This window comes from Lissotriton vulgaris, chromosome 2_1 (assembly GCF_964263255.1).
Source record: "Lissotriton vulgaris chromosome 2_1, aLisVul1.2, whole genome shotgun sequence".
Classification (NCBI taxonomy): domain Eukaryota; kingdom Metazoa; phylum Chordata; class Amphibia; order Caudata; family Salamandridae; genus Lissotriton; species Lissotriton vulgaris.
The window spans coordinates 160,812,713-160,956,891 of record NC_141687.1 but is presented as its reverse complement, the minus strand read 5'-3'; the positions used below and the strand labels follow the sequence as shown (position 1 = coordinate 160,956,891).

The following is a 144,179-nucleotide window of genomic DNA, read 5'->3' as shown; positions in this document are numbered from 1 at the left end:
CTTTCTCTCCTCCCTCTCTTTCTATCCCACATGTCCCTATCCCTTGTCTCTTCATCTCTCACCTTTGTCTTTCTCACCTTACACATCCTCTTGTCTTTTCATCCCTCGCTCTCTTGCTCCGTCTTTCTTCTTTACCTGTTGACCCATCTGTCTCTCCGTCCACCTCTCACCTTACTCAGTCACCTCTTCTCTCACCTATCTTAATTTGTCTCCCCTTTATCTCTTGCTCTCTATGTACCCATCCACCCATGTTGCCCCATCGCGCTCTGTCCTTAACATCTTTTGTTTCTTTAAACCTGTATCACGATTTCTCCCGTCTGTCTTACATATTGCTCTCCTCCATCTCACACACTCATCTCTATTGTTATCTCCATCTATCAGCTGCCCCGTCAAAGCACTTCAAATGCTTACATTTTCAAAAAATGTAGAATAAATATTTAATTCAAGACACCTCACAGGGGTGAGACAAGAAACACAAGTGTTTGCGTGTGTGCATGCATTCCTGCGTGCATGTGTTCCTGCATGCATGTGTATCGGAGTGCACATATGCGTAGGTAAATATGAGAGCCTATGTATGTGTGCTTGTATATATTTGCATGCATGTTTTTAAATCTATCTCCTCTTGTTAATGCTGTATATGTATGTGCATGCTTGGTTATGTGCTTGTCTATGCGAGTGTGTGTCTGTGCTTCTATGTGCTTGTGCCTGTATGTGTATGTTTGTGCGTTAGTGTGTGTATGCTTGTGTGGCTGTATCTATCTGTGTATGTGGCTGCAGCTGGCTATTTCCAAATGTGTGCATTTCTATGCATGCGTTTGTGTATAGAAGTTTTTCTATCCGTGCTTGCACGTTTTTTTGTGTCTCTGTGCATCTGTTTATTTTGAAAGGTTTTTTTATTGCACATAAAAGATTTTACTAAAAACAATATCTGTAAAAATAACTACTGGATGGGAAAAGATTAACATTACTACCAGTTTAGCACTTAAATTCAACAATCAGCAACTCTGCGGGTCCAAATTAAACTTCAGAGAGAACATGCCAGTGCCCATCACCACGTATCATGCTTTTTTTTGTTTGAGCTACGATGTGTTGTAATCTAAAAATATACAGAAGGTTGTGTATTGTGTAATGTTTGTGAATTACATAGTCCAGTTTAAAATCTTGAGGCTTCAAGAGCATATAATACCATAGTTACTTATTTTCCACAGCCAGCATATTACTCTTGTCCCTCCCCCCGCCCCTTATATCCTATTTCCCATTTTCTGGTTCTCCAGCTCCGCAAGGTCATATGAATAGAAATAGCAGTATGCAAATATCACTCCACTATATATAGAAAATAAAATTAGAAACCATTGTAATTTCTAACACCAAGAGCTCCGAGTTAAAAAAATTGTGAGACCTATTGCATTGCAAAGGCTTGTTATTTTTACAGCTCGACGCACCTCCACTGAAATGGATAAGCCGCCCCTGTCATACCCACAGTCGACCAACAACCCAAATTTCTTACAATGTTCTAAAACGATTAAAACAGATCAAAAATGACTGCCCCCTTTACTAATAGAGGTTTGTATGTTAGTCTATTTTTGGTGGTCTCTGTAAGAATGTCTATGGGTACACATATGACTGGGTGGATAGCCTGGTGCTCTTTAAGGTCATCTTATTTACTGTGCTTTGAAAGTTGATATAATGTAACAAAAAGTGTGTTTTAAAATGCACCATTTTGGTCTGTCTTTTTTCAAGATTTTCGTGGGAGAACACCCCCAAACCCTCCTAGTAGTGGTCGGGCGAGCTCGCTGTGCATGCACGCGACACGCGGGACAGGAGCTGGCCTGGGGAAATTTGCCAGGGCTGCTGTCAGTTCCCATGTATAGACATACCTTATGCACACACTGAGTAAAATTATAGACGTAGGTCAATGTATACATTTCTGAAAGGTTACAGCTACAACTTATTGTTTGCAGAGGAATATATTAGAGCACAAAAGAAATCAATTAAATGGTGAAAAACAAGTAAAATATGATGACAAAGGAGTCTTGGTGTCCTTGTTTAATAATCAAAGCTTGACAACAACCAGCTTGTCATTTGAGATGTCATCAGTGATGTCACTGACCATGTCATGAATGATGTAATATGTGACATGATAGGCAGTGGATTGCGGGTGCGCGATATATAGTTAGTGAAACTAACTATATATGCGAATTTCAATGGTTTTGTAAATGCTAATTCCTAACTATATGTGGTCTATAACCTATGGTTTTTTTCAGTGAATTTTCAAGGTTTTGTAAATGCTAATTCTTCACTATATATGGTCTATAACCTATGGTTTTTTCAGTGAATTTCAATGTGTTTTTTTAATAGCAAATTTCAAAAGCTGTAAAATGTATTAGTCTTTTAAAGGAAAAATATATTTTATATGTATTTAATATAATTTGTTTATGTATATAAATTTTGAGGGAACGAATTTATCAACTATCATGCTGAAGAAGAGTGTGGGAAAAAAAACAAAGAGGAGGACTAAGAGGAAAGAACAATCAGTTCAAAAATACAATTGCTGGGGGGAGGAGCCAAGATGGCGACCGGAGCGGACGTGTAAGCTCCCGACTCCGCCAGCCCTTGAGCCCCGCATTACTATCCTGCCTGATATCCTGCTCAATTCATCGGCTGTTCGATCGGGGACGGTGCGCTGATATCGCCCATGTCCCTCCGGAATCTCAGATCGTCCGGAATGTGGAGATAGCCTGGTACCCGTCCCGACGCCATGGCCCCGATGTTAATCGCCGCTGGATGCCAGACCTCGGCGGAGCGGAGACGGCCGGCCTGCCTGCAGGGCGCTCATAACCTGTGAGGAGCTGCTTTCCCTGGATCGCGGACCACAGCGCATTGGATGCCGTGGAGTGTTGTATATCGCGACTACCTCGCGATTGAAGGGTGGATCGCACTGCACGTCCGGCTCCTTTGTTACGTGCTGGGAGAGGGCTGCTTCGACTCCATTACGGGACTTGCCCGGACTCGGTTGATCGCCCGTTCGCCCTGACTGCCTGTTCTGGCCGGCGGGGGCTCCTCGCTGGCGACGCTGGGCTACAGCTAGTGGCGATGAGAGACGGGGCAACTGCTGGTTCGTGTCGCACCCCCCCATGTTTCTGCGACCGGCTTGTGGGCGCTATGGACGTACCCGCTGACTCGCGGGATGGAGATAGTCACCCACCCTTGCCCTGGGCCTGCGACACCATGGCCGGGCCGGGGACTAACTTGCCTATACCCACCTGTGTCACGGGCACGGGGGGCCCGCAGCCTACCCTGTCCTACGGTGATGTCCTGTCTGCCCTTGGTGAACTGCGAGTGACGTTGTTTCATGGCTCCCAAAGGCTGAGCGAGAAACTCGACGACATAGCCCTCGATTTGGCGCAGATACGGAGGGACTGTTCTCAGCAACAATTGTTCACTCCCCTGTCGGTGCCTGCGATTGCTACTATGTTGCCGAGTGCTTCCAGTGGTGCTGAGATTCGTGACGACTGGACTGGCGCTTGCAGATGACCGATTACCGACTCTGCCTGTGATACATTGTTCCCACATTCGGTGACTGTTTCATTGTATTCACTACCACTATCGGCGATGGGACGGCCGGCTAGGCGACTTCTGGCCCCCTTGAAGACTCTCTCATTGAAGCCTTTGTTTTTTCCCCTGTTGAATCTGTGTTATCAGGACAATTTCGAGACTCTTTTGGCTGTGATCAATGCACTGTCGGGTATGTGGCGCCGACCATTTTGTATTTATGAGTCTCCCCCTTCTTCTTTGCTTCCATCTTGTTTCTTTGTTGTAGAGGGGGTCGGCATTCGTCGAGGGATGGGTTTGGAGGGGCGTCCGAGATCGGGCCAGGGTTAGGCAGTTTCTCTGCTGTATTGCTTTCTTGCCTGGCGGGGGTTGGGTTGAGAATGCTATTTAGAGTGACTGTACGGATCACACGCGGAATGAAGCTTGATTTTCCCCATCTGGATTTGTTGCTAGTTATTGCTTAGCTCTCACATTCAAGGCATCCTTTGTGGCATTGCAATCTTGTTTACGGCACAGTTGGCGCTATAACTGGCTATCCTGGTAAATTGTCAGCCGTTGGCTCTACTGCATTCTCTTAGGTGCCTGACTTGACAACGATGTTCATTGGGACAGGGGGACTGTTTGTGAAGGGTGGCGTCCATTTTGCTCTTCTTTGTCTCTGCACTGCCTGGGGCGGCCATCTTGTTCTTTTGTTCCAGCTGGGGCCGGCTCCGGTTGGGTATCAAGGTGTAGTGGTCGCTTGCGACCTGATTAGAGCTAGGGGTTTCCGGGTGCTAACTTTTGCTGGCCTGTCAGATGTGGTCTCGAATTGTGGCGCCTTTTTGGCGCGTGTTGAAGCTGTGGCTCCTCACATTTATTTTGATGTTCTTGTTTATCCTGGCACTTTAGAACGGGGGGTGGAGCTGCTCGTATCCTGTTGTCTACTTTATGGATGGGGTGGTGACTCATGTGCTGATTCCGTGACCTGGGTGTACCTGATTCTGTTCCCCCTTTGATATTATGGCCTTTGACTTTATCGCTTCACATGGCGTAGGAATTGCAAATGGTTGGGTGCCCGGGAGACCTGTTATTGTGTGGGCTCCTCCCCGTCTTCTTCTTTTTGGGAGTGGTAGATTAGCTTAGTCTTTTCTTCCTCCCTATATTTCAAGTGTGGTATTTTTATTTTTCTTACCATCTTCCTTTTCCTTCTTCTTTTCTTGGTCTATATTTCGGGCTCTTTAATGGGCGACCTGCACATTGCCGGGGGGGGGGGTAGGCCGTAGCCTCCGCATTGGTGTAGGGTGGGGGGATAGATTTAGTTTTCTTTATTTAGTTTCTATGGGCCTTATTTTTCTAAACTCTCTGCGCTTTCTTGTCTTGTGCTCTGTTCTGGGTCTGCAATAGGGGTTGGTAGGGAGAGGGTGGCGCTGTGGGTGGTGCGTAAGTGATGACTGATGCTCTTGTTGTTTTACACTGTACTGCCGTGATGTTCATTCTATTATTGCTTCAATAATGATGCTGCCTCCTCATGTCGTGAAGCTAATGTACGGACTCAGTTCTCCTTTGTTCCTATTCTTCACTGATTTATATTAGATTGGAAAAAATTTCAAAATTAACCTTCACTGTTCCTTCTCCTCGGCGACATGATTCCACTCAGTGTAAAGACTATCGATTGCTGCTATGTCGCCTGATGCCGCTGGGGAATCGCATTGCTTACACTTGTGCTTCAAAGTATCCTGGCCGGCCTGACGGTTGTAGGCCCGTATTTGTTCTTTTATTCATGCACAATAAAGGTTTTCAAAAAATAAAAAAAATACAATTGCTTTAAAGCATGAAGTGCTTTTCCACACATTTGCATTTAAATAACCCATATTAGAACATACAAAATATTTACAGAGGAGACGGCGTACATTGAATTTTAGACTCTTCATTGGTACCTACAAGTTGGTACTTACATCACCCACACAACACAACAGCTCTGTTCAGAGCTACCCTACCTCAAAGCACTCTAAAATATTATTTTACTATTTCCCTTGGTTTTCCCCTTGTTACGCTTTCCGGAACGCTACCCGGTGCGCGGACCGGGCGCTAACCGTGCGAAAATGTGAAACAAAATTTTTTTTTTTTTTTTTTACATGTATGGGCCTCCTCAGCCACCCTCAGAAAACCTAGGGGGTCAGGATATGTCTCCCGTGCCCCCTTATACCCATTCCCAACATTGTTTATCCTCCATCTTGTGACTAAATTCGTCAAACACAAGATGGCGGACTCCCGTTACACTACCGGTGAGCTACCCAGTTCGCGTACTGGGTAGCGCTTCCACCGCGAAAAATCGAAAAACAAATTAATTTATTTTTTGCCCCGTGGGGCCTTTTAATAACCCCCACATCAATCCTAGGGGGTCAGGAGGGGTCTACCTTGCCCCCTTTCATTTATTTCCCCCTTCGTTTATTTCCACCTCTTGTCTCTCGATCCTACCGAGAGACAAGATGGCGGCCGCTCCGGACTGTTTAGAATGTTGAGTCACCGGAGAGCCAATCCGCTTCTCCTCGCGAAGTTCCGTTACGCGTCTGGTACGCAAACCGGGGCGCTAACCGGGACGCTGTCACAGATATACATATTTTTTTGAACGTTAATTTCTCAAAATCCACTGGAGCACATATCTTGAGACCTAGGAAAGGCACATTGGGCAAACAGTCTCTACAATTTTGCCAAGTTTCATAGAAATCCATTCAGCCTTTCGAGCTAAAAGTGAGTCCAACCGCCCTATGGAAAACTCAATATTAAAAACACGTTTTGGGACCCCCCTTTTTTCTCGGCCTCCGCTTGACGAAACCCCCCAAACTTTCAGGGGATGCTCAGAAACAAAATGTGCCATTTTCCTGAAAATTTCAGCCAATTCCGTCCATCAACGCCAAAGTTATTCAACATAGAATTTTCAGAAATCCCTATTCAAAACAATCCTAACTATATATACACCTACTGGCGACCGCCAGTAGGTAATATATATATGAATCGAACTCGTCATGTAGCCCCCAGCTCCAGCGCAATCCTGCCGGGCTGGAAAGAAACGAAAAGAGAAACCCAGGTAATGGTGCCAAGTCAAGTGCGTTTATTCAAATCAATGAAAGCTCAGCATGTCCGCCATTACGCATTTCGACTGCGTCTGCAGTCTTGATCACATGATGTGATCGCAAGGCCACACAGGGTATAAGTAGTAAACACAAAGGGCGGACTCAAATCATAACGCCCACATTACCATGAAGTACACAAGGAAACAAAAGAAAGACTACATATATCACATGTAGTTCAATCGTCTCAAGCAATAAAACTTGTAGTGAGTTTAAATACATCAAAAATGTAAAACACATTGAATGTTAAAAATGTGCAACATTACACAATTTGTAGAATAAAATAATAAATATATAAATATATTAATATATACATATCATCACAAATATAACTGATGTCATTGTTTTGCGAGACACCTGTTCCTAACGACTTCATGTGCAAGAAATATGCAAGTGGGGCACAATTTCATTTAGTTCAAAGTGCAATGTGCTAATGTAAACATTTTCTTCAATACCCCAAAAGGTATGGCAAGGAGCAGCTATACCAGCATAGTGCAAAGTTTATAAGTGAAAAGTGCAAAAGTGCAAAAACAATTGATTTATACTATAAAAAACATTTTGATAATAGGCGGGAGGAGCCCCTCCCTACCCTATAGTATCTGACAGATGTTAATAACCAGAAAGCAATATACACAAGTAACTGCAAAATCATTTCTTAGATCGTAACTCTTAAAACAAAACCTGACAAAAGATAATGGACATCAGAAACAAACCACTGTGTCTAATAAGATCCCTACCCTCAAGATGTTATAACGCAGATATTGGGGAGATCTATAGACATGTATATAAATCCTCGCTAGCGTTCAGTCCCCCAGGGGTACGACTGTCTAGCTCTAATATATAGCGAGTTTCAAGGACCCCGAGTGCTGCATCCCTGTCACCACCTCTTTTAAGAGGCGGCACACAATCGATGACATAATATAGGAGATGTTTGGGGTCACTGTCATGGGTGCTCTGGAAGTGGCGAGCCACCGGGTAGGACTCATCCTTGGTTGTGATAGCCCTTATGTGCTGCAGTATCTGCTTATGGGCCGGCAAGCGAGTGCTCCCCACGTACCTAAGCTCACAAGGGCACTGCAGCACATAGACCGCGAAATCAGTCCTACAAGTCAGCTGTTTCGTGATTGTGACAGGTTTGTCCTTAAATGAGGTAGAGTATTGTATTTTGTTGCAGCCATTTTTACACGCCTTGCAAACAAAGCATTTCTTAAATCCCTTACGCAGAGCCATGAAGGTCTCGGGGACTGGCTGCTCCAAATGATTTTTTTACTAATTTGTCAGACATGGAGATCGATTTTCTAAAGGAAAACTCTGGTCTTCTGCCCACTGTATTGCTGATAACAGGATCCCCCCGTTACCAGATTCCAGTTGCGGCTGAATTTTTCGGATTTCCTTATGTTGCTGATTGAATGTTAAAATTATTCTAGACACCTCTATATCAGATGGATTACCGGCTACCTTGGTCTTGTTCTTAGGTTTGGATGTTAATACCTCTGCTCTGGTTATGTTAGTAGAGCGCCTCATAGCCCTTTGTATTATCCCCTCTGGCCAGAAAGCGGATTTTACTCGCCTCCTGCGCCCTAGAACACTCATCATCTGTACTACAAATCCTCCTTATACGTAACATTTCCCCAAAGGGAATGCTCTGTATGAGGTGATAGGGGTGTTGGCTGGCCGCATGCAGGACGGTATTTCCCGCAGTTGGCTTCCTATAGAGCCTTGTTAATAGGGTGTCAGATTCAATGTAAACCTCCTTGTCTAAAAAATAAACAGAAGAACTGCTCATGGTGGATGTAAAACTCAGGTTCAAATCATTTTTGTTAAGTTGTTCTATAAAATCCTGTGCCTCTTGTATCGTCCCACTCCAAACCATAAAAAGGTCATCAATATAGCGTAAGTATAATGGGACCTTACTGAGCATGGTAGCCTTGTGTTGTACCATCAGGACCTGTTCCTCCCACCAGCCCATATGCAAGCATGCTAGGCTGGGAGAGAAACAGGCCCCCATTGCCACCCCTCTTATTTGATGGTACACCTGGTTGTTAAAAAGGAAAAAGTTTTGTTCCAAACAAATTCTCATCATGGCTATCAACATCATATTCTGGGCCGAAAAATTCATTGCACGTTTGTTTAAATGAGTGACAGCCCTGATGCCATCGCTATGGCGAATTGACGTATACAAGGATGCTACGTCCAGAGTTATTAAAACACAACCAGAGTTTCATGCAGTGTTGCTCAGTTTCCTGACAAAATCCGATGAATCCTGGACATAGGAGCCCAAATTTTTCACACTGTCCTGTAAGAAGTAATCGATATAAGTGGACATATTTTCAGTTGAGCTGTTAATAGCTGAAATTATGGGGCGACCAGGGGGTTTGTCTAACTGTTTATGAACTTTGGGGAGAAGATAAAACGATGGAATAACGGGAAACTCCTTTTTCAAAAAAACAAATTCCTCCTCTGTTATCAGGTTGCCACTGCTCCATGCCACAAGTTTCCCATTTTGATCTTGCCAAGCTGACCTAATTGCTCCCAAATTGCTTTTTCTGTAGCATGATTGATCTTTTAATTGGGATTCAGCCTCCTGTATATATTGCTCCCTAGGCCACAGAACAACATTACCACCCTTGTCAGCCTGGCGAACGACAATTTTGTTGTTCAATTCCAATTTCTTTATTAGGGTGTTGTAGTTTGGTTCAATTTGTTGGTGACAATTTTTCTTTTATTGGTCATGGTATACAGCTTCTTTAAGTCTTTTGTAACAAGATCCTGATAAACATCTATATTGTCATGAGTCATAGTGGGGAGAAATGTTGATTTTGCTTTGAAAGGCGTGGTGCAGGTTATTTGATCCACCCTTGATCTCACCAAGGGCACTGGCGTAGTGGGTTCTATTTCCTCCTGCAATGACCAGATTTCATCAAAACCTGCACGATCCCCTACCTCCAATAAGGTCAGATATTAGGAGTCTCCAGTGTTTTCTCTTTTTGAAGGATTGAATCTTGAAAAACTTCCTGAGTTTTAATTTTCTTACGAAACGAAAGGCATCCATCCTAACGTCAGCATAATTAAAATTACAGGGAGGGCAATAAGAGGCCGAGGCCTAGAATCTTTTTATCATTTTCAGAAAGAGGTAAGGTGGTGAGATTGATTACTGAACAAGTGCTGTTGTTGAGGACTTCGCTGACTTCTTGTTGTTCCAGCGGCCTTTTTGCGTTCTGTTGTTGCTGTTGCCTTTGTCGGCATTTGTTTTTCCAAGCGCGGCATTTGCGTCTTTCTCCGCGCTTTTTGTTGGCCCTTTGGCGTTTGCCCCGCCAGTATGTATTCTTGGTCGCAATGTATCGCGACTATCCTGGCACATAACGCTGACTTCCTGGGCCAGGGACAGCGCTGTAAACCCCAAAGGCAAGCTTCTAGCCCCTTCATTCTCGGACTCACTTCCCATGGAGCTAGCATCAGATGAGGATGGAACTGCTGTGCTAGTTTGTTGTGCATTGGTCCGCGTTTTCCTGGTCCTTGTTTAAATATTCTCATACCGTTTCGCATAGGTAAAGATCTGGCCGTTCAAATAGTCCAAGCGATCCCGCTCGAATTTAAAAGCCTTCCGTTTTTTTATAATCTCTTTCTCCTTGTTCAGTCTGAAAACCATTTCTGCCCTCATTTTGTCAATTGCCTCACTTGCACCAAGTCCTGAAATCTCCGTTTCCAAAACTTCTATTTGAGCTTGTAGCTTACAGCGGTCAGATTCAGCGTATTTCACTAGAATAGTCATTAGTTTTGCTGATGATTCTAGGTTCGCCTCCGCCCATTCTGTTAGCATTTCAGGGTCCGGTGTTTCATAACTCGGGGTAAGACTGATCCGTAGCCCTCGAGGGAAACAAGGCACGAAGCAAGGATCGCTATCTATTGAGCACAAAGGAATCCATAAATGTCCGTGTAGTGAAGCGGGAATCCTCTGTGAGGGAAAAAAGCATGGCCCTCAGGAAACCGGTCCCCAATGGTGGACATGTGAAATTTGGATAATGTGCGTTGCACCACGGTTTCCCCAGTGATAGCAAGCCAGGAGGGATTGGGCAGTGGGAGGGCAGGAGAGTACAAGCGTCAGGCGGCACAGTCTGCCCCAAGCCCAGCAGGTTGACGAGACAGTCTGGATGTCACGTGGGTCCCTAGGGAAGCCCGAAGGCAGAGTGGTAGCCAGTGTTCCCGGTAGAACCAGGTCGGCTTCAGGCTTCAAGTAAACGATCCGGGCTTCAGGGTGGTACCAGGGGAACGCATAAGAACACTGCGCCACAAGAAAGTAAAGGAAAAATCAGGAACGCCCAGCCCGCCACGCTCATAGGGGAGTGTCAGTACGCGCCAGGACACGCAAGGGTTTTTGTCTCCCCACACAAGGCGTAGTAGTAGGGCACGCAATTGTGTGAAGAAGATTTGTGTTAGGGGAACAGGAATATTATTGAACGGGTACAAAAAACGTGGCAGCACCATCATTTTAATGATGGCAATACGCCCAGCCATGGACAGCAGGAGACGATTCCATCGTTCAATCCGACCCTCCAGGGCAGTTAAGGCAGTGCCATAGTTTAGTCTAATAATGGAGTCAGTATCCAGGTGGACTTGTATCCCCAGATATGTTACCGAATCTCGGCTCCAAGTAAGGGGGAAGGGGCAGGGCCATTCGGTAGTGCTCGGCGTGAGTGGAAAAATAACAGACTTGTGCCAATTTATGCGCAGACCCGAGAACACGCCAAATCTGGTTATTTCCGCTATCAGCGGTTCAAGGTTATCCTGCGGATGCCGGACGTAAAGGATGGTATCGTCCGCATAAAGCGAGACTAAGAGCGGTCCAGTGCGGAACTGGAGACCCCGATGCATATGTGACAGACCAACGGATCCATCGCCTAGATGTATACACGACAGGGGAAATTGTGCAGTGATAGTGCCATTGAGGGGCAATCGCGCCACCGGCCGCGTGTAGAGCAACTCCACCGTGTTCACCAAGCACTCCGGAATACCCATCCGGCGCATCACCGACATAAGAAATGGCCATTCTAAGGAGTCGAATGCTTTTTCAGCGTCTAAAAGAATTGCCGAAGCTGGGACGGCAGGATCCACCCGGTGCAGGATGGAGAAAAGGGTGCGGAGATTGAGAGATGTGGAGCGGTGTGGTACGAAGCCAGACTGAGCTTGGGAGATAATGGACTCCATCAGCAAAGACATGCGGATGGCAATGGCCTTTGCTAGGATCTTGTAATCCAGGTTTAACAAAGAGAGAGGGCGATAAGAGCCACACAGTGTGGGATCTTTACCCGGTTTGGGCAAAAGCACTATGACCGCTTCCCTAAGCGTGGGGGGCAAACAGCCCGTCTCAAGGGCCTCGGCATACACCGCCACCAAGCGAGAGACATGCAGTTCTTTATAGGCCTTGTAAAAATCCGCAGAGAAGCCATCCAGCCCAGGGGCCGAAGAGCCTTTCATGGAGTCGATAGCTTCAATGATAATATCAGATGTGATGGGGTCGGCCAAAAAATCTATCATCCATTTCTCTAAATACACCATTGCTATTTCATTAAGATAGTCGCCACGGTCCATGGTGTCATCGGCCAGCGTGTAAGTGTACAGAGATGTGTAATAGTGTAAAAACGTGTCACAAATTGCCGGTGTAGAGTGTCTCCTTCAGGGCCTATGAGGTCAGTGATGTAAGCAGATTTACGCGGGGGCCGCTGTAGCTGAGCCAGCATTTTGCCCGGGCGGTCGCCCTCCCCATATTGCCTAGCCGTGTGCGCCCTGGTCAGAAAACAGAGTTCCCTGTCCGCTTCCTCACGGAACCGTAGCATCAGTTGTAAGCGTTTTGTTTCCCTCTCAGCCGTGTGTGTTGAGAGTTGTTCCGCATCCAATGCCGCTATATCGCGCTCAATCTGAAGCAGGGTAGAACGAATATCGCGCAACGCACTTTTATGTTTAGCGATGCACACTCCCCTAATGATAGCTTTAAAGCCCTCCCACAGGACCGCCCAGGTGTCCACCGTGCCAGTATTCAGCTCAAAGTATTCCTCTATGGCTTCCCTGTCTCCCTCAGTAAACACGGGGTCTGATAGGGCCCTCCCGGGGAAGCGCGACTGCCTTTCATAGCCACCCGCCCTCGGGACCGGCAGCTGCAGCACAATGGGGGAATGATCGGAACGGGTACGGGGGAGCGTAAGGAGATCGCCAACCCAGCCAGCCACTCCCGGGGAGATCAACCAGTAATCAATCCTGGTCCAGGTGTCATGAAACCCTGAGTAGTGTGTGTACGTAGGAGTGTGGGCATGTAAGGACGCCTCGATGTCAATGAGGGAAAAATGGGAGCACAAATCAATCAATCAATCAATCATAACACTTGTATAGCGCGCTACTCACCCGGAAGGGTCTCAAGGCGCTTGGGGAAGGGGGCCGCTACTGCTCGAACAGCCAGGTCTTGAGTTGTCTCCTGAAGACGAGGTGGTCCTGGGTCAGCCGAAGGTGGATGGGGAGGGAGTTCCATGTCTTGGCCGTCAGGTAGGAGAAGGATCTGCCTCCGGCGGTGGCTCTTCGGATGCGTGGTACGGCGGCGAGGGCGAGGCTAGCGGACCGTAGCTGGCGGGTGGGCGTGTGGAAGGTCAGGCGGTCGTTGAGGTACTTGGGGCCCAGGTTGTGGAGAGACTTGTGTGCGTGGGTGAGGAGCCTGAACGTGATCCTCTTGTTGACGGGGAGCCAGTGCAGGTTCCTCAGGTGGCCGGAGATGTGGCTGCGTCGAGGGATGTCCAGGATGAGTCGGGCGGAGGCGTTCTGGATGCGTTATAGTCTTTTCTGTAGCTTGGCTGTGGTTCTGGCGTAGAGGGTGTTTCCGTAGTCCAGCCGGCTGGTGACGAATGCCTGGGTGACCGTCTTCCTGGTTTCGATCCGGATCCATCGGAAGATCTTGCAGAGCATGCGGAGGGTGTGAAAGCATGAAGAGGGGACTGTGTTGACTTATCTGGTCATCGAGAGGGAGGAGTCCAGGATGAAGCCCAGGTTGCGTCGTGGTCTGTCGGCTTGGGGGCGGTGCCCAGGGCTGGGGGCCACCAGGAGTCGTCCCAGGCGGAGGGTGATGGTCCAAGGATGAGGACTTCCATCTTGTCTGAGTTCAGTTTCAAGCGGCTGTTCTTCATACACTCTGCGACGTCTTTCATCCCTTCGTGGAAGCTGGTTCTGGCGGTGTCGGGGTCTCTGGTGAGGGAGAGGATCAGCTGGGTGTCGTCGGCTTAGGAGATGATGTTGAGGTTGTATTGGCGTGCGATGGCTGTGAGAGGTCTCATGTAGATGTTGAAGAGGGTGGGGCTGAGTGATGATCCTTGCGGGACGCCGCAGATGACTTTGGTGGCCTCGGAACGAAAAGGGGGGAGGTGGACTCTGTGTTCTTCCAGCGAGGAACGAGATGATCCACTTCAATGCCTTCTCTTGGATGCCGGTGTTGCTGAGGCGTTGGACTAGGGTGCGGTGGCAGACAGTGTCGAACGCGGCGGAGAGGTCCAGGAGGATGAGTGCTGCTGTTTCCCCGTTGTCGAGAAGGGCTCGGATGTCATCGGTGGCTGCGATGAGGGCGGTCTCGGTGCTGTGGTTGGCTCTGAAGCCGTACTGCGAGGGGTCGAGGGATCCATTCGTCTCGAGGAAGGCGGCAAGCTGTCTGTTGGCCGTGAGTGTGGCTTCGAGTCGGGAGCCGAAGACGTACTGTCCCTGGCCGGGTTGAATAGCAAACTAAAATCGCCACCAAGTATCAAGGGCCCTGGGTCCAAGTAAAGCAGATTTACCTGCAGCTCAGTGAAAAAAGCGGGTGTGTCTATATTAGGGCCATAAACCCCTACTAGCGTAAGTCTGTGGTCTAATAACGTACCTGAAACAATGACATATCTACCCTCGCTATCAGTTACCACGTGCGATAACTTAAATGGTACACGATTATGTATGCAGATAGCAACCCCCCTGGAGTATCTGCTGTAGTGGGAAAAGAAGTGATGGGGGCCCCAACTTTTGGCAACCTGGGAGGTAGCTTCGGGCGACAAGTGAGTTTCCTGCAGGAAAACCACGTCTATCTTGTGTTGGGCAATATAGTTGAAAACCTGTCTACATTTCCGAGCGTTATTCAATCCCCTGACATTCCACGACATCAGTGAAAGACTAGAGGTAGAGGGGCCGCTCTGAAAACCTAACTTGGCCATGAGTACAATAATATGGAGGAGGACATACGATAGAAGCAGCTCAACGCACAATAGACAATATCGACAATGATGCAACACAATTTAAAAAACCAAAACCAAACAAAACCCCATTCCCGCCCTCCACCCAACCCCTCACAGAATCTGAAGAGGAAAACCCATCCCAACAAAGCGGTATAGCAGAATGCCATGCATTGAAAATTAACAAGATGGATTGGGTGTACCGCAAAAAGTGAAACAAAAAACCCCAAATGACACAAGGCAACCGCCATTAGGGGTGGCAACGCCACGACGGCCGGCCAGACCAATCCAAGTAGGTACGCAACATACCAGACCACAGTTATGCAAATGGATTAGGAAAGGCCGTGGCAGGAGGGAAGTAGCAAAAGGCAAAGTGTCAGCCATGACCGGAGCCAGAAAACGGGTCTACACTGCGCTGCGAGTCTTCCTGAGCTGGAGAAGGCGCTCTGGAAGTGTCAGATGTCTGTGGGTCCCTTGATTTATAAGTGCGGCAAAATTCTTGGACCTCCGAAGGGGTATCGAAAATGCGTGGCCTACCAGCCACGTCCACTCTGAGGCGTGCGGGGTAGAGCATCCCATACTTAAGGCCTAAATTACGAAGCGTGGCTTTCACCCCTGTGTATTTGCGGCGAGCCTCCTGAACCATGAGAGTTAAGTCTGGATAGAGAGAAAAGGAGTCGCCTTGCCAACGTATCTCTCCCTTTTCACGAGCTGCTCGAAGCGCCGCATCACGGTCCCTGAAGTTCATAATCCTGGCTATGATGGGGCATGGTGGGAGACCCGGTTGTGGCCGGGGACCCAGAGGTCTGCATGCCCTCTCCACCACAAATCCCGCCTTCCAGCTGCTCCTCCCTCCCACTGATACTGTAGGCTCCGCTCTCCCGTTGTAGCTCTGTGACCGTCCTGATCTCATCAGAAGCGGTCGCTCCTCACGCTGCTCCCTGCTCTACTTGCTGCTTGGTATCGTAGCGCCAGACTGCCAGATTGATATTTGCTAGCTTGCATTGCTCCCAAAATTAGTAGTGCCTGATTGCTCATAATATTTGTATCATAGCGCTATACTGCGAAAGTGCGCTTTCACGATCATTCTACTGTGCTGCCTTTGCCTGATTATATCTTTTGTGCCTGATTGTGCCGGTGCCATTGCCAATTTGATCGAGTTTTTAAGTTTGTGCCCCAATCCTCTTTCGCTTTTGGCTCGCTGCTATTTTGTTGTTTGTTGTTGTGCCTCCCTGCCCGGCTCTCCACCCCGCTCCCGCCTCCCAGCTGCTCCTCCCTCGCTCCGCCCCCCTCCACTAGCCACTTATGACAGATGCTTTTTCGCACAGCGTTCACGCGTAGCGGTCGCGCCCCATGTGCGCCGAAGGTGCGCCAAAGGTAAGCCCGTCTACGCCCGTCCGTGCCTGGACCGCGCCCAGCGCCAGACCCCCTGGCCCCCGCAAAAACCATTCCGCCGCATAACATACGACGCCGCAACCCTCTCAGCCCTTAACCCCGGTCGCCCACCAAAATGCTTCCAAGCTGCCCCAGGACACACCCATGGACCCTTCGCCTGCCACTCCTGCAAGTTTGACTGCACCAGGACCCATACCAAATCCACAATCTCCAAACAGAGCTCCGACACTAACCACCTAAAGTGCATCCTGCTCAACACCCGCTCGGTCCACAGACACTCCATCGAACTCTGGAACCTACTCGACACTACATCGCCGGACATCGCCTTCCTTACAGAAACCTGGATGAACGCCTCATCAGCTCCCGACATCGTTAAGCGGACGGCTACAAAATCATCCGAAAGGACTGCACCAACCAAACAGGAGGAGGAATCGCCATTGTCCATAAGAATACCATCCGCATCACGACTAGTCCCGACGATAACCTCGCTACCGCCGAACACCTTCACTTCCAGATCCACACCGACCCCAAGACCACAGTCAGAGGCACGCTCATCTACAGACTGTAGGAAGGTGGATACCTGACTACGGTTACCCCCAACTTTTTGCCTGGCGTTTTGCTGGTTTTTCGACTTAGTTGACCTGGGACCCTGCTATTCAGGGCCCCAGGCCTACTGCTCTCTCTGTAAAATGGATTCCATGTACCTTAGGTACATATCTAATTGGATACTGAGTCACCCTATCAGTCCCTGTACAGTGTACCTTAGGTACTCAGGGCACAGGTGTACCCAGGGCCTACCAGGGGCTGCAGCATGTATTATGCCACCCCTGGCTGGCCATCCAAATCTGACACAACTGGCTGCACGACAGCTGGGGCAAGGTGGTGTAATCACCCTTTGCTTTAGATATAGTATTCCTATATCTAACCCTAAAATGGACACATGTATTCCTATCAGTCACTCCTATGGCAGGCCTTAACAATCCTGAAGGCAGAGTGCTTGGAATTATGTGAGATGGTGCTCTGGCATGAGCTGAGCCCGTCTGCAGCTTGCGGAACCAAGTCCTAATAGCTTTTCTATGATAACGCGTACCATATACTCTTAAGTGCATTAAAATCCTCGCGGTTATTTGCTATCTTTGGTATCGCTTTATCAAAACATGTCGAGTAAGGTGTCATACGAATTGGAATACTAACCCCTCGCCAATTCTGGCGACGGGGTTAGCATTCCACCCTTCTAGAGGGACACGACATGTATGTAACTGTGAACCCCGGTTAAAGTTAACTCGAGCCTCAGCATCACAAAATGGATGCTGCCACCACAGACACAAGTCTGACCTCCTGCTGCTGGGAGTCCTTCCAGCGAGGAGAGCTTGGACAAAGGGTTTCCTGTCAGGGGCGGTGCTAGTACCGACCCAGACAGGGTTTTGTGTATCCTAGGTAGGCAGGGCTGAATAGGAAGGTGACTGCAAGTGGCACCCCGGTGCTCACTATGCATCTGCCAGTCTAAACCGGTTCCAGGGGCACACCAGCCCTTGAGCTGGGGAAAGTCCGGCATGGGAGAGGGGTGTAACCACCCCCTTCCTGGTCCCACCCATGGGCAGGACCTAGTCCCGTACCAGCCCCTTTCTTTAGTATAAAGGGGGGAGCGGGGACCCCTTCCAAATTAGATAATTCGGAATCTTGATGACTTTCCACGAAAGAACTCTTGAACCTTTCAGAAGACTCTCCCTTGTGGCTAAGGAGTAGCCACCCTGCACCCGCAGGCACCATCCAAGCATCGCGGTTTGCTGTAAGTCTCTCCTCCGGATCAAGACTGCCCAGCTCGACGAGAACCAGCTTCCCTGGCACCTCTGACCTCTACCTGCATCATCAGCCCAGCTGGGTGTGACGAGACCTCGAGGGACCGGCCATCTTCAGGACTGCACGACGCTTGCCCAGCACGACCGTAGAGGGATCCTCGAGTGAGTGCTTTGGGGTGTGAGAAGCCCCAACCCTGAGCAGCTCCAGCACCGAAGTTCAACCTCCCAGCATCCACGAGATCTGCGTGGGGCCCTTCCGCTCTTTGCTGCTCACCACGTTGTCCGGCTACTTGCCTGCTGGCTTGTAGCCCTCTTGACGATGCACCACGACGACAACACCGCTGGTCTGGTTGCTCCAGAATGGCCCTTGCTCCCCTCCAACAGAGGAGCACCCCGGACCCTCCTGGTCCACTCCAGACGCCATTTTAAGTCCACCGCGTGGGCTTGTATTTGCCAAGACTTGTTGCCCCAATCCTGGGTCCAGCGACGTCGACAGCAGATACCATCGTGGGACAGCTCGCACCTCCATCCTGGTCGCCGACAACGCCTCCTGGTCCGTGAGACTGCAGAGCCCAGCGTCGCCCACTCACCTGGTCGAGGTGACTTCGTCCGGTGCCATCCTGGTGCCCATCTAATCACTGGCTAGTGATTCAGAACTTGGTCCCCTCTGCTTACAGGTGTCTTCGATCCAGGCTTGGATCACTTCGAACTTCATCACTGGTCGCCTGCCAGCAACTTCTTCTTTCAGGCTCCATAGACTGCAACGAGGATTCCCGACGTCTTTCCAGACCTATGCATCCGCAGCCCCTGGGCTAGGTAACCTGAGCATTTCGGTGCTCCAGCATAGCTTAACTATCCAAGGGTCCAGATCCTTTTTCTTTTCAGCTCTATCTAGTCTGATTCGTCCGATAACACTAACTTTACGAAATCTAGCATCCATAGACTTTGTCCCGCATCCCGCGTGAGAGTGCACACTCTGCACCCGATCTCCCTAGGCCTCCTGCTAGTAATCTGAAGGTTCAGTAGTCAAGTCCTAGCGATCCTAAAGCCTATTAGAGTAGTACTTACCTGCTAGTAATTTTGCATTCCACTTTTAGAGTATATGGTTTTTCGTGCCCCTCGGGCATTTGTGTAAATTGTGCGACTTTCAGTATTTTCTTAAGAGCTTTGTATTGTGCTTAGCGCCCTGTCCTCATAAAGAGTCCAGGGCTGTTGTGTTCTAAATAAATATACTTTATTTTCATAACCACTTGTGTGGTGTCCTTTCACTTGGTGTTCAAGGGGTATATGTGATGGTATAACAGCTGGCTTAACACGCCCTCTAGAGTTTAGCCTAAAGACTGCTCTTGTCCAGGCTACTAGGATAGCTGGTCTAACGGTTGACTTACAACCAATCATCAAAAGGGTAGTTTGGAATGATACACAGTGATCACTAGAATGGTGAGCACTACATATCAGGCCAACTTCTCACATTGGTGAGCAGCGGTTGGGATTTGAGCTTGCTGTTGTTTTACCACACGTATCCTAAGAATATCATTTGAAAGATCACATTAGTACCAAGGTACATATAACTTAGCTTAGAATACTCTGAGTTCTACTGAACCAGCTGTTGTAGTTCAACAGGGCCTAGTACACCCTGACTACAACTCTTAGCAAGGGATCAGTAGGCAAACAAATAGTGTAGGTAAGTGCACCACTTACACCTCACTAGAAAAGCATGTCAGACAAAGGAGGGAACTCAGAGGCCCCCCTTGTGTCAGTTGACCCTCCACAGGTCGTCTCAAGATATGCAGCTCTTAGCTTCCAAGAGATGAGACAGATATGTACCTCCAGGAAGCTAAAACAGGGTTCTAACCCTACACTTCCCTTTCTGATTGGTCTCTTAGAGACGTATGATGCCAGAAGGACTGCTAACACAGACCCTTCTAATCCAGATGGGAACATGCCCCCCTTAGCGGGAACCTTTGGGGACCCTGACCTCCATCTCAATGGAACAGTTAGTGAAGGAGAGGAGCAGGATCAGGAAGTGTCAGGCGATGAGGCAGACAAGGGTCAGGTAGAAGTCAGTAGACTCACCAGGACCAACTTAAGTAGGCATGAGAATGGATTTGGGGGACCCCCAGGGCCACTCTCAGGCAGACTTAACATTGGGAATGGACGAGTTAGGTCTCTATCCAGAGGCTCTAACAGATCCATTCGAACCAATGGCTCTCAGACCTCTTCTCACAGAGGGATGCCTTCCCCTCAGAGAAGAGAGCATGAAGCTAAAATGAGGGAAGTCAATCTGAGGATTGAAAGGGAAGAACTTGCCCTGGCCAAAGAGAGACTTGCCTTTGCTAGAGAGCAGAAATTGAGTGGGGCAGACCCCACTGGTGGCAGCATTTTACCTAGAGAAAAGGACAGGAGTTTAGACACTAGACACCTGAGTAAGATAGTGCCCCCCTTTAAGCAAGGGGATGATATCCACAAATGTATAACTGCTTTGGAGAGGGCCTGCACTGCAACGAGGATTCCCGACGTCTTTCCAGACCTATGCATCCGCAGCCCCTGGGCTAGGTAACCTGAGCATTTCGGTGCTCCAGCATAGCTTAACTATCCAAGGGTCCAGATCCTTTTTCGTTTCAGCTCTATTTAGTCGGATTCGTCCGATAACACTAACTGTATGAAATCTAGCATCCATAGACTTTGTCCCGCATCCCGCGTGAGAGTGCACACTCTGCACCCGATCCCCCTAGGCCTCCTGCTAGTAATCTGAAGGTTCAGTAGTCAAGTCCTAGCGATCCTAAAGCCTATTAGAGTAGTACTTACCTGCTAGTAATTTCGCATTCCACTTTTAGAGTATATGGCTTTTCGTGCCCCTCGGGTATTTGTGTAAATTGTGCGACTTTCAGTATTTTCTTAAGAGCTTTGTATTGTGCTTAGCGCCCTGTCCTCATAAAGAGTCCAGGGCTGTTGTGTTCTAAATAAATATACTTTATTTTCATAACAACTTGTGTGGTGTCCTTTCACTTGGTTTTCAAGGGGTATATGTGATGGTATAGCAGCTGGCTTAACACGCCCTCTAGAGTTTAGCCTAAAGACTGCTCTTGTCCATGCTACTAGGATAGCTGGTATAACGGTTGACTTACAACCAATCATCAATAAGGGTCGTTTGGAATGATACACAGTGATCACTAGAATAGTGAGCACTACATATCAGGCCAACTTCTCACAATCCCTATCTGCCCTTTATTTGCACAGGTTCTTAAAGTGGGTGCCTTGTACCAGTCCACACAACCCTTATGATGTATGAGGTCAAAGATAACCTTTATTGAAAGCTATCCTAGTGGTATCTATGGAAAACAGCCTTCAGGCTTAATCTTGAAGGAATGAAAGCAGATTTTTTTTACCAGAATCTCACCTCCTAAATTACTAAATGAAAGGAGAACTACACAATGTTTATATAAAAAAATGTATTTATTAATATACCACTCTCTTCTAATCTCTACACGAGACTAGGGCACAAAGCACACAATACTGAATCAATAGAACATTTGTAATTAGCTCAATACAGAGCGGGCTCAAGGGGAGACCGAACCATGTACTAAAAGAAATAGTATAACAACAACGGCTTAACCAGACACAGTACCTAGAGCACATAGAATTGCTGGGACCCAAAGGAACCACCCAGAGGATTGACACAGGGAGCCCCTGGAGGACGGTTGCAGTGAGGAAACAGGGACACGTGCTCCGTACAACTCTACGGGAAATTCGAGGTTGGAAAATTACAAGTTAAGGACACTTCTAAGAGGACTTCAAACAAACCCTTTGGAACATAGGAGGTTCTAAGACCAACCCACCAGTGAGTTCTGAGGTACCCGTGTTACCTATCCCAGAAGAGCCAGGTGCATAGGTGTGAAGTGGTGTCGGAAACCTTGGTCATTTTCAATGGAGAGCTGCAAAGAAGTACTGCTGCCAGGATGGCGAAGAGTGTACGGTGGAATCCAAGCCTGGATCCAAGGTGAGAGGAACCTGAAAGCAGAGGGGACAGAGTCTGGATCACTTCTGGTGACCAGGGGCTCTGTAGTCAAATGCCCACCGATGTCATATGCTACAGGTGCAAAGAAGGGTTGCTTGACTCTGCAGCCACGAGGACCAGGAGACGTCTAGGATAACCAGAATCCGGAGGTGAGTTGTCCCATGAAGAATGTCGAGAGCTGAGGAGTCGATGTCTGGCTGGAGCTCCAACAAGCTTTTGCAACTGCAACCCTTGCGGTTAGAGGAAACCGGTTACGGTGTGGACCAGCAAGGTCCAGGGGACTCTCCAAGCAATGGATAGTCAGGGCCCATCTGGAGCAACCAGGCAGGCCCAAGAATTCACAAGGTGACCCTTGATAGGACCCACTTTCCAATGGATCAGGGATCGCGAGGAGACCTCAAGCATGTATACAAAGGACCAGCCCACAGGACACTCGGAGAGTTGAGGCCAGAAATCTTTGGTGCAAATACTACCTGGGGTCGGGACTACACAGAGTCTAAAGCACAGACTCAGGAATCATTACTATGCATATGCAACTGCAAAAATATGCTGTGCACAGGGGTTTGGGTTGCACGGTTCCCACGAGGGATACTGGTCTCAGAATCACTGAGAGGGTAGATTGACCTCAGTGACATTCGGGAACCCACCTTCTGTGTTGCTGAAATCTTTGGAGTCCACAGGAGCTCCGGAGGGCAGTAACTCCTTTACTCCAAGGGAGATTCTTCAGTCATGCAGCGTCATGCAGGCAGTCAAAGTACTTGGTCTCTTCTTAGCAGAATCGTGTCCAGGTAAAATCTAAAGTCCTGTGAGCAGGTAACTAACTTTTTACCCATGGGAAGGGGTTAGATAGATTCTGTGGACCCACCTGTGGGAGGGGCAGGACAGAGGGGTGGTTACATCCATGTCCTTTATTCAGTTTTGCACCACAGCAGAAACAAATGGCTCGTAGAACTGGTTTGAGGCAGACTATGCACTGGGACACCAAATGTGCCCCCAGTGCAGACTTTCTGGCACTCAGAGAGTGCACCCACCCAGCCCCAAAACAGTAAATCATGTCTGGGAAATGGTTACACTTCCCTGTGACAGGGTGACAATTGTTATGCCTTCCTCTGCGCGAGCTTGGCTCAGCAGCAGGAGGGCAGACCCGTGTCTGGGGCTGGCAGCATCCATTTTGTGCTGCCCTGGTCGATAATGCTGGTACCGGGTATACTGGTGACCCACATATATCCCTCCAGAAGGTTGGAATCATACCTCCCACACCAGTTACTGGTGTGGAGGTATGATTCCAAGGTGTTTGACACCAAACACAACATGTTTCTAACCAGCCGTTTTAAAGTTAGCATTTACCGTGAGGTTATACTGCACTTAAACAAATATGTCTGGCTGCATCACAGACAACCCTGGAGAATGGTCTCCGAAGGCTGCAGAGGGGCTCTGCTCATGTAGGGGCACCCCCTCATGAAAACCCAGCACCCTGCCTTCAGGATTGTTAAGGTCTGCCATAGGGGTGACGGATAGGTATTTAAGTGCAGTGATTTAGAGAGATATAGTGCACCTATATCTCAGTAGCAGTCTACATGAGCCCCCTCGCAGCCATCGCACGCCAACACAACCTGAACATCATCTCCTACGCTGACGACACCCAGCTGATCCTCTCCCTGACCTACGACCCCGCCGCCAGAGCCAACCTTCATGAAGGAATGAAAGACGTGGATGACGACCAGCCGCCTGAAACTGAACTCAGACAAGACGGAGGTCCTCATCCTGGGCTCTTCACCCTCCGCCTGGGACGACTCCTGGTGGCCCCCCGCCCTGGGCAGCGCACCCAAACCGACAGACCATGCACGCAACCTGGGCTTCATCTTGGACTCCTCCCTCACCTTGACCAGACAAGTCAACGCCGTCTCCTCGTCATGCTTCAACATCCTGCGCATGCTACGGAAGATCTTCCGGTGGATCCCGACCGAGACCAGGAAGACGGTCACCCAGGCCCTCGTCACCAGCCGACTGGACTACGGCAACGCCCTCTACGCCGGAACCACCGCCAATCTCCAGAAGAGACTCCAGCGGATCCAGAACGCCTCAGCCAGACTCATCCTCGACATCCCACGACACAGCCACATCTCCGGACATCTGAGAGACCTGCATTGGCTTCCCGTCAACAAAAGAATCACCTTCCGCCTCCTCACCCACGCACACAAAGCCCTACACGATCAAGGCCCCAGCTACCTCAACAACCGCATCAACTTCTACGCTCCCAAACGACATCTCCGATCAGCCAGCCACGCCCTCGCCGCCGTCCCCCGCATCCGAAGAATGACAACGGGAGGAAGATCCTGGCCGCCAAGACCTGGAACTCCCTACCGACCGACCTGCGCCTGACCCAAGACCACCTCTCCTTCAGGAAGAAGCTCAAGACCTGGCTATTCGAGCAGTAGCAGCACTCCCCCCCCCCCCCTCTAGCGCCTTGAGACCCTCCGGGTAAGTAGTGCGCTATATAAATGCCTATGATTGATTGATTGAGTAGGTGGTGCAAGCATCATCTTACACAGTCTGCAGTAGCAGGCCTGTCGTGTCAATGTTGATGGCCTCTCATGGGTGCCATAATACATGCTGGAGCCCATGGTAGGTCTCTGGGGTACCTATGCCCTGGGTACATGGTACTTTTCTGGCCGATAATGCAAAAGGTCAACATCTGGATGTAGCCGTCTCAGAGGATGACTGGGTTATGCATTTCTCTAAAATCTTCGGTCCATCCTCACAAAGTGCCACAGAAAAAGGAATAGAACCAAGTGAATCCTGCATTCCGAAGAACAACATCTATCCGATAAATATTCATTTCCATCACAGTGAAGTTGTTAAAGCAATTAAGGCATCAAAATCAGGCAAGGCTCCGGGTCCTGATGGAGTTCCAATGGACTTTTTTCTCCACAACATAGATCTTTGGTCTCCGATAATTACTCAGGTCTTGGCAGCAGTAACATCGGATGGACTCTTTCGGTCTTGGTCTACGTCAATTCTACTGCCCATCTTTAAAAAAGGCGACCGCAACGACCCAGCATGTTATAGGCCAATTTCCCTTCTGGATTCCATGGGCAAAATTGCAGGCCGAGTGCTCCTGGACCGCTTACAATCTTGGGCCCGGGAAAATAACATCATGACCGACCTGCAATATGGTTTCCAGAAGGGGCTCGGGACAGTGGAGCAGGCCCTGAACCTTGCCCTCCTGACAGGGAAATATGTTTGCGCCAAAGGAGGTAACATCTTCCTCGTCTACGTCGACCTCAGTGCGGCATTCGACTGCGTCCAACACGGAAAACTCTGGAAAATACTCAGTGATCTCAGAGTGGATCCTCCTTTAATAGCTTTCCTTCGTGAACTATATTCCAACGCTTCTGGGCGAGTCAGATTCGGTACTAACGGTGAGCTGTCCCGCTCATTTCCAATAACAAAAGTAGTAAGACACCAATGGACTAGAGCAGGCTATGCTGGAAGGGAGCCAGGATCTACCCCAGATAAACCACCGACCAATACCGACACTGCTATACGCAGATGATTCAGTCATCCTGGCCCGCACATTAAATCCACTCCAGAAACAAATCAACAAATATAGCAGTTTTATGGACTCACTTGGCCTGAAAATTAACATAAAAAAGACTTTTACTATGCATATCGGCCCCAGGGTTAAAAATCCAAAACCAATAGTGGTGGACAATACAAAGCTGGAAAAAACCTCTGTTTACCCCTATTTGGGAATTCTTGTGGATGACGCTCTGAACTGGCGTCAAGCTACGGTTACCAGAAATCTTCTTTTTCGGCGCGCAACATCGGCCCTGATGTCATTCTCGAGAAAGCTGGGGAAACCTGCTCCATCAGAACTCCTGAAAATTTACTACGCTAAATGCCACAGTGTGGCTACCTATGGAGCAGGTGTGTGGGGGCATGCCATATTGATCATCTGCAAATAACTGAGAATACCTTCATCAAATATGTGCTGGCCCTCCCGCAAAGCGCCCCGAACTTTGCCTCCCATAGCGAGCTAGGCATGGAATACATAGCAGACACTATCCGTTGCCAACCTATTTTATTGTGGCAACGTATATGGTCCAAACCCGAGTGCCACTTAACACGATCCTTGATCACAGACTGTTTAGCCCTAACAAACTGGCAAAAGATCTCATGGTTGGTCTACGTACGGAACTTTTTTAATGACCTTGGCCACAAGTCTTACTTTGACGACCCCCCTACTATTGAAGACATCTCCAGGAAACAGCTAAAATTGATGTGTTTGGCGCACCTGAGAGAGTTGCGAAATCAGGCGGAGATTATAAAACCTTCTAACACCCAGATCTGTGCAACACAACCCCTTAAAGGTATGCAACCCTATTTGTCGTTTTTTCTATCAAATCAGGAAAAAAATTTGTTAACAAGATTTCGCTTCAATACCTTTTTTCGTTTGGTCTCTTTTCCTGAAACTCACAACTGGTCCCGTTCGCTCATGAACTGCCCATGTGATGGAATGTCTCCACAAACAACAATTCATATTATTTTTTTCTGTAAGTATTACAAAATCGCTCGTAAATCTTGGATACTCCCACTTCTTCGATCTGCTGGTCTCAGACAGTGCCACTCTGCAATCTTGTTTTTGCAATGTCTGCACTCACCGCATGTAGCTAAATTCGTAGCAAAGTTTTTAAAGGCCTCCATCACAATTCGTCAAAAACTCACAAACTGAACAGAAGTACCCAAGCAACAAGTTCTCTCTCATGCACTCCTCAAAAGTTCTTTCTTTTTTAAACCTATGTATATGATGAAATGTTTGGCTCTGCTTTTTTTAACTATGTACTTTTTATGATTATACAAACTGTAATCGAATAAAAGTTATTGAAACCTCGAAAGAAACATGGTGTACCATATACTAGGGACTGATAAGGGCACCCCAGAATAAAATCTGGAGTGTACCTAAAGTACATGGATTGCAATTTAAGGGAGAAAGCAGATAGCCTGGATTCAAGTGAGACTAAGCCAAAAACAGTGTGACAAAAGCAAAAAGTGGGGGTAACTATAAGAAGCCGATACTACTTTCCTACAGGGGTTACTTGGTAATCCACTCGGAGGGCAATGGTACCCGTGGGCCCAGAACTACTGTGGGAAACAACGGGGCAGAGGAGGGATACTGCTCAGGAACCAAGCGCTCCCTCGGACCCAGAGAAGATACCTCCGAGAAACAGATTTCCAATGTAAACTCATTGGAAGGGGGTGGAAACGGTATCGTTTTGCAGTTTCCTTCTTTGCTGCCTCAACTCGATGTATTAATTATTTGCGACATTTCTACAGCACGATCCTGAGAGTTCGGAACCTGCCACATAGCGCTGAGGCTTCAATGAGTTACAAATGCGTCATGGGCACTCGTGCAAGCAGGGAAATGCCACTCGAGCCCAAAGCGGATAGTAACAGACAGTCATAGTGGGTTCAATGGGCCCCTCACACTGGGCTCCTGTGCCACTGCACCTGCTGCACTAATGATACCGCCACTCCTGAGGAGAATATGCCGTGTGATTGGCCCACCTCGTCAGCGCGGGTGTGTTCACGTCAGCTTCTGTAGTGTGTATTCACACGCGTGTCGTGATCGTGCCACTAAGTCTGGTCAGTGCGTTCCTCTTTCTCCGGTCGTCGGTTTCAGGTGAAGGGGGAATGCGGGCGGGGGGCCTCATCATTATGCAAGACCCCGGAGACACGGGAAAGGGGAAGGGGTGTGACCCCGGGGGTCTCTTGCCTGAGTCACGAGACACTGGGTCTATAAAAACGAGGAGAATCGCTGTCTCTGCACGGCGCCAGTCAGAGAGCACAGCAGCGGAGAGGCCACACACCGTATAGTCAACCTACCAGCAGGTAAGAGATTCGCCCTGTCTGTACCCTCCCTGTGTGAGCGAGAGCAACGGGGGTAGACTCCCCCTGTCCGTACCTTGTCCGAGGGAGGACATAGACACGAGAGATGTAGCGCTCGTGGACCTCCACTATTGTATATTATGGTATAGACATATTTCTGTACAGCGCTGTATGCAACTCCAGCGCCGGTTCAAGGCGCCTTGGCCCTGTGCCAGGGCTGCACCAGACTGGCACAGCATCTCTGCGGTTGGGGTGACGCGGTGCCCGCACATGCCCTGTGACTGGCACTGAATCCCGTTTTCTTCTGTGACACCGGGTGCAGCATGCCAGCCCCTGTGTGTGTACCCCCAGGGGTCAGGCTTCCCCTCAGCTGATGGAACCAGGCCCTGTTCATCATCAGTAACGCCCATCACAGGCCACAAGGGACGGCAGGTAGGCTGCGTCACAGGAGGTCACGACCCTTCTTGGAAAGCAGCCGTGCCCCCCGCAGCGCGAGCCTTGCCAGGCACTGGGATCAGGTGGAGATGGTGGAGGCGGGGATGCTTGGGGTGCTGGGGACCGAGCGCCCCGCTCTTCCAGAGCCCTCCCTGGCATGGTGATGCTGGGGGCTGCCGGGGTAGGTAGGGGTCGGGCAGGCCGTCTCTAACTCTGTCCCATTTTGTCTTTCAGCCATGGGTCCCGTGAGAGCTGCCCTCCGGTTGCTGCTGGCACTGGGCTTCTTGCAAACAGCAGCGTCTTCTTTCTACGGTAAGGCCTTGTCCTGCAGCCTCTGTCCCTCTTCCCTACTCGCCCCTGAGCGCTCATTCCTAAAACATGCTGGTAAGACTGGGCAGAATGCAAGGTGGAGTCGTAATGAAAGGTGGAGTCGGCTCTGCCATGCTTTTAGCCTATAGTCTACAGGTTGTTAGTGCAACGGCATTGGAGTGTGTGTGTGTGTGTGTGTGGGGGGGGGGGGTGGGGGGGGGGGGGGGGAGGCCGCTGCCGGGGACACTCTGGGCTCTCGACTGCTGGACGCGGGTGAGATCTGTGCGGACTGAGAGCCCCTGAGCGGAAAGGTGAGAGTGTGAGGGTAGAGGCCAGAGGCCGCCGTGACTTCGGGCAGGAGGGGACCCACTGACTGTCAGTTACGATGAATGTTACAATTAATGTTTATTTATTTATGCGTTTATAGCGCGGACTTTACCCGACGGTGTCAGTGCGCTAATGTCTCACTCCACGAGGCCGGCAGTGACACGGTGAGACATGTCGGGTCTAGTAGTGGGTGACGCATGGGTACTAAAGGGATTGATAGTGCAGAGACAGACGTGTCAGGGTGAGATGTGGCTGCTATGAGTGGGTGGGATAGCCTGCTATGATTGGGTGGGATACGCCTGCTATGAGTGGGTGAGATACGCCTATGAGTGGGTGAGCTGTGCCTACTATGAGTGGGTGAGCTGTGCCTGCTATGAGTGGGTGGGATACGCCTGCTATGAGTGGGTGAGCTGTGCCTACTATGAGTGGGTGAGCTGTGCCTGCTATGAGTGGGTGGGATGTGTCTGCTATGAGTGGGTGAGCTTTGCCTGCTATGAGTGGGTGGGATACGCCTGCTATGAGTGGGTGAGCTGTGCCTGCTAAGAGTGGATGAGATATGCCTGCTATGAGTGGGTGGGATGTGCTATGAGTGGGTGAGCTGTGCCTGCTATGAGTGGGTGGGATGTCTCTGCTATGAGTGGGTGAGCAGTGCCTGCTATGAGTGGGTGGGATACGCCTGCTATGAGTGGGTGAGCTGTGCCTGCTATGAGTGGGTGAGCTGTGCCTGCTATGAGTGGGTGGGATACGCCTGCTATGAGTGGGTGAGCTGTGCCTGCCATGAGTGGGTGGGATACGCCTGCTTTGAGTGGGTGGGATACGCCTGCTATGAGTGTGTGAGCTGTGCCTGCTATGAGTGGATGAGATATGCCTGCTATGAGTGGGTGGGATACCCCTGCTATGAGTGGGTGAGCTGTGCCTGCTATGAGTGGGTGGGATACGCCTGCTATGAGTGGGTGAGCGGTCCCTGCTATGAGTGGGTGAGTTGTGCCTGCTGTGAGTGGGTGGGATATGCCTGCTATGAGTAGGTGAGATGTGCCTGCTATGAGTGGGTGAGCTGTGCCTTCTATGAGTGGGTGAGCTGTGCCTTCTATGAGTGGGTGAGCTGTGCCTGCTATGAGTTGGTGGCTTAGGCCTGTTATGAGTGGGTGGGATACGCCTGCTATGAGTGGGTGAGCTGCGCCTGCTATGAGTGGGTGGGATATGCCTGCTGTGAGTGGGTTAGATGTGTCTGCTATGGTGTGCGTGGGTGAGAGGTGCCTGCTATGAGTTGGTGGCTTAAGCCTAGTATGAGTGGGTGAGCTGTGCCTGCTATGAGTGGGTGGGATATGCTTGCTATGAGTGGGAGAGATGTGTCTGCTATGCTGTGGGTGGGTGAAATGTGGCTGCTATGAGTGGGTGAGATATGCCTTCTATGAGTGGGTGAGCTGTGCCTGCTATGAGTGGGTGGGATATGCTTGCTATGAGTGGGAGAGATGTGTCTGCTATGCTGTGGGTGGTATGAGATGTGCCTGCTATGAATGAGTGAGATATGCCTTCTATGTGCCTGCCATGAGTGAGGGAGGTGTCTGTTATTAATGGGTGATATATGGCTGCCCTGATGTACAATAAGGGCTGATTACAACGTCTTTAATGGGACTCGCTCGACTGAGATCAAGTGGAATGGACGCGCTGCTCTTTGCATGGCATTAAGTCGGGCAGTTCCCAGATGCGCCTCTGAATAACGGCGCCCTGAGCTCAGCTCGCCCATGCCCAAGGCCGGCCCTGGCTGGGGCATCGACTCATGAGTGCCCCGAGTCACGCCGAAGCTTGTACAGTGACCACCGTTGACTGGTTCTCAGGTATTGCAGTCTACTCCAGAAAAGGGGGACTCTGGGAACCTCTAGGTCAACATCTGAGGTACTGCAAACTGCTACAGAAAACTATTTGTGATGGATTCCAGAACCTATAGTAATAACAGAAAATACTCCACCTGCCCCTGAAATAATTTGTTTCTGAGTCCAGGACCTCGGTTACTAACCCATGCTCCTGTAGCTGATATTTTGTAAACACCTATCGTACTGCAGCCTGCTGTAGAAAAGTTCTGTTTTTTACTACAAATGACCAAAGGTACTCCAGTCTGAAACAGAAACAGGATTTGTTTTTGAATCCATGAAGACTACTGCAGTAAGAATGTATCTCTGACTCAAGTGACCACTAGTAACTACCTAAGATACTGCAGGATTCTACAGACAGGTCTTACCTCTGACTGGAGACATCGCTAGTAACAAGCATTAGCAAAGCTTATTTTCAGTTACAACCATATGTATTGGCTTTTCCAATTCTTGTTTAAAAAAACTGAGATCGGTGGGCTTTGTCAACACTTGTTACATATCTGCTGTCTGTGTCTCCTTTTCCCCTGGTTGTTTTCTTTACTCTTTCCCATCGTCTCCATGTACCTTTGCCTACTTCTCACCTAAGTATTCTTTTTACCTTTCACTGTCTCCACACCGCCTTTTTCCTTCCAACTTCTTTTTGCTTTTTCTCCTGGCTTTGCTCTTTGCTTTGTTTCTTTAATTCTCTCTTTCTTGACCTGTCCTTTTTGATTTCAAGGAACTATGGATACATGTATTAATAAACGGGAAAGGTTTACCCCCTCGAACTCTTCCCACGCTTTTGTGTATAGAATTCCACGGCAACTGTGAGAAAGCCTGTTGAAAATTGTATTTTCTCCTGAAAATAGCATGATACACTGGCGAATTAAAAGGCTGTACTTTGTTTTTTCATTACACAGGCTGAATTCGGGTAGGTACTGTTCGTTTCACAGCAGCACTTGCAGATAAGTGTCAGACTGTAGGCTCTTCTTATAAATGGCACCACTCTGTGTTTTAATCTGAATTTCCTCTTTGCAGATGGGCTGGAAGAGGTGGAGACTTCCTTCGTTCTCAGGTGTGCTGAAGAAGCCAAGCACCTGGTGGATGCCGCCTACAAGCACACGCGCCAAACGTGAGTCACGAAGGTTTGGGTATTACCGGTCATATCTATAGGAACATTTCTCAAGTGTAGGAGTAACAGGGAGGTATCAAATCCCGCCATCAGGCGCAGAATGCCTGGCGGATTCCGACGTCTGACATGCCTCTTTAGGATTCTTTATTCAACTTCTGAACCTCCATCTTTCACCATCAAAGCTGACATCACTTCCTGTCTTCTGGTCTCTGACCTTCTCGGACCTGCACATTCAGCGCTGCCACTACTACCCAAGATGCTCTTTCAGAGCTGCCACCATAACATGTTTTAGAACCTGCCCCTTCAAAATAGGCAATTACCGTTGTCTGGCCTTTAATCTCTCAACTCGCCCCTCTACAGCTGCCATCACTGTTGGAGTGAAGAGAGAATTCACCATAGATCACCACCAGGCATCCTATCATTGTTAAATCTCTGAACTCTGACCTGCCCTTTCAGAGCAATCATAACTGCCCGAATTCTAACTCAGCCCTTTGGAGCTTCCATCCTGGCTGAATCTATCATTCCTCCATCGGAATTCCCATAAATCCACGAGATTCGCTCTATATGCACCCGATTGAGATCCGCCACCTCTTATCGAGCTCCACTTCCTCTTCGGCTCTCTGGTATCTGCTGGTGAAGCGTGCACCACCACTGTGTGTATGTGGAGAGGGTTTGTCTACCCTGTATGTGTGTCACACCTCCCTCTCTCCGATGGTGAAGACCTCATTGCAGCTTGTGATACTACATCTGTTCTGTGTATGTGGGGTGGTTTATGCTCCTCTGTTTGTGTGTCACACTCTCCTCTCTCTGATGAAGCATTCATAGTGCCCACACCGCCATCGCTCGCTCCACTTGTACCCTGTACCCAATACATTCACAACCAAGAAGACTCATGAGACATAATTGTGGGAAAACGGTGGTGCAGGTTTATTTGCATACAAATAGCAGATAGGTGGGTCATCTTACAGGCGATCCAAGACGGCAGCCCCTCGCTGACCCGCCTGCCTAATTAGCCAATTTGCACGGTAAGTCGATGCTCTTGACGGTGCAATACTTTTAATCGTTATCTCGTTTACTCCCGCCCCCCCTGTCGGGGCGGAGCGATGAGGCACACCCCCGGTCGGTTTAGGCCCCCCGACCGCCCGAAGGACTAACGGGGCGCCGACGTTGTTTCCTGGAACCCCCTCGGCTCCAGGTTCTTGGCTCGGGCACCCCTACTGTGCCAGGCAGAGGTATTGCTGTCTCCTTCTGCCGCAGAGGTACCCTTACTGTCCATCTGCTTCCAGATCGCCCTGTGACTCCGCCTGCAACACAAAACAGACCATTAATTGTTCACACCAACCTGCTGCTCTGCCGCTGGGTCTGGGCCAGGGCGGGAACAGCGCAGAGTAGTCCAGACGACACGCGGCGGAAAAGAGGAAGTAGTAAACCAGGCTGGCCTAGATAAAGGCCCTAGGACCGCCCACCACCAACATGCTCGCCCTGCATTGGCCACCCCCTAAAGGGGGCGGCACCCTGCTGTCGTGCTGCTGCGTTTTGTTCGCGAGGCATGTGTCACTAAGACGCTGTCTCGCGTTATCTCCCCTTCGCGTCGCGCGGCCAGCGGCATAGTGCCCACACCGCCATCGCTCGCTCCACTTGTACCCTGTACCCAATACATTCACAACCAAGAAGACTCATGAGACATAATTGTGGGAAAACGGTGGTGCAGGTTTATTTGCATACAAATAGCAGATAGGTGGGTCATCTTACAGGCGATCCAAGACGGCAGCCCCTCGCTGACCCGCCTGCCTAATTAGCCAATTTGCACGGTAAGTCGATGCTCTTGACGGTGCAATACTTTTAATCGTTATCTCGTTTACTCCCGCCCCCCCTGTCGGGGCGGAGCGATGAGGCACACCCCCGGTCGGTTTAGGCCCCCCGACCGCCCGAAGGACTAACGGGGCGCCGACGTTGTTTCCTGGAACCCCCTCGGCTCCAGGTTCTTGGCTCGGGCACCCCTACTGTGCCAGGCAGAGGTATTGCTGTCTCCTTCTGCCGCAGAGGTACCCTTACTGTCCATCTGCTTCCAGATCGCCCTGTACTCCGCCACAGCTCTGGAGGAGGCCCCCGTCGATGACAGAGCCCCCCACCCACTTAGCTACTTCATTTCGCTCTCTTTCGCTCCACTTATACTTCCGAGAGGGACATGTTCACCCCAACCCCGACAAGTATACCCAACCTAAGGGCATTCTTACAACGCGGGAAAGCCTCTCTTAATTCCCTGTGGAACCTTTGCCACGGTATTTCGCCTCCAATTGTCCTTTGTTACTCTTGTAGCCTGCCCCTTGTCACTCCCTTCTGAATGCACTGTTAGCTACCTCATGTATTTGTTCACCCAATGGCGTTGCTTATCCCCGCACATCACATTCAGGATCTTCTTCCAGGGCACCCGTCACCTTGGACCCACCCTTGCCGTTGTAACCCTTAATTACCCCTTATGCAGCTGCTAGAGCCTGACAGTGACCATTGCATTTGGGTGATTGAATTAGTCTCTCCTCCCTACTAAGCCTTTGGGTACACCTCTCTCATAGTTCCCATTCACCACACCGCTATGGAGATCTTGTACGGTTCTTAGGACACGCCCCTAGTTGTAACGCCGCACCTCTGATGGGGATTGCTAAGGTACGGTTCTCAGGCCACACCCTTAGCTACAAAACCACACCTCTTAATGAGATTCCTCGGCGGTCAGTTGTTTCGTCTGATATTTGTCCCAACAAGTAGGGCTTGTGAAGACCTGTCCAGTGCTGCAATATTCATGAGCGTGCATGTCCTATCAACTCACTGCAAGGTTTTACCTCATGTGACTTAACGTCTGCTTGTTAGCAAAAGTTGACCTCGCGCAAGAAAGACTGCCTCATACAGGATGACGTGCTTGTTAACCCTGCATTGCATAATGATTTATATCGTGGGCCAGGACGGGGGGCTGTGCCGCCTGCACAAGCACTAGGTGTTCAGAATCTTTACTATCATCTTTGAATATATGTGCATAAAACCAGAAGGTGGCGATGGTGAGCCATTGCAGTTGTTCATCATCCTTGTCGGAAATGTATTGCTTCCTTGATGAAACATGCTCATGGGCGGGTTTGACTGGCGTCCTAATGACAGTTCTAATTTGCCATAATTACAGCTCTGCCTGAGCCTGACCTGCTACCTAACGTACCCCTCACTGTGCCTCGATGTCACCTGCTGCACACTCTGCCATGTATGTCCCACCAGCTTGCTCCTAATGGATGCATTCTCAATGTATACATAAACTCGTGCTTTCAGAGGCATAGGACCCGGACTAAAATCAGGGCAAAATATACTTTAAGGGGAGTGCTATCTCGGACTGCTGCCCGTATGGTTGAATGACATTGCATTAACATGTCAAAACGTCCGGGGTGTACACCTGAGTGTAGTGGGTTACTGCCTAATCCAGCCGTGCCTTTTAGGATACATGTACTAGTTTAGACACATTCTGATTTGTGCTTGCATTTAACCTCGTGCCCAAGCCTTGAGGTGATTGCAAGATAAGTGCTTTTATCTAATTAATTGGTTCCAGACATCCCCCACTCCTTCGTCCCTGCTGCCCTCGCTCTGGACTGAATCGAGAGCACCGCTGTGCCTATCTAGTAGGATCAATGACCCCCATTAGTGGTAATTTAAACCAAGTTATACGTACGTATTTTTGACCACTGATTAGTACAAAACGATACTGGAGTTTCCTTTCAGGATACCTGCGTTTGTCAGTTGCAAGAGAAAACTCTCAAACCGTGGCGCTTTGCAAACTGCCTGAAGATTCCTAGAAGACGGCAAGGCAACAAATGACCCTAACATAATTCTCTCGAGTGCATTTGTATAGGACTGAAGGAACGCCAAAAAAAACGTCTCCAATGGGTAAGTCAACTTTACACATTACCTTTAAGTTTACCAAGCTGCCACTGGGTGAGCACAGGTTAATTGAGGGTTCGCGTTTGGAAGGACCCAACGAAAATGGTCACACTGGGCACCACCAATTCTAAGCTGGTCCTGATGTGTTTCCTCACACATTATCTACGGCAATCTCTGAGACCACCAAGACAGCACAATTCTCGAGCTGCGGTGGTTAGTTAAGGTAATAATTAAATTGAAACCACCCCTTCATGGATAATCATGTCTGGTCCCCCAAGCTGTGCGGTCCAATGGTTTCCCAAATTAGAGGCTGCAATTGCCGGTGAATTTCCTCTCTGGACACACGTTTAGTGCATACTTACGCAGGAGCGGCTACACATACAAGCATTATACCAGAGAATAGAGCTACACTTTAATTTGACAGGGAAGGGGTTGTTAGAAAATTTAAATCTGGTAAGAAGGGTACCATAGCCCATAACTTACAATGTTTACCCCACCTGATCTGAAGTGCCTTCCATTGAAAAAGGTGTCCTGTCATGTGCTTGGAGTGTATCGCACCGTAACATGGCATGTACATATTGGGTAAAATATTCATTCACCGACAGATCGCAACCTTTGCTATCACTATGCCATAGCAGTGACCTCATTGTAATGAATAATTACTTACCTCTGCAAGTGTCCTGCAGAGTATTCGTGCACTACGCGTGCACCCGGTATAAGTTAGCGGCAACGCTGTGCCGGTAAGCATCTCGTACTGAGCAACCGTGGGTCACCTAGGAATTGTTATCAGAGCATACACCTTGTATAGCGCCCGTTCACTTCACCTAATCCTAGCCCCCCGATCTCAGTTCGCCCTTTCACCTCCTGTTCACGCCCGGCGCAGTCACGTGATTCCCCGCGTTCTCTAAAGGCGCTCACGTATTTATTTATAGCTTGGCATCTGAGTCCATTCTACTGTCAGTGGAATCAGTGCCTCGTACATATGGCGATCGCATTGTGTATAAGCTTTATATGGGGTGAGCGACGTTGTACATAGCATTATAATTGAGGACAGTGACAGCTCCATCCTTTGGACAAAGCGAAGGCCGGAACATCGAAGCATTCGGACTTCACCCCTTAAATTGCTACCATCCATTGCTCGGGAAGCTAAAACCCACTCCATCGAGATTTCCATTTCTTACGCAAGTCCCAGCAACAGAATTTAAACACGCACGCAAACATCGAGACAGACGCATGTAGCCAAGCACGTGCACTAATATTTTCGGGGAACGATAGGATATTTCATCTTCTGGCCCTTTCCTGCCGTTGTCGGCGCGGTGGCATACCAGCACAGAGCTTTGGGTACCGTGCATGCTCACAGATAGCGCCGTATCTGAACCTTTCACACACCGCTTTTGGCCGCGCGGCAGAGAAGCGTGCCTGTTAAAAGTCATTTACCTACTGCACAGGCTGCCATGGTCATGTTTCATCCAATGGGCAGCATTGCAACAAACTGAAATTTACCATGCATTACTGAATCGCCATGTACATTGCTTATGGCAACTTGGCACTACGATGCTAGGCTGTGTGCGTTGTTGGGGAATGCCTAAAAGCCAGAGATCAACACTTGGCCTGCTCCCTGCTCTCATACGAGGTGAAGCAGCTGATAGTTACTTGAACCAGACACATTGTGTGTTTATAAGGGAATTAAACGTTATACTCCGCGGGCACTAGTAACGGCCTTTTGCTGGGCACAAAACCTATTTTGTGAGCCATCAAACGGTGGATCTGTTAGTCCGACAGCGCACCTACTAAGGGCCTTGTGCACAACATACCCTACGTTGCAAAAGAAAGGAAATGCTTAGGACCCGTATCGATATGTTTGTTTGGAGTCGGTGGGTGTCTTTCATGGTATTCACAAAGAAGCACCGGCTGGAAATCTAGGACAGCCATATTCTTCCAGGAGCATTCTCATTCACATTTACTCATGTAGAGTTTCAATTAGGTGGAACATTTTGCTGCGGAATAAATGTTCACTCTCACTTTTCCCTCCCCAGAAAGCACTTTATTTCCACAGAAAATTATTTTTTCCTGTGGCCAAAACTCATGACCTTGCGCGCTAGCGATTGGCAGCTGGGCTCCTGTCACGGAATCTGTCGGCTGGAAGGAAGCTGAGTCATCTGCGTCTGCAGCTTCAAATCCCCGCGAGCTAGCTCACCTGGTTATGTGCCTGCTGCAGCGATCTGTGTGTGAACGCGGGGGGCGGGGGGGGGGTGATCCCTGAAAGTGCGGGCGCCCCTTACTGCGTGAGCCTCGGAACCCGATTCCCCAGAAAAGTACAAAGCGCCTGCAGAGGACCCCGAACACCCGCGCTCCTAACATAATAGAACTATTGAACGGGCGGGGGGGGGTGATCCCTGAAAGTGCGGGCGCCCCTTACTGCGTGAGCCTCGGAACCCGATTCCCCAGAAAAGTACAAAGCGCCTGCAGAGGACCCCGAACACCCGCGCTCCTAACATAATAGAACTATTGAACGGTAGTCAAGCCCATCTGGCTACAATACCGTAACCGTGCAACTGGCTATAGTTCAGCGGGATTATTGCAGATCATCACAGGAATTTACCAATCAAGACCATTGTATAAAAGTAAAACAAGTTACGGGTCTGCTATGCATTGCCTCGCTGCACCCAGTGGTCCGAAGAGACAGACTGGCTCCAATCATTGGCAGGGTCTCCCTCAACTTCCAAAGATTCATATTAAACGTGAACGCGCAAACAGCACTACAGTCATGCAAAGCCACAAGGATATATTTCGTATGGCAGTTTTAACGTTTAGCCCTCTGGAGTAATGAAGCTCCTTATGCTCTGTGCACAGGAACAATGTCCAGTTTAAAAGCGCCGCGTGCAAAGACCTGAATTCCCGTAGCCAAACTTTAACTGCTAAAGGATCACGGCTTTGCCGCACGCAATGTGACATTAATAAAACCAAGCCGTACGGAGTGTAGATGAACGTGTGTAGTCTGCGCGATCACCCACACGCCCGATCCTAAAGATTAAACTGCCATATGAGGGTAAACAGCTATGAATAAACGGAAATGAAGTGGGTCGGGTGCCACTAACGTGTTCCTTAACTTTCCCGGAACGCCAGTTTAGCAAAGAGCTAAAGCTGGACCTCATGACCCTGCGCTATCGTGACAACTACTGATAAGGGTCTTGTGAAAGAAACCACTCAAGATTTTTACCCATACAACTCGGTTCCACCGCGCATTTCACACAGTGCTTGTTGATTTGAGATGTCTCTGCAGTGGTCATACACAATAGGGTTGAGATGCCTCACTATGCTGTTATAAAGTGTTTCTCATGCACAGTGCTTGTTGATCTGAGATGCCTCTGCAGTGCTCATACAGGCAGCATTTGAGTCCCCTGGGTTGTGCTGATTACTAAGGGCGTTTGAGATGCTTCCACCATTGCTAACAGAAACGGTATGAGACGCCGGGCCCTCGCTGATATAGACAGGGTTTAAGATGCCGGGGATTTGCTGACAAAAAAGGTTTTTTTGACTGGATGCCCTTTCATGCAGCAGAGAAGGGTTGAAAGAGGGTGGCACCGTGGAACAAAGATCCCAGGGGCCACCCAGCTTTATTCTTGCCATGTTTGCCTCAACAGATTTAAGCAAAAATAATGGCGACCCAGACAGACAAAGGGGAGAATGCGGCTTTTTTTCCAGCAATGTAAAGAAGGCTTTTCGTGCAGCCATTCAGGCCAGCCTGTGCGTCCTCCCTTCTGCGGGATAACTCATCATTCGGGGATTGTATGTACTGTGGAACGGTGCAGTAGGTTAAGTTTATGTAAATGCTGTGGTGAGAACGGACACATTTATATCCAGGCCTTTAGAACTCGCCTATTTTTTAATCGTCAATATTTTCATTAGCGACGAGTTTATACAGCTTCTGAGAAGACACCATACCTGTACTGCATTGCCTTTCTGGCGCACACACCCTCAAACATGCACACAAGCTCATGATGTATGGCATTTAAAGACCTCACCACTTTGACATACAGACATACTGTCACGCTCGTTACTCTGACAATCCCCAATCTCCCGCGACTAACAATAAGTGTGTCCTTGTCCTACTACAGCGCATTTAGACCTACGCGCTCTATAAATCTCAAAGAACATGGCGCTGTCATCGCCACCATTAATGCATCTAATGTTGGTAATAAAATATAAAATTTCTCAATGGCCGCCAAAGGAGAACGCCCAACACTGCTAGGCTGCAAATCAGTGAAGGGGACACGGATGCCTACGGACTACAAAACACTATGCGGGCCAGCCAAGGGCATGAATGCTGGTTGTCCGAGGGCCAGCATGCCGATACCATCGTGCAAGTGGTGGAATAAGAGAATGCCTCCTCGCTGCCAAGAAGTTATACTGTAGAAATAACGAGTTAAAGTGGCTTGCCGATTTGCGGTCGCATAACCCTACATCAATGCCTTTCTGAAATACATCCTAACAAGTCGAGGCTCATAAATGCAGAGCAGGAAATCTTTCTTGTTGGCAGGGTTTTTCATTTTCCCCGCGCGCATCCCCGAGCGACTGGCTGCCCAGCACACCGCCGCGGCAGCAGAAAAGAGGGAACACGGATTCAGCAGGACGAGCACACATTATCAGCCAATAAACCAATAATCCATTAGTGACCAAGGCTGCTGAATAATACAGGCCTCTCATATTGCTGTAATTTATGCGGCCGGCTCGAGAATAGACAAGATTATTAGAGTGAAGGTTACTGGATGGCACATGATGCATGACCGAGCAGCATTGATCTTCACACAACAGGAAGGTGTCTAGACTCGCGAGATGTATGGCCCTAGCATTCGGAGCAAGGCATATTTCACTGGAAGAACCCTGAAGTATAGTAACACCGAGGTTACTAGACGATAACCGGTCACTGAAGAACCAAGCCCCGGGCATCCGAAGTATCGTGAACAAAGGACTGCCGATGGCTGCGGCCCTGAATTTGGCGCCATTCGAACTGCGGCTACCTCAGTGGTCATTTCCTAGCCTCTAATTCTGCGCACCGGACTAAATGCACCGAGGTTACTAGACGATAACCGGTTACTGAAGAACCGAGCCCCGGGCATCCGAAGGGCCGTGAACAAAGGACTGCTGATGGCGGCGGCCCTGAATTTGGCGCCACTCGAACTGCGGCTACTGCGCACCGGACTAAGTGCTGCGCGCTTGAATGCCCTCCTCTAATGTGCCGGACGGCGAAATAGCTAATAGGCTGATACCGAACCCGACAACAGTAGCCTTACTTTAACCAGCATTCTGCAGTGTGCCACGGAGTTTTTCCATCTGCTCTCTCCCCGCGTGTGCTCATGGCGAGTGCACAGAGTGCCCGCGCAGCTCGACGGGTACCACGCACAATACCCACGGCTCATCCGCCCGCCTGCCCATGCGGTCAGCCCGCAATTTGGCCACGTCTCTCTCCCCCGTGGTATCGCAACCACAGGCCCCTGTGCAACCTGGGCTTGACCCAGGGACGGGGCGGGGGGGAGTAAAGCGCATGGCACTCACCTACAGACGACGAGACCGAACCGAACGAAGACGTGCAGCAAGCAGGCAAACAGCGCAGAGTAGTCCAGACGACACGCGGCGGAAAAGAGGAAGTACTAAACCAGGCTGGCCTAGATAAAGGCCCTAGGACCGCCCACCACCAACATGCTCGCCCTGCATTGGCCACCCCCTAAAGGGGGCGGCACCCTGCTGTCGCGCTGCTGCGTTTTGTTCGCGAGGCATGTGTCACTAAGACGCTGTCTCGCGTTATCTCCCCTTCGCGTCGCGCGGCCAGCGGCATTGCTGCTGGTGATACTATGCCTGTGGGGTGTCTTAGTCTACCCTGCCCTTGTGTGTCACACCTCCCTCTCTCCGATGGTGAAGCCCTCATTGCTGCTGGTGATACTATGTCTGTTCTGTGTATGTGGGGTGGCTAAGGCTACCCTGCCCTTGTGTGTCACACCTCTCCGCTCTCCGATGGTGAAGCATTTATTGCTGCTGGTGATACTATGTCTGTTCTGTGTATGCGTGGTGGTTTAGTCTACCCTGCACTTGTGTCAAACTCTCCTCTCTCTGATGAAGCATTCATTGCTGCTGGTGATGCTATGTCTGTTCTGTGTATGTTGGGTGGCTTAGTCTACCCTGCCCTTGTGTGTCACACCTCTCCTCTCTCCGATTGTGAAGCATTCATTTCTGCAGGTGATACTATGTCTGTGGGGTGTCTTAGTCTACCCTGCCCTTGTGTGTCACACCTCTCCGCTCTCCGATTGTGAAGCATTCATTGCTACTGGTGATACTATGCCTGTGGTGTGTCTTAGTCTACCCTGCCCTTGTGTGTCACACCTCTCCTCTCTCCGATTGTGAAGCATTCATTGCTACTGGTGATACTATGCCTGTGGTGTGTCTTAGTCTACCCTGCCCTTGTGTGTCACACCTCTCCTCTCTCCGATGGTGAAGCATTCATTGCTACTGGTGATACTATGTCTGTTCTGCATATGTGAGGTGGCTTAGACTACCCTGCCCTTGTGTGTCACACCTCCCTCTCTCCGATGGTGAAGCATTTATTGCTGCAGGTGATACTATGTCTGTGGGGTGTCTTAGTCTACCCTGCCCTTGTCTGTGCCACCTCTCCGCTCTCCGATGGTGAAGCCCTCATTGCTGCTGGTGATACTATGCCTCTGGGGTGTCTTAGTCTACCCTGCCCTTGTGTTTGCCACCTCTCCTCTCTCAGCTGGTGAAGCATTCATTGCTGCTGGTGATACTATGTCTGTTCTGTGTATGTGGGGTGGCTTATACTACCCTGCCCTTGTGTGTCACACCTCTCCTCTCTCCGATTGTGAAGCATTCATTGCTACTGGTGATACCGTGGGCCTAATCTAGTTTAGAGGACAGATTACTGTATCACAAAGATGATTGCTATCACGTCCGCCTTATGACAAGTGTATATCCTAAGGCACTTGTAATAAGGTGGATGGGATATCCATCACATTTTTGATGACGTACCCGCCTCCAACTCTACATCAGGACCTATGTTTGCTCTGTGTACGGGGGTGGCCATGTGTGTTGTGCCTCGGTTCTCTCTGCCGGTGAAGTATGCCACCCCTACTTTACTTCAGTTCTTGATACCCTGACGACTAACTCCACTCCTCATTCCTCACACCTAAAGAGATCATGCAGGAATTATGTAGGGACGTCTTTTTTCTGAGGCCAGCTGTCCAAATTTGTAGGATTTAGTAACAGTGCACCCATTTATGACAAGACCTGCTTGCCCTCATCACGAGTGGGCACTTTGAACCAAATTTGTATCTTGAGTTTTACTGTGATTCACCACATTATTGTTACCATGTCAAATCTGATGGAATTAGTGCCAGCAAAGACACTGCACATGCAGAGTTTACAAACCACAGAGAAGGCAAAAATATGAAGTAGTACCAAATTAGCCCTCATTCCGAAGTGCGGAAATCAGAATAGTGCAAGAACATAACCCCATGGTATTGATATTTTCTGGCACGACATTAGGATATGCAACACAAAAAGATGGTTGACCGAATGCTGAACATTGCCAAACATTCACCCCTAGTCTCAGATATGAGTATAATCCATCATTATTTTGCTCACCACGCCATTCCAGTCTAGACCCAGCCATATGCAAATCAGCATTGACCCTGCTCCTCATAGGAACAGACCAGCCCGGATGTATGACGTTACAACGCAGGCTATTACAACGCCTGCCTTTACAACGCGGTTTTTACATCTCAATCCATTGCAACGCATAGCGCTTTGGGGTGCAGGAGAGTGAAAAGTTTAATTTACTATTCCAACACCAGTCCCCGTGGTATACAACGTTTAGCACGCATTTTTACCACGCACTACCATTACAACGCAGGCATTACCACGCGTACCATTATAACGCATTGCGCTGGGGGGCACTCTAGGATAGGGAATAAGTTTAATTTTATATCCAACACCTTCCCTAGTGTCCACGGGGACTGGAGTTGGAATATAAAATTATACTTACCACTATCCAGCACCTCAAAGCGCTATGCGTTGTAACGGTATTCGTTGTAAATACCGCGTTGTAAAGGTATGCGTGGTAATAGTATGCGTGCTAACATCATACATCCGTCCCCGTGGACACTAGGGAAGGTGTTGGATAGTAAATTAAACTTATTCCCTATCCTAGAGCGCCCCCCAGCGCAATGCGTTGTAAATTGTTTGCGTTGTAATGACCGCGTTGTAATGGTAGTGTGTTGTAAAAGTTTCGTTGTAAAGGTTGTTTACCGTCCAGCCCGAACTGCCAGGCTAGCTCCTCCCTGGACCGGAAAACAAGCATCCTGGAACCGGTTTTGGGGTATCACCCCTCATCAGCCAGGCTAGCTTGAAAGTCAGCGCTTCGGCCTTCTTTTTCTGGGGCTGCAAATTTGGAGTTTGATGGTATTACCCCCATAAATTCCACTGCGGTATAAGCTGCAAAAAATGTGTGGGCAAAAATAAGTCGGTGTTGTAATTATTGCAAAAGTTGGCATCTTAATTCAGGCATGAACTCCTATGTGTGCACAAATCTGCATTTACAGGCCACATTACGTGGACCTTAGCATTGACTATTTCAATTTACTAAACAGGTATTGAGACGAATGGTGGTCTGTAGAAAACCAAGTAGACAAGTTATTTAGTGATACAGTCCTGTTACTACAATACACAGATGCTCTGCTCCTAATATTCATTGTATTGGAGGATTACTGGAGGACTGTTGAAGGACTCTCAATGACATTCATCTTAAACTGGTTAAGAATGTGTAGACTCTCTGCACATCAGAAATTCAAATTGTCAAGACTAGTCTAGACCACGTTACTCTTAGGCTAAAACTTTGTCTTTCTGTTTTGCCTGCAAGAACCCCCTGTCCAAGCTCACAATTTGATAATCTTTCCTAATGGGGAGCTATAGCATGCGAGGAACACATTGTTCTAGAGAAGTTAGTTTAATAAAACAAGAAAAAAGGGGTACACTCAGATTCAGATCTAGCAATGAAAAAAGTAACTGCACTACAGAGCTCACTTCTTTGATGAACATAAATGTGAATCTGAACTTTAAGACATGTAGGTCCATTCCTCAGACGCAAGGTTTTCACTGATGCAGTGCGGATTATGATCTGTGTGTAGAACAATGTCTTCATTTGCAGCACTGGCAATTGACACATTTAACAAAAAATTGAAGACACACCGAATTGACCAGACCCAAATTATATTTTCCCTTCCCAGTTTAAAGAACAAACTGAAGCAGGGGAACCTCTCGCCCTCGGACATCATGGCTTTCTTCAAGCAGCCGGTGGCAGGAAGCAGGACCGCCATCCGGGCAGCGGATTATATGGAGACCACCTTCCAGTTGTTGAAGGAGAGAGTGGAGAACTCCTACCAGAGGCCCTTCAACATCACAGGTAAGAGACTGATGAATAACCATGGGAAGTGACTGTTCACTAACTAGCAACTAGTAAACTGCTGCTCAGTCAAACCAACCAGAGAGGGCCCAGTGCAGCCACCGTCCGGCTGTTTAGTGTAAGCACTAAAAGACTGTTTAGTATTAATTATCAGATATTATATATTATAGCTGGCAAGAGGGTGCCCTTTGCAACCAGTGAGAGACTCATCAGCGGGTTATCCAACTGCAGGACATCAGATACAACCACTGATAATCAATGAATCAAGGGTTTGTTAGGTGCGACTACTCACCCGTAAGGGTCTCAAGGCGCTGGGGGTAGGGAGGGGGCAGGATCCATTGCATCAAGGAGAGGGTCGGTCGAAATGCCAGGTTTGAGGTTTCTTGCGAATATGTGGAACGATGTTGTCTGTCTGAGGTGGAGCGGCAGGGTGTTCCAGGTCTTGGCCACGAGTAAGGAGAAGGGGTCTGTTCAATCTAACACAACACTGACAGACTGCTTAGTACAACCAGTAGTAGATTGTTAAGTATTGCCAACTAGATAATGTTCAGTAACGCTACCACAAGACAGTCTATTGCAACCAAAGAGAGACCGTTCAGACATTAACCAACCAAAGGAGGCGCCACACATCCACTGAGAGAATGTTCAGAGAGTCTCCAACCAGAGGACCCCGAGTACTACAACAATAGACTGTACTGCATATGAAAGAAGTACAACAATCAGCAGCCTGCTCAGTGGAACCAGTAAGAGATTAGAATATGTTGAGTATAAATAAGAATGTAGGTAAGCGGAAAGAAATTCCTATTACAAGCTATTCCTGAAAGATCAGTGGCCATTTTGGAATAGGTTAGAAGACCTGACATTCACTCCAACCACTGTCTAGCAGTAATGGAGACTCTGACTCACTTGAACCTGTACCAGCAATCATTGTCCGAAACCAGCCCTAGCAAACAGCTCGACGGCACCCACCTTTCCCCTAGGGGGCCGGGCGAGCAGTTTGCCAGTGCCGGTTTCGGTTCCAAGTCTGGCCTTGATGGGCAAAGAGAGACTCAAGTCCTCTAAGTACGACCAAAGCCTATGACCAACAGAGCATGTCTCCTGAAAGCCAAATTCCCTTAATTCTCCATTCCCAGAGTTTAGGAAGGGGTGGTTGAGAGGCTTTGTTGGTGGGTGGATGACACTCTCTCTGAAAAAGACTTTACTTTTGGGAAGGGATCTGGGTCGCAGCCTTTATAGTCTAGTTTGGAGCACTTGAGGTATAACAACACCAGTAAGGGCATATATTGTGTTGAGAAACCACTATTTCGATAGACAAAAGCTTTAAAATGAAGCATGTTCTGATGTTGTACTGTATTTTTAAAAATTCTTTGTCAGTTGAAATCCTCACAATCTCCTCAGTAATTGTTTCTTGAAATGCACTAAAAAACACATTTCTTTGGGTAGACTTTTGCAGGCTTGTTATCGTCCCGTGACCTCTTTCTTGAAATATCTATTCTACTGAAAATTCGTAATTTCCATTGTGGTTGTATTTGTAATTTTCGGCATTTTTAAATTTGTAATAGATTTAAAATGTTCCCAAAGTTATTTATCCTGTTGTTTATCAGACATATATCCTTCCAATCTTATTTGGATTTTTTTTGTACAGTGCTATATTTCTCTTACATTTTCCAGAATGCACTTTGTACTTTTTAAACTTAAAGAAGACAAGACTATGCGCAGATAAAGGAACAATTTGAGATGACCAGTAGAACAGCTCCCAATCTAACCAATTAAGGATTCTTTGGGAAAAATAATTTTGATTAAAGTGCCTGAATTAGGCAAGCATGGTAAAAAAAAAAATGAAACAAAACAGGGATTGGAATGGTTTGGCAAATGTAGGGGGAGTTAAAAAGTATATATTCAGTAATACAGGGGTTGGGAGGATTAGTAACAATTCAATAATACTTTTGCTGTAACCGTTTGCAGATATACTCACTGCTGAACAGCTTCACTCCGTCTCCAAGGTCACTGGGTGTGCCTATCAATCAATGCCCACAGCCTGTCCGAACAGTCGATTCAGAACCATCACTGGCGAATGCAACAACAGGTAACTGAGCTCACCTTGGCTTCCTTTGACATATAATGCCTGTGGGTCACTCTGAGCTATAAGGGGCCCACTGGAGTTGTGTAACTGTGCGGCTATGGTGTTTTTCCGCATAATTATGGATCTGCCCCATTTGTTACATAATCCATCATCTGTTGCATAGTCCCCAGATTTTAACAAAAAAAAAATTCTTAGCTCAGACAGTTCATTCATTTGTGAAAATGCTGTGCCGTGTTTTTGCCGCGCAGTGTAAGGACCCTTTGCCAAAGTACACTGGTCAGCATTCTGTTGCTAATAGCTACGTTTAGATGTACTAATGCGATGCACCCCATGCCCAGACAGTGTTAGGAAGTGTTAATATTACAAAATAATGAAGTAATACTATCCCAAAATGTACCCCATTACGCCACATAATTTGGTGTTTCTTGCCGCATAATTTCCTAAACCCAGCCATATAATTACGCCATCTCTGCCGCATAATTCCAGCGACTCTAGATATGAGCACCTGGTCCTCAGTTGGAGACTGTCATACATTCATTCAAGTTGTGTTTAATATGCTGTAAATGGTTTGCCGTACATCTAACTCTCCCCTCCAATGTAAATTAATATGACAAGAAATGAGGAGGTCACTACAAAGAATGGATTATCTGACTACTTAATTTAAAAAAAGGTGACTTTCTCAGAAATGGGAGGGTTCATGTAATGTTCAGCACGATAAATTCCATAGGACACCGAGAGCCTCCCCAAACAGGGAAGTTGCTATCAGTCCTTTCATGCAGTATAGTATAGTTAATATGTGCTCCAGGCAGGATGCTCTTAGTGGAACATGCACAGAACCAAATGTAGGCTGGAGGAATTGAGTACAGCCTGCGATAAGGTGGCACCTGTCTTCCTGAATGTCACTTGCCATTTCAGAGGAGGAGGTGTATCACCTGTTGAGCAGATTCTTAATGCTGTAAGGACATTGTTTCATATCACAAAGGCATCATCTGAATGAATAGAAGAATGACTACACGAATGAATGAATCATTTACTGCATAGTATTTTAAACCATTGCAACTCAAGCGGGGCTAAATATGTTTTCATCAACAGGACACTTCATATTATAAAATATAGTTTAAACATTGTTTTTAGTAGAACATACACACAAAAGCTGGTGTCATGAAAATCATATTATATTATACATCGAAGCATCTGCTACTTCTCACAAAATAGGCACCACAAGGACGGAAGCTCCACTACAAGCTCCTGTAGCCTGGGATACATTAGGTGCACATTCTTCTCAGGGCATCCCATCCAGGAATGCAGCTGCAAGTTATGAGACCTGAATGAGAATCCAAAGAGGTTTTCAGTCCCACCGGCTCTCTGGTCACTTGTAATTGCATGAAAAGCCAATGGCTCCTTCGCCCCCATGGCCAAGCTGGATGTGAGATGAAATGCTACTGCCTTAAAGAGCCTGTGGTTCAAGGAGGAAGGCTGAGGTGAGTGCTGGCACAGCCTCATGCTAAAGGAGCCGGTAGCAGGGAACAGAGCCAGTAGTGACTGGGAGAGGAGGCCTCTACTGCTCCTGCACTCACCCTGCTCCACCTACATCACTGGTGCAGCCCATCAAGAGTCAATAAATGCCCACCTACTGCGTCTGTAATGCCGAGTTCTTAAACCTGAGCTCAAGCTTGACTGTCTCTACGACTGTCCCAAGCCGGTCACCCTCTGCCTCCCTTTAAGGGCGTGAGGCTGGACTTGATACGATTGACCTGTCTCTCTTAAACCCACCATCTTGTTTTAAGTACTTCCCTCTGCTCGTCTCCCTCTGCAAGTTTTAAAGCCATGAACCCATGAATCTCCCTCTGATGCTGGAAAAGAGTACCTCCACCAACCATATGAAAATAATCTGCCCAGAAAAAAGACTACTTGTGACCTTTCCTCAAAAGAACCCAGTACTTACCCACTCCAAATCTTGCAGTAAAACAGTATTTACTTAAACTGCCACACAGTGCCCTTCACTGCAATAGGGAACTATGAAATTAGATAGAATATAGACCATGCTTTTGGACCTCATTTATTTCTAGCAGCAATAGTAAGCCCAACTGTACTCACCTTCAGCTTTATGGACATGAACAAATTCCATCTCTTTCGCCTGGAATCTGTGTTAGTATAAACCCTATAGTAAATTCCTCCCTCTGCCTACAACCTTACGGCCCCTCCAACGTTCTCTCTTCCCAAACCCCGTCTGATTATCTCCCAAATTCCTCCAATGCATCCTAACTTTCATGGTCCCCAAAATCATTCTCCTCTGCTTATTCCTTAGGTAACACTCAGCCAACATTCATTTCTAGTGCACCAGTTTAATCCTGTAACCCATAAGGCCAGTCAAAGCCCCATCTCCCAGACTCAGCCCCCAGCCTGATAGGGCAATCCAAGTTTTATCTCCAAGAACTACACTTTTTCTCCCCTCCAGATCTACAATATCCTTTGAATTGAAGATTTATCTCGGGGCCCACCTCATCTACCAACCCAACCAATGGCCCAGATAAATAATCCGGAAAGATAAACTATCAGTGAACCTTGCCTCTGGAGAAAACAATCCTCTCTCAATGATAGAGACAATTGAAAAGTTGTTGAAGTTTATATAGATTCTGTGAACTAGTTGAAAGCCAGATAATCATATGCACCAATGCTAAACAGGTAAGTGACCAAACCAATTAAACTCCATCATCCCAGTTATTATAAACAATAGACCTCCCCACACCTACCCGTAACTTATGAGGAAGGAACCTGATTTCAATACTTAACAGTCAGCTGCACAACCCTGTGTTCATTACAAGACACTCTTTTCTTTAATGCATGCTGCATATCTGTTTAGTAGTAAAGTACTGCATGTAGATTTCTAACACCATCTTGAATTTCAACCTTGAAAACCTAGTCATAACTGGAATAGGCCTCTCCGAGTCCTTCAACATCCTTCTACCCTAGCAGTATTTCCCTAAATGGTGTAACTGAGAGGACAGGCATGGTGGTGGAGTAGTTCTTATTCATAAGATCACATTAGGCTTCTGAAAACATCCCACTGTTTTGTATGACATCTTCCAATGCCCATCAAAGGAGATCTTCACTCATAAGGCATTTACTCTCAGACAAAATGTCATCTGCCACCCCCTAGTAAAGATAACACATTTATTGAAGAGTGCATGGACTTCATTATGTTTCAACTGTTGTTCCCTGAGGCCAGCATTTTCCTCTGTTATTTTATCTGTATTAGAGTGACATCCAAGACCAATCTGTCAATCTATTGCCTTGTTTCCTTGTTGACAGTATTTTCATACAAAATTTTTAAAACTCCTCAGAGTTTAAGGCCTACCTTGTTGATCTACTCATCTCAAAGGATATACCTTTGTCCGCCAAAGACCTCATACTAGTGGACTGGTCTGACCATTTTCGGATTAAATTCACTCTGGCCTTTGGCCACCAGAAAAGCTAATGACAACAGAAACAGGAGACAATGTGGTTTCCTGACACCAAAACCATAAACATTACAGCTCTTGTCAAAAGCGCTATATGGAATATTTCCTCATGTGGTTCTCAGAAAGACATTAACAACATTACAGAGGAATACTGTAGCAACAATTGATGGACAGAATGCTGGCATGGTGAGCAAAAGAACAATGAATTTACTCCAGATCTGTGATTGGGGGAGAGTGTCTGAAAAGTTTCAGCACCCCATCCATCATCTCCTTGTGTTTGTTTTGTTCACCCTCACCGTGTTGGGTATGCCCAGACATGGTTCCCGGGCTCACTGTGCCACTGGATTCAAGCTAGCCTGGTTGATTAAGAGTGATTTCCCTGTTAGAAATAGGGGTATATAGTTGGCAGAGGAAGATACCTTGGTCCAAGTAGGGACCTTTCTTCCTAGTCAGGGTAAAGGGGATACACTCCTAACATAACCCCTGCTCACCCCGTGGTAGCTTGGCCAGAGCAGACCGGCTTATCTCAGAGGCAGTGGATAAGGCATTTTTAATACATTGAAGAATACAGTGAAAACACTACAAATGGACAATACAAGTTTATAAAAATAAGTAATCTTTATCTCAATCACAAGATCAAACAACAAAAATCCACCATACAATACTCTTAAAATTATTTACTGTGCAAAATAACCTTCAAAAGGCAGGAAAAACATGAAAAAACAGTTCCTCCGACTTAGTAGCTCTTTGCGGGCTACCACGATACTAAATACAGCAGAGTCTAACAATTCCAGCCAACCACGACGATACTGGTTAGCAAAAGCGTCAACAGACTCGGAGATAGTACCTTTTGTTGTTGCGGCAGACACAATGGTACAAGCCATTCCGAAGCAACCATCGTAGTTGCGATGTGAGATGGAAGCGTTGCACCGTGTGATGTCCTCACGACTCGGTGCAGGCAATGGCTCGTTGATAGAGTCGGTGAGACCAAGGCTTACGTTGCAGGGTGAGGTGGTGTAGATGCAGTGCTGGCAGGTCATGATGCGGCGACGGAGCCGGTCAATGTTCGAGTCAGGCAGCGACTGAGTCAAAGATGTCAGTGCAGCATGTAGCGAAGTGTTGCAGAGTGTGCTGCCCACAAGATGCGGTGCAAGCAGCGGCTCGTTGACAGAGTTGGTGAGACCAGAGTTACACCGCGAAACGAGGCAGTGTTCTCTGCGGTGCCTTCAGGACACGGCTCCTGCGACGGACTCAGTGACATAGTCGGTTACCCTTTTCTTTTCCAGGGAACTGAAACCAGCGGTTCCAGAAATGGTGCCCAGAAGTTTGGTGAGGTCTTTGATGTTCCTGAGACCTCGTGAAAAAGAGGGCAAGCTCGTCAAGCCCTTGGAGATCTTCCTCAAGCATGGGACACAGCTAACAGCAAAGTCCTTTCTCATTTCCTTAGTAGCAAGCAGCAACTGCAGGCCAACCCCAGACAGCAAACAGCACAGGGGCAATATTCCTCCTCAGCTTCTCCGGCTCTTCTCCTTTGCAAAGATTCCTCTTGATTTCCAGAAGTAATCTCAAGTTTTGGGGTCTGGACCCCAATATTTATACTACAAAATTATTTGTTCTCAGTTGCAGAAAAGCCCTGTGCTTAGTCAAAACCGGTTCTGTCCTCTTTGGTGCAACTTCCTGGCAGGAGGTGTATACAGCATTGTCCTTGGCAGACCAGGCCTATTCAGATGAAAGGAAATCTACTCCCCTTTCTCTAAATGCAGCCTAGCCCTGACTCATCAGGCTCTCCGGAGCCACTACTCACCTCCAGCCCCTGTCATCCAAAAGTCAGACATGCAATACACAAACCTAGCAGAGACACACTGGATGGCTAAGCAAGAAAATGCCTACTTTCTAAAAGTGGTATTTTCAAACACAGAATGTAAAAATCACCCTAACTAAAAGATGCATTTTAACATTTCGAGTTCAGGCGTATCAAACTTTATATTCCCTCCTTGTTCCCAGGGGTAGTTATGTTTATTAGATGTTATAAACAAACTCCCCATTCTATCCTATGGAAACAGGTAGCCTTGCAACAGAGAAAAACAAAACTGACAGTAATTCACTAACAGGACAGGCCAAACACACCAGGGCATGTCCTACATTTTCCATACAGTGCACCCTAACAACAGGGGTACCTTGGGCCTACCTTGTGATTGACTAACATGTAGGAAAAGGGAAGGTTAGGGCCTGACAAGTGGGAACACTTTCCAAGTAGACAGGGCAGTACTAGACTGTACACAGGCTCTACAATGGCTGGCCAGAGTTACATTTACAGGCTGCTTATGTGGGTGGCACAATCAGTGCTGCAGCCCACTACCAGCATTTGATTTACATGCCCCAGGTACACACAGTGCACTGTACTAGGGACTGACTAGTAAACCAAATCAGCCAATCATGGAAACACCAATCAATAACAACAATTTACAAAGGGAGCACTGGCACTTTGGCACTGAAAAGCAGTTGCAAAGTGCCCTAAGCATCCAGACAAGCAAAAACAAAGTCCAACATACTGCAAAAACACAGGAGGCAAAGGGAACAATTCAGGGGGTCCCACCCCAATGGTGCCAGGTCTAACACTCCCAAACAGGTCCTAGGGTGCTTGTCTGTGGTCCAGCGAGGACCTGACTTGACAGTTTGAGCTGGACTGTTCCCATGAAAAGCAGGGTCAAGACTGATTTGCACATGGCTGGGTCTAAACTGGGGTGGCATGGTGAGCAAAAGAACAGAGAATATATGCCATATATCTTGACTGGGGGTGAATGTTTAATTTGTTCTACATTCCATCATTTGTGTGTCTTTTAGGGCTGGCACAAAAAGATGTGCATCTTTCATTTTCAGTTATAAGTCCCCTCTCATTAATTTTGTTTCTTAATGCTGTTATGTTCTTTAAGCAGAGATGCACAGAGGACATGGACCCAAGTATTTGGACTGATCTATACTTTATAGGAGATACCACCTTTACTCCTGTGCAAGCTCGTGTGCTCTTGTTCTCACCAAGCAAAGTCCCAGTCTGAAATGCCCTGTTTTCCACACTTTCAACCCTTCTCCAATCCTCATGAAGGAAGTGGTGCCCATTGTCCATTTGGCAACCCCATGTGTCCTTCCAATATAACCGATGACTCCAAGAATCACTCAATGCTTCCCTTCCAAGTGATATAACAGTCAAAAACCCACCCTCCATCCCCACTGCCCATGCTTCGAAAGACAAGTGTGAAGACTGTTTTCTTCTTTGCAAATAAAAAAAATTCTATTGAGGTCTCTCTTTCACCCGGTCTGTTGACCATGATGACCAAAAGCTCACCTGTAAGGCACATTCTTGCTGGTCTGATGTTGATGCAATAGCGATCTCGGAGCAACTCACAACTAAACTACCAAGTCACTTCAATGCTCTGTGCAAGGATCCATTAGTAATGAGTTTGTCAAAGAGCTGCAACCCTTCTGGACGACTTTAGTGAATTTTTCAGCTATGCGAGATACCTTCCCAGATTGTCTGAAAGTGGGATATACTCTTGCCTTCTGAAAAAAGCCTGTGCAGACTCCAGGAACTTGAACAACTACTGGCCTGCCATAAATGTTTCCTTTCTAGGCCATATGAGACAAAGCTGGGTATTCTCACAACTTTCTTTTGATATCCAGACAAACAACCTCCTGGACTACTTCCAATCAGGCAGGGCTGCATCCCATAGACATTAATACAACAAGTACTTGACAACGCACTCTGTTTCCTCAAATAGAGCAGCCCCTGCCATTATCTTCTTCTATACCTTTCAGATGCCTTTGATACAGGTAATATCCTGAAAGAATAAATGGGCACTAAGGCAACAATTCTAAATTGGATTACCTTTTATTCCTCCAACCCCTTCCAAGCAATTAAAAATGTGAGTTCCATATCATGTGAAGTTAACCTCAGGAATTAATATTGTCTCATACTTTGTTTATCTAGAGACTCTTCGAGAAATCCTCAGTAATGTTCGTATACTTTAGCATCAATATTCTGATGATAATTAGAGCCTTATCAAAATTTCCTCCTCAACCAACACCTAGTTGCTTACCAACACCCTGCCCAGCATTCAAAAGCAGCTGTCTATCCACAACCTAAAACTCACCCAACTAAAACAGAACTTTTTTAAATCTTACCGCAAAAATTCCTGTGTACCTGTCCAAGATCGGATTAAATCTTGTCCTTCCTAGGTTGCATACTAGTGATTGTCGACAGTGTGAAATGAATAGGATTCATATTTGACAATCGGCTTAATATACAATCTCATATCTGTACGATGGCTACAGACTCACGCTACCACCTTAGATTACTTTGGGGTATCAGACAGGGCATCCCTAACTAAGACTTTAAGTCCCTAGTCAGGACACTAGTTCTCTCCAGATTGGACTTTGGGAACATCCTTCTAACTGATTTTCACTAAAGTTCACCTGGTCTCCCTCAGACCTATTCTTAACAGTGCCTCTTCGATTAGTTTAGGTTACAAGAACGGTGATCACATCTCTCTTATCCTTCTCACTTGTGACTGGTTCCACATTGGAGAAAGGGCACAATTTAAGACTGTCTGCCTTACTCAGAGAGTCCTGCACAACTCCAAAGCCTCCTATCAGGCTAAGAAACTAAAAATCTCTAGTGTACAACTGTGGTCAAGGAATGTTGAATCTCTCCTACTCAAACCCCTGACAAATAAGAGTATTGCATGAGGAAGTCCTTCTTCAGTATTTCTACTATCACTGCAACTCTCTCATCCAACTCAACAGATAGCCCCCATGGAGGGTTACATTAAAAGAGGAACTTAAAACCCTTCTCCTCTTCCAAAGACACTTTGGTCACTGACTGCTCTTAACACCACCACCCAATGTCCATTGCCTCTTCTTGACTGTATTGTTCTCCGGTGTATAGTTTCTATTGTTTGACCACATTAGTTAGAATTCTCTTGTACAGCGCTCTAATTTCCTTGGGCCACGTTTACGCTATAGGATATTGCAAAATAAATAAAAAAATAATGTATAATCCATATATTTAACAAAAGAACTTAACAGCCGTGCATCCCTCTCTTTCAAACAATTATCCAAGGCCTCCTTAGAGCAATGGGTCTCGATCCCTAATAATAGTGGTTATAAATATTTTCTTCTGGAGTTCTAAAAAAGACTTACTTTTTTAGTGTTTGTCTGTCCAGTTTCTTTTTTCTTCTTTCTTTCTAACTTAGGATCCCATTTTGTGGTTACTAAGCGCTCAGTAATGGAATTTCAGTTGGTGTTCCCTGACATTCTTTTGCATTCTGTTTAATTCATTTCAACATAACACCATTTATTGCTATGTCTCAAAACTTTTAGTTCAAAAACTGTTCTTCAAAGCAGCATTTGATCGGTGGGTACCTCAATATGGTTGACTATGCAATGTTTAACACCAAGATTATTAGCCAAGCCTAATCCCAGCATTCATTGCATTTGTCTTACATTCTCGTTGTAGGAGGAATCCGCTTCTCGGTGCTTCAAACAGGGGGTTTGCTCGTTGGCTTCCTGCGGAATATGAAGATGGACGTTCCCTCCCCAAAGGATGGACAGAGAACAGAAGAATAAATGGATTCACACTCCCTCTGGTAGAGTATGAGAGGCTGAGCCTATGGTGAAGTAGGAGGGCTTCTGCTCTGTGATATGACTGATAGTAGAACCCGTGGCTAAGAGGGGAGTTGTCTATCTACCATAAGATAGAAGGGCAATACAAACCACATTGTGTAGTAGGCACACAGTAGGGTTCACCAATTCAGACAGATTACTTCTTGAATATATCAGGTGCCACATATGCTCCAAGGGAAAGTAGTCAGTAAAATGTAGATAGGACACCCAACTTGGAGCAAAGATTGTTTGTTCAACCTCCAGATCCTACTGACTCTCACGGCGTACATTCCACGCACAACACTCACATCATTCCACGTATGCATCATCACTTAAGCAGTGTACCTCGATGACAACGCACACACAAATCAAAAATATCAAGTGTCATTACTTTGCTGGTGGTTATTGCTACATTTATATCCTGATTCATTACATGATTCATTACATTGGGTACATCTTTGTTCCCCATATCAGTACAGGTAAGTATAAATAAATAATGAAAACATAGTAAAAGGTTAAGGGAATAAATAGTATTAATATTAAATGATTTAAACTTGATTAAATGGCAATTTAAGTGAATACATAAAATATTAAGTTGAAATAAAATGTTTTAAGATTCCAGCACACTTCCTGAAAACAAGGGAATGTTTTTAAAGGAGAGGATGGGTGTCCACACACCCAGTAGCGAAGGCAGTGTTCTCACTTTGAGAGCGTGACAGGTCTAGCCATGCTAGAAATGGGAAGGCGGTCTCACTTCCAGAGAATGTGAAAGTGGTCTTTTTCTCAGAAATAGAATGTTAAGTCTTATTGGTTGTGGAAGAATATAAGTCTCACTTCAAAAACATGTGTGTGGAGGCATCTCATTAGAGAAGGTGGCTCACTCTTCCAGAAGAAGAGATGATAATCAATTTTTCAGGAGAGGAGTTTGTGGTCTCACTTTCACAGAAAGTGTGGGGTCTCCAGTCTAAAGGAAGAAAGGAGAACGTCATTGGGAGAGGAAATGACAATGACCTCTTTTCTGGATTAGGAAGGAGTGGCCTTCTAACTGTAGACAGACGGCTGATCTCATTTTTAGAGGAAGATGGGATAGTCTGAAGAATAAAGAATGTGTTTAAGCAAGTTGTGTTTATATAAGGAAGACCATCATCTTTCTCTGTTCTTTATTGCAGGCACGTGCAGTTTCAAACCAGATTGTCCAGTTTCCAAACAATGAAATCACACTGGATAATGAGCGGTCACTCACCTTCATGCAGTTTGGTCAGTGGACAGACCATGACCTGAGCCTTTCTCCAGAGACTCCAGCCAGAACCACCTTTGTTGAGGGCCTCGACTGTGACCACACCTGTATCAAGGCACCACCTTGCTTCCCACTGATGGTATTATGCAGACCCTTGTTTACTGTACCATATCTGTTCACATGATAGGAATCGGCTTCCTCTAGTGCATGGGTACTCACAAAGTTTCTGTCGGGGTCACAATTACAGTGTGGTTTCTGGCCGAGGGCCGCACCGGTAGGGGTTGGGTCAGTGGGGGCATGGTCAGTTGGGGTGGAGGGGGGGCTAGAGTAAAAAAATCAAACCTGTTTCAAAACGTTAGACAATGAGACAATGCTGTATTTCAAAAACAGATGTAACTACAAAGAACACATTTTGATAATAAATTTTTATTAGCAGACAATAGCAATCTTAAGAGCCACTGCATAGCTTCATATACACTTTGACCCCAATTCCATCACAGCCTCTCTCCCTGTCAGTCAGTCTACCTCTCTCTCTGTCAGTCAGTCTCTCTGTCTCTGTCAGTCAGTCTCTCCTTCAGTCAGTCTCTCTCTCTGTCAGTCTGTCTATCTCAGTCCGTTAGTCTCTCTCAGTCAGTCAGTCTCTCTCTCTCTCTCTCTCTCTCTCTCTCTCTCTCTCTCTCTCTCTCTCTCTCTCTCTCTCTCTCAGTCAGTCTCTCTCTGTCAGTCTCTTTCAGTCAGTCTCTCTTTCAGTCAGTCAGTCTCTCTCTCTCTCTCCCTCTCTCTCTCTCTGTTAGTCTCTCTCTGTCAGTCAGTCTCTCTCTCTGTTAGTCTCTCTCTGTCAGTCTCGCTCTCTCAGTCAGGCTCTCTCTATCTCTCTCAGTCAGTCAGTCAGTCTCTCTCTCAGTCACTCTCAGTCAGTCAGTCTCTCTCTCAGTCACTCTCAGTCAGCCAGTCTCTCTCTCTCTCCCTGTCAGTCTCTCTCTCTCCCAGTCAGTCTCTCTCTCTCCCCCTCAGTCTCTCTCTCTCTCCCTATCAGTCTCTCTCTCTCCCCGTCAGTCTCTCTCTCTCCCCGTCAGTCTCTCTCTCTCTTCCTGTCAGTCTCGCTGTCTCTCTCTCTCTCTGTCAGTCTCTCTCTCTCTGCCAGTCTCACTCTCGCGCTAACTCAACCAGTCTTTCTCTCTCTTAGTCAGTCTCTCTCTGGAAGTAAGTCAGTCAGTCTTTCTCAGTCAGTCTCTCTCTGTCAGTCTCTCTCTCCTTCAGTCAGTCTTTCTCTCCCTTAGTCAGTCTGTCTCTCCCTAAGTCAGTCAGTCTCTCTCCCTCAGTCGGTCTCTCTCTCTCTCTTTCAGTCTGTCAGTCTCTCTCCCAGTCAGTTTCTCTCCCAGTCAGTCTCTCTTTCAGTCAGTCTCTCTCTTAGGCAGTCTCTCTGTCAGTCAGTCAGTGTCTCTATCTCTCTGTCAACCAGTTTCTCTCTGTCAGTCAGTATCTCTCTCAGTAAGTCTCCCTCTCAGCCAGTCTGTCTCTAAGTCTCCCTCTCAGCCAGTCTCTCTCACTGTTAGTCTCTCTCTCTCAACCAGACAGTCTCTTAGTCAGTCAGTCAGTCTCAGGCAGTCAGTCTCTCTCTCTACTCTCTCCACTCTCTCTCCACTCTCTCTCTCCAATCCCACACTCTATCTCTCCACTTTCTCTCTCTCTCCACTCTCTCTCGCCCTCGCTCTCTCTCCACTTTCTCTCTCTCTCTGGGGGGCCATGGGTACCGCGGGCCGTACAGTGAGTACCAGGTCTCTAGCTGCTCTCCTTCTATGCTTGATGCAATCAATTAACAATTGAATTAGTAAAGTAAATTATTCTATAAGCTAGCCAATTGTGCAACGGTTGAATGAAACATTAAGGCTGTCATCTACAAGACAGCTGTAATAGAACAACCCCCAAACAAAATAGTTTTCAATCTGAAGAGGGTCAGGTACTTGCACCTCATTCTCTCTCCAAATGGCTAAAATGATGCCAAACAATTTCTCAGGCTTTCTCAGAACCAGGTCAAAAGTTCTGTAGCGCTACTCGAAAAGTTCTGGATCTCCTTCACTCTAAATCGGTTGAGAGAATATGCAAACTTTCTTCTTCTTAAAACATCTTTAAGCTTATGACATACTAGGGTTCTAATGAATTGGTAATACATAATCTGGCTGCATAATCTTCACAGTTTTAATATGAACCCAATTGTTACATTGTTCTTTAAAGCACTCCGATATCATTGCTGTAGATTGCTTACATTTACAAAGTGTGTGTAGTAAATACAAAATATTTATTAAGAGAGTCTAGATTTCATTTTGACGTAAGAAAATGAATATTCCCAGCCTTCAAATCGCAACCTGGCATGATAAAACATGAGTGGCCAACCTATATTCCGGGGGTGTGATTGTTGGTAGGAATTCACAAATATACATATAGTGACTGTAAACAGAACGAATTTACTTACTTTATAGATATCCTGAAAATGTGCACTGATCCAGCCATTCTGGATTTATTTCCGACAGTCCAGCTATAGTTTATCTGTCAGATACTTCCCTCTTGTAATTATAAGGGCCATCTGACCGTTTTTTCCAATGAGCAACAACAGTAACCACCACTATCTCTTCACCACCAGTAACATTCCAATGGTGCTCCATCAAAGGAACTTTGAGATGTGACTTTCCAATTGTCTATCAAAGACCTTCCAAACATTCAATGCCAATAACCGATCAATACAACCATCAGTATATTGCCACCTGGGACAACCTATCAGTAGACCCTGAAATGTCTCATATCAAAATCAAAATCAAAGGTTCCTCGAATCGCCCATTTAACAAAACAACATTTAAATGTAGCCTACGATGCTAATAAAGATTTTTTTAAAGATTGAATAAATAAATACATAAATAAATAAATGCTATCTAGGATGTCAAGGTCTTCTTCTTTATTACTCAATCCATAGAACTACCTCAGAGCTTTCGGAGCTCTGCTTTTAATGTTTCTTACAAAAATTCCCATATGAGTTGTACATCAACTTTCTCTTCTGATGCCCCTATATCTCCTGTAGCCTAATCAAAAAACACCAGCCTACTATATCTCTGCCTTTTAAAATCCATCCATGGAGGTTTATGATCACCACATTCAGAGCTGTATCTATAGAACCCAGACAAGATCTCTACCTCTTCTTTCCCATAGAGGCATGTTTAAATAGTCCCCTGGATTAATATATACAAAGAACCATCACCCACACCTACGTATAAAAAGTATCCTCTGAGGTTCAGAGCCTTCTTATTCAATCCACGCAACCCACAAAATACCTCTACCTTGTAAGACGTTTCTATATCTCCACTGCCAATAACCACACTCCTCAATCATTACCCTATCTCTACCTCCAACAACTCATCAGGTAAGCTCTATCCTAGATAAACCATTCAAGTACCTACCAAATATCGGGTTCCTTCAAAGTGGCATTTATACTCAGATCGCAACTGACTTTGTGCATTTACCTTAAAATGTCATCTAGTCCTATAACAAATTGCCATCATATCATATATCAGAATAACAGACTATCTTCTCCTGTGATGTTTTTAATGCAGATTCCACCCAATGATCCAAGAATTGCAAACAGAAGTGACTGCATTCCTTTATTCCGCTCGGCTCCAGCTTGCAACGAAGGATCACCTGTACGTGAACAGATTAACATTTTGACATCATTTATTGATGGAAGCCAAGTGTATGGAAGCGACATGGCATTGGCAACCAGACTTAGGGATCAGACAAACCAGTTTGGTCTGTTGGCTATTAACCAGAGATTTACTGATAACGCCCGAGAGCATCTTCCCTTTAACACCATGGGAGAAGACTTCTGCGTCCAAACCAACAGATCTTCGGGCATTCCATGTTTCTTGAGTGGTGAGTAGCATCTTTTCTGCGTATAGTGGATTTGTATACTCAATTTTACGTCCAAGATTTCTGAAAGCTTTAAAGTGTATCTTTATGTACTTGAAAATAGTGTACTGAATTTCAGAGAGCAACAAAGCACGATTGCCTGTTCTGACAATTGAACGTGTGTTGTTTTAATATTATTGAGCACCAGAAATGCAAGGTCTCCTTACCAACTCTAATTCCCATTAGTCAGAGGCATAAACTGTTCTGCCAGCTGCCATAGGCTTACCATATCTTGGGGCCTCCATGGGGTGTTCAATGTTATTTCATTCTTCAAGGCTATTTGTCTTTATTTATTTATATACTATTTTTAGATTGTCCAAAATTTCAACTGATGTTAGAGTGAGAGAAAAATAGAGGAGGTATAAAAGTGAAAGGAAGAAAATAAACAGGAGTGATGTGTGAGAATGCAAAAACAAAATGAGCTTTGGGAAACAGCCAACGTTTAGGGAAACCTTTGACTGTGGTAACAAGAGCTAACAGTTTCATGGCTGACAATTCAAGAAGGAATCACTTTCTTTGCAATGTATTATCTACTGATATGAGAACAAACGGATGAATGAATACACTTACAAATCATAAAGTACAAAAGTAAAAAAAAAATATTTTGAGTGTGGAGCCAACCATGTTGTTGCCAATAGTCAAATTTTTTGTTGGCCAATTTGGTTTCCTGTTGTACTGTGGTTTCTTTATGAACTGCCCATGATAGACGTGTGGGCCCTGGAGAGGAGTTTAACCTGCACTCTTTGGTGACTGTCGGCGACTGCGGAAATTTTATAATCTGTCTCATGTGTTTCTTTCTATCCAAACCTTGTAAAACTGGATAGACAGAAATAACTGGATCTTTCTGTTGGTGTTAACTGCCATAACTGGGATGCCATGAAACTAGCACCTATAGTAATGATGACCTGCTCAACAATTACACAAAATCAGTAAATCAGTACTGACCTACAGTGACCTAGTCAATCTGATCAGTTAATGACAGCAATTAATCTTACTACCCACCAAGAAGTCTGAGGCTCTCAAACAAGACAGGTGGTGTCCACATGGAAAACTAAGGAACAGGTACTGTGATGCAGAGCTCTTTGGCAACAATAAGGACGTTCACTTTCGCATGTTAGGCGATAACAACTTGCTTTCCAAACAAAGCCATACTAGCTCAGACATAAACCATACCCAGTGGGTCTAATATATCTTTAATCTCCCAGAGGGCGATTTAATAAGTAATAGTTAGTTATGCAATGGCAAGCATATCCTATCTGTCAATACTGTCAAGATACCGCTTTAGGAGCTGAATGTGTGCTCCTTTAATATATGCTTGAACTGTATGCAATCTCGGCATCAGATTAAAATGCCAACTTTATAAGAAATTGGGGTATTAGTTGAGGCCTGTGAGTACCCACCTCGAATAATTACCACAATCCTTGTCAAGGTGAACCCTTAAAGTCAATAAACTAACCTGAGCTCAACCCCCAGGTAGCTATAGCACAGAGCAGACAGGCTTAACTTAGAGGCAATGTGTAAATTATGTGGGCAGTATTCAAACAGTAATTAAGTCAAAAACAACACTACAAAAATCCCAAACTAATTTAGAAAAAGAGCGAATTTAATAAATAAAATGACACAGAATTGACAAAACCCAATAAATAGAACCAAGGTTATTATTTTTTTCATTCAGATCTTTAAATTCGTGCTAAAAACAGTTATATACCAACTGCAGTCATCTGGTTGCACATGACCGGGTCAAGGGTAAGCTTTAAGGTTGAAAGTGATGGAGCACGGATGAGATACAAGGACCGAGTTTGTCCCAGTCAAAAAGTTACCTTTGCACTTAAAAACTTTTATGGAGCAAAACGGCTTCAGCAGGGCAAGTCAGCAGGCTGTGGCCGAAGCTGTGCTCAACATCTACGGAAAGCCGAAGTCCATAGTTTTTGTGAAAACTTTGACTAAGAAGGGAAAGTGAAGAGTGGGAAAAGTTCAGGTTTTGCATTCAAATAGCTCTTGAGGTCGATCGAATACTGGTGGCAGCTTGGATCAGTGACTCTTTTTACCTTTGAACATACAAACATTTCTAGAGTTGGGATTTCCTTAGTGGGAAAAAGCTGCAGGCTGTAGTTGTAGAGGATTGGACATCGGACAATGCTGGTCGACGGCGGTACCACTGAATCGCTGCTGTGGAGGAGAACACATCAGGACTACAGCAAACTTACCCCAGCGGCGATGCACCCACGGTGGACCAGCTTGGCAGGTTGTTTCCAGTCCCACGCTGGTTCTCAGGGCAAAAAGATAGCAAAACGTTTCTTAGTCCCAGGTTTCAGCAAACCTTAGAAGGAGTACTCTTTGACACCAGCCAAGTGCCCAGGACCACAAGGATAGCCCTTGCTGATCAATACTCACTTTAGCAGAAGGGTCCAGGGTATGGTAATTTGGAACTGGTGAGCTGGATATGCAGGAAAATATTTAACAACAAGGGGTGGTGAAGGACAGAGTTTCTGAATTAAGCAGAATACTCTCACCCAGTCAAGAGATCAGGGCTAGATCCAACACCGTTTTTTAGCTCACTGCACCATCCCAGCTCAGAACCTGGCTATATGCAAATTAGTCCGTTCCTGTCCCAGTGCATGATTGGAACAGGGCAGACCAAACTACCAAGCCAATTCTTACACTGGGAAGGAAACAAGCTTCCGGGTACACTCAGACATGAGTCCCTTGCTCACTGCACCATCAGGATTCAAGCAAGCAGGGCCGACGACGGCTGAAATGCCAGAAACCGGTCCCCGGAAGCTTGTCTCCTTTCCAGTGAAGAATTGGCTTGGTAGTCTGGTCTGCCCTGTTCCCATGATGCACTGGGCCAGGGACAGACTAATTTGCATGTAGCCAGGTTCTGAGCTGGGAAGGTGCAGTGAGCTAAAAAACGGTGATGGATCAAGCCCTGATCTTTGGACTGGGTAAGAGTGGTCTGCTTAATTCAGACACTCTGTTTATCACCACCCCCTTTTCTGAATCGTTTTTGGCCACTATAGGTGTGGCAGGGTATACTCAGACATGAGTCCCTTGCTCACTGCACCATCAGATTCAAGCAAGCCGGGCCGACGACGGCTGAAATGCCAGAAACCGGTCCCCGGAAGCTTGTCTCCTTTCCAGTGAAGAATTGGCTTGGTAGTCTGGTCTGCCCTGTTCCCAGGATGCACTGGGCCAGGGACAGACTAATTTGCATGTAGCCAGGTTCTGAGCTGGGATGGTGCAGTGAGCTAAAAAACGGTGATGGATCAAGCCCTGATCTTTGGACTGGGTAAGAGTGGTCTGCTTAATTCAGACACTCTGTTCATCACCACCCCCTTTTCTGAATCGTTTTTGGCCACTATAGGCGTGGCAGGGTATACTCAGACATGAGTCCCTTGCTCACTGCACCATCAGGATTCAAGCAAGCCGGGCAGACGACGGCTGAAATGCCAGAAACCGGTCCCCGGAAGCTTGTCTCCTTTCCAGTGAAGAATTGGCTTGGAAGTCTGGTCTGCCCTGTTCCCATGATGCACTGGGCCAGGGACAGACTAATTTGCATGTAGCCAGGTTCTGAGCTGGGATGGTGCAGTGAGCTAAAAAACGGTGATGGATCAAGCCCTGATCTTTGGACTGGGTAAGAGTGGTCTGCTTAATTCAGACACTCTGTTCATCACCACCCCCTTTTCTGAATCGTTTTTGGCCACTATAGGTGTGGCAGGGTATACTCAGACATGAGTCCCTTGCTCACTGCACCATCAGGATTCAAGCAAGCCGGGCCGACGACGGCTGAAATGCCAGAAACCGGTCCCAGGAAGCTTGTCTCCTTTCCAGTGAAGAATTGGCTTGGTAGTCTGGTCTGCCCTGTTCCCATGATGCACTGGGCCAGGGACAGACTAATTTGCATGTAGCCAGGTTCTGAGCTGGGATGGTGCAGTGAGCTAAAAAACGGTGATGGATCAAGCCCTGATCTTTGGACTGGGTAAGAGTGGTCTGCTTAATTCAGACACTCTGTTCATCACCACCCCCTTTTCTGAATCGTTTTTGGCCTCTATAGGTGTGGCAGGGTATACTCAGACATGAGTCCCTTGCTCACTGCACCATCAGGATTAAAGCAAGCCGGGCCGACGACGGCTGAAATGCCAGAAACCGGTCCCTGGAAGCTTGTCTCCTTTCCAGTGAAGAATTTATTTATTTTTTATTTATTTAGAGAATTTGTAAAGCGCGAACTGACACCTTGCAGGCTTCCTGGCGCTGGAAAAATACTCTGTTAACGGTAGACCGGAGAACAGTCAGGCTGGCAGTTTATTTGGGGAAGAGCCATGTCTTAATGCGTCTCCTGAAAGGAAGAAGCTGTGGAATCTGACGTATGTCAGTGGGCAGGGTGTTCCATAGCTTGGCCGCGGCTACACTGAACGATCTGCCCCCTGTTCTAGTTCTGTTAAATCTGGGTACCTTTACCAAACAAGCAGAAGAAGAACGTAGGTTTCTCGCAGGTATGTACCACTGGAACAGGGCTTGTAGAGGTTTGGGTCCAAGTCCGTGCAGAGCCTTAAAGACAATGCAGAGGGACTTGAATGCCACTCTTTGTTTTAGGGGTAGCCAGTGAAGCTCAGCCAGAGCAGCTGTGGCTGAGGCCCTTCTCGTCCAGCCAAGAGCCAGCTTGGCGGCGGCAGATTGAATTCGCTGAAGTCGGTCCAGCATCGTGACTGGAGACTCCAGGAGCAGGGCGTTGCAATAATCAAGGCGACTGAGTATTGTACACCTGACTATCGACGCCCTGGCTTGTGCCGGGAGAAGAGGCATGATTTTCCGCAGTGATCGGAGCAGGGCAGTGCAGATCCCCACTGTTTTTGTCACCTGGGTTTCCATACTTAATTTGTTATTCAGCATGGCTCCCAGGTTGCGCACGGAAGGAACTGGTAGAGGTTTGACACTGAACTCCGGGGGCCAGAATTCATGTGGGAACTGACGGGGTATCTTAGTGCCGGAGCAGAACAGGACCTCTGTTTTCGCGGCGTTGAACTGGAGGGAGTTACTGTGTAGCCATCCGGCCGTCTCTCTTAAGCAGTCGTGGAAAGTTGAGAACGGAATGGCATCTTCACCTTCCCACGAGAGAATAAGCTGTGTGTCATCCGCGTAGTTAACTGTTTTGACCCCAAATGATTGGATCAATTTAATTAGCGGTATAAGATACACATTGAAGAGGATGGGGCTGATGGAGGAGCCCTGGGGGACTCCCTGGGGAACTGCTGCAAAGGCGGACCGAAATGGGGGGAGAGAGACAGCCTGTCTTCTGTCCCGAAGATAGGAGTGAAACCAAAGCAGTGCAGTGCCTTCCACTCCCACTTCCATAAGTCTCTGCAGCAGCCTAGCATGGTTGACCGTGTCGAATGCGGCAGACAGGTCCAGCAGTATCAGTGCCACTGGCTGGTTCCTGTCTGCACGCATTCGAAGATCTTCCATGGCAGTTAAAACTGCTGTTTCTGTGCCGTGGGCAGGACGGAAACCAAACTGGTAATCGTCAAGAAGGTTATTTTGTTCCAGGTGGGTGGACAGACATGAACTGACCCAACGCTCGGCGACCTTCGCTGGAAAAGGCAGCAGGGAGATGGGTCGGTAATTGGAGAGACAGTCTGGGCTCAGGGAGGGTTTCTTTAAAAGAGGAGTGATTAGTGCCTGTTTCCAAGGGGTGGGAACAAAGCCACTCTGCAGGGACTGATTGCAAATTAGGCGCATGGTGTCGAAAAGTTCCATACCAAAGTTTTTCCATATTTTTGGAGGTAGGGGGTCAAGTGGGGAGCCCGATGTAATACCAAGCACAAGTCTTTCAAACTCGACAGCCGGGATCGGAGGGAATTCCTCCATTCTAGCCAGAGGGACAGAGCCAGGGAGCGACAAGTTCCGCTGGCTGGTGTCTGGTCTCGGCAATTCAGCAGTTTCAGATGAGGGGGGTGTTTCCAGGTTCTGAATAATGGAGTTTATTTTATTGATAAAGAACACTGCAAGATTGTCGCAGAGGGCTTGGGTGGGAGGTTGTGTGGAGGTAACACAGTCCGGGTTGGTCAGATTTTTGAGTATTTGAAAAATACTCTTTGAGCTGTTTGTGGCATTGGATATGATGGAGCAGTAGTGTTTAGCCTTGTTTAGGGCAATGGCAGTTTTATACTCCCGGAGGTGTGTTTTCCAGATGGTTTTATGAGTGTCAGAGTAACCCTGCCTCCATTTTCTCTCAGCATGCCTACAAGCTAGTTTGAGAACTCTTAGGGAGTCATCAAACCAGGGGGCCGGTGCTCGTCTCTGGGGTTTACCCTTTTTCAAAGGGGCGAGGCGTTCCGCAGTGCTGGAAATCCTTGAACACAGGGATAGATAGTTAGCCTCCACCGATTGTGTAGTAGAGAAACTGTCCTCTACTTCAAACACTGGGCCATTCAGTCTGAGTTTGTCTAGGGCCTTCCAGTCTCTGTACGGAGGTATATGACCGTGGAAAGCCGGTTTGCCATATCTGCTACCTACTATGTGAAATTTGATCAGAGCATGATCAGTCCAGCACATTGGTAGAATGTCGCTCAGAATAGCCAACTGTGGGGAGGAAAAGATTAAATCTAGCTGGTGCCCTGCTCTGTGTGTGGGTTTGTCCACTAGCTGGGAGAGTTTCATTCCTTCGCAAGACACTAGGAGATTGTTGAGGGCGGAGTCGAGGCTGCCGTTGGGCCAGAGGTTAAAGTCGCCCAGGACAATCAGGTTGTTGTGGGAGGTAGCCATATTGGTGAGGGTGGTGAGAAGCGACTGCTGCTGAGTAGCGTTAAACGTTCCCGGCGGACGGTAACAGATCACCGCTGTAAAAGTAGCACCAAGATGGCAATCCATGGAAAGGCCGAGTATTTCGGTCCCGACCACTGGGTCCATGTCAATGGTTTTGACTGACCATGATGCTCTGTAGATTGCACCAACACCACCGCCCCGCCCCTTAGGTCGAGGGAGATGCAGGATCTTGAAGTCTTGTGGGCAGGCCCAGTCCAGATCTATGTTGCAGTCGGAGTGGGTCCATGTTTCCGTGAGGAATAGAACATCAAGATGATGATTATCTATGAGCAGGGCGATTTCGTGGGCGTGTTTGGGCAGGGACCTTACGTTCAGCAAGCCAGCTGTGATTAAGCCTTTGCGCACAAAATCGTGCAGAGGATAGGCGGTGTCGGAATTGGCTTGGTAGTCTGGTCTGCCCTGTTCCCATGATGCACTGGGCCAGGGACAGACTAATTTGCATGTAGCCAGGTTCTGAGCTGGGATGGTGCAGTGAGCTAAAAAACGTTGATGGATCAAGCCCTGATCTTTGGACTGGGTAAGAGTGGTCTGCTTAATTCAGACACTCTGTTCATCACCACCCCCTTTTCTGAATCGGATATGCAGGAAAAGGCATCTAGAAGCTTGTGTATCCCTGTAGCCCAAACAGGAGGTCAGCTTTATGAACCTTGGAATCCGCTTCCTTGTTCTGGGTACATGAAATAGAGCAAGTTCAGCCTACAATGCTGCTCTATGGTCCCAGACGCAAGACCCAGTCCTCTTCTGTTCTTCCACAGGCTCAGAGGTGATCTGGGGAGGGTACTGTGGATGTCATATTTATGACTGGAACCAACCTGTGATTGGGGCAACTCCTAGGCACTTCCTAAACAAAGGAGTAGTAGTTCCCTGGGGTGGCCCTACCCAGTTTTGTCATAAGAACAAAGGTCCCTAAACAGAAATAGAAAAATGTACCACATAGGGAATATATATATAATACCTAGGAGCTGTCCAATCAACTTGTCATTTTATGAATTCATGAAATAAAAAATAATCTGTACGGTTAGTTACCCCCACGGGGGGCACTTATACAGTTATAAAAAAACACACACACAGGCAAAAAAAAGTTACTGACAAAAAATATGCAACTCTGTAAAACAGATCACTTCTTCTCTGTGTAGTGAGCAGATACAGTAAAGCCAAGGTGGGTCTTGAATTATGATATGTCCAGGGATGAATTTATTTATTGGGTATTGATCACGCTTATTGGTTCCAGTTATTCGTACAGTTTTTTTCACATTCACATCAAATTACTTTCATGTAGATTTCCCGATATCAACCGTGTGGGCACTTGATTGGTGAAGAGGAGTACACTCTACTGGAATATCCCTGCAAGTCTGTATTGGCCGATGTGACGCCTTAGCATACTGCCAATGTATGATACATAAGATCTTTCCTACGGTTCTCAGATTGATTTATTTTCTTGTCATATTGGTTTATATATCCAGGCAAACAATGTATTGTCCTGGGGCTGATCCCTAGATTTGAGTGGTATGAAACGTTGTCGACCTAATCACTCTAACCAGGCTGATTATGAAGAATTAATTAATGGGTGCAGCAGCATTGTGTTTTATGGAGTTCTGTCTTTAATTCTTTTGTCTGCATGTGTGTTTTTGATACCTTTGAAAGTTCCCCCCATAAGGGTAACTACCGCTCCAGATTATTTTTTATTTTATGTATTATTAAGATGATGTTTTAAAAGTTGATTGGATGGTTCCTTGGCATTATTTATATTTTCCTTGCATTATATTTTTGTATTTCTGTTTATGGACCCTTGTTCACTATAGCATAATACTACTCTTGGTCCTTACACTTGGTCCTTACACATCCTTCGGTTTTCCTTTCTCTTCAAAACAACCTACCCACGACCTACCTATTTTTGTAGCACTTCCTTTCTGGTCTACTACAAAGAATCCCACAGCCCTTACTCCCTAAATCCAACATGGCAGAACATTTCTTCCCCTGCTGAGAGCTACCTGTGCCCTCCTAGAGGTGTGGCTATGGAAATGGCCAACCCTTCCCCTGTGGTTCTGAGGCAGCTCCCTCTCCTGTAGGGATTGGGACCAGCCTTACTAGAGGACCAATCCAGGGTGGTCTGGCCTAGAGGTGATCTACATCTACCTTAGATAGGGTGGGTCGACCTTTAAGTCCACCAAGTGCCTGGGCACATTTTCCAAGCTATCCTGTCAAGGAGAGGAGAACGCCTACCCACACCCAAGCCACCGGTCTTTGTATTGGGATCAATTCACGGCTCACTGCCAGGGAGCCATCAGCAGCCAGGTGACAGTGGAATACTTACAGAGAGGCCTTAGATGCTTTAGTACAACTATTTAACTCCTTGGACGCTCATGACGAGCTCAGCTCGTCATGGTGTACACCTCCATACACTCATGACGAGCTGAGCTCGTCATGAACAATGGGGAAACCAAAAGCTCAGCACAGGAGGAAAATAACACTAGCATCGATGTGGTTAAAAGAGTCTATGGAATTGTTTTTTGCTGTTAGGAAACCATTATTTATATTTTCCTTGCATTATATTTTTGTATTTCTGTTTATGGACCCTTGTTCACTATAGCATAATACTACTCTTGGTCCTTACACTTGGTCCTTACACATCCTTCGGTTTTCCTTTCTCTTCAAAACAACCTACCCACGACCTACCTATTTTTGTAGCACTTCCTTTCTGGTCTACTACAAAGAATCCCACAGCCCTTACTCCCTAAATCCAACATGGCAGAACATTTCTTCCCCTGCTGAGAGCTACCTGTGCCCTCCTAGAGGTGTGGCTATGGAAATGGCCAACCCTTCCCCTGTGGTTCTGAGGCAGCTCCCTCTCCTGTAGGGATTGGGCCCAGCCTTACTAGAGGACCAATCCAGGGTGGTCTGGCCTAGAGGTGATCTACATCTACCTTAGATAGGGTGGGTCGACCTTTAAGTCCACCAAGTGCCTGGGCACATTTTCCAAGCTATCCTGTCAAGGAGAGGAGAACGCCTACCCACACCCAAGCCACCGGTCTTTGTATTGGGATCAATTCACGGCTCACTGCCAGGGAGCCATCAGCAGCCAGGTGACAGTGGAATACTTACAGAGAGGCCTTAGATGCTTTAGTACAACTATTTAACTCCTTGGACTGAAGGACTGGGTTTTTTTGGACCCAGCGGTGCCAGGGCACAACACCTGAAACCTTCGTGGGTAACCTGCTCCGGCGTACAAGTCACAGAGACACGGGACACTTCCTTCGGCGTCAAAGATTCAAGGTTTATTTGCTGCAGGGAACACAGAAGTCACAGGAAGTACATCGAGTGTAGTTCGGGGAGACTGCTTCAAATTGGTTCTGTGGATCGCTCCTTTTATACAGTTTTTACCCATAGGATAACATGTTACACAAAAGTTTACAACCCGGTTCCCACAATTAGCCCCCAGAGGGGTCGCTTTGGTCACTTTGAAACACACAAGGTCCGGAACATAAGTACGGAAACATTTGGCGGTTCCCTACTGTAAAAACCCATCTTCCCACCATTAGCGAATTCCAATCAGCAGTAAAGTAGATCGAAAATAGGAACAAAGACAGGTGCAGAGGAAGACGGAGACAGTGGGGAGATCGGAAAGGGTGTAAAAGGGGAGGTATCGAGAAACACGAGATACAGGCATCAAAGGGATGTGCCTAATGAGATGCACGGCTGAGACAATAAGCCCGTGCGGCAAGATGAGCCTCGAGCGGCGCCATCTGCCTTACAGCAGCATCCCCCTCGTCATAAAGACACTTACAAAGAACATGTGTCTTCCGCCAATATCTTGGGAGTCCCAGGGTCGCGAAGCGGACAGCGTCCGTTCGCTGGCTACTTGAGGGCAAGAGACAAAATGGATGCCGTATCTAAGATGGAACCCGTGGGTACAGATGAAAAACCCACATAACAAACGAACGGTTTAAGTTAGCACAGCGAAACTGCGCACACTTACTAAACTCGTCATTTGCGGTTCATAGATACCAGACTCGACCATATTCGTGCGAGTCGAAAACACCACTTACAATTGTCACGGAACCTCAGACGCTCCTTTTGCCCTCATGTAGGCAAGCACTAGTCGGAATCATATTCGATATTCATCAGACCATCAAGATGTTGTTGTAGCATAGCTCTGTCCAACCGAGTCCCCTTGGTAACAGATGGTTGTCTCATACACGTTGTAGCACAGAGGCCACATAAGGCAGGACCACACTGCACGCAAAGGCAACACGTGAACAGGAACACTACCACAACCCCGATGATCATCAGAATCTTCCAACCCCAAGTCGACATCAGGCCCCAAAACCATCCAAGTAGCGTCCAATCCCCTACATCCACGTGTATGGATTCGGAGATCTTATGCAACTTCGAGATGGCTTGATAGACAGTAGGAGCATTATCCGGAATGAAAATGCAGCAGCTCGAATGGATCACTTTACATACCCCACCGCGATCTGCTAAGACGACATCTAAAACCATACGGTTTTGTAACGTCATAAGCCTCTCCGCCTGAAGTTCTGTGGTGATATTACCAAGGGCACTGGCAGTAATATTAGCTGTCGATTCTACCACTCGAGTCAACTGTCTCAGGTTCCTACTATTAACCATAGGTCCCCAAAACGGGAGGAAACCCTTGAAAAAGTCTCCTGCCTCTTGACCGGCAGTATCCTCTTCGCTAATTACGCCTCGTACAACTCTAGTCTTATGATAATCGGCATCTACAGTGAACGTCGGAGGCAACAGATTTGCAATGAAACATGAGCCCATGAAGTCTGCGGGCAACCATGTGTATGCACGATCATAACAGATAAAGTAGGTACCCTTGGCAGCCAGAAACACAGGGGACGAGAACATTGGCAGAACGTAACTTTCAGTGCAAGCACTTGCTCCAAGTGGGGCTTGCGAACCACGACCCATAAGACAAAGATTACCAGTGTGGGGTACGACCCATATTGGAGGCGAGCTTTTAAGCTGCTTTTCACTAGTGAACATACTATATTCCCCTCTACTTAGGACCCTATAGGCTTGTACCTCTTCTTCAGGAATAAGAAAAGGATCATGGATCTCATCTTCCATATCCTCTATTGCCATCGATAGCAGCCTCTGATACGAGGTAGGACCAGAGTAGGGGGAACGTTGTTCTTGAGTGGGGTGGAAACCCAGTGCGCTTCGAAACATTGTTTGGAATGCTCGAGCTGACCCTTGGGAACTATACGGTAATACCAGATATGGAATTCCCTTACCCGTAGTATGTGGCATCAACCCACACACCCAACAATTAGTAGTGTTAACCACTAACTGATGCTGATGGAGGAGCTGAATAAAGGAATTGTTGCGGAATTCTACACGTCTAGCCTGCTCGTGTTCCGGTAACATATGAAAGGAATGAGGAGAAGCAGTCGAAGTAAGGTTAGGGTAAGGAGTAGGAGTAGGGGTAGCAAGTAAGAAGTAAGACATAGTGTAATACACCCCACCCGTCAAAAATGCAGAAGCAGTCAGAAACAACACAAACAATTGAAATATAAAACATTTGGTACGACTGAGTTGCTGCAGCTTGAATCTGTACGCCTGAGCTCCTTCCAAATCATTCAGCTTCGAAAATGCCATTCCCTACGACCGTCCGCAACGTTTCTTGACGCACTTCGTTCTGTGCAGCAATAGTCAATCCCCAGGAGTTCCTAGGAACCGACGGCCTTTAACCTAGCGTCAAGACCTACTGTCCAGAAGGAAGTACGCGCGCGGCCCTACGGCCTTCAATACACAATATGTATATATTAGCACAATGTCTCTCAGCTGTGGAAGGAAAAAGATACAAGGAAGAAGCTTGATATATGTACAAAAAATTTTCAATGATACGAATGTTCAAAGTTGATCATGGGAAACGAGGATATTGCAGTTGTCAATTTCAGCAAAGCAAGAAAATTTTATTTGTCCTTAGTGTGAGATCGCAAAGAATATCGATGTTTCCCGGGACGTGTCTGCTCGTCGAACAAAGGATCCGTTGAAGAGACAGCGTCCTGCTGATCAGTTGGTTGATCTGGTCTTGAGTCTTTTGCTGACAAGTGTTCAACAGTGGCTTTCTGCTGCGCTGAGGGTTCTCCAACAAGCTGTGCGTCGCTAAAAGGTACAAACGCCGGCAATGTTTCTGTTTCTGTTGACGCAATGCCTTTCCTTACCCACGGGTCTGCCGGCAAAGGAATAGGGACTCGCTTACAATGGGTAGCATGTACCCAATTTTTCCGCCCCTCAAGACGAACGGCAGTCCTCGTGGCCAGGAGTACCTGGTAAGGTCCGGTAAATCGGGGGTCCAGATTGTTCTTGCGTGAGAAGTTACGAGTAACCACCCAGTCCCCGGGCTGGAGCTGGTGGCCTGGACCCTCCGTCTGCGTCGGCAAGGCGTCGTAAACCTGTTGGTGAATTAACCTCAGTTTAGCAGTCAAGTCATGTAAGTAGTCAATCAACATCGGATACTCAAGATCAGAGAATATTCCTGGCCTAGGAACCCCCCACACATTCGCAGGACGGCCGAACACTATCTCATAGGGACTAAGCCCTATTCGGGAGTGTACAGTCGCCCTAGTTGACAGTAATGCTAGAGGCAAAGCATCAGGCCACGAAAGTCCAGTCGTAGCCTGAATCTTCGCTAGTTTTAGTTTAAGGGTGCCATTGTACCCCTCAACCAATCCAGCTGACTGGGGATGATTGGCGCTATGGAATTTTTGATTAATTCCAAGGCCCTTACACACACTCTTCATCACACTTCCAACAAACTCACTTCCGTTATCTGACCACACGACTCTAGGCATTCCATACCGAGGAAAGTATTCCTTCAGTAGAATTTTCGCAGTAGACAAAGCAGTATTGTCTTTGAGGGGATAGGCCTCGATCCATCGGGAGAATGCGCAAACCACAACCAAAACGTATTTCAGGTTATTGCATCGCTCCATATGGATGAAGTCCAATTGGATCACCTCAAAGGGATACGAAGGAGGAGCAAAACTGCCAGGGGGAGTTGGGGTTCCTTTGCCAGGATTGTACATTATACACACCATACAATTCTTCACCAGACGTTCAGCACACTTTGTAATGCCATCATTCTTCCACACATCAGCCAGCAACTTGCAAATGCCTTTCGCGCTAATATGTGCTAACCCATGTGCCATTGTCACAACGGCCAGCACATACGCATCAGGCAACATCCATCTTTTCTGATCCGACAAATCAATCCAGCAACCATTCACATCCAACTTTCCCGTACTTTCTTTCCACTTCGTCTTTTCAGTGTCGGTGGCCTCATTCTGAATTGCTTTCACGCTCTCTATGGTATCTTCACACATACTCGATTCTGCAGGCCACCTACCCGAACTCGTCACATACATTCGAGTGCTAAGGTTCCGGGCAGTCTCCTTAGCAATCTCATCTGCAAACGCATTACCACGACCAACATCATCCGTCACTTTACGATGCGCACTACACTTAACAATTGCAACTTGCACAGGCAAAGTCAATGCATCCAAAAGATCGTTCACAAGCTGGCCATGCTGGATCTTCGTGCCATGCGACGTCAAGAAACCACGCTCTCGCCACAATCGTCCGAAACTATGCACTACACCGAAAGCGTACTGGCTATCGGTGTACACATTCACACGCTTACCTTTTGCTAGCACACATGCTCTAGTGAGAGCAATCAGCTCTGCAGCTTGGGCAGAATTCTGATTCAATCTCGCAGTCTCAACAACAGTATTCAATGTTACAACAGCATAAGCAGTAGTCACATCGCCATTCGGCAACTTAAAACATGACCCATCCACATACAGAGTGCCATCCGGGTCTTCCAATGGGGTGTTTTTAAGGTCCACACGACCTTTTGTTTCCTCTTCTGTCCGCAAGTAACAGTCATGTTCTGCTACTTCATCTGACTCTGCACTAATTGGTAACAAAGTTGCCGGATTTAGGACATTACAACGCTTTATCTGAATGTGGCTTGCCAAGAGCGTCAATTCGTACCCAGATAACCTCGCACTCGTCAAGTGCTGAGTTTTCGTTCGATTCAAAAGAGTATCGACTGCATGCGGAACCATCACCGTAAGCATATTATCCATGACCAATCCTGCTGATTGTCGGATGGAGACCGCAGCTGCCGCAGTTGCTCTCAAACAACTCGGCAATGCTCTAGCTACTGGGTCTAAGGTCGAGGAAAAATATGCACATGGACGTTGCTTACCACCAAAAGGTTGCGTTAGAACACTCAAAGCACAACCTTCCCTCTCGTGAACATATAACGTGAACGGCTTGCTGTAATCAGGGGTACCTAACACAGGAGCCGAACACAATGAATCACGTAATTCAGAAAAACTTTTCTGACATTCTTCCGTCCATGGTAAAGGAGTTGAAACATCCTTGCACGTAAGAGCCACCAATGGTTTCGCTAGCAATGAAAAATTAGGAATCCACTGCCTGCAGTACGACGTGATACCTAGAAAAGCACGCACATCTCTTTGGGTTTGTGGCACAGCCATGCGCGCAATCGCTGCAATTCTCTCAGGGGTCAATCTCCTTCCCTCCTTTGACAATAAGTGACCTAGATAGGTTACTTCTTGACAACAATATTGGAGTTTAGAAGGTGACACCTTGTGATTTAACTCACAGAGATGTTGCAGCAACGACACTGTAGCAATTTTGCAAATGTCCTGAGTATCAGCAGCCACCAATAAGTCGTCGACGTATTGGATTAAAGCCGCACCAACCGGCAACCTAAACGCATCCAGTTGACCCTTCAAGGCTTGACTGTAAATCGATGGACTTTCACAGTAGCCCTGAGGAGCACGTTTGAACCGGAAGCTACGTCCACCAAGAGAGAAACCGAAAAGGTCCCTGCTCTCTTCGGCAATCGGGATGCTGAAAAATGCATTTTTCAAATCAATCACCGAAAACCATGAAGCAGTAGCTGGAATCAGAGTCAGTAGCGCCGTGATATCAGGCACAACAGGGAATTGAGGAACCACAATTTTATTTACCTCCCGTAAATCGATAACAAAATGATAAACAGGCGGTTTGGTAGGATCAGTACGTTTAAGAATGGGCAGTACAGGGCTATTGCACACGTTTCCCCGAGTTTCTTCGATGACATCTTTCTCGATCAAGTCATAGATGATCGCTAACAAAGCTCGTTCACCATCAAGGGAGATACGGTATTGGGGAATACGTGGCAATCGCACATTAGATTTCAACTGAACAACATAAGGGGAGATATCAAGTAGGCCCACATCATTAGGACCCGTCGCCCACAAAGACGCAGGAAGAGAATTCAATTCCGGTGGAAGCTTATCGAGGGACAAATACATGGGAGAGACTACCCTCTCTCCTAACGTAAGCTTTACACCCGCAGGAGAACAATACAAAGTCGCATACAAACGTTTAAGCAAATCCAGACCCAAAAGATTCTCACCACAACCAGTAGTCAAAATCAACGGAGCTTCGAGCTCACGTGGCCCAATTTGAAGGGGCAAAGGGCGTGAAACTGGATTGCTAACGGGGGCGCCAGAGAATCCAACGGAAACATTTGTTAAGCCAGACAAAGGTGCGCCAGGGAGTTTCGAATGCATGATAGAACTTTTCGCTGCACCAGTGTCCAACAGAAAAGGCTCAACGACGCCCGAAATAGCAACTGCGACGTAAGGCCCTCTCTGATCAACCGGAACTGATACCACTCCCTCTCCTTGTCTTTGGCTGTCCTAGTAATTACTATCGTCAGTTCCCTGATCGACGTAATAATCGTCTACATTGTACTGCGCAGATCGTCCTTGCGATGATCCACGTTGATCGAAGCAGTTATTAGAATTTGATGAATGGTCAGAGCGATCATTCTGAGCACCACGACCTCTACCACGTGATGCGTGCTGTGAACCACCACGGCCTCCTTTAGACGAATTACCACTATTACGTTCATTTAAAGCAGGACAATTGAATTTAATGTGTCCCTCCTGTCTACAATAAGCACATTGATTGTACCCTAATGAAGATCTTTGGAAAGAGGAATCATTACGCGACTGCGATCGATTCGATTGCGACTGTGATCTATTCTGCTGAGGCGCATTCTGATTAGAACGCGGCGGATACGCTTGTTGTAACAACACTTTAGTTTTTAGCTCTTTCGTCTTTTTATCAGCACGGTCATTTTCCTCTTTCTCTCTATTCTCGTAATATTGTGCCGTAGCCAATATCTGAGCTGAGGTAGAAACGGCCCATGCACTTTCTGAATTCTTTAATTTATTGCTTAGATCGGGCAACAAGTTCGACACGAATTTATCCACAAACAACCTCTGTCCACCCTCAGTACCCATATCCTGTCCATTATGATCAATGAATGCTTCCTCGAACCTCGTAAAGAAATCGGAAACACTCTCATCTTTCTTCTGCTTACAGGCTGACAACTTGTCCCAATTTACCCTCATAGCTGGCATAAGCGTTTTCATTAATGCAATGATTCGCTGGGGGAGAGCAGCAATCAACTGATCGGGTTTAGTAGCAGCCACTTGTCCAGCGTCTGCCGCTGTAATGGCAGCCCAATCACCACCTAATTCATTTGCGTGATCTTGGTGACGAATCTTAGCCCATACCGGTTGCGGTACGACGTTGCCAAACAACATATCAATATCAGCAAGATTCATCACCGTAGCATCTACGAGCTGCGATAATTCCTTATAATACCCAGTAGGATTTTTACGAGGATCGGGCAAAGATTGTTTCACCTGAAGCACTTCCGATCGTTTCCATGGGAGGTGTATCCACACTCTCTCAAAATGTGCCAATACCGGAGGGGCAGCATTAGGATCAGCTGGTATCCAAACCGGCGGAACTTCACGCATAGGATATTGGCCAGACTCGTCTTGTTTTTCAATATCCTCAACGAACAATGCATGAGGAATAGGAGCGGGACGAAGAGATAGCAACCGCTCAATAGCACGTCGGACATTAGTATCTACTATCAGTCCAGTTGCGAACTGAAGCCGAAGTTCGGACAAGGCGGTCAGCACCTCGTCAGGCGCATTGGCCACTATCTGATCATGAAGGAACTTGCACATTTCGTCAAACACATATCTCTGAGTTGGTATGTTGAATTGATTAAACGTTTCGAGGACAACACGGGGTGGATTTCGAAGAGGGTTTACCATCCAACCCATCGCCATATTATATAGTGCAACACGTTCTCTGTTACCAGGAAGCTGACTACGTCTCTGAGGACCATCAGATCCAGCAGACCCAAAAACAGGTCCGAGCGACTGAAAGAAGTTTGTCGCAAGGGGAGAGTTACGATTACGAGTAGAGGGAGAAGAGTAAGACACAGGACTAACAAGAGAAGGAGTAGAGACAGTAGCAACAACAGGGGTTAACAACACAGGAGCAGTAGCGGGAGCAGGAGTATGTGGAAGCGGAGGAGCAGTAGGAATAGAAACAGACAAAGGAGCAGGAATAGTCGGAAGAGCGGGTGCAGGTTGAGGAACTGGTGGAGGAACAATAGGTGGAAGAACAGGTACGGCAGGGACCACAGGAGCTGCGGTACCCTGTACGTACGGAGGTGGCGACTTCATAAGATAGGACATTAAAGGATCCTCAACTGCCTCTTCCTTCTTATCCGACTCCGTAGGCAAAGCAGGATAGCATTTATCTATGGACATACGCTGCAGCCTCTCAAACACTTCCTTATCCTTATCCTCCTTATCACGCTGAAACTGCTCAGCTTTCTTCACTATAGTAGCAACAGTATCTCGCTGACTACGTTTATTCTGTCTGATTTCTTTCTGTCGGGCTTCTTTGCGCCACAACCGAAAGGCATCAAACATGGCCGGCCTAGATTTACGTTCGAACAACTTTATTTCTAAATTATCTAAGATCGACGCCTCGAAGCTACCGTGAGGTGGCCAACGAAGATCGCCGTCTTTCTTTGTATATTTAATCCAATAATCGTTAAAAGCAATCGGGCCTAGCCCATGTTTGCTATATAAGTCATAAGTAGGAGTTCCAACCGGAGGTATCGGACATGAGTCCTCCAGCAGGGAATCCGCACCACAAGGTCTAAAACAACTGAACAAAGTACTGCGACCAGGCATCTTGCACACTAGCCGAGTTTCACAAACTTCAAGGGTTACGGGATTCACCAAGTCCCAGCAAAGAACAAAACCCTCGGTTTTTGGCGGCTGCAGTCGTCAAACAATACAACAACAAAGTACGCTAGCAAAGTGTCACCGACAAAAACACTCACACAGCGTTTACAACAAAGACACTCGCTAAAGTGTCAACAACCAAGAACTCTGGGAGCGACCCACAAAATACTTAACTCAAAGATCGATGGCGTCCTCAGGAAGGCCCGTCAATCGTCTCGCTATACCAAGGTCTACGCCAGGCGCCAAAACAGGTCTACAGTCAGGGCAGCAGTCCGTCGCAGCCGTCAGGAGGCGGGAATCTTCGCGGGAAAAGTCTTCGGGCCACTTATTTCGACAACAGGATCGATGAAGCGGGGTGCACCTTCCCTCGGAGATTTCACACGAAGTTCCTCACGATCGTCGGGCTTGGACCGGTACCACTGATGCAGCCCCACGTTGGGCGCCAACTGAAGGACTGGTTTTTTTTGGACCCAGCGGTGCCAGGGCACAACACCTGAAACCTTCGTGGGTAACCTGCTCCGGCGTACAAGTCACAGAGACACGGGACACTTCCTTCGGCGTCAAAGATTCAAGGTTTATTTGCTGCAGGGAACACAGAAGTCACAGGAAGTACATCGAGTGTAGTTCGGGGAGACTGCTTCAAATTGGTTCTGTGGATCGCTCCTTTTATACAGTTTTTACCCATAGGATAACATGTTACACAAAAGTTTACAACCCGGTTCCCACAATTAGCCCCCAGAGGGGTCGCTTTGGTCACTTTGAAACACACAAGGTCCGGAACATAAGTACGGAAACATTTGGCGGTTCCCTACTGTAAAAACCCATCTTCCCACCATTAGCGAATTCCAATCAGCAGTAAAGTAGATCGAAAATAGGAACAAAGACAGGTGCAGAGGAAGACGGAGACAGTGGGGAGATCGGAAAGGGTGTAAAAGGGGAGGTATCGAGAAACACGAGATACAGGCATCAAAGGGATGTGCCTAATGAGATGCACGGCTGAGACAATAAGCCCGTGCGGCAAGATGAGCCTCGAGCGGCGCCATCTGCCTTACAGCAGCATCCCCCTCGTCATAAAGACACTTACAAAGAACATGTGTCTTCCGCCAATATCTTGGGAGTCCCAGGGTCGCGAAGCGGACAGCGTCCGTTCGCTGGCTACTTGAGGGCAAGAGACAAAATGGATGCCGTATCTAAGATGGAACCCGTGGGTACAGATGAAAAACCCACATAACAAACGAACGGTTTAAGTTAGCACAGCGAAACTGCGCACACTTACTAAACTCGTCATTTGCGGTTCATAGATACCAGACTCGACCATATTCGTGCGAGTCGAAAACACCACTTACAATTGTCACGGAACCTCAGGACGCTCATGACGAGCTCAGCTCGTCATGGTGTACACCTCCATACACTCATGACGAGCTGAGCTCGTCATGAACAATGGGGAAACCAAAAGCTCAGCACAGGAGGAAAATAACACTAGCATCAATGTGGTTAAAAGAGTCTTTGGAATTGTTTTTTGCTGTTAGGAAACCAAAATCAGCATTAAAATGTGTAATAATGTATCCCAGTGTTTCGCTATGGAAGGAGCTAGCATTGCCACAATGAAAATAGCTTTTAGGCTGTTTCACCTTAAGGACATGTGGGACAGTAAACCTTTATATGTCCTAATTTTAAATACCATGCATTAAGTCTTTATGGGCACTAAGCCCTACCTCAGGGCTGACTTATTAGTATTTCAAATGAAGGTTTAGGTCCGTCCAAAGGGTATACTTTTATAGGTCGAATTGACAGTTTTAAAACTGCTTTGCCAGAGCTAGGCATGGGGTCGGGACTGCTGTAACACTGCAATGGGCAGCACAATAAGTGCTGCAGTACACCAGGGATATTTAACTTACAGGCTCTGGATACATTTTGGGTACCATATACTAGGGACTAAAAGGTAAGTAAAATATGCAAATTAGGGGTATGCCACTATCATCATGTTGAAAGAGGTAACACAGGCACTTTATTCCACTGGTTACCCAGGGCAAAGTGCACAGAGTTCTGTAGCCAGCAAAAACAGCCAATGCAACAATCTGAGGGAATACCCAAAGGATGGGTATCCACATGCAGCCTTAGATGTGAAAATAATACTTTGCTCCGAATTATAGTTGTTAAATGACAGGACTGCTAATCTTGTCTGTAATGCTTTTCTTACATCAAGGTGATCCCAGGACGAGTGAGCAACCAGGCCTCACAGCCTTCCACACAATTTTCATGCGAGAACACAACCGTGTGGCCAGGGAGCTGCGGCGGATGAACCCTCGTTGGACAGGAGAAACTCTCTATCAGGAAGCCAGAAAAGTTGTAGGAGGCATTCTCCAGGTATTCCAGAAAGTACATTTATATGACTGAATTTGAAACCGTTAAATGTGTGTTGTTAAGACCAAAAACAATCACCTATGCAGAAGTAGCACATATAATGTGCCTGAAAGTAGCATGAAAACCATGGCCTGGCTATGCCTAATAGTAGTGTCTGGCAGTTTTATGCACCCACATTGCCTGTCCCCACCAGAGAAGGATTTTATGATACTTTGTATAGTTCATTGTACAGACCACAATGTTAGCTGCACCAGCGGTAGTGTCAACCTCAGCAGATATATTTCACAGTACGATTTGACAAAATGTACTTCTGCAAAAGGTGTAAGGGAGAAGAATGGAAGCGTTTTATGTATTAACTGGCGCATTTGTAGTGTAGTATCCTGGATGAGGTATTCGTAATTGTGCAAAAGCAGGACTGACCAACACGGAAAGCTAAACCGTACTACATGGTGCATCCACCTTTAAAGCCTGTTGAAGTGTAGTTTTCTTGTTGGACAGTCCTATTTGTGACGGAGTCGAAGAGCGAATTAAATCCTTTCCACGCAGGATGGAAGCCTCCTCGTACAAACACAAGTGCAACAATGGGAATGATCTAGTATTGAGTACATTGAACTGGGTAACAATGTTAGTGAAACAGTGCAGGGTAAACTCTACACACCGTGAAGCAGTCAGAGTACATTGTAACACAGAGTGATCTATTCCTGGTGAAACTATACTATAGTTTACAAGAGTGAGAGAGATCTACTACTGGTGATACAGTATTGACTGTCTAATTTTCAGAGTTATCTGTCTAACAGTGAGAGTGGTTCTGGCTTTAGATACCATCCTGGATTGAGTCACAGTGAAAGTGATCTTGTGCTCGTGATACTGTATTAAGTAACACTGAGAGGCATTATATGGTGTTGATATTGTACTGTGGAACAGCTGCCGATGCTGCACCCTATATTAGTGAGAGGTCCTGTGCTAGTTACACTATACTATGTAAAAATGAGAGTGAACCTGTGCTGGTGATACTACACTGTGTAACAATGTTACTGAACCTATACTGGTGATACTACACTGTGTAACAATAAGAGTGAAACTGTGGTAGTGAGAATATAGTGTATAACAATGAGAGTGAACCTGTGCTGGTTATACAATACTGTGTAACAATGAGAGTGAACCTGTGCTGGTGATACTACACTGTGTAACAATGTTACTGAACCTATACTGGTGATACTACACTGTGTAACAATGAGATTGAAACTGTGGTAGTGAGAATATAGTGTATAACAATGAGAGTGAACCTGTGCTGGTGATACAATACTGTGTAACAATGAGAGTGAACCTGTGCTGGTGATACTATTCCGTGTAACAATGTTACTGAACCTATACTGGTGATACTACACTGTGTAACAATGAGAGTGAAACTGTGATAGTGAGAATATAGTGTATATCAATGAGAGTGAACCTGTGCTGGTGATACAATACTGTGTAACAATGAGAGTGAACCTGTGATGGTGATACAATACTGTGTACCAATGAGAGTAAGCCTGTGCTGGTGATACTATCCTGTGCAATAGGGAGAGTGATTCTGTGCTGGTGACACTTTGCTGTGTAACATTGTGAGTGCACAAAGCATGCCAGACCACGAGAACACAAAAGTTGATTCTCAATTAGCTTGTCCTCATTGGACAGCAGCGGCTGTCAATAACCTAGGCACTCTGACTCTGTACCAAAGGCCTAAAGGGTTCAGTTATAGCTACCCTAATGCATAAACTACCACAGCATCTTTCTATTTTTATGCAGAAAAAGATCACCAGACCCATCTAGTCTTTCCATGTGTATATTTCTGCAACACTGTAGGCACAATACAGTCTCAGATTAGGTAAAAGCCTCGCATCCCCTATTGGCTGTTTGTTTTTATAAATTTAAAATATCCTTGTAATGTTTTTTTTCTTCCAGAAAATAACCTATAAAGATTACATCCCCCTTTTGATGGGCAATGAAGCAGCTGCACGAATTATTGGTACCTACCGAGGATACAACGAGTCCGTGGACCCACGAGTAGCAAATGTGTTCACCCTCGCCTACCGCTTTGCTCATGCCTCCATCCAGCCCACGATCTACCGCCTGGAGGATGGGTACCGCCCGCTGACTGGGGCAGCTTCTGAAGTTCCACTCCACATGACTTTCTTCAACAGCTGGAGGATCGTGAGAGAAGGTAAGACAGTACCCCATCTTTCTTGCCAAAACAGCACGTGCAACTCCTCCATATGCACAGCATACTGCAAGGAGGTAAAGGACAGAGAGTTGCACAGAAAATCTACTTGAAGGCTACCCACCATATGTCCAAGGTAGAGAGATGAACAGACAGTGATGTGTTATTTTGCTGGGGCTACACCTATCAATTATAAGTCATTACCAACTTAGTAATGTTGACAAAAACGGTAGCGGGGGCACAGCACTAAAACTGAGGTTTCTAAACAAAAACAGCCACAGGAATAAAATGTGTGATGAAGCATCTAGTAGGGTGGGCAGGAAACTCTTAGACTCATCTTACATGGACACTCCCTGTTACAATAGTCTTCAATGAGGGGTGGCCATCTCTGGATATGATCTTACAAACACAATGAGCCAAATGTACAGGACAGTGACAATGAAGGCTCTGTCCAATTGCCGTCAGGAGCTTAGCTGCTCACTTTAGAGCTCAGTTTACGGCACATCCACTTCCATCCCCACCACTGAGCCAGTCAAGCTAACTCCATCAAAAATGGTCATAGTTCAGCACCCTTGACAGATCAGATGCACCACTAAGTGTTGCAGAGCCAGCATCATGAAGGATTGCTCTTCAAAAGGCTAGTGAACTATCATGAAAAGATAATTAAACTGTTGAAAACATTCATGGAAATTTACCTGAATGTTAGGGAGACAACGTGTCTGGGCACTGACTCCTTGCCTTACTTTTGTTGGGTAAATTTCCAGAATCCATATCAAAATACCATCATCCTAGAAAGGTATTGATGCAAAGTCCACCAGTCATTTACTCCCAAATATGCCTCATCTTGATAGAATGTCAAAATATTGGGTATTATGTTATGAATATCAATTACTAACATATTGTAACATATTGTAAAGGTGAGCATATATATGGAAGAATAGATTTTCTATTTGTTTTTAACGGAGTTTTTCATAGTTAAGGGAGACGTCAAAATCTAGTCACAGCTCAACAGGTGATCTGCAAAATAGAATGTTTAACAGACATTTTTTGCGTGCAACCAAGGGTTCAGTCAATACATCAGAGATGTTACGTAACTGTGTAACTCATGAGAGCACCCTATTATTTAGGATTCTCAACGTGTTGACTAACAACATTATCACTGCTAAGCGGGCCTAAGTCTTCATGCAAATTTTTCCATGTTTCTAAGTTTTCTCCCACCATGGGGTCTGTGCTTACTGCAATCATGCATATTTTTCTCACTAATGACTACTCACTAACATGCTTCTGCCACTCTTTAAATCTCAGTCCCCCAGCCTGTTTCCGAAGGATCACCATTCACATTTTAGTAAGAATGAATCCTAGAGTCATCAAGCAGAACTGCATGTGCATAATTCTTGGTTGTGGGTGTGGGTGTAGGCCCAGAATGCAGTGTTTAAGTTCTACTTTAACTAGTTAACCATTAGTCCTCTAAAGAGCTGGACTACCCCATTCCAAAGTATCTATATCAGTTTTCATTTCCAAATCATGTGGAGTAGGTCTTTGGATTGAAATAGGTTCTATGCAGGTACCTAATGTGGGTGAGCCTGAACCATGGGTTTCTGGATACTATATGAAAATAACCAAACACCCTAAACCACTGGTGGTCAGTGTGTAGTCCCTGTCCCATTTAACCCTTAGCTGTAGATCCTGATTTGGTCAGTTAGGATATACCACCCTGTAATGTGTGAAAAGGGGACAACCATCCAGTCTCAGTGTCAGTAAGGGCTTAAGGGTGCTAGATTCTGGTGATTATCTGGAAATCACCTCTAATTTGGTGGGTGTGGTTTTTGACAATCGTGAGTATAAGCCGAAATGACCCAACTTCATCCCCTACAGTAGTCAAGCTCCTTCAAAAATGAATACCACTACACCGTTATACAAGTCCCCCTTCATGTCACACTCACCTTTGGTCCTTTACACTGCCCTTACCGCTAAGAATGGGCGGAAAATTTGTTCCGCTCGTGGAATTTGCGAATTTTGGGCAATTTCACGATCCGCGAATAGCGAGAAATTGTCCCAAAAATCCGCAATTCGCGAGTTGGCGGATTTTATTTTCTTGTTCGCGCTTCAAAAATACAATCTTGCGCGCGAGGCATTGACTTACCATGATTCTGCGTTCGCTGATGAGTTTTCCTCCCTGTTCGCATGTGCGGCGAGGTTTTGGTAGCTGGCCGAGCGACGTCGCGATCGCAAACACGTCATTGTGACCCAAAACAGGAAATTGCAAACTCAAACACGTCAATGCGACCTGAAACAGGAAATTGCAAACACGAACACGTCATTGGGACCCGAAACAGGATAAAGGCATCGCGAGCAGGCTGGTTAAATGAAAACAACATGTTCGCGACCGTTGCGACCGCATGCGCATGTTCTCGTTCCCTAACTGGTAAAAAAATCTTGTGAACTCGCAAAAAATTTTTTTGCATGCTCGCGGAATTTGTGAATCGCGATTACGAATTTGCAAATTCCGCCAATGCTTACTTACCACCGTGTAGAGCTTGCAGAACTTTAGATACCTCCATAATGGGACTAGGTGAGAACCCAGTGTTTTCTAAATTGCTAATCAGGACAACCCATCCCAAATGTTTGAAAAGAGTCTGATCACTGGATCTCTTGCCAATAGGGGAGAAAAACTGATATTTAAGGGGTCTGTCTCTGAGATGTTTGTCTAATAACCTGCTTTGTCTTTCCTGTATTTCTGTTAGCGAATCGGGAAGTTGTTGTAAATGGGAAGCTAATCAATAACTGTCAATCACGTTTGTTTAGGCTCTGACTCTCATATGGCAGTTTTAGGGTAGCCAGTTTGATTATGGGGCACTTTCACAGCCAGAGCATAGATGGAATAATACTATTCAGCTCTTGGAATATTTTCCTAGAGAACAGAGTAAAACTTCTTGAAATACACACGAGCAGGTAGATAGTACCACCATCTCCACCAACCAAGGCCACCCTACTCAACAAAGACTGGGAATTTTGACCAGAATGCCACCAAGTTTCGAGTCTCTGGATTTACTCAGCCCTTGTTTGCTTCAATGCAGCATTCCTGGTCTTGCGAAAATGATGCCTAAGTATTTAAAAGAAGGGTTCTGCCACATGAGACCCAGTTCATGGTAAACTAAACTTCTTCTGTGTGCCATGTGGCCAGAGTACATAATTTAGTCTTGTGCCAACTGGTGTGCAAAACAGTCGTATTGCTGAATATATAAAGTATATGGAGGATTCAGAGGACCTTCACTGCTTGATCTTTCAAGAAAATCAATATATTGTCAAAATATTGTGGATGATGTGTAGGGGGGTCTCTTACACAATCCTCCACTGCACCACCTTACTTCCCCAACATACGCTAACAGTTCCATTACAGGTTCCAAAAGAAAAGTAATAATATCTTTATTTGGATATAAAACAACATCCTTAAAAGAACATCAATTTTATTCCTCTTTGCATAATTTGGAACTCTCTTTAATGATCAGGATTAGGACTGGTCACTTTTTGATTTCTCTTTGAACAACCAGCTAAACACCCTCCCACCCCATGCACATTGTCATTTGGAATGTTAATCATTGCAGTTTAGATTGTCATCTTTCAGGTGTTCATGTATTTATAGCCTTTGCACTACTTCTTTCTCGAGGGTGGTCGTCTTCCTCTTGGTCTCTTTTATATCTACCTACAGATATTCGCTGACCCCATACATGTTCCTATACATGGTGTCCGCAGTAGTGCTTTCATTGCATTCTACTCTATTACAAGCTACTCTGACTAGGGATACTACGACAGGGTTGCCATGTGTGTCAGTGGGAGTGTGGTCTTTGGGGATGTATGAACATGTGCGTATGAGTGGAATATATTTATGTGTAGGGGTGACTGACAGTCTGTGTCATATGTACTCACAGCACAGGGCATACCTCTTTGACATGTTTGGCACTGTTACTAGTATCACACAAACATTTTTTTTTAAAATGGGAGACATTTAAAGTGCCGAAATATATTCTTCAAAACATTTCATAATATGGAAAAAAATCTGCATTTTAAATCTGTCTCATTAAAAACATGGCCGTACTTTTCAGTTACACTTATGGCACGGTATCTACTTGCCACTGGGAGCAAATGGCCCGCTTTTTGTAAGTGCAACAGTTTGAAATGGGGGAAAATTAAAATGAAGGGTTAACTTAATCATTAGGGGAGGGTTTTATTTGAATTTTATGCAATTTAAAAGCATTCAGAAACATAATTTTGTTCACAGCTGCTGAGATCACAAGGAATTTTAACAGTTAAATACCTCAGTGCTTAAGTTGTTCACCTCGGTACCCCCGTCCCAGCCATAAATCTGATGCCCACTGCTATCTAAAGCTGGAAGATAATAATGTCAAATAAACACAGCCTTCCCTTAACATTGTGCTTATCTAAAAATTAACTCAAGGTTGTGAGCTACTCTAAAGGTGTCTGGGAGCTAAGTTTAGCTCGCAATTGACTGGCTGGAGACACCTGGCCTATCATCTCTCTCAACTGACTAGACTTCCTAGTGGCAGCAGAATATGCTGCACTAATATTGTATCCGCCCATACCAAGGAAAGGAATCCTTGTCTGGGACGCAAGGGACATCATCATTGGCTAGGCCAAAAGGCAAAGGTTAAGTGGCACTCCGGGTTCTGTACTACTTGCGTTTCTCTGAACCAGTTCCATACAAAAAAGTAAGGTTCTCCCTTCTATTTCTTCACCAGTTTGCCATGCTCTACAGCACTGAGGTGTGTATCCTCCGCGAGTGCAATAAGGACACAGTCTCATTTTCTCTAATTGTTTAAGCCCATCCCGTTCCATATCATGCCTCTCACCCTCCCTGCCATCTAATGGGCGTGTTAAGATAATACAACCAATGCCTATTCATAGTGCCTCATAGTAATGCGTTGCTGTCGTATCTGTTCAACTTCCTCATGTTTTTACAGACTAGTACACCTCTGTGGGTAAAGCGAATATCATGTATAGTACCTCCCACCCACGGAACAGTAATCTTTCAAATTACTTGAGACTCAGTCATTATCGTTTGCAAACAGATCCAGCTCTTGAAACCAACCCTATATACTTGCATCTTATTCCAATTCCAATTTAAAATCAACCCAAAACCAAAAAACGTCCTTAAGAGGAAAGGGGGGAGGGGGCCTCAGAGTGCACTGGCGTGGTGCTCAGCACTGTCTTAAAAAAACAGCCGAGGGGTACCTTCAGCTCTCTTTTCCCTCTGGCCACTGAAAACAGGAAATCAGTACCTTCCATGTGGCATGTTTATTTTTCAACTTGCAGTGTTCCATCAGCATTCACCACCACTCTACCAGTCGCAATATGAACATCTCCTATGGGTGAGTTGTCAGTCAAGACCATCCCCTTCATCAGCAGCTTCACGAAGATGGTGAGGGATATCTTAGCTAACTATTAAATCCCAACTTGGGGTTGTGAAGAATTCAACTCCATCATCTTTAAGTACTTTCAGCTTGGTGGAAAAGAACATGGATGGAAACATCTTTTACATGCTTTGCGCAGACATCTTTTTACCTGCTTCAAAGAAGCTGTGATGTGGCAGTGGTTGGATGTAGTCAAGAAGAAACTGTTTTTTCATCTCTTTCCATTGTGCATGTTCGATGTGAAGAGCCACTGAATAGTGGCATCCCATACCAAAATTCCAGACGCGATCTTGTGGCCAGGTTTTTGGCATGCTGCCAGTGCCCTCTGAGCCCGTCGAATTCAAAACAGTTTAGATAATCCTTTCAGTTTCAAAGTTTCCAGCAACCATTTCCCATGAAAAAGTTTAGCAGTGGATCCGTCTACAAGTTCCATGAATCTGAGGAAGTGGAGGCTTTTGCCTCCGTGTCTACCTGCAGCATCTTCTACCCTTGCCTCCAGAAAGAGGTGGTCCCCTCTAATTTACTGTTGTAGCTCACATTTCTAGTAGTTTTCTGGGATGATTTTGTGAACTGGTGGATTTTCTAAAACTTCCTTGTTCTTTCAATATAGCCACATAGTCACAGTCACGGTACAGATGTAATAATCCTTATTGATAATTTTGTTTTGCAGGTGGCATTGACCCTCTCCTCCGTGGCCTCATGGCAAATCGTGCAAAACTCAACAGGCAGAATCAGATGGTGGTGGATGAACTGCGAGACCGTCTCTTCAAACTATTCAAGAGGATTGGACTTGATCTAGCGGCTATCAACATGCAACGAGGCCGAGATCACGCCATCCCAGGTATGACCCTTTTAGGTTGGGATAAATGAGCATAGTGGGTAAACCCTGGTATCCCAGGTAAGGAACCAGATGGAAGAGAATAAAGCTTCACAGATAAGTGACTAGGAGAAAAAGAGAAAATTAATTCTAGGTAAAAAAGACAAAGGGGAGAGAGAACAAGGCTTCACAGGTAAGAAACCTGGGAAGGAGGGAAAGAGAGATGCCTTAACTCAAGCCATCAGCTATTAAACCATATCAAAGAGAGCTGAACCTTCCAGGTAAGTAGCCTAGGGGGCAACAACATAGTTTTCAGATAAGAAACTCTGGTACAGCTCTGTTTTCCAGAGTAAGAGAACATAATTGTAGATGTGCATTAAATAGACTTGTTCAGTTGAAAGCAAAGGCTTTTACCTAAAAATTTTCTTGTGCCTACTGGTGACATTTCGGGTAGGTTGTGCTGCAAAACTGCTACTTATACTGGCCTCTTACTGTGTCAAGCAAGCAAAGTAGACCATCGTCAGTGCAGTTGTTTTCTTAGTAGGTTTAAATAACAATCTGCGTGAACAGTACATTTTTGCAGCACCATTTTTGAAAATAAAACTGTGCCTATTAGAACATTGCTATATGCCCAGCAGTAATACTGGCTACCCAGCTCACCATTATTTATGCCAGAAGTAAAACCGTGCTTTTCAGAAAGTGTGTTGCTGGCCATCAGAATGTGAGCATCAAAACATAAAATATAACAGAATCTACCAGGATATTTATATTGATACATACTTGAGTATTGCCCTAATGTCGGAGGTTTAAGCCAATAACTTTAGGGTTCTACTCTAATATTCTCAGGCACTTTTTTCAAATGATGCTTGTTATGTCAGCCTACCCGAGGTACTGGTAAAAAATCCCAGTGTGATGCACAAATATACCAGAAGGTTGGGCAAGTACTGCAAGTGACTACTTAAGCTTGTCAGTTTTCTGCTAAATGTGCCAGCCTGCCTTGGGTGAGACTGAAATTAGCATGGAGGCTCAGTTCTGCATTATTGTTTCTTAAACATGTCCTGGCTGTTCAACTTGCCATATAGTGTTTATTGTACATATGTTTTCTTTCTTCCCTTTACATTTAACTCTCACTGCAGTAGGCACAGCCCACCACTTAACCGTACAATCAAAGCATAAACGTCCTGTGCAATTACACATATGTTTGAAATAAAACCCACAAACTGTTATTAACAAATTGGAACTGCCCAGGTACCAGATTTCAACCTCCTCTCACGCTAGTTCTATATGGCTTGTAAATTTTGGAAAGGAACTACTACCTTTACTGATTTCAAAAAAGGAAACGAGTGGGAACATTTACAGATGTCATAAGTCAAACTGTTTTTCCACCATAAAGTCTTTTCATATCAGAAAAAAAACAGCCCAAAAAGGGGTTAAAGTCATTAAGTTTAAAAAGCAGGCTGAGGTCCCTGGCCTTTAGTGATCTCATGAAAGATGTGTTTAAGAAGTTTAGTGAAATATCTAGTGTTGCTGGTAAACCGCAGGAGACAAGGGTGGGTGAAGAAAGAGGCTTTATTAAATGAACATCATAGCAAACACCTCAGCCACAGCTGTCAATATCAATGTTCTCCAAAGACTTATGCAGGAGCCTCAAATAGAATCCTGGCCACAACAACATTCTAACCGCATAAGCAAGGGTGTGGGAAAATAACATTCTGTTGTGAGGAGGAAAGGAAAGATGCAAACCAGCGTGAGTCTCCTCCCCTTATTCGGAGGATACCATAAATCCCCCTTCTATACAAACATTAAGTTCACACGAAAAGAAAAAGACCCAGGAACTCTGGGGTGAGAACGAGGACAAAGAGAACCAAGTATGGTTGGAGAGAGACCAATAGAACATGAAAACATGTGAAACTATAATGAGCATATGGTACAACAATTAATCTTTGAGGAAACTTGGACGGCATATCTTTCTTGCACTTGACCTGGGGTGAACTTTGGTTTTCTCAGTGTCAGCTGCAGTGGGTGCACTTGCTACAACAGGGATCTCACTCTCGCCTTCTCCCAGTACGGCAAGGTTTGTGAGGGGGATAGTGTACTTCACTACCCTCCCTAGGTTCCAAATTCTCCCGTCTTGAGTCTTAACTGCATTCCTGAATAATTTTATAATTCTCATAAGTCCTGTAAATTTGGACCACTTTGCTCTACCCATGTGAGCTTTGACGAAATCACCCACCTTGAGACCTATGCCTTTGACTGCATGTGTTCTGTCATACCTTGCTTTTTTATCAGTCATGACTCTGTTACCTGTCACTCAAAGAAATATTCTTAGACAGATCTTACCGCCCTTTGTGTCACTTCATCCACCCTAGTACCAACCTAGAGTTGGGCTTCCTAGCTTTCATTAGTTCAAAAGGTGTCAGGTTTGTAGTTTGATGTGGCGTTAGCCTATATGCCTCCTAACTCTTCATCACCTCTTCCCTTGAGCACATCCCATTGACTCTTGCTAACTGGATGCTCCTCTTGATGGGTTTGTTCAGTCTTTCCACGATCCCACTAGCCTCTGGGTGATACAGAGCACAGCACTTGTGTTTCATTCGTTTGCACTCTAAAAACTCCTTCTTTTTATGGGAGCAGAATTGAACCCTGTTGTCCATCTGTATGGTACTGGGTAACCCCTCCCTAAGGAACACTTCCAGCAGGAACTCAATGACTGATTTTGTGGTGATCTCTGAGACAAACTTCAACTCAGGTCACTGGGTACAAGTCTACCTGCACGAATATATACAGAGACCTGTTCTCTCCTGTTAATGGGCCAATTATGTCTTGGGCTACAACCACCCACGGGCCCTCTGGTGGTGATCTACAGTGCAAGGGCGGCGTATGCAACTTGAGTATCTTATCACTAGAGGAGCACGGTACACACTCCCGCATCTTCCTCTCTATGTCCAAATCCATGTTTGGACACAAAAAGTCTAAACATAGCCTCTGTTTAGTCTTGGTAATACCAAGATGTCCCTTGTGGGCCAAGTTAATCAGAATGTCCCTTAAGGTTCCGAGCAAAATTAGCTTCATGCCACGAAAAAGGCACTGATCCACTATGGACAGTTAATCTCTAACCATCCAGAATGGTTTGAGTGACTCTATTGTTTGTCCTGGACTGAGCATTCACACTGTGTCCTTTCACATACCTTCTGCAAGAGTGGGTCAGTCTTCAAACCTTCCTTTCACTTTGCTTATTCTACCACACTTTCTCATTTTGTAGGCCCAAAATGTCATCCTCCTGTTTGCTAGCATCATTTTTCTCCTCCCATTGGTACCCTACAATGTGTGAGAGACAATCTGCAGCATGGTACGTCTCCACCTCGAATGTATATTCGTGTAGATTCACCACCTACCTCCTGATCCTACTCAAGATAGAGTCTAGTCCTTTTTTTATCAAAACTTCAACGAGAGGTTTATGGTTGGTCCTCAAGTTGAACTTGGTTCCCTATACAACATTTCTAAATGTGTTAATGACCAAATGTGCAGTTAAAGCGTCCTTCTCAATCACAGAGCAGTTCATTTCTGCCTGATGCAGCGATCAAGACACAAATACTTTTGTCTCCTCCCCCTTTTCACCCTCTTGAGTCATGACAGCTCCTTGGCCTTTGAAGCTAGCATATGCTGTTATAACCATGCTCCTGCCTGTTACGAATGTCTTCAGGTTGGGAGCATCTGCCAACGCTGCTTTGGAATCCTCAAACTCTTTCTGACACTCCTAACTCCAATCAAACATTACCCCTTTCTTCAAAAGATTGCGAATCTGGTATGTTCGCCTAGCAGAATTCTAAACAAACGTATTATAAAACTCAACCATACCCACAAAGGATTTGACTTCCTCTTTGTTTTTAGGTGGTGTAAGGTTTAGTATGGTGTCTTGCAGCTCTGTTTTAGGTAGTATGCCCTCTGCTGTCACTTTGTCCCAGAAACTCTATTTCAAAGCAACCTATTCTGCACTTTTCCTTTTTTACCATATGTTCCTGCTCCTGGAAACTCATCAGAACTTGTTTGAGCTTTTGGTCATGCTGTACTCCATTCTCCCCAAATATCAGTACATCATCCTGGTAGCATAGCACCCCAGGGATCCCTTGGAGTAGATTGGACCTAATTCTATAGAAAACTGCATCCGCTGACACAAGTCCAAACGGCATACGTTTGAACTTAAAGCCCCCATGGGCATGATAAACGCCCACAGTTCTCGTTACTTAGGGTGCAGTTTGACTTGGTAGTATGCAGGAGTTAAGTCAAGAGTTGAGAATACCTTGGCTCCAGCTACCCTACTCATCATTTGAGTGATGTTCGGCAGCGGATATTTATCTACTATAACCTCTCTGTTCAGTGCTCTGAGGTCTATGCACAATCATACTGTCCGTCGCTTTTCTTGGCCACTACTATATGTACCAGCCATTCTGTGGCCTCCACAGGCTCAATCACTTTCAAACTGCCGTTTCTCCAACTCCTCGCTTATCGCCTGCTACATGGATATGGGCAAGTTCCTCACCTTGGCTGAGACCGGCTGTGAGTTTTCTTTAAGTTTTATTCAATGAACATAGTGTTTATGACACCTCAACTGTTCTGAAAAAACTTCAGGGAATTCTTCTTCAATCTTTACTTTGAATTTGCCCTCTGAACCAGAATTTGAGGGTCTTTATTGGGGTTGAGATTGATCCCAAGATACTTTTGTGCTTGCTACCCTAGAATTATTATCCCCTGTAGGATACATATATATTAGTAACAGCATATCTGTCTTTGTATGCCACAGTTCCCCAAATGAAACCGCTCATATTTATAGGTTGTCCCCCATAGCCTCCCGGATTTACATCTATTCTTTGCAGTTTTGTCTTACTCTTGAACATTTTGTCATATACATCTGCTGAGATTATTGTTAACTTGGAGCATGAAACAAACATTGCTTCAATCTTTTGTTCCTCAATACTTTTGAAGTCCCTGGGGTTACCCACACCTCTTCCTTCTATTTGCAAATCAATCTCATCACACACTTGTGTATTTTCCCGTCTAGCATCCTTCTGTAATTAATGTAACTCTTGCAACTGATCTTAAAATGAACTTTCCTCCCACACTTGCTGCAAGTCACTTTTAATGCTGGGCACTCTTTGCTGTTAGTCAAATGTCCCACCTTCCCACACCTATAACAGTTTCCTCTGAAACTCCAATTATTCTGACTCTCCTTTGGCTCTTTTTTGGCTCCTTTAACAACCAGACATTGCTCAGATCATCTACAATCTCATTCACTTTTGTTTTCCCTACACAGTCATGTTTTATCTTGCTCACACACGGTATCATGTGTTCCACCTGTTTGTCTACAATTACCGCAATTAGCACCAAGATATCTAACAAACAGCCTGACATATGCAAAGGAAAGAGCCACAATATCAATGAAAAAACTTTGAGATTCCGATACATGGGCCAAAAGAATCAACAATTGAAGTGAAAGTATTAGGAAAATGTACCCGGATGGGTAATTGGTCAGTAAGCCATTTTGTGCTATGGGCTTCAAAATGGGCATATTACAACACAGGAGATCTTAGATTCCACATCTGAGCTCCTTTATTATGGAATCCTGTCCCATAAGCCAATTTAGGCTTGTAACCATATGCACCTTTCATCCTGGGATGTGTGGTGTTGCTTTTAAAACTGTAAAGTATGAAATTAAAAACAGCAGAATTTGTGTTTGCTAAGAAGCCAAATCAGACTAAAGGTGTCATACATGACATGAGTACAATTCACTGCTGTGCCCTTAGATATCTTTAAGTGACGCCAATGCCATGGTACATTGACCCTCACTTATGATTTTGGAAGTTGCTTTCAACCTTACACCTTCTCACCACCCAATGCAAATTTAACTGATTGCTCATTCTGGGTATAAATTTGAAAATTACTTTAATCTCACCACTGTTCTGTCTAACTCTCTCAATAGATTATGGTGCATGGCGGCGTTTTTGTGGACTCTCTGAGCCCCAAAATCTGGCAGAACTCCGAAGAGTCCTGAATAATGGTGACCTGGCCAGAAATTTGATGGCTCTCTATGGGACTCCCAGAAATATTGATATCTGGCTTGGAGGAGTGGCAGACCCTTTTGTTCCTGGTGGAAAAATTGGACCTCTTCTAGCCTGCATTATTGGAAACCAGTTCCGAGTGGCCCGGGATGGTGATAGGTAAGTGCATCATTTTTTTGAATATTTTTTATATTTGTGTAAGAAGATATGATATTGAACTGTAAACAAACAACCCCTATGTCTTTCTCAGAAAGTAGTAGCTCTTGATTTGTGGTGAGAGACCTTTGAGGACAGTTCAGAAATGGCTAGGTGTCTTTATGGAGAGATTGTGTATCTATATATGAAGAAGACACTATGTCTGTGGGAATATAGCCTAGACCACTCACTCTGCAAAAGGGATTTACTCAAGTGCAATATTACACACTTATGGGTAATACTGTGCATGAGTCAGGGCGTTAATGTTGCAAGGTCATTTTGTGAATTGCTTGCAGCAATAAATCTTGCTATGTGCATGTGAAAGTCACACTTACATGTGCAAGTTGTTTTTTGGATCGAGCGTTGTCTATCTGGATGTGCATTTCATCATGCAGTGCAAATTTTAGGTTTGGGGTTTAATTCGTGTATACCTCAGGGGCTAGAAGGAATGTGATATTGGCAGTTGTAGCCAATAATGCTGGGGTGAAATGTCTCTGAAATTTGCGTTGTATGGCTAGCAGACCTTCACCATGTGTGCTTCTTTCTTTCCAACACAGGTTTTATTATGAGAATCCTGGTGTTTTCAGCAGTGCCCAACGACGCTCTCTGGAAAGGGCCACACTGGCGCGAGTCATTTGTGACAACACAGCAATCACTGAAGTGCCGAGAAATGTCTTCATGGCAAACAGTTACCCGCAAGATTTTGTGCGTTGCAACCAGATTCCTCCCCTCGATTTAAGTCCCTGGAGGAGCCGAGGCTCTGAGCCTGGTAAGTTCAGGACGATACATAATCTTTGGGTTTTCCTTCCCAGGGGTGTGCAAGTACTGTCCCTGAAATAGTGGATTCTTGCAGATTCTCTGACTGGTGCTGCCTGCTACTGGCAACAGAATCCCAGATTGTTCCATTTTGGTGGTGATGGTTTTCTAACTAAGTGAAAGATATGCCTAGTATTACTAGAGTGTCCCTGGGTGCACAAGAGTTAGGGCCACACACCCCTTCCAATGTTGTTGAGAAGGTTCACTGTAATTCCTCAAAGTCAGACAAATGCCTGAAAACTCCATTACCCCTTTGCCTGTCCTCCTTGTCCCAGTTCAAACTACTAGTGGAGGGGCCCCATACCAGAGTTTCCACACACTCTGTAAAAACATACTATGCACAACAGTCCTTTATCTAATTTACATTGCTATGATGTATAAATACACTCCTCTTTCCAAGATTTCCAGTTCCATTTTAGACGCTTTTTCTGTTTTAATTTATATGCTTCCATTTCGTCTCGCTCTGCTGACAAATATTCAGTGCAGTGGTCCTAGGTACCATTCCCGCTCACAGGCTGGGCTTGGGCATGGGCCTAGTTCTGGTCTCAGAATGTGTTGCATGGAAGCCACTGGGGTCAGCATTCGCATCGCTTAGTGGTGTAGGGAAAGAGTAGCACAAGGTTCCTTTGTTCCATTTTCTCATTTCGCGATATGAGAGTTGGTAACTAGCAACCCATATATACAGAACTATTCTGCTAGTCCGATTGTTCTTCTGTTTGCAGCTATGTAGGTCAGAAAGGTAAGTTTCAATACATTGTCTGCACCTAATTCCACATATACATTACTTGGTGATATATATCTTCACAGTACGTAGATGTGGAGTTTAGATTAGTAAATACTTACATCTCTTTATGAACTAATCGTTTTCTTTTTTGTCCCTGGATATTGTTTTAAAAATATTATGTCCCATCCATTTCGGCATTCAATATTCACATCCCCAGTCGTATTTTCCAGTACCAATAAGTAATCTAGACATTGTTTTCTACCACTCACATTTCTGTTCACACCCAATCCCTACCCCTCATCTGTATTCAGTTTCACACACGCTATCTTCCTCGTACATACCCACTTTTTAAAATTCATGCATATAGAGCGTCCTACTTGTGCTTGCCTTCCTTCCCACATCAGACTTCTATCCTACTCATATACAGAGTATGTAAATCATGCTTACCTTACAGTCACTCACACCCACCTCATTTCCTAACCCTACCTACCTCCCTCTATTCATTTAGCACTGGTTGAATTTTCCCTCCTTTTATTTTGCTCCAGTAACACATGTTTTTCTTCCACAGAGGATGAAGATACCACTCTGTAGGATCCAACGATATCCAGACCGAAGCTCACAAGACATTGAGCTTTCACTCCGAGCAAGGCAATCTTACCTTTGATCCTACATGGTCCTTTAATTGGGGCTGCTCTATCACCGTTGGTTGACAGTTTTTTAATTACTTCTGGGGAAACTTCAATCTTGTAATCTTCCTACCAGTGATCCTCCACTTAACGCCAGTGTCTGGGAAGATATTTTTCTTGAGAGGCACAGTCACTTTAATGTATCGTGAGACCTTCGACAAGATCCCACAAATGTATGGAATGATTTTTAATACTGCAGTTCCACCCTCAGTCCTAGCATTTAGGGCGTTATCATATGATCTTGCACTCCATTGTAGTGGATAGAGAAACCTTTTACCTGAGATTCTACACCTAACCTAGTACATGGAGAGACCTTCTTCCCCAAATCCAACACCTAGTTCTAGTGCTTGGAGGGACTTTCATCCTGAGATCCTACACCTAATGCTAGTGTTTGTAAAGCCCTCCATTCTGAGATCCTAAACCCAATCCTGGAGGGTGGCAAGCCCTTCTTTCTGAGACTGTACACTTAATGGTACTGCATGGTGAATCCGTCATCCTCAAATCCTACACCTTATCCTAGTTTTGAATAAATCTTCACCCTGAGATCCTACACCAAATCCTAGACGGTGGAGAGACCTTCATTGTGAAATCCTGCACACAATCGTAGTGTTTGAGTGATATTCATCATTAAAACCTGCACCCCATCAAAGTGTCTGTATGGACTTTCATCCTGTGGGCCTGAAAAGAATCATGGATACTAGAACCTGCCATTCTACACTCACCCTTCTCTAGTTAGAAATGTCAAGCCTAAGATTTTATGCTCAGCCCTAGTCACTGGAAAGACCTTAATAATGAGATACACCACTAGACTGCAGTATTCAATTGAAATACCTTTGCCATTAGAGCCTATGCTAAGTCCTTTTCTATGTCAAGACTGCCGTGTATCAATCCTAGGCATCAATCTTTTAATGAGTGTCATAATCCATTCAGCAGCAAGATTCCTCTTCTCAGCTCCACCTGAGAACCTCTGCATCACTCGTGTGAGTGGTGGATCACAGTGTTTAGTTAATTGTAGAATCTAAAAGGATATGAATAATGAAGTTTATCTGATTTGATTCCTAATTCTAGGACAAAAGGGCACATAGAAGACCCTCAGGTATGCTATAGAAAAAAAAGTCTCTTTAGATGGTTTTTCACATATCATGAAGTCAGAAGATCCTGCAAGCCTGTCTCTACTACTGTGTTCATGAAAGTCATATATTTTCCTGAAGTATATATTGTTCCCCTTCCTTTCAATTGTCTATTATGAGTTATTTGCACAAGATAAAGCTGGAAGCATACTTTCCTGTAATTCTAGTTTGTATGCTCATCCAATTGTTTTGCAACGTATTCAGGGTCAACTATCGAAATGCTGTCATTATTCCAAGACTCTCAATTTAACATGTTATTTTTGTTATTAATAAATATGTTTATTGAGACCTATTCTTTTCTATGTCTGTTTTTAACACCTTCTTCTCCATGGCATTAATTCTAAGGAGGAAACATTTTCTATGGGACTTTGGAACATGTAAGGATCATTGCTTGTTTGATGGCGTGCTTGTCAATAGATTGGCAGGGGAAGATTTCTTTGCTTATTGGCTGTTGGCCTTCAAAGAGTGTACTGAAGCATGGGAGTTTCAGGGGAATGCTTACTAGTTGCTCTTTAGCTGTGTTCTTTTGGGAAGAGCCCATTATTGCCTACCGAACGCTTGGGTTAATTTGCCAGGCCAGGCAATGAACCTGGACCTGTGCCTGAAGCAGCCAGAATATAGGTTCTCCTGAGTATGCTCTTCACTAAGGCTGAATGTGCTACTCCTTTGCCCTGTAGACACCACTTCTGTGATGCCATTCACAAGAGAGCAACACAGCATGTACCCATGTTACAAGTATATCACCTTCTGACGCCCTCTCCTTTCCATGCTACATTGCACGACCCTCTAAGCTCCAGTGCAACAAGTGTACTCGTGTCTCACACCAGCAGTTTCTTTAATACTCCTGCTGCCCACTCCAGCAGCAACAAAGTTGAAGAGTGTGAGGAGTGGGACTGCTCACTCTTCATGTAACACTGCCCCTCCTCCCACCTGGGTCTAATGACTTTACAGTGCTGTCTATACTGAGCCACTTGCAAGGCTGCTTCCTGTCTCTCACAGGACAGTAGGGGTGCCTCTTTTGTGCAGCGTTGTTAGCCATGTAGCTCTAGTAGGGTTCACCACCCTCTCATGCCTACTCTCCGGTTTAGCATTGTGTTGGATGATGAAATGTAAGAGATAGACATGCATTTTTATGGTTTTCAGTATGCAGTTAGCTTTGAACAGCTCTACAGGTCCCTTTATGGTATTTCTTACAATATAGTCTGCTTAGCTCGATACTGAACTAGGCTATAAAATCTGAAATTCTCTGTAAAGTTGTGGTCCTGAGCTGGTATGGTTAGAAGGAGAACAAAGTGAAAGGATCTGAAAACTAAGGCCATTTGTATCCTCCCATAATTGAGTGTAGATGTAAAGAAGCGGTCAGATTGTTTATCTATTTTGACCTGCATTGAATGGACTGTAATAAACTTCTCCAAAACTGTCCAGTGAAGTGTGACAGATCTCTTCATTTATTCAATGCCTGTTCATTTGGTGATTTTTTTTGTCTGTACAGTGCTGGATGCCCTCATAGCAGGTCAGGGCAGGTATGTATTAGGCTAATTAGATAGGTAAAAGTTGCAAGTTGTTGACAACTGCGTATTATGAGTCATCAATGATTTTCCATTCCTGTGAATCCGGTTTTTGACCAAAACATTCAACTGAGACTGCGTAACTTGAGATATCAGATACCATTAAATTTATAATGGATAATGGCAAGAAGACAGTCCTGATCCTTTTGGACTTGTCTGCCGCTTTTGATTCCATTTCACACAACATCTTGTTAGCCAGACTAAGATCTTGTGGCATATCCAATTCCGCGTTGGCATGGATTACATCTTTCCTGTCAAATAGGAAGCAGGTGATCTTGTTGGGATCTTTTCTTTCACCTGCACAGGCCGTGTCCACTGGTGTGCCACAGGGGGCGTCACTCAGTCCACTTTTGTTCAATATATATATATGGCCCCTCTCATCTCATTGATTTCATCCTATGGGATTGATACCACATCATACGCAGACGACACTGAGTTAATTTTGTCCCTGGATAAGAATTCCACCGATGCGGAAGAAAACTTCAAATCTTGCTGTGCAGCAGTTATAAAGTGGATGAAAGATAATCATCTTTGCTTTAACATCGATAAAACTGAGATCTTACCTATCGGTAAAAATAATTGTTTTCAACCAAAGGACTGGTGGCCTGACGACATTACAGCCCCTCCCCATCGACGGTGGAGGTAGCAAAAAAATCTGGGTGTTTGGTTCAACTCTTCTCTTTCCTTTAAGCCCTATGTCCTGAAGACAACTCAGACCTGCTTTGGGCTTATAAAAACGTTAAGAAAGTACTTCAACCTGATCCCGTTAGCCGCCAAGAAAACAGTAGCAGTGGCTCTCATACTATCGCGCCTGGACTACTGTAATAGCCTCCTTGTAGGAATTAATAACACTATCCTGAAGAGACTACAGGTAGACCAGCACACAGCAGCCAGATTGGTCCTAGGGCTCCCTCTCAGGGCATCAGCCTCGGCCGCCCTGAAGACCCTCCACTGGCTTCCAGTTCATAAGAGGATTTTGTACAAACTACTACTGATGACTTTTAGAGCACATCGTCAAGTGGACCCAACTTATCTCTCAGCACGATTTAAGCCTTATATCACAGCAAGAACACTAAGATCTAGTGCTGCAAGCTTGCTTAAAGTGCAGAGCTTTAAATTAGTAACCAGATGTGGGAAATCAGGCACTGTACTGGGAACAAAGGCCTGGAACTGCATGCCAAAGGAACTTAGAGTAATCGAACGGGAGGGGCAGTTCGGATCTTTGGGATATCTGATGCCTGCTGCTTAGACCTAATTTAAGTCCCATTCTATGTAATTTGAACTTTGTCATTTTCAGCGCCAGGAGACTGCTATATAAGCAGCACTTTTCATTTAATTTAATTTAATTTATTTTTATTATGGTTTTAGTATTATTGTGGGACATGGCAGTTATATATATGGAAGTACATAACTACAAAATGTCATGGCGAACCATAGTTCAGCCTTTTTTTGCTTACCTGCATAATGAAAGCAATGCAGTTTGCTGGTGAGTTGTTTGGAATTTGTCGGTTGGAAGCTGAGGTCTGACAGTGAAGGAGTGACTGTTTTCTGGGCTGTGCTGTCTGTCTGCAAGTGGTGCAATTATCTAAAAAATAGACACCTTTTAAACTGTCTTTGGGAGGGTATATGGTTGAGGGTGCTACAAGTGCTGGCTGGTAGTGAGTTCTATACCTTGGCAGCTTGTTCTGAGAAAGCAGTGCCTCCTACGGATTTCTTATGGTAAAGTAATACGATTAGAAGTGGTGGAAGCCTAGAGGGCACTGCTTTTTGTGGTTTGTATTACTTGATTACCATTTAACTTGTAGGTATAGCAGTACTTTTCCTTGGGAGGGTCTGTAGATACTGCAGAGTGCCTTGAACATTGCCTTTATAGCTATAGAAGCCTGTGCAGAAATTGCAGGTCTGGGGGCATGCGTTCTCTTGGGTGAAGGCAGAGAAGAACCATTAAGACTGCATTTTGGATGAGTTGTATTGTGCATATAATGAATGTGGGTGCACCAAGGTATAGGCTGTTGGCAGGGGTGGACTGGGAACCAAAACTGGCCCAGTCAAAGTGCGTGGCTGTCCACCTGAGAGTGTTGGGGGTGCGGCAAGCTGTTTGCCAGGGCCAGTTTTGGCAGACTTTTTTACAGGGGTCGATATTGCAGCTATGCTGCAAAAATGGCCCTGTAACAAAAACGGCCCCCAGGTACCCGAAACCGGATTTCTCGCCACAACTTATGGAACTAATTGCCCCACATATTATCTCCACTAAACACTTATTACTTTTAGGAGACTTCAATATTCTGTCAGCACGCTATCAAGTAAAGACTTGAGTACACTACTCCATTCCTATGAACCACTGGTTTCCCCCCTCAATACTGCACACCGTGATAGCTTGCATAAACCTTCCGTAATCTCCTCCTTTCCCCCCAATACACATAGAGTCACAAGACACATCTCTAGAGGTATAATGGAAAACAACCTCATGGGAGTTCTCATCATAGATAAACCCACTGTGAGAAGTTGGCCTGATATATGATGCTCACTAGTTCTAGTAATCACCTTGTATCAGTCCAAATAACCCTTATGGTGATTGGTTGTAAGTCAACCTTATAGACCAGCTATCCTAGTATCATGGACAAAAGCAGTCTTTAAGCTAAACTCTGAATGGCATGTAAAGCCAGCTGTTTTACCACATATAACCCCTTGAATACCAAGTGAAAGGACACCACACAGGTTGTTCTGAAAATAAACAGATATTTATTAACTAACAAACACCTCTGAACTCTTAATGAGGTCAGAGGGCTAAGCACATGACAATACTACAAAGGAAATATGAGTTCGCACAATATTTACAAGTGCGCCTTAGGGGCACGACAAACCATATACTCAAAACAATAAAATACGAGGAAGGAAAGTACTGTAAGGAGATCCAGAGGCTGGAGGACCGCTGGGACTACGCTACAAACTAGGTAAGTAAGGAGCAGGAGGCCCACGGGATTCACGTGCAGAGTGGGAATTCTCACGCGGGATGCGTACCAACGTCTATGGATCTTACAGTTTAGAAAGTTACGGATTCCGGATGAACCCGGCTGGATGGAGGGAAAACAACAGTGGACCTGAACACTAGGATAGTGTACACAGACTTCAGCACTTAGAAGCTTTAGTTACCTAACCCACAGGCTGCGGGTGCATAGGGCTGAAGTTGCGTCGGGTTTGCTGCGTTGATCCCGGTGATGCCTGAAACAAGAAGTTGCTGGCAGGCAGCCAGATGGAGGAGTCCGGTGGTTCCAAGGATGGAACTTAGAAGAAGGAGTCCTGAAAGGGAAGGGGACAGAGTCTCGGTCACTAGCCAGTGACGGTGCTGGAACCAGGAGGGAACCAGATGCTGTCGCCGCAGTCAGGTGAAGGAAGGGTCGCTTCGCAAGCAACACGGTGGAACAAAGATGGCGTCTGGTGCGGACCAGGAGGGTCCGGGGTGCTTCTCGTTCACAGGGAAGCAAGGGCCAGTCTGGGGGACCAGACCAGCAGTGTTGGTTTCGTCGGATCGTCGTCTCAGAGGTCACGAGCCAGCCGGCAAGTGACCAGACAACAGGACAAGCAGCAACCAGGCAAAAGGGCCCCACGCAGATCTTGTGGATGCTGGGGGGCTGGTCTTTGGTACAGGAGTTGCGTCGGTGTGGGGCTTCTCAGACCCCAAAGTGCTCACTCGAGGATCCCTCGCCGGTCGTGCTGGAAGCGCTGTGCAGGTTTCTCAAGATGGCCGTCTCCACGTTGCTCGTCGCACCCACGGGTCCCAGCTGTGCTGTGGATGTGGGTAGAGGTCAGAGAGGTCTGGAGGTCTGGGTCTTGTCAAGCTGGGTCGTCGGATTCCGGGATGGAAGGACTCTGCAGCAAACCGCACAGGAGCTTGATGGTGCCTGCGAAGCAGGATGGTCACTCCCTGACCATAGGGGAGATTCTTCAGTCTTCTGGAATCAGGAGGTCAAAGGTCAAGAGTTTCTTCGTGGAAGTTGTCAAGATTAATCTAATCTGGAATGGGACCAGCTCCTACCTTTATTCAGCTAAAGGGGGCTGCACTACGACTAGGTCCCTCCTCTGGGTGGGACCAGGAATGGGAGTGGTTACACCCCCTTTCCTTTGTCCGGTCTTGCGCCAGCTCTGGGGCTGGGGTGCCCCAGGAACTGGTTTAGACTGGCATATGCACAGGGACACCTTGTGTGCCCCAGGCATGTCTCATTCCTTTCAGCCCTGTCCTACCTAATACACAAAATCCTGTCTGGGGTGGTGCTAGCACCTCCCAAGGCAGGAAACCCTTTGTACAAGCCTCCCTCGCTGGAAGGACTCCCAGCAGCAGGAGGTCAGACTTGTGTCTGTGGTGGCAGCATCACAAAATGAGGTTCGAGTTAACTTTAACCAGGGTTCACAGTTACATACATGTTGTGTCCCTCTAGAAGGGTGGAATGCTAACCCCGTCGCCAGAAGTGGCGAGGGGTTAGTATTCCAATTCGTATGACACCTTACTCGACATGTTTTGATAATGCTATGCCAAAGTTAGCATTTGACAGCGAGGTTCATAATGCACTTAAGAGTATATGGTATAGGGTTATCATGGAACAGCTATTAGGACTTGGTTCCGCAAGCTGCAAACGGGCTCAGCTCATGCCAGAGCACCATCTCACATAATTCCAAGCACTCTGCCTTCAGGATTGTTAAGGCCTGCCATAGGAGTGACTGATAGGAATATATGTGTCCATTTTAGGGTTAGATATAGAGATACTATATCTAAAGCAAAGGGCGATTACACAACCTTGCCCCAGCTGGCGTGCAGCCAGTTGTCTCAGATTTGGATGGCCAGCCAGGGGTGGCATAATACATGCTGCAGCCCCTGGTAGGCCCTGGGTACACCTATGCCCTGGATACCTAAGGTATGCTGTACAGGGACTGATAAGGTGGCCCAGTACCAATTGGTAAATGCACCTAAGGTACATGGTTGTCAAGAGAGAACAGCTAGGCTGTGGGTCTGATTAGCAGGCCCACAGCCAGGGAAAGTCGTAAACCAGTGAAGCAAAAAGCAAGAATCGGGGGTGACCATAGGATTGCAGACCCTACTCTCCTACACTCACCACAACATCCATCAAAACACAGCTAAAATGTATTCTTCTAAAATGTAGGTCAGCATGGAGACATGCAGCCAACATAGTGGACCTTATTCTCACTAATGAACCGGACCTACTAATTTTGACAAAAATATCATGGCTTAACGAAACTTCCACGCCCATTCTAGACATGCAAGTTCCCCCAGATCACAACATCACAAGACTTGATAGATCGGATAGACCAGGTGAAGGTATTGCCTGCGTACATCGTAAATTTATCTCAGGGAACCGCTCCCAATCACCAGTACTATCCTCCGGTGAATACTTCTGTTTAGATATCACTAGCAGTAATAAACCAATATGTTCACTACAGGCCTTCTAGCACCAGGGGATAACCTCACCTTCATCGAACATCTCATGGATATAATAATTACAAATGACGGTCAACCTAATACGCAAATATTCCTTGGTGACTTCATTCTCCACTGGGATGACCTAGATGATCCAGGAGTCAACAGCCTAAAAGCTTTCCTAGCTGACCTTTAACTTACCCGAATCTGTGAAAGCCCCACCCATGATGAAGGCTCAACCCTCGATCTAATAATTTCCAAAGTGTACTCCACTCAGCTTGAATGGATTCTCCCCTGCGACTGGTCCGACCAGTACATCATTACATTCCACATCAATGTAATAATTAAATTACCTTCTATCCAACCCACGAGAACAAAAATTTGGAAGAGGAACTTAAAAAATGTTGATTCCGACTTACTCACAACCTCCACTCAAACATCCTGCTTCCACCCATAGGCTTATTGGATGTACAAGATCTGACTAATCACTACTTCAACTCCATGAATACAGTACTAGACAAACTAGCTCCCTTAAAACTGAAAAGTGTCACCACAAAAGACTCAAAACCCTGGTTTGATGTTAGTCTAAATGAATACAGGCGATCTCTAAGACTAATTGAACGAAGATGGAGATTGTCACTATCATCTGACCACCTCAAGCTATTAAGAAGTACGAGAAATGCCTACCACAGTAAGATCAGACGTTCAAAAGCAGACTTCTTCAGCTAGCAATTAGACCATACCAAGAACTGCCCCAAAAAGCTATTCAAATTAATCAATCTAAGGCTGCACCCCACCGCCCACAAGCTAACCCAGACTCTCTTCCCAATTGCGAGGAATTTGCTATCTTCTTCACTATGAAGACAGAAAACATAAAGACGAATCTGCTCAACGACTTAAAATCTGATACTCACATGGACACTTCACGACTCCTGCTAGGAGCCCCATTCACATGCTCCACAAAGTTCGACCTCAAAAACCAAGCATCCTGGTCCTCCTTCCCCACCTACAGTGAAGAATCAATATTAAAAGCGCTCACAGTCCTGAACCCTTCCAGCCACGTCACTGACCGTCTGCCCGCAAACTACTTAAAAGACTTCACCTCACTTCTATTGCCTCTATGGACCAAGATTATCAACTTCTCTCTCCATCAAGGAACCATCCCAGAAATCTTGAAAGCAGGGCAGGTAACCCCTATCTCAAAGAAGCCATTAGCGGACCCCTCTGACTTAAGTAACCCCAATATCCAACATCCCCACTCTGGCCAAACATTTAGAAAAATGTGTCCATACACAGCTTAGCAAACACATAGACCTATTCAACCTACTCGACCAATACCAATCCGGCTTCCATGTAGGGCACAGCACTGAATCAGCCATGACCCATATAATAGATGACGCATTAAAAATCCTTGACAAAAACAAAGCCTGTCTACTAATCTTGCTCGGCCTTTGACACCGTTAAACACAACAACTAAATTGATCTCTTAAAATACAGAAAGGTATTATCTGGATCCATGCTCAATTGGTTCACCTCCTTCCTACAGAATAGATCAGAGGTTCAAGGTTAATCAATCCTTATCCAAGCCCATCCCAGTCTATCGGTTTTTATCCCTGTTCAACCCTGCTGTCCAGTGCCCTCTGCCGCCCTGCAATCACATGGTGGTAACTGGGATCCCGCATCACTGCTCAGACCATCCCCTGCGGACGTCTTACCTCGGCTCGGACGGCGGCCATTGTCCCGGTCGTTGGCTCTGCCCGCTGACTCCTGCCATCCAGTGCCCGGATCCGCCGCCTGACATTCAGTGCCCTCCACCGCCCTTGCGCTTGCTTGCAATCACTTGGTGCTATCTGGGATCCAGCACCGCGGCTCAGGCAATCTCCTACGGACCTCGCTTGCACGGCTGGATGTCGGCCATTGTCCCACCTGATTCCTGCCGCCGCAGTTGGACGGAGCCCCCAGTCGAGTGCTCTCCGGACCCAGCTGGCAGTGACAGAGGACGGTGCTGCGGGAGACCCATCGCCCGACCGGATCCGCCGACTTCGGTGAGTCTTGCCAGCCCCTTCCCTCCCCCGTGGGCCTTGCTGAGACCTGTTAAGACTGTATTTATACGAAAAAGCAGCAGCGGACCTTAGAGTGCCGCACCTAAACTCCAGTGCCAATGAGTCAATGCTCAAGTAGATTTGTTCTTGTGCTGCCAACCCCGACACCAGCTGCTGTTTGGCGTCACTGTGCTCTCCAGATCAGTTGAATAATTTTTTAAATACTCATGGGGGCGCACCAAAATGAAAGTCCAAAAAGAAATTAGTAGAAAAATGTTCTTTATTTATCTTTGTCCAGCTAAAAAGTACATCAATAAAATATGTAGCGAGTTCAGCCAACGCGTTTCACTCCCTACCAAGGAGTTTCTTCAGGGCGCTGCAGATATTTTTGCTGTGTTGCGTTTGAGAGTTCCCTCTGTAATCACACTAATATTTCTCCAGTCGTTTCTTCATTCTGACATGATTCTTAAAATTCTTTGAAGTATCTCTCCTCCCTTATCTTCTCACGTTATCACGGACTTTATATATCTTGTCCAGAAAGCAGTTCTGGTACTCCAGTAGTTACCCGTCCCTGACTGTATTTGTTCGAGGTGGGTACAGTGCTAATATAACGGTGGCTTCCTCGCGTGTTCGTTTGGATATTTCCAAACGAACACGCGAGGAAGCCACCGTTATATTAGCACTGTACCCACCTCGAACAAATACAGTCAGGGACGGGTAACTACTGGAGTACCAGAACTGCTTTCTGGACAAGATATATAAAGTCCGTGATAACGTGAGAAGATAAGGGAGGAGAGATACTTCAAAGAATTTTAAGAATCATGTCAGAATGAAGAAACGACTGGAGAAATATTAGTGTGATTACAGAGGGAACTCTCAAACGCAACACAGCAAAAATATCTGCAGCGCCCTGAAGAAACTCCTTGGTAGGGAGTGAAACGCGTTGGCTGAACTCGCTACATATTTTATTGATGTACTTTTTAGCTGGACAAAGATAAATAAAGAACATTTTTCTACTAATTTCTTTTTGGACTTTCATTTTGGTGCGCCCCCATGAGTATTTAAAAAATTATTCACCTGTTAAGACTGTGCCGAACCTCAGGCGGGTGTCTCCGGATCACTGTGTGGCTGCCTGCGAGCGATGTCACTCACCCTCAGCCCCTCCGAACTGGTGAGCCGCAGCGGCCCGGCGCAGCACATCCGGCCAGTCCCTCGCTCACTCCGGCTGCAACCGCCGGGCTTGTATGACTCCAGCCGAAGCTCCGGGGAGCTGCCTGGCTGTCTCGATTCTGGACTCCTGTTGCTCTCCTCGGCGATCGCGCTTCAGGCAGCCTGGTGATTAAGTGGCTGTGAGGCGAAGTGCCGGAGAGCTGGAGCACGAAGGGAGTTTTTCCTCTGCCTCACCCCCATTTTGGCCGCACGTATTGAGACTGCAGACACACCCAGTGTTAAGAACTCTCAAAGTCAGTGAGAAGAAAACGAGTTCTTTATTTCATGAACACCAGCACAGGGACACAAGTAATGAACACAACACCCGGCTCTTCACAGTCGAACCCCTGGTGAGCTGCTGACTGCCTCGACCCTCTGATTTTGCATTTGTAGAGCTGTGGCAAAATTGCTCTATTGCCTCCAGCCATTTTGGACCTTCTCCCCCTAAAATGGCAGCTCCTGATAGTGTCCACAGAAAGAGGACTGCTACCTGAAAAAAACAAGTACCCTTAACTGGACCCCAACCAGGCTTGTTCCTCAATCAATTGCAACAGCACCACCACTACAAACTAGGGCGTTTATCTCTCGCTCAGGTGTCGGGCATCTTGCAGTAGGCCAAACTCATACACCCTGGTTTACCCCCCCAAACGCCCAAAAAACGCTACAAAAGCCCTCAAACACCTCACATTGAAAAACCATCCTGAGTCACTGATCTCGGACCTAAGCTTCTGTGCGGACAAAGGCACTATCATCAACGACCTCGTTTTCTATTCCAGAAGAATCCACTCTTGGCGCAATACCCTCTTGCTACTCCTCAATGTATGCTCAATTAGGAACATTCCCTACGGCACTAAGCTCTCAATAGTGCCCTCAGCAACCCTGCGAGCCGGCCTCACCCTCACCCGCTACAAAAGCGGCATTGTATAGATCCAAGCCTCAACCAAAAACCTTAAGAAATTTGCAGAGCTCTTCACCACCCTCTGTAAACGTAAACGACACTGGGAAGACGACCAATAACCGGCCTGACGTTAATCTGACCCCCCTGCCCAACACGACTAATTTCCCCCAAGCCACCTCTCTAAGAGTCTCCAATGCTGTTCCTCCCAACCGTCCCAACTCATCTGGGCCTGGTCATAGGGAAAACGACCAACTCTTGTCCTGGCGATCCTCTGACCCTCTTGCCCAACATGACTAACTTCCCACAAGGCACCTCTCTAAGAGCCTCCAACTCTGTTCCTCCCAACCCCCCGCAGCACACCTACCGGCCTTGCTAACACGTTCACCACAAGACCTCGGGTCTCCTCCCCGCTATCTTCCCCCTTGGTCCCCAATGTTTCCAACACAGCACACCCCAATCCCCGCAGTCCTACTACCAGCCTCCCCAACGCAATTGACCTGAGACCCTTGATCCCGTCCCCTCACGCTCCCGACTCGGACTCCACGGTCTCTAACACAGCACACCGTAACCCCCTCAGCCCTCCTACCACCCTCCCAAACGAAATCGACATGGGACCCTTGGTCTCCTCCATTCATGCTCCCCACTCTTACTCTAAGACCAGTACGCCTCCAACGACTCTTGCGGATGCAGTTCTAGCTAGCCCCGCTAACACTCAATCCACCCCTTCTAAGACCCCTAACACAGTCCACCCTAATCCTCCCACCCACCTCCGCAGATATCCACACTCTGCACTTCAGAGCCACTAAAATAATTCAGAGCATCTACTTCTCCATCCTGGATCTAACAAACCTCCTTCACCTCACCAAACTCTCCCTCATCAGCCTCAAGCCTCAGCTGAATTCCTCTTTGCCTCCTACCCCAAACACCCACTACCGAAATCCTTGAGGCACTTTCGCCCTCGTAAGCACCCTAGCTGCCTATCGGAGGAGGAAACCCTTCACCTCGCCCTCTCCTACAACCTTTCCCTCATCACTACAAAGCCGCTAGACCTCACTGAAAAAGAAATCCATGACATTCTCCAGGACCATAATGCAGCTTCATTCATTCCTTGTCTATCAGATGTGATTGCTGCACACCCCATCTGCACGGTCGCTATTAACCCCTGCAGATCAGCTCCTCTCTGCAACAGAAGGGTGATCAGAAGCAATCTAGCGCCTGTACACCTGTCTGCCCAATTCCCGACACCACCTGCCTCCCCTCCCTGACTGGTCTCTTAATTAACTGCAGATCCGCAGTAAAGCATGCCACCGATATCGCTGCCCTCATTCTGAACAACAACTCCGACTTAGCTATTCTAACAGAATCATGGCTCAATGATTCCTCATCCCCATGCCTTGACCTCTTAGTCCCCCCAACTTTAACATTACTAGTCTAGCCCAACCACATAACAAGAAAGGTGGCGGCATCGCCTGCATCTATCGCTCTAACTACCTTGTCACCGAGCTTCTGGCGGATACTACTGATGCCTGCGAATATCTAGCCCTCTCAACCTGCAGTAACACCACCCATCTATGCAACCTGCACATCTTTTACCACCCCCCAGGCATGAACGACCCCTTCCTTTATCACCTCATGGTAATGATCACAGCTAAGAGCTCCCTCAACACCAAAGACATTTTCCTCAGAGATTTCAACCTGCACTCGAACAATCTCAAGGATCCTCATGTCAACGCCATTAAAGACCTCTTGGCCGATCAAGCCCTGACCCAAGCTTTCTCACTCCCAACACACTTGAAAGGGGCCACTCTTGACTGGATCATCTCTAAGGAGGCAACCGACAAGCTTATCTCTAAAGACCCCTGTGACTGGTCTGACCACCACGCCATCACCTTCCTTCTACCTGGCACCCACAAGATAAAAACACCACAGCCGGTGCATCCTAAACGCTGGGTCAGAGACACCAAGAACCTGGACCACAAGGAACTTGAGATCCGTTGCAAATCCGACCCCCCACATATCACATCGGTCAGTGAACTCAATGATCACTACTCTACAACTATGTCAAACATTCTGGATGAGCTAGCCCCTCTTAAACTAAAAAGAACTCTGGTCAAAGATAGAAACCCTTGGTTCACGGGTTCCCTCAATGACGAGAGGAGATCCCTCCGACAAGCCGAAAGAATCTGGAGACAGCACCCCTCGGCAGCTCACCTGAAACTTCTCCACCAGGCCAGAAATGCATACAACAAGAACATCCTCAACTCAAAAAAAGAGTTCTTCAGAGTGGAACTAGGAAATGCCCAGAACAGACCACGCAAACTCTTTGAGCTGGTCAAACATCAATCGAACAAACTGACCAAAACAGTGAAAGAAAACCCCAAGTCTCTCATCTCATCCAAGTAATTCTCCTCGTTTTTCGCAAACAAAAATCAAAACCCTAGGTAACGAACTTAGTGCTGCCTCACTATCTCTACCGACCCCTGACCTTCCCCTTCCTCCCCCCTGCCTCCACAGTCCTCAGCTAAGAATCTAGCACATTGCCCCAACTTCTCACTCTGCGACGAAGACTCTGTTGTAAAAATCCTTTCCACCTTAAATCCGAACAACCATTTCAACAACCGGCTCCCTTCTAACTGTCTTGAACCGCTGCCCAATCCATTATTCCTAGCTGGACTCAGATAATCAACGGCTCTCTCCGGCAGGGATCAATCCCGGACTCTCTGAAAGTGGGCCAAGTCCTCCCCATTCTCAAAAAGCTGGGGGAAACAGCAGCAGAGCTGAGAGTTGTGCGGATTATCTTTTTTAAACTGCGGTGGCCACGACACGGAGGAGGACTACACTCCCTGACTCTAAAGCGGCAACAGCGGCTTCTTTTTCATTACTTCTCGCGTTTCCCGCTTTGCGGGACACGCTCGCTGTTGGGGGCATTGAGCGGCTGTGAGGGAGGCTGAACTGCATAGCCCACAAGTCACCTGGGCAAGAAGACACCTTCCTGCCACGCCCTCCACAGGTGCATTAAATCCAGCATCATCACCGCGCATCGCGGGACGTGCGCGGGACGAGCCGGGCGAAGCCTGGGCCAAGGGCGGGCTTGTTTAAGCCTGTTCAAGACCGGCCAAGGACGGGACGGGCCACCCCCCTAATATCCACATTTTCAGCTTTTGAAAAGAGGTTAGTGACTCTTTGCATTCACCCTTTTTGTTCGTGTGATTTAGTGTGGGCCGGAACAAGAGTCATCTTGGCGCAGGCACCTTTACAAGTTAGCTCACTATGGTTATATCACCACCCATAGGAGTAAATGGCAGAAGAAGCACAGGGGGGACATTGATGCGCACCCTGGACAACTTCCTGATCCGAGTGTCTAGCGCCTTGGCCAAAGACATTGAATTGACCGAAAAGAGGTTATCCCTTGACAATTTATCGGATAAACGGTCATCACTGGGAACTCTGTCAAGGGTAAAATCGCCTGTTACCCGCACGACTGACCCCCAGGACACACTGCTCCTCAGTAAGGGGGATGAGGGAAGCCGTATTTTTCATCTAGAAGAGTCCCATGCACTCCCGGATTCAGTTGAAAACACCATAGTAGTTGGGCCACAGAGAAGTAATGTTTCAAAAAGACACCCGTCACCACATATAAAGACTTAGGGCCAGATGTAGGAGCCGAAATACCGGTCGGTAACGGCCGATTTCGGCCGTTACTGACCGGTATTTAGTAATTAGCATGTAGCCCTCTTTTACCGATTCGGTGAATTTACCGAATCGGTAAAATACCGAATCGGTATTTTTACCGATTCGGTAAGTTCCTGATGTAGGTGGGACTCTTCTGCGTCCCAATGGCCTTACAGATTTAGTATTTTACCACCCAATCCAATTGGACTGGGTGCAACCCTTGCTGGAATCGGTATTTACCGAATCGGTAAATACCGATTCGGTAATGCCCATTGATTCCTATGAGCTTCAATGCCCATAGAAATCAATGGGCATTACCGAATCGGTATTTACCGATTCGGTAAATACCGATTTTTACAGAATCAGTAATTCAATTACCGATTTTCCCTACATCTCCCCCTTCTATTTTACCGATTCATAAATACCGAATCGGTAAAATTCGGTATTTATGAATCGGTAAAATATACTTACCTACATCTGGCCCCAGATCTGCTAGAAGTGCCAAAACTGGGTTGGTACAGTCACCGCAGGGGCCGCTAACGCTAAAAAGGAAACGCACAGGTGCACAAATAAAAGCCGCAGATAGAAAGTCAAAAAAAGCTAAAGAGGCGATGCCCATAGAGAGCCTGACAGCTAGCACTTCACTAAGCACACACGACTTGGTACCGGCAAATGAAGGAGACAATGGATTGAGAAACAAGGAGGGTCCAGTAGTGGATGAGCCAGACCCCTCCTTCTGGAAAAGACTGGAAAATATCGTGAAAAAGGCTATTCATCCGATTCAAGACAGACTTGACCAGATTGAATCGAGATTGGTGTGCGCAGAACTTTTGCTCGCATCAGCACAAACAAGGGGCAACCAGGGCAGCGAGCGAAATTGTGCAGAGACAAAAGTGGCAGGACCAAGTATTGAATATACTAGTACTAACATTACTGCTAATGCTCCCTTAAACTCTGATGTTCTTACAATTGGCAGTCCCCCGTCTGTAGTAAATAGTCAGGTGACAGCCAGTGCTATGGGGCCCCGGACCTATTTGGCAGGGGTTACCCAATCAGAACAATTAGGTAGGGAAGGTGTTGGGGGGGCTAGTAACCCTGTATTACAATAACCACCTGCAGTCCAACCCCTGCTAGTGTCAAAACCGCCTATAACCCGTCCTGTATCCAACCTGCAAACAATAGATCTACCCCCAGACTCAGCCCCCTATGTGGTAATTTTAACAGGGGTGCCATCGCTTGACCAAGGAAAGAGGGAAACATATATGGAGTTAAAAATCAAGTGTAGGGGAGGAGCCAAGATGGCGATCGGAGCGGACCTGTAGGCTCCCGGCTCCGCCAGTCCGTTTCTGCCGTGCCGACATCCTGAACATAATCCTGACACACTCGACGGCAGCGTGTGTGCGAATCGGCGCTGATCACGACGGTGCTCTCCCGGACCCTGGACCTGCCCGGCAGCCGGAGAAATCTGCCTCCTGACTCCCGGCCCTGGACCCCGCTTCAGTGGGCTCCTCCTTCCGTGCCTCCTGACCCTGATGCCGGCCGGAGTGCTCCGCCGGCGCATACGATAGCGTGGCCGGCGCTGGCCCTGCGAGGCGCTGCTAGAGCCTAGTCGCCTGGGATGGTGCGACGCGGGCGGAGAGAGGACGGTGTTTGCGGAGCCGCGGACCTCCACTATAGCGGAGCATTTGTTTGAGGCGCCTGGTACGAGGTAGGGACGGACATTTTGTATCGCACTTCGTTTGTGACCCCCATGCCTCGCTACCCGAGACTGCCAACTGGAGTGTGACTGACCCGCATTGCTTTGGGGCACGGAGCGTCCTACTCGGTCAGTGAAACGAGGGGGTGCGCTGGCGATATCCTGAAGCCGGTGCCCGGCGTGGACCCTGGTCGAGATGGCTAGGTGCGCCGCCATGTTTTGTGGGGACCTAAGCCCTTCCACACCAGTGACCAGTGCCGCCCTGGATATAGGAGAACCCGTGACTCTGGAGATTCCCCGGGGGCACGAGACCAGTGGACTACAGCCTGTGATTTCTCTCGGCGCTGTTCTGTCAGCCCTGCGTGACCTCCGCTCAGAAGTGCGACGCTGCAACCGAGAACTGGGCGACAAGTTGGACCGCATGACATCAACGTTGGGCTGGGGCACCGATGCCTCGGAACTGCACAGCAACCGCTTGCCATTGCCTGCAACGAGTGGGGCGCCGATGCTCTCTCCGGTAGGCTGCACGTCTGAGCTCCCTGACTATCTTGCGGACGCCCAGGATTACCAGCCTGATGACTACCCTCGGAACACTTTGTTTCTCCTCCAGAAGAGGTGTGCAACATTGTGGCCAGACTCGCTATTGTGGATGCCTCGAGACTTGTATGCATCGTCTTGGCTGCCTTTTCTTCCTGCGCTGCGCTTCTTGCCTATCCTGATTGAATCATCATGTACGCCTGGTGTGCTTATGGAACGTTCTGCTGCACTCGACGGACTTCCTGCTGACTCATCGTGGCCATTTTGTGCCTCCGCTTTGTTGTCCTCTGTCCTCTCGCCATTTTGCTCCTTTGTATTGTGGTGGGCGGGCCTCTCTTGGGCAGCGCGACTGTGGGACTATCCGCGTTCAGGTCAGGGCTAGGTTGCTTTTCCTGATGTTGGCTGCTGGGCTGGTGGGTCGGGATTTGGGACTGTATTTTGTGTCCAGTTTACGTGTTCGCTGTTGATTAATGCTTCGCTCCTATATTGCTTTAATGCTTGCCGTTTATCCTGACTTTGGGGGGGCGGATGTACTATAACTGGCGGGGACCGGGTTGCCTGGAATTGAACCTCCTCCCTCCTTTCCTTCTTGCCTTTGAGAGTTGAAGATTAGGGTGTCCTTCTCTCCCTCTCTATACCATATGGTACGTTTTGTCTCCTTTGTTCTTTTCCTCTCTTTTTTTTTTCTTTCTCTTCCTTCTTCTCGCTATATTTCGGGTTTATTGGGCGACAGACACACTGCTGGGGGGGGGGCAGGCCGTAGCCTCCGCATGCGTGTAGGGTGGGGGGTTAGTAGTTAGAACTTAGTCATTGTTTCTATGGTGCCTTCTTTTATTCCTATTTTTTGGTTTTACTTTTGGTCTGGGTCCATGCCTAGTTTTACTAGGGGTTAGGGGGCGGCAGGGTTCGGGTGGCGCACGTGAGGGGTCTTTTATCTGACTCTGTGGATGGTTGCCTTCCTGCCCGGGGGGAACTCACTGGTTGGCGGTCCTATCCTGCACGTATGTTTGTAACTATGGTTTTGCTCCTCCCGCATGGATCCTTCTTTCTTTATTTTCAGAAGATTTGGTGCAGTACGACATGTTACAATGCTTGCTTTAAAAACCTTTTAAAATTAACCTTCATTGATTCTGAGACATGGTGTTACGAAGTATACAGTGTAATTGAATGCTCGCCTGAAAGTGATTAATGCTATGTCGCCGTAACGCTGCATTGGTGCTTAACTGTGTTCGTGGCCGGCCGATAGGTTGTAGGCCCGTATTTGTTTTGCTTTGAAGCACAATAAAGGTTTTCAAAAAAAAAAAAAAAATCAAGTGTATTTTCTGGCTCAATGAAAATCGTCCTTTACCACTTCATATGTGTGCAGAGATATTGTTCGCTAGAAGAGTCAATTGGGTGGGTAGGCGGGCCAAGTCACTAGGGGGGGGACTGTATTATCATCAATTTCAGGGACACAAGGTGTGTGGAATACATTTGTAATAGGGCACAGAAAAATCTAATGTCCCGAATCCAACCACTCCCTCTCAGGCACTTTTATGCGCCAATACAGACCCCACAATGGGGATACTCAGTAGGGAATGAGGCACAGAATCATTACATCCAACGAAATATAAGACTACATAATAGGTTTGAGGCCCCGTCTGGGTTGTCGGACTGTGATTGACAGCAAACTCAGAATGGTGGTAATAGGGCGGGCATCGCTCCATCAGTAGCAACACCTATACCAGAATCAGTTAGTGGATCCCAGTTAGTTAAAGAACCACTAACACTAAGTGAATTGAACACATTAGAACTTCTGACCTGGAATGTGGCGGGTCTTTCAGCCTAATTCCAAAATAAAGAATGGTTGGATTATGTAAATAAATACAATGTAATTTGTGCCCAGGAAACCTGGGAAGTGACTCCAACTAATTTCAATCTGGATGGTTATAAGTTGCTCAGCATCCTAGCAGTTAGCTCAAGAGCAGGGAGATCGAGAGGGGGTCTATTACTGTGGGCCCGCTTGACGTTAGAAGGAGTATGGAAGGACTTGAAATGGAAGTCAGATTGTATGTTGGCGGTACAGTTGCAAACGAGGGACCTCAATCTAATTATTGTAAATTTTTATAATGTAGGGGGGAGTAGACTGGAGGAATTGGAAGAACGGTTAGGCACACAGTTAAAAAAGTTGACGGATGTCCCAGCCTCCAAAATTTTAATTGCAGGGGATTTTAATTGCCATTTATGTCCGCAATTGATACCGTTTACGGATGATTGGTCCTCCTGTAATGTTGAGGAGGGAGCTCACTTTGAGCATTCAATAGAGGGTACCAAACTGAACACAATGGTGACAAATCTTGAGCTGGTACACTCAATGGACCTCATACTATTAGATTCAGTAAGGGGAGTGAATCCCACCTTTAAAGGAAGAGGGTGTTGCTCTTACATCGATTTTGTAATTGTGTCCCGCTCTATAAAACAAAGAATAGTAGAATTCAATATTGAGTGTAGCAGTTTCAGTGGCCATAATCCCCTTACCATGACAATGTTACTGTCGCAAGGGAACAAGGAATTGAGGAGAAGAGCAACAGACGCCAGGGAGATGATCACTGATCAGGGTAGACGTTTAGAATGGGCAAAAATGGATGGTGAAAGTTTTTATAATTCACTAGTGATTAAGGGCAAGGTGTATCTGGAAGTGTTTTTTAACTTGGATGTAAGTGGGCCCCCACTGGTTGAGGCATTTGAGAATTTAGGACGGTTAGTGGATAGTCTATTATTTACCAAGGGGAAGGGCAAGGTATTAACGAAGCCCAAACGGTTCGATAGAGGTTGTTCCCGTGCTCAGCGCAATCTTAGAGCAGCACTTAAGCAAAAACCAAGGGATGGGCTAAGGATTATACATATCAGATTAAATTATAAACAAGAAGTTAAGCGCCGTAAAAAAGCCCTCCAAACTGAGATATGGGAAGATTTGCGCGAGGCAGCAGAAAAAGGGGACCTCTCTGGGTTTTGGTCAATAATCAACAGACCCTGTTTCCAAGAAGAGAACAGCCCGTGTACAGGGTCAACCGTACTCCCCGAACAATTTGTGGAGCATTTTGGTGGCTTATATAATCGAGGTACCCAGATGGAAGGAGAACAGGTTGCCTGAAGGGACACAAGTGTAGAGCCGACCACCTTTACTTTAAAGGAGATTGAGGGTGGCATAAAGGGCTTGACTCGTAACAAAGCACCTGGGCTGGATGGGATTCCGCCAGACCTCTTTTTAAGTAAGATCGAATTATGGGGCCCGATATTGACAAGAGTTATAAATGCTGCTATAGCCTCGGGTCTCCCACGTTCTTGGTCGACGGCCATAATTGTCCCGATTTATAAGAAAGGCAGTAGGGACAACCCCCAATGTTATAGGCCCATCTCCCTGATAGATGTTACTACGAAGGTGATGGGTATGGCCATCCTGAACTGCCTCATGTGTTGGGAGGAAGAAAATTGTATATTATCAGAAGTACAGTATGGGTTCAGGGCTGGCAGATCCATGACTGATCAGTGTCTAAACTTATATTTACTGGTCACAAAATATACTGAAGCAAGTAAGGAAAAAGTCTATTTAGCTTTTATGGATCTGGCTGCGGCGTTCGATTGCGCAAATCGCTCGAAGCTGTGGGCTATACCATCGGGTCTGGGTGTTGACAGTGGTCTTATTCACATCTTGACATTCCTCCACCACAAAACAACTGCAAAAGTGAGGTATAACTTAGAGGGAGGCCTGACCGATTTTTTTAATTGCTCAAACGGGGTGAGGCAAGGATGTATCCTCGCACACTTCCTGTTTTCCATTTACATAAACGGACTTGAAAGTTTTTTAATTAACTTACAAGTAGATTCCTCAAGGATAGGAAATAGACCAGTGCCTGTCCTCCTTTACGCGGACAACGCAGTCCTGCTGGCACGTACACCACTAGGTCTGCACCGTCTGATTGATGGGTTCATCGAGTTCATGAAGGGATTAGATTTATCGGCAAATCTAACAAAATCGTATGTCATGGAGGTAGGACCAAAGCGTAAGGGAAAAGATTTTAATCATAGTATAGGCTCTACAAGCCTGGAAAAAGTACAGATTTGTTTATATTTGGGCATTCTATTTGACAGAAATTTTACTTTTAAACCTCTGGTTGAGGGTCATGGAAATAAGTTAGTAGCTAGCTCTGGTGCAATCATGAACATTGGTCGCCGTTTGGGACGCTGGTCCCCAGAGCAAATGATGACTTTGTATAAATAAGTCACTGTTGCTAAAGTTGTATATGGGGCAGAACTGTGGGGGATGGCGAACGTAGACACACTGCAAAAACAGAAAAATAAATACTTGAAGAGGCTTCTTAAAGTTCCTCAGGGCACATCAGCATATATAGTATATGAGGAACTAGGCTGTAAGTACCTGGAAGATAGAGTAAAACTGAGGCCTGCTTTAGCATGGTTAAAACTATGGGTTAGCCAGGAAGCCACCTTGACCCAACGAATAATCTTAGATTGTTTGGGCAGGGAGAAAGGTAGTTCCATTCCCTGGCTAAAATATGTGAAAGGGGTCTTTGAGGGAATTGGCTGTGGAAATCTGTTTACAAACCCACAGAGTATCACGAAACAGATACAAGCAATAGTAATTGGAAAGCTCCTTAAATTTAAAGCGACAACACAGGAAGCACTAGTAAAAATTATGCAGACTGTCCAGGCATACGTGCAGTTGAAATCTTGCAGTGGACTCGAGCCATATCTCGCCCTCATATATAACCCACATGATAGATTTTTACTAACGCGTTTTAGGCTCAATTTATTTCCCCATCTATTAGCTGACCCCGTAGGGTTCACTGATTTACCTGAGTCAAAGGGTCCCTGTGACTGCGATCAACGATCTCCGCAGGATACCCTTCATTTTGTACTGTTGTGCCCATTTTATTTAATGCCTAGGCGCCGTTTTTTAAGAGATCTTTTAAAGAAGGCTAATTTTAGATCTGCGAGAGATGCCCTTGTCTTTTTAAAAGAATCTAGAGATCCCCTGATTTTATTCTGTGTGATACATTTTTTAAGAACCGCAGTCCGGTTAAGGTCCACTATTGAACTATGATAATTGTTAATGTACTGAAAGGACAACAAAACTGTCTTCTAGCTTCTTTCTGCTAGTTTGAACTGATGGATTTAGTGAGTGGCTGATTTGTATACTTATCTTTTATCTTTATCTGTTTAATGAAATGTCGGAATATTTTTTAAAATTGTACTTTTATGGTGCTATTTAAATGCCGAATAAAGTTTGTTAAAACTGAAACTGAAACTGAAAAAGCTGTCGCTGGATCCAGCCCCCCCAGACAATTTCAGACCAATTTCCAACATTCCTCTCTTGGCTAAAGTGTTGGAGAAGTGTGTGCAACTGTAGCTAAGTCACCACATCAACAACTTCCATCTACTCGATGACTGCCAATCTGGTTTCCGACCTGGACACAGCACTGAAACCACCATGCTCCACATCGTCGATGATGCCCTACAAGACCTTGACCAAGACAAAACCTGTATCTTAATCCTCCTAGATCTAGCCTCGGCCTTCGACACGGTCAACCATGAGATGCTACTCGAACGCCTCAAACTTAGGATGGGATTAGATGGCACTGTCCTCGAATGGTTTAGTTCCTACCTCCAAAACCGATCTCAAAGATTCCTTATCAACGGCAACCAAAAGTCCCTCAAGGATCAACGTTATCCACCACCCTTTTCAACCTCTATTTAGAACCCCTTGCCGAGGTCCTTCGCACTGCAAATATCTCCTACCATATGTACGCAGACGACACTCAGATCTACATAAAAATCTCATCTCTTGAGGAGATCCTCACCTTGAATGAGGCCCTGAAGTTGACCGTCCAATGGCGCTCCTCCAACCAGCTCAAACTCAATGCAAAGAAAACTGAGTTCCTCCTAATTTCCCCACCTAAAAGCAACTCAGAGATCCAAACATGGATTAAAGCTATCACAGCCTTAAACTGCACCCCGACTCGGCCAAATCTCTGGGTATCACCTTGGACTATAATCTAAACATGCGAGACCACATCAACTCAATGGCCAAATCTGCCAGATTACACCTGAGCTACCTATGGAAATTGAAACCATTTCTTGATGCTCCAGACCTAAAATTGCAGTCCAGTCACTAGTTATTTCCAGTCTGGAATATGGCTGTTCCACCCTTTCTGGTTTACCCTAGCACCCTTAAAAGCCTGCCTCAATGCAGCTGCCAGACTACTTACCGGCACAAGGAAATTTGATCACATCACCCCTCATCTGAAATATTGAAACTGGCTTCCTCTTGAGGCTAGGATTCATCTCAAGCTGGCATGCATCACGCACAAGGCCCTACACCCAAACTCCCCTGCGTATCTTGTACAGAAACTTGTAGACTACTGCCTCCATCCTGCGACCTCCCCCACCAAGAAACCGGAGTCCTTCCTCAACAATTGTAATATTGACTATCCATGTATACTCCCATCCCTCTTGCATCCAGCACCCCTCCCCCCTAATTTACAGTACTCTTGTGTTATCCTCCCTATTGTTTGACTCTGTAACTCTGTGAAGCGCTCTGATACCCTAACGGGTCAAGTTCGCGCTCTATAAAACACTAAAATAAATAATAAATAAATCAATAAAAATCTTCCCTTTCACTCACACTTTTCAATCTGTTCATGGAACCTCTCACCGATCTGCTCAGCTGCCTGAAGGTTCATTACCACATGTACACAGACGACTCACAACTCTACATAAAGATCTACTCACTTAAAGACACCAAATCCCTCAATTTAATGCTTCAAAAATCGCAGAAAACCATCTGAAACTAAACACCCTCAAAACAGAATTCCTCTTAATTGCTCCCCCCAACCAATCGTCCACCATCCTTGAGTGGATGACCACCTAACAGCACTCAAAGAACGGTCGCTCACCTCGCCTTCTCCTCTCTTCAAACTGGTGGTATCGTAGCGCTTGACTCTACTCTACTTTGAATATTAGATCATAGCGCTTGCCTGCATACTCCTTTTTAACATCATAGCGCCCAACTCTGGCTGGCATTTACTCTCACTAGCGCGGACTTGTGGACATTTGTTTAGCTCCTCCCCTCATACCCGTGGTCTTGTAGCGCTTAACTCAGCATTGAATTTATACATTGTAGCGCTTTAGTACACATTAATTATTATTATTTTATTTTTGCAACGCTTGATCTCTGATTGCTTCTTGTAGCTCTAGCGCGCACTACTGGGCATCTATTTGAGTATGTGCGTGTTGTGTGATACCTGCATATGATCACAGCGCTCTGACCCTGTGCTTGGAATCCTCCTCATCTGCTGCACTACCCTGACTAGACTTAGCCCTATTAGCGCCCCATCCCTCCCACTGCCTGTGCCCCAAGCAGCGTTTGTTGTTGTTGCTGCCATTTTGTTTATGGTCCCTGGCCTTTCCTCACCTCGATCCGGCCTCCCATTCGCCCCTCCCACCCACTGGAGCTACAGGCCGTCCTCGCACGAACGGTGAACTGTGACCCTCCTGTCCTGGACAAGAACGGTCGCTCACCTCGCCTTCTCCTCTCTTCAAACTGGTGGTATCGTAGCGCTTGACTCTACTCTGCTTTGAATATTAGATCATAGCGCTTGCCTGCATACTCCCTTTTAACATCATAGCCCCCAACTCTGGCTGGCATTTACTCTCACTAGCGCGGACTTGTGGACATTTGTTTAGCTCCTCCCCTCATACCCGTGGTCTTGTAGCGCTTAACTCAGCATTGAATTTATACATTGTAGCGCTTTAGTACACATTAATTATTATTATTTTATTTTTGCAACGCTTGATCTCTGATTGCTTCTTGTAGCTCTAGCGCGCACTACTGGGCATCTATTTGAGTACGTGCGTGTTGTGTGATACCTGCATATGATCACAGCGCTCTGACCCTGCGCTTGGAATCCTCCTCATCTGCTGCACTACCCTGACTAGACTTAGCCCTATTAGCGCCCCATCCCTCCCACTGCCTGTGCCCCAAGCAGCGTTTGTTGTTGTTGCTGCCATTTTGTTTATGGTCCATGGCCCTTCCTCACCTCGATCCGGCCTCCCAGTCGCCCCTCCCACGCTCCGCCCCCTCCACCATCCATTTATGGACAGATGTCCCAACGCGCAGCGTCCACGCGCTACGGCCGTGCCGAAGGTGCGCCAAAGGTAAGCCCGTCTACGCCCGTCCGCGCCTGGACCGCGCCCAGCGCCAGACCCCCTGGTCCTCGTAATGTCCACCCCTCCCGCATTACTTACGATGCCACCACCCTCCTAGCCCTTAACCCCGGCCGTTCCCCCACCTGCGTCCAAGCCGCTCCTGGACACACCCATGGACCCTTCTCCTGCAACTCCTGCAAGTTCGACTGCACCAAGAACAACTCCTCGTCTACGAACACACAACAGATATCCGACCCCAACCACCTACAATGCATCCTGCTCAACACCCGCTCGGTCCACAGGCATGCCATTGACCTCTGGAATCTTCTAAACACCATCTCTCCGGACGTCGCCTTCCTAACAGAAACATGGATGAACGCCTCCTCAGCCCCAGACATCACCATTGCCATCCCGGAAGGCTATAAGATCATCCGCAAGGACCGTACCGGCCACACAGGAGGAGGCATCGCTATCGTCCATAAGAAATCCATCCGCATCTCAACCAGCTCAGACATCAATCTCGCCAACTCTGAACACCTTCACTTCCAGATCCACACCGACCCCAAAACCACACTCAGAGGCACCCTCCTTTACAGGCCACCAGGACCCCGCGCACAATTTAGTGAAGACATCACGGACTTCATCACTCCACACGCGCTCCCCTCCGAGGATTACATCCTTCTGGGAGAACTCAACTTTCACCTTGAAAAGAACAACGACCGCAACACCACCTCCCTTTTGGACAACCTCGCCAACCTTGGACTTAAACAACTTGTCACTTCCCCCACCCACATCGCAGGTCACACACTCAACCCTATCTTCACCTCCAGCAAACATGTCTCCTTCAGCCACACCACAGCTCTCCTTTGGACTGACCACAGCTGCGTTCACTTTACCTACAACAAGCCCACATCCAACAACCACCCCCAACCCACTCTGCAAAGAAACTGGAACAATATCACCATCGACCAGATCTCCTCATCGCTTCTTCAAAACTCCCCAGCCCACTCCTCAAACGCAGACCAAGCAGCCACCAACCTCACCCAATGGTTATCCAACAGCGCCGACATCCTAGCACCACTGAAAAAACGACAAATCAAACTAGGCAGCAAGAAGGCCTCCTGGTTCAACGATGATCTTAAGAAATCCAAGAAACTCTGTCGCTCACTGGAGAAGGCCTGGAAAAAAGACCCAACCACCAGCACCAAGGACGCCTTCAAAAACGCCACCCGCATACACCACCGACTGATCCGGAATGCCAAGAAAGCCGCCTTCAAGGACCGTCTAGATAACAACGCCCACAACAGCAAGGAATTATTCAACATCGTCAAGGAATTCACCAACCCCTCAGCCAACTCCAACGACATCACCCCCTCTCAAGCCCTCTGCAACTCCCTAGCCGCATTCTTCCACAACAAAATTGCTGACATCCACAACAGCTTCGACAACCGACCCGAAGACCAACCCACCCAACCCCCTGCAGGACCCCCACCCCCCCTGAACATCCTCAATGACTGGAAGCCAATCTCCACTGAGGACACCATCCGTCTGATGAACTCTATCCACTCAGGATCCCCCACAGACCCATGCCCTCACCACATCTTTAATAAAGCAGACTCCATTATAGCACCGCACCTCCGAGACGTCATCAACTGCTCCCTCAACTCTGCAACCTTCCCGGAAAGCTGGAAACATGCCGAACTCAGCGCCCTCCTGAAGAAACCCACAGCTGACCCCACCGAACTCAAAAACTACCGCCCTATCTCACTCCTTCCATTCCCGGCCAAAGTCATCGAGAAAGCGGTCAACAACCAGCTCGCCGCATTCCTCGAAACCAACAAATCCCTCGACTCCTCACAGTCCGGCTTCCGAGCCAAACACAGCACTGAGACCGCCCTCATCGCAGCAACAGACGACATTCGAACTCTACTGGACAATGGAGACACAGTTGCCCTCATCCTCCTCGACCTCTCCGCAGCCTTCGACACGGTCTGTCACAGCACCCTTTTACAACGCCTCAGAAACGTTGGAATCCAAGGAAAAGCACTGGAATGGATCACCTCGTTCCTCACCGGAAGAACCCAGAGAGTCCGCCTTCCACCATTCAAGTCAGAGGCCACTGAAGTCATCTGCGGCGTACCACAAGGACCTTCACTCAGCCCCACCCTCTTCAACGTATACATGAGCCCCCTCGCGGCCATCGCACGCCAACATAACCTCAACATCATCTCCTACGCGGATGACACTCAACTGATCCTCTCACTCACCAAAGACCCTAACACCGCCAAAACCAACCTGCACGAAGGAATGAAAGAAGTAGCCGAATGGATGAAGCACAGCCGTCTGAAACTGAACTCAGACAAAACAGAAGTCCTCATCCAAGGCACCTCCCCCTCAGCCTGGGATGACTCTTGGTGGCCAGAGGCCCTTGGGAAAGCACCCATCCCGACGGACCACGCACGGAACCTGGGCATCATCCTGGATTCCTCACTCTCGATGAACAGACAAGTCAACGCCGTTTCTTCATCTTGCTTCAACATTCTTCGCATGCTCAAAAAAACATTTCGCTGGATCCCCACCGAAACTAGGAAAACAGTCACCCACGCTCTGGTCACGAGCCGTCTGGACTACGGAAACACCCTCTACGCCGGTACCACCGCAAAACTCCAGAAAAAACTCCAACGCATCCAGAACGCTTCAGCCAGGCTCATATTAGACATCCCGCGTAAAGATCACATCTCTGGACACCTGAAAAACCTCCACTGGCTCCCCGTCAATAAGAGGATTACTTTCCGGCTCCTAACCCACGCACACAAAGCGCTCTACGAAATCGGACCCGAATGCCTCAACACAAGACTGTCCTTCTACACCCCCTCCCGCCAGCTACGATCCGCCAACCAAGCCCTTGCCACTGTACCTCGCATCAACAAAACCACCATGGGAGGTAGATCCTTCTCCTACCTGGCAGCTAAAACCTGGAACCCACTTCCCACTCACCTTCGCCTTACTCAGAACCACCTAGCATTCAGAAAGCAACTTAAAACGTGGATATTTGACAAGTAATTCCCCACCCTTCTCCAAGCGCCTTGAGACCCTCTGGGTATGTAGCGCGCTATATAAATTTATTGACTTGACTTGACTTGACCCCTCATTATAGACTCAGCCAAATTGTTGGGAGTGACCCTGTACCGAAATCTAAATATGCAGACATACATTAGCATCTCTACAAAAGGAGCAAACTTTCAAATGAAAACCTTGATAAGACTGAAACCGTTCCTGCCAGCAAATAACTTCAAACAGGAAGTTCAAGCGCTAGTTATGTCGTAAATAAAATTACCCAGACATAATTTCTATACATTAATAAAGAATAAGGATAGCTCATAAAATGAGAGGCAGAGTCTGTGGTGTCCGAGTTAAAAGGGCTTTATTCAATGGCTCGAGCCAGGGGGAGAATCGGGTTCCATCACCACTAAGGTTCAGGAAGGGATATCACACCTTTTATTAACATCACACATTATATATAGTAACACCATACAATTGTAATGAATACAGTAGGCGGAACACTCCAGGCGGAGCAATGTGAAAAGAGAGAGATAAGAACATATGGGCGTAAAAGAAGGCGTGTAAGGAGGCGTACACGTGGGTGTGCACTCGATGAGTCATAGGTGTGTCATAGGTGGGTGGATGCATAGAGGAGGTCTGCAGGATCAGCAGAAACCTTTAACCTACATGTGCGCGCAACTGGTCATGACGTGAAATTGACGTGTAACTGGAGAGAACTGGGGGCTGTGACTTTAGCACTAGTAGAGGAGTCTGGAGTCTGGGATGTCAGAACGACCTGTACCTTTGGCACATCCGATATCTTGTGTTTGGAGGATGTATTGTCTGAAGTAAAGGTCTCTCAAGTAAAGGCTGTTCATCACTAAATGCTAATGAGCGTATATATTTCTTCGTGCATTACGTGGGGGCCATGGGCCTACTATGGCAACGGGTTCAGTAAATCACTTACAGGGAGACAGGAAGGCTAGGCCCTATGCTCTGCAGGCGGAAAATGTTTACCTCTTTCACTAGACTGGAATGTGTTTTTGCGGAGGCTGAGCAGATAACTGTAGGCAAAATACCATCTTGGCAGGCAGGCCAGGCCGGGCACCTCTCGGCTGAGCAGGGAGTAAGGGAGAGGTCAGGGATGCATACCTAAACTGCAGCTTTCAGAGACAGAAGAGGCTCGGAGCCTGAATTCAGGGCCTGGCTCGCCTGGGCCACAAAAACGTGTGCTTCTCGACATTTAAACGTGTGCCATGTAAATGCATTGGCAACGTAGGCCACAGTGCAGAATTAACGTCTCATTCATGGAGGGCCTAATAACTGACATGCTAACATTAGACGGAAATGCAGAGGCATTATTATGACAGGCACGGGAAGGGAATTATATGATAACATGGACATACATGGGGCATAGGTACATGGATAGGGTGCGAGTGGGGGACACACTGACCACATAAAATTTCTGTTTCCTCATTCCCTCCTTGTCCCCTACTGCGCCCTTAAGATACATCTATTTTCATGAGACCATCTATTTGTTCATAAAGCATCATTTGCTCGTCCTTTCTCATACGTGTACGGGAACGGGAACGTGGACGGGGAATACAGGCAGTGGCACACAAGCCGCAAATCGCTGGGCCACATTGCAGACAGAGGCAACAACTGAATACTATGAGCAGTATTATTCCTAGGAAGGACAGTACTTTCCATCCCCAGGCTGATATCACACTCCAGAGCCTACCGGACCAAGTCCAGATGCCTGGATTCTGGTGTATCTGGTGAGCTATCTTATGGAGCCTTGTTATTGCTGCATACACTGATGGTGCATTATTAGGAATAAACACACAACAACTGGAGCCGATCACTCTACAAGCTCGGCCCCTATCGGCCAGGATGGCGTCAAGAACAAGGCGGTTCTGAAGAACAACAAGTCTCATAGCAGACTGCTCTTCGGTCAGGTTACCTAAGGCAGAAGTAGTCTCATTCACTACTGCTTCCAGTGTTCTTGTTAATCTGAGTATTAATTTACTATTTTGGACGGGGCCTACGAAGAAAAAGAATCCTTTATTGAAATCTGTATATTGCTCCCATGTTGTCTCAGTCTGATCGACAATTGGGGATTCGATCTCCCTCTTATGTCTTACATGTACGAGTTGGGAATCTCTGTGATAATGGGATGGAGCCAGGAAAACAGGTGGCAGTAGGAACGCAATATAACACGTTCCACCCCAGTCTAAAGGCAGACGTACATAAGCGGTCTGACCGCAAATGAAATAAGAATGGCGGGAAGCTTTGAAAGTAGACTTTCCTTTATCATTGAATTTGACCACAGTATTACAATCACTGTGTCCAAGGTGTACTGAACCATTCTTTCTAACGCATAATTCACCTTTCACTGGTAGGACTGTTATAAACGGTGAACCTGTATTGGTCTCGGACTGGACGTTCAGAATCATAAAGTTAAGGGAAACATTTCCTTGTTCATACACTTCGTTTTCTAGATCGGTTCCTTTCCTTTGGGGAAGACCGTCCTTGTCTGGAAAACATGCCTTATTCATAACTGTATTCAGGTCTCCCCATATCCAATCGCCCTGGGAAACGGTGGACTCACTGTTTAGTGATGACATTAAAGCAAACCATGCTCCGCACGAACCATTGTGCGAAAACGGATAAGGAAAGAGGGGCAGAACTCCCTTCATTTTCTGATAAGGTGGGAGTCGGCCACATACCCAGCAATTCGTTACATTGCTGTTCTGGTGAGTATGGTGCAACATACGAATAAAAGTGTTGTTGCGCAGTGCTAGTCGATATGACAATTCATGGGGTGGCAGGTCGCTGAATGTGTGCTCTACAGTGTCATTGAAGGAAGAATGTACATGTGAACCAAGAGGAGGAAAGAAAACATGTAGCGTCAAGCTTATACATATAATCGATATACTTAGAAAAAACAGAATGATCAGGGTTACTATACATCTGCTGCGTAAGTTCTTGCAGTATTTTTCTTTCATATTTTTCTGTCTATCTCTCTGACTATTTGGGTCTACGATCTTATACATGTCAGGAACCTGTCTAACCGCTTCACCCGAGGGGGACTTAAACAATTAAACGCTGTCTGACTTACTAGACCGTAGCTTTTGTCTATAGATTTGTTGCGGAGTCTTTTCTAGCAAAGGGAGTTTAGAGTCTATTGTCTCCGAACAGTTCTCAGAGTCTTTTACTGGACCAAGTCCATGGAAACGCTTCACGTGGTGGACGTGGAGCCATCCCTTCCTGCCTTCGACCTTGAAGGCAGTCCTCGTTGTAAGCAACACCAACTTGGGAGCACGCCAGCGGGGCTCCAGAGGGCTTGAACGGTGGAAGTTGCGGATATAGACGAGATCACCCGGAACAATCTCGTGCGTTTTCACCTGGGTGTTGTCCGGGAAGGCAGCTGCAACCTGTGAACGACAAGAAAGGAGTGCAGACATCAAGGAAGCCAGGTAATCTGTCAGTATGTTACTGTCAACATCGGTAATTTTGCGCGGCATAGGCGTACCCCACATATTCGGCGGTCTACCAAAAACCACCTCGTACGGAGATAGTCCGGTTCTGGAATGAGCTACCATACGCATGTAAAAGAGGGCAACCGGCAAGGCTACCATCCAATCCACGCCTTTTTCTGCACAGACCTTCGTTAGTTTGGTTTTGAGAGTCTGATTGTGTCTCTCTACGAGGCCTGCTGCCTCGGGGTGTCGTACGCAATGGAATTTCCACTGGTACCCTAACAGGAGAGATACTTGTTTCATAAGTTCAGAAGAGAATGGCTGTCCATTATCTGAGTACACGACACGGGGCAAGACGTATCGCGGGAAGAATTCACGGACCAGCTGCTTGGCAGTGGTCACAGCAGTGTAATCTGGGACTGGGTACGCTTCTGTCCATCTAGATAGGGCACATACAACTACGAGGACATACTTGAAACCTCGACATCTGTCCATCTGAATATAATCCATCTGGAGGACTTCAAAAGGGTGGTCAGGAGGATGAAATCCACCTTGTTCCACGGGAATGCCTTTGCCTGGATTGAACTGACAACAGATCATGCAGGTACGCACTTTCTGTTTCGCTGCTGCACGTAAATGCTTGTTGAACCAGATGTTCTGTATACTGTCTAACATGGCTTTTTCTCCTAAGTGTGCTGGACTATGTGCTGTATTTATGATAACTTGAACCATGGAGTCGGGGAGAAACCATGTGGCTTTGCCCTTTGTCATCCATCCCTGATCTGTCTGGACCCCTCCTTGTTCCGTCCATTTCTTGATTTCGTCTGAAGTGGCATGTGGCTGTATGTCGAGTACATCTTGTGAGGGATCCCTGACTGTCATGCAATTTGTCAGTGATAATACTTCAGTCTTTGTCGTGTCAACTGGAATGTCCGTTTGAGTCTGAGCTGTAAGTTTAGCTGTTCGATCTGCCAGGTCGTTACCCTGGGAAATAGTATCTGTGACTTTAGTATGTGCTTTGCACTTCATGATAGCTATTGCTGTAGGCAAGTGTATTGCATCTAACAGAGCTTGAATGAGGGGACCGTGCTGTATTTTGGCTCCATGGGAGGTCAGAAAACCTCTCTCTTGCCAAAGGACTCCAAAGTCGTGAACAACTCCGAATGCTTACTGTGAATCTGTGTATATGTTTACTTTCAGGTTCTTGGCTCGTATACAGGCTTGGGTCAGAGCGATGAGTTCTGCTTGGGCAGACAAAGTGTCAATTCGTTGTGTTTCTATAACTTCAGTATCGGTGGTCACTGCATATGCGGCCACTTACACTCCTGTGCTTGTTCTCATGCATGAACCATCCACATAAAGTGTCAGGTCTGGGTCTGGTAATGCGATGTCTGTCAAGTCTTGTCTTGGCTTCGTCACTGTGTTAATCACTTCCACACAGTCATGTGGTGCAGGGTCTACTGTACTCGAGGGTAAAAGTGTAGCAGGGTTCAGGATATTGCAACGTCTGATTTCTATGTGTGGCTGGAATAATGTCAGTTCGTATCCTGTCAGTCTTGCTATAGTCAGGTGCTGTGTCTGTGTCCTGTTCAAGAGAACTTCCAGTGAGTGTGGAACCTGTACTGTCAGGGGATGTCCTAACACTATAGAGTCGCTTTGTCTGATTGCTAGAGCTGTTGCTGCAACTGATTTGAGGCACGCAGGCAGAGCCTGGGCCACTGGATCCAATGTACTAGAAAAGTAAGCACAAGGCTTGTGTTTTCCTGCCTGATCTTGTGTGAGAACAGATAATGCTGTGCCATCGCGTTCAGTGACAAAAAGTGTAAAAGGTTTGCTGTAACATGGTGTCGCTAAAACTGGTGCTTGACATAGAGCTTTCTTCAATTCATCAAATGCAAGTGTATGTTCCTGAGTCCAAGGGAGGACAGTCGAAGTCGCTGCCTCCTGTGTTGTCAACTGTATGAGTGGTTTGGCTAGATATGCGTACTGAGGAATCCATTGTCTGCAGTAAGAAGTGAGGCCATTGAAGGCCCGTACTTCCATTTGTGTCTTGGGCTGTGGAAGATGTGCAATTAACTGAATGCGGTCTGGTGTCAACTGTCTACCCCTCTTGGACAGCAAGTGTCCAAGGTATACCACTTGCTGGGCACAGAATTGTAACTTTGAAGGGGACACTTTGTGTCCCTTTTCTGCCAGGAAGTATAAGACTGTCAGTGATGCACGTTCACAGTCTCGTTCCGTCCGTGCTGTGATCAAAAGATCATCAACGTATTGGAGCAGTGCGGTGTCAGTAGGCATGTGAATACTGTCTAGTTGTCTCTTCAATGCTTGACTATAGATACTAGCACTTTCTGTGAACCCTTGAGGAGCTCTCGTAAATTTGAAGCTTGGGCCATTTAAACAGAATCCGAAAAGATATTGGCTTTCCGGATGGATTGGGACACTAAAGAAGGCGTTCTTGAGGTCAATTACAGTAAAGAACGTCGCTTCGGAATCAATGGCAGTCAATAGTGAAGAAATGTCTGGGACCACTGGGTACTGTGGTATTATGCATTTGTTCAATTCTCGGAGGTCAATCACTAGTCTGTAGACCGGTGGTGCATTCGGACCAGTTCGTTTAAGAATCGGAATGATAGGAGAATTACATACATCGGAGTCAGTTTCTACAACCACTCCTTGTGCAATGAGTTCGTCAACAATTTTCAGTAATGCAACTACAGCATCAGGGGGTAACTTGTATTGTCGGATTCGTGGCAGTACAACTCCTTGCTTGAGTGTGACACGGTATGGTGTAATGTGCATGTAACCTACATCAGTCGGACCTTGCGCCCATAAATGCTGTGGTACATTTTGCAGTCTGGGGTCAAAATCTCTCAACACATAGTGTCCTTTAAAATCACGTAGAAACAATCTCACTCCTTCCGGAGAACAACAAATCACTGCTCCTAGTTCTTTCAATGTCTTTATACCAAGCAAGTTTTCTGGACATGATTTCGTAAGCAACAAGTCTGTAGTACGGGACAATGGGCCAACTCCTAGGGAAACTGGCTTTGACACTTCGTTAACAATAGGCTTTCCTGAAAATCCCAGGGAAATATTCTGTGAGCCTGAGAGGGGTGCCCCTGGAACCTCGTCATGACTGATGGTAGTTCTGCTCGCCCCTGTATCAATCAGAAATGTTCTGTCTTTCCCCAATACATGACTATGTACATAGGGACCCTCTTGATCTACAGGAACCTCAATAAGGGGCAAGCCAACCTCCCTCTCTAGGCTGTTTCATGAGTACTGTTGATAATCAGGGTAGTCTGACTGTGCATACTGGTACATTTGTTGTGTGACATGTTGTGTGGCAGCAATGGGTTGAGGTACAGCTACTGTCTGTGGCTGGTTCTGTGACGGTTGCGTATTTTGCGGAACGTTATCCTGTCTAGGAGGACGCGGTCTTTCTTTCGTCTTGCCTGTGGCTATATTGTGTTTCAGGACAGTACATTAATTTATATAGTGACCTGGCGGTTTACAGTAGTTACAGTTCCCTTTGACAGGTGCCGCGCCCTTTTTATGGCCATCGGCTGGAACCGATTGAGCGACTAGTACTTTCATTTTCGTATCTTTCATGCGTCTCTTTTCGTGTTCCCTTTCTTCTCTAATTCGGTTCTGGTGATACTGTAACATTTGTAACATTTGGGAAGGGCTATTTGCTTGCCAGGTACTCTCAACCTTCAGTACTCTATTTTTGATCTGGGGTGAGGAATTTTCTACTAATTTGGTTACAAAAAGATGTGGGTACGATTCACTACTTGTCTTTAGGCCACTATTAATAAGAAAACATTTTTCGAATCTGGAATAAAAATCACTAGTGTCTTCATCTTGTTTCTGTTTACAGGCTGAAATAGCGTCCCAATCTTCCTTTTTAGTAGTCAATAATCTCGGCAAGACCTGTATCAATAGCTCGGGTAATTCTTTAGCTTTTTCCGAAAGACCAATACCAGGGGCTCGTGTTTTATCTTCGTCTTCTAATTCTGTCCAGTTAATCTTTTTCTCTCCCACCTCCCATTCCTTTTCTTTAAGTTTTTCGTAAATGCCTGCTGGCAATAGTACTTTCAACATTTTTAATGATATCAGCGTATGTATACTCCCCCATACGGAGCATGTCTTTTAATTCACGGTGAAACCCTGCTGGGTCTTTATCGTGACAGGGCAGTAATTTCTTCATTTCCAATAATTCCATTTTAGTCAATGGGGTGTAAACTAATACTCGTTGAAGCACACCCCCGTTAGTCTTAACAGGATGAACCTCTCGTAGGGGGTTCTACCTGTCTATATAAAAAGTCTTTCTTTCACGATGTGCGGCAGTAACCAAGTGCGAGGTCAGAAAAGTCAAGTACTTATGTCGTTGATCTAGAATGACATTAATTAATTCGGTACCTAGGCCTCTCCATCTTTCCAGGAGTAAATCGTCCAGTATTTTATACAAGGGACCTGGATCAGACTGTTGACTCTCATACAAAGTGATGAGATGTTGAATCATGTAAATACCAGCTAAACGCTGTTCTTCCGGAGGAAGACTCAAAAATGTTTGCGCTACTATGTCATCTTTATATATGTTAGAATTACAAGCCCATTGAACTGCTGACCGGGCTAGTTCCTGTTCATGCATAGTACTAAGTTCACTATAACCTACTCGTTTTTTCAGTGTTTGCTCAGTAGCTTGGAATAAGTGCTCAAGAGAATATTGTTCTGGTATTGGAGAGAGGGAACGTTTATTGTAATCTAGGCGTATGGGTCTATCAAACGGTCTTGCCCTACCTACATAATGTATTTTACTTGTTTCCCCTGTTACTATATCATCGTCCTCTGAGACTTCATCGTCTTCTTTCTCAGCTTCCTTTTTGGCTTGTTCTTTCTTGTGTATATCAAGAATTTCTTTACGAATTTTCCTGTATATACTTTCTACACAACTCTGTTTATCATGTTTACCCATAGCTATATTGTCACTCCAGTTCAGCATACCTTTAGTTACTTCTTTGTCTGGCTGGTCTCGTTCCCTGATCAAACAATTAACCAAAAACTGTAAGAGAATACGTTGAAGCTCCACTTTTCTATGTGCCATGGCCTCTTGGATACTTTCTGGTCCCTCCCCCGTTCTAATGAAGTGGTATATTTTGTCTAAGTGGTCTCTCATGTCTGGTAAAGTAATCAAATAGTCTGCAACGCGTTTTAAACGTATTGAATATATCAGCATTGGACCCTCACCTGGTACTGGATCATATATACAATCAGTAAGGTACTGTCTAAGGGTTGCGTATGTCGCTGGCTTTGGCGTGTGTTGTAGTGCTATATCTCGTAGTGATCGTTTTATTTGTGGTGGGGTGGAGGGGCCTCCTCCCGCTGCTCCTAGACTTGAATCGCCTTGGCTTGAGTCGGCTTTTACTGCCAGTGTTGCCGCTAGTAATGCGGGTCGGTCTTGTGTTACGGGTGGTTGCGTTTGAAAAGGATTGGTAGGGACGGTGTCAGGAGCATTAACCGGGTTGGGAGGAGGGTCTTCATTTACATATTCTGGAGCAGCGTCACCTAAATAGGAGGAAAGGAAAATGTCCGCTGCGGTCTGTTTATGATTACGGAGTTTAGTCGGAATCAGTGGTGGCGGCAAGTTACTGGGCACTTCCGGGGTCACTCTAGGTAGGCCCTCGGCGAGTAGGGGATACATGCCACTAATAAGGGCATTTCTTTGTCTTTCTAACTGTTCTGCCTTAACTCGTTCACCTTCTTCCTTGAGCTCTTTTTCTTTGGCTTTTTCTGATGCTTCTCTACTTCTCTCTGCTTTGTGCATTTCTTTCTCTGTTCTTCTATGCGCTTCTTTACGCCACAATTCTATGGCATCTTTCTGGGATTGTCTGGCTTTCTTTTTCCATAGTGCTTCCTCTACTCTCATGATGCAATCAGCATCCCATGTCCCTGAGACAGGCCATCTATATTTCTCTTCCAGATCCTTCGTGTAATCTACCCATAAGTCTAAGTACAGTATGGCATCTAAGCCATGCTTGTGGTACATAAAATGTCCAGGAGTGTCCCTGGGCGGGACGGGAACTACCTCTTCGAGTATCCCTTTCCTGGTTCCTATCTGACGTAATTTCGAAAACAACGGCATGGTTGAATTAACTTAAACGAAAACACAACAAGCACAATAATAGACTGTAAACAATCATTCATACCACAACATTAAAACATTAAGATACAGATACATAGAAAAACACAATCCTGAGAATCTTACAATAAACCTCGTTTACTGGATGCACTGCTAGAACAGTACAGTCATACCGGTCTCATAAAGAGACACGTCTTTACCGCATCCACCTTAATGGACACGTCTGTACCGGATCTGTGTACCCAGACCTGTCTTGACCGGACTCAAACAAATGAACCCGTCTATATGCGTTCCCAACAACGGTACTCACCGGGAAGCAAAACTGAAGGCCTCGGAAACTCGATACTGGACTTGGCTGCTACGGCTTCTTGCTGCGCTTCCGCCTCGGAACAGGTGGGCCTCGGGATACCTCGGACCTTGCTCTCTCGGCTTGGGCTCTGGTCGGGATGGTCCGCAATCCTCACCGCCTCGTGTGGATGCCTCGTCGCAGTCTCCATCTCCTCCGTGGGCCTGAGGAAGTTAGCAGGAAAACCCGCGGATGTGCACAGAATGGGTCCGTCACGGCTGCAGAAGGGGTCAGGGGGCTGCGCTTACATCGCCGGCGCGTGGGGAAGGGGACTCGTCCCTATTCGGGCGCCAGATTTATGTGGTAAATAAAATTACCCAGACATAATTTCTATACATTAATAAAGAATAGGGATAGCTCATAAAATGAGAGGCAGAGTCTGTGGTGTCCGAGTTAAAAGGGCTTTATTCAATGGCTCGAGCCAGGGGGAGAATCGGGTTCCATCACCACTAAGGTTCAGGAAGGGATATCACACCTTTTATTAACATCACACATTATATATAGTAAAACTATACAATTGTAATGAAACAGTAGGCGGAACCCTCCAGGTGGAGCAATGTGAAAAGAGAGAGATAAGAACATATGGGCGTAAAAGAAGGCGTGTAAGGAGGCGTACACGTGGGTGTGCACTCGATGAGTCATAGGTGTGTCATAGGTGGGTGGATGCATAGAGGAGGTCTGCAGGATCAGCAGAAACCTTTAACCTACATGTGCGCGCAACTGGACATGACGTGAAATTGACGTGTAACTGGAGAGAACTGGGGGCTGTGACTTTAGCACTAGTAGAGGAGTCTGGAGTCTGGGATGTCAGAACGACCTGTACCTTTGGCACATCCGATATCTTGTGTTTGGAGGATGTATTGTTTGAAGTAAAGGTCTCTCAAGTAAAGGCTGTTCATCACTAAATGCTAATGAGCGTATATATTTCTTCGTGCATTACGTGGGGGCCATGGGCCTACTATGGCAACGGGTTCAGTAAATCACTTACAGGGAGACAGGAAGGCTAGGCCCTATGCTCTGCAGGCGGAAAATGTTTACCTCTTTCACTAGACTGGAATGTGTTTTTGCGGAGGCTGAGCAGATAACTGTAGGCAAAATACCATCTTGGCAGGCAGGCCAGGCCGGGCACCTCTCGGCTGAGCAGGGAGTAAGGGAGAGGTCAGGGATGCATACCTAAACTGCAGCTTTCAGAGACAGAAGAGGCTCGGAGCCTGAATTCAGGGCTTGGCTCGGCTTGGCCACAAAAACGTGTGCTTCTCGACATTTAAACGTGTGCCATGTAAATGCATTGGCAACGTAGGCCACAGTGCAGAATTAACGTCTCATTCATGGAGGGCCTAATAACTGACATGCTAACATTAGACGGAAATGCAGAGGCATTATTATGACAGGCACGGGAAGGGAATTATATGATAACATGGACATACATGGGGCATAGGTACATGGATAGGGTGCGAGTGGGGGACACACTGACCACATAAAATTTCTGTTTCCTCAGTTATTCCTAGCTTGGAATATGGCAGTGTCACTCTCTGTGGCCTCCGCAGATCATCGACGGCCCCTCTTACAGCTTCACTCAAAGCAGCTGCTAGACTCATCACAGGCTCCAAAAGAAACAATCACATCTCCCCTGACCTGCGAGCCCTCAACTGCCTACCTTTCGAGGCGAGAATTCATCTGAAAATCTCTTGTGAGACACACAAGGCATTACATCACAAAACTCCCAGTTATCTAGCTCAGAAACTGGTGCTCTCATGTGGTAACAGATACAATAGGATCTCCAATAATCTCCTATTGAAACCACAATGATTCGTACAGAAGAAAACATACAATCCCACCTTCTCAGTAATGGCGCCTAGGATTTGGAACGCATTGCCCCCAGAAACGAGACAGAACCCATCTACTGCATTCTTCAAAAAAGAAGTGAAAGCTATTCTCATGGCTAAATTTACTTTAACTTTCCATATACACCTGTAATATATCTATTTATATAGTATTTGTGAACTTTCTGTATTAGACTCACTTTTATCTCTCTATCTTTGTTTTCAATTACTTATATTTGCACTGTAAAGCACTCTGATAACCGTAAGGGTCTTGTTCGTGCTATACAAAACCTTCAAGATAAATAAAATAAAATAAATGAATGTACATAGCGAGATTACCACCAATGTGGATAACCCGATGTTTTTGGCGGACCTAGCTGCCTTAGGATTGGAGAAGATCAATGTAGGGCCTAATAAATAATAAATAATAATAATAAAACCATTTTTAAAGCGCCTGGTTACACCTATGACGGTGTGTCCCCGCGCTGAAATGCTACTACTCCCAGATGAAGCAGAATGTACCAGGATACTATTTACTTGGGAAAGAGATAAGTTTTTAAATATTGCCTACACATCTTGCGGGTCATATTTTTTCTGACCAACTCTCTCAACATCGACTGTGAGGCCCCCTGCCCACTTAAATGGCCTGATCATTCTCTACTTAGATTTCAAATAAAAGGTCACTCCCGCCTCCACCAAAGCCTCATGTAACCTCCGAAGACAATGGCGTGAAATCACACCAGATTGCTATGCAGGCGCATTCCCCTTTAAACCAGACTTATGCATGCAGCATGGTTCTCGCCAGATCTAACTAAGGAAAAAAGCCTTTGTAAAAAGCTGGAAAGACTCTGGCGTCTCTTCCATGATGCAAACAATAAAACTAGGTATAAGAGCTATCTAGCCCAATATCATAAGACCCTAAAGAATGTGCGTAGAGTCTTATTTATCTATTTAAAGAGTTTTATAATATAGCGCTGGCTAGACCCGGAGGTGTCAGAGCGCTTTACATGGGATTCAACAATATAACAGAAAATCAACGATGTAACAGAAAAAATTCAACAATTAACATACATCCCCAAAAAATAGTCAATACAATTAGGAGAGGAGAGAAAGGAGAGAGAAAAGTAGAGGAGGGGGCAGAGGAGGTGAGAAAGGGAGGATAAGGGAAGAGACAATACGGAGAGACGAAAACAAGTCTGTCTAAAGACCGACTTGGTGGGTGATGACCAAGGAGGGAATCCACGGCCCATCTCCCCTATAGCTAAACCAGGTAGCTCTATCGGGCATCAGACAAAAAAGTTCAGTCTCAATACATTGAGAGAGGGGAGAAGGAGAGACATAAATATAGGGAGGAGGCGGGAGGAGAAGACAGGAGGGACGTAAAGAAGTGCAACAATGTGGTTTAACAGTATAACAGAAAAAGATCAACAATTGCACATTACATCAAACAATCAGGAGAGGAGAGAAAGGAGAGAGAAAAGAAGTGGGAGGTAAGGGAGGTGAGAAAGTGAGGATAAGCGAAGAGACAACCGTAGAGATGAGAGGAAGTCTGTCTAAAGACCGACTGGGTAGGTGACGACCAAGGAGGGAATCCATGGTCCATTTACCCTATAGCTAAACCAGGTAGCTCCATCGGGCATCAGACAAAGTAGTTCGGTCTCAAGTGTTGAGGGAAGAGGTTCGCAGAAAAACAGGATGGGAGGGATATACGGCAGAAAGACGGAGGAAAGTCTACCCAAAAAATCTGCTGCATTTACCACAAAGCACTAAATGGCAATGGCCTTAGATACTTAGCAGATAGACTCACCCGCTACCAGCCTTCCAGAACACTCCGTTCAGGCTCTAAGACGCTACTGTGAGACCCCCGTGGTAAGAAATCCTGCACAGGTGTGAAAGCGTTTTATTACATAGCCCCCTCCTATTGGAACCAACTTCCCAGCCACATTCGGAAATGCCCAGACTATTTACTATTTTGATAGCTCCTAAAAACGGAGCTTTTCTGAACATCTCTTCCCCTTAATAACTGTTGCACCTCCCTAGCACAGAGATACTCCTCCAGGGGTGATTTGTGGGCTTTATAAGTTACAAATAATAATAGAGTGTGAGGATGGCTGCAGTTCATATTAGGATGCAAGGTATGGAAAGATACAACATAGTCTTTTCATTGTGTAGAAGGCACTCTTTGTGACGTTGTTGGCATGCATTATCAAGGATAAATCAGAATCCATAGTGTTGCATTCTTGCTTTTCCACTGCTTGTTTATTTACTGTGATTACCTCATTGTGCTGGAGCCTGGAATGTGTGATGCGTGCCTGCATCTTACATCCTTGGTTCCAGATTCTGTCCCAACTGTGATATTACCTTGTACCTTTTACCTAACGGATGTGCTGTGCTTCTCTCTACTCAACTTGGAATAAATTACTATTTTTTATACAAAGGAGCCTCACTACACTGGCGACGAGGGACTTTCATCTATTTTCTGCCACATCTCTTCGAAGCACAGGAGCAGAAATTTAAAGAATCCACGTTATCAACCTCTGAAAGCTCTTGACCTACTTCAGAAGTGAAGCGGAACACTCTACGCTGATTTTCCTTCAAATCCGGTCAAGCTGCGCTAAGTATTTTGCATTTTAAGGATTTCTTCGTGTTTTCATGTTTCCTTCGTGAAAAACGGCATCTGCCTTTCGTCAGCAAACACCGAAGCTTAATCCAATCAGCTTCATTCAGTGCCTGCCATCTCCGATTGGCTACTGGTAACCAGCCTTTATGCGCTTATCCAATCGGCTTTGTCCAGCGTTTGCCATCTCTGATTGGCTGCTGACAACCAGCCTTTGTGTG

General features: G+C 46.5%; 1 protein-coding gene across 1 annotated transcript; it reads left to right on the top strand.

Moving 5' to 3' along the window:
- Nucleotides 1–28,665: 28,665 nt before the first annotated feature.
- LOC147729751 (eosinophil peroxidase-like) lies at nt 28,666–102,665 on the top strand. The gene is made up of 13 exons (XM_086954639.1): nt 28,666–28,741; nt 31,954–32,047; nt 45,253–45,428; nt 47,394–47,514; nt 56,485–56,614; nt 57,800–58,006; nt 61,470–61,785; nt 83,035–83,195; nt 85,137–85,395; nt 91,492–91,662; nt 97,616–97,853; nt 98,447–98,658; nt 99,998–102,665. The coding sequence occupies exons 1-13, from the start codon at nt 28,666–28,668 to the stop codon at nt 100,018–100,020; spliced, it is 2,184 nt and encodes a 727-aa protein (XP_086810765.1). The 3' UTR covers nt 100,021–102,665.
- Nucleotides 102,666–144,179: the final 41,514 nt, after the last annotated feature.

Excerpts from the sequence above, each read along its gene's own strand:
- LOC147729751 (XM_086954639.1), top strand. The coding sequence starts at position 28,666 with ATGGGTCCCGTGAGAGCTGCCCTCCGGTTGCTGCTGGCACTGGGCTTC. Across the intron at positions 32,048-45,252 it reads TACAAGCACACGCGCCAAAC|TTTAAAGAACAAACTGAAGC; the intron begins GTGAGTCACGAA and ends TTCCCTTCCCAG. Across the intron at positions 98,659-99,997 it reads GAGCCGAGGCTCTGAGCCTG|AGGATGAAGATACCACTCTG; the intron begins GTAAGTTCAGGA and ends TTTCTTCCACAG.